The sequence below is a fragment of the Sturnus vulgaris genome, chromosome 1 (genome assembly GCF_052056855.1).
Source record: "Sturnus vulgaris isolate bStuVul1 chromosome 1, bStuVul1.hap1, whole genome shotgun sequence".
Classification (NCBI taxonomy): Eukaryota; Metazoa; Chordata; class Aves; order Passeriformes; family Sturnidae; genus Sturnus; species Sturnus vulgaris.
Genome location: NC_142243.1, coordinates 14,402,674 through 14,518,447, shown reverse-complemented (window position 1 = coordinate 14,518,447; position 115,774 = coordinate 14,402,674). Strand labels below are relative to the sequence as shown.

General features: G+C 40.4%; 1 protein-coding gene across 14 annotated transcripts; it reads right to left on the bottom strand.

Annotated features, from left to right (window-relative positions):
* Positions 1-13,787: 13,787 nt before the first annotated feature.
* ARHGAP12 (Rho GTPase activating protein 12) lies at positions 13,788-89,130 on the bottom strand. Of its 14 annotated transcripts, none has more exons than XM_014880385.2 (18): positions 89,036-89,130; positions 82,867-83,618; positions 56,466-56,729; positions 51,274-51,414; positions 49,650-49,730; positions 41,717-41,842; positions 38,391-38,465; positions 35,593-35,654; positions 33,908-33,989; positions 27,403-27,507; positions 26,942-27,040; positions 24,317-24,419; positions 23,234-23,353; positions 20,279-20,377; positions 18,142-18,219; positions 17,229-17,363; positions 16,858-16,960; positions 13,788-16,453 (listed from the first exon to the last, which is right to left on the bottom strand). In XM_014880385.2, the coding sequence occupies exons 2-18, from the start codon at positions 83,533-83,535 to the stop codon at positions 16,279-16,281; spliced, it is 2,517 nt and encodes an 838-aa protein (XP_014735871.1). In that variant the 5' UTR covers positions 83,536-83,618; positions 89,036-89,130; the 3' UTR covers positions 13,788-16,278. The 14 variants fall into 14 exon arrangements, with proteins under 14 accessions (XP_014735871.1, XP_088015930.1, XP_014735866.2 ...); XM_088159804.1 differs by having other exon boundaries at positions 27,403-27,504; XM_014880380.2 differs by lacking the exon at positions 89,036-89,130 and adding an exon at positions 88,243-88,320.
* Positions 89,131-115,774: the final 26,644 nt, after the last annotated feature.

Sequence of the window (115,774 nt, the reverse complement as noted above, 5' to 3'; positions counted from 1 at the left end):
AAGGTGAGCTAAGGATAGCTTAGGGTAAACTTCCATTTTTCTCTTCCCTTATTTGGACTTACAACACAGTCTTAACTTTGTAAAAGGCTTTCTTTGTCTTGGCAGATTGCTGTGAACTGCACCATGCCGGGATGACATTTTAATATTAATCTCAGTGAAAGACCAATTTAGGGCTTCATGTGTTTTCTGAGATGTTCCCAACATCTGTTAACAATTTGGGCATGAATGTTCATTTTTGCTTTGTCAAGGGGTACAGCCACTATTCCAGTAGTTAATAAAATTGTGATAGGAAGGGAGGAGGCTGGAGACTCATTGCCTGCCAGCCACCAAAGAAGCAGTGGCAGAGTGGGTTTTATTCCCTTCTGCTCCTGCTTCTTCACAAGAACCTAAAGCCTAAGTGCTCAAAACATTTTAGGTAGTGGAAGGCTTCCTCTGAAAGTGAGAAAACACTTTTTCACTGTGAAGGTGGTCAAACACTCGCACAGGGTGCCCAGGAGTGTGGTGGAGTCTCCATCATTGGAGATATTTAAAAGCCATCTGGGCATGGCCCTAAGCAGCCTCCTCTAGGCATCCCTGGCTGACGTCCAGAAGTGCCCTCCAGCCTCATCTCTGCAGTGATTCTGTGCTGCTCACTGCTTCCATCAGGGCAAAGTTCCAGAGAGCCTACAGCCATGGGTGACAGGAGTGGTGGCACTGACTGCCCCTTTGTACCACAAGGCTCCTGTAGTTCTCCTGTGGCTCTTCAGCAACCTGCTGCTGGAGTTACAGCCCTGGCACTTATGGCCACTGTCAGGGCTGGCATTTCCAGAGCAGCTCGAGTTACGTGTGCCAGAGCAGGGTCAGACACAGGGCGGAGGCTCAGGAATGTCCCTCTGGGTCTGTGTGTTTTGGTGCAGCCTGTAATTTTTTTGTTCCTTTCTAATTTTTGTAACGTGAAGAAGCAAACATGGAAAATCTTGTTTCAATGCCCAGATTGTTGTAAAAGATCAGGAATGTCAAGGCAGTGTAGCTGTAGTTGTTTGGAGAGCTGTTAACAGCCTGGAGGAATCTATGCAGGGCTAGGGGGTTGCTTGCCTCCTTTTTAAAGTTTTTCTTTCTGCTCACAGCTGAAATTAAATAAAGAAAAATAGCAAAGGAGCTTTATTAATAAGAAGAACTGCAGGGTACATTTTCCTTTCTAGAAGCAACTTTTTGTCAGTTGTATGGCACTTCTTCCTGTGGCTCATGGGCATTCCTTCACCTGGCCCAGATGGATTCCTTCCCCCTCTGGACTCCTCGCACCTGGAAACTGTGGCTCCACCATCCTCCTCCCACTCCTACTCAGCGTGCAAGGGCTGACACTTCAGAGAGTGGCTTTGGCAGAGTTTTGTATCTTCTGAGCCCTTGTTGCCTGCCAGTTTCTGCAGCAGCCATGGTCTCAGTGAGCTCTAAGAACAGCACAGTGTCCTCCCCGATATGGGTGATCTGCAGCTGCGCTCAGTCCATGCAAATCTCCATCTTCCCATCACCAGTGCCTGAGCTGCAGGGTGGAGAGCCTGGGGTTTTTTTTACCAAGTTCTCTTATCTGCAGAAAAATTCCCTGAGTTGCTCTCTCATCCTGCCTTGGAGATGCATTTGTTTCTTTGTTTGGGTATTTCTGTCCTGTTTTAATTTTTTTTGTTGCCTTGTTATTTTTACTCCTTGCTTGACTTTTACAAAGGCTTTTGCTGAGCCTGGTTTCCAGACAGCTCGAGGGGAGAAACTCCTGCAGATGCTGTGTCTCACCCTTCTCAGCATTCCCCACCCTGAGCTCTAGCCTGATGGGCTTATCTCCTTCCTGCCCTGTGTCCTGGCAATGCAGTATTACAGACAATCCATGACAGAGCCCAGCCAAGATGAGCTTATGCCAATTACACGAGCTTTTTCTGTAAAGACATCATCTTGCTCTTTTAAGCAACTCTGTTATTTGAACTGGTGTGTAAATCTTGGCAAAGCACTGCAGAGTAATTAGTTAAACAATTATTTTGACAAACAATAAAGATATAACTTTGACGTTTTTGGTTATATGAACATGTTTCTTGTAAAAGCTTTATTTTGCATACTTTAAATACAGCAAATATTAATTTCTCCTATGGCGCCTTTACAGTGGGAATCTTTGTCTTGTTTGTCTGCACAGCTTCAAGTAGAGTCATTGAGCCAAGAAATTAATTAAAGGGACCTCTAAAATTAAGGTTTCTGAAATAACTGTAATTTGGTCCCTGGTCCCCCAGTGTTTGTGCCTTACAAGGGGAGGTGTGGAAAGCTCATCTGGCAGCTCATGGCTCCTCAGTGGGAGCAGGTTCAGTGCAAAGATATTTTAGCTGGCAAACTTCAGCTGGAATTTATTGCCCATGTGCAGTCTGAAAGTTTTCACAGACTCAAAAATTGGCCAAATTTGGTCATGCTGCATGGAAATGACAAAATCCCATCACTAACATGAGACCTCTCAGCAAGTTTCTAAATTTCTGCCTTGAACAATAGATGTGCTAATGCTCCCCAGTGAAGGTCTGTCACCTCAGGGTCTTCCCCTGAGCTCCTTCTGAGGTTTCTCTGAGCAGGTTTTGGGACAGTGCCTCTCAAACATTACAAAACAAAGTAGAAATCCCACACATCAAACCTTGACAAACTTTTCTGCTTTTGATGGGTTTATAATCCACTGGAAAATGGACTGCCTACAGTAGTCATAATTATAAATGCTGAAATGCCTTGGGAAAGGGGTGGAGGGAGGTGAGTAATTCCTGCTGAATGATGGGAAACATAAAATGCAAGGTGAAGAAAAAGAAATGGAAGGAGATAGAGAATAGAGAGAATTACTTAAAGGATCTAGAGGTAAAGGCAAGTTCCAGTCTTTACAATGGTAGAGAAAACCCCAAAAGTGTGCCAATGGTTGGTCTGAGACGAGACACCCCTTAGTACCGTGCCTGATCATATCCTGCTCCCAGGTCATGGAAACTCCCAGTTAGTGCCAGGCACTGTGACCTTAGCAGCATTTACTTTCTCTAGTGCAAAGCTTTTTGAAGTCCTGTGTGTAAGCAGAAGCTGCTTTCAACCACCTTCTAACCAGAGAGCTGCTCTTTGGTCCAAGCTGCATCCGTCCCCTGTGAGGGTGAGCTGGGTTGCAGAGAAGATGCTTTGTGGGTGAGGCTTGAACACACTTCATAAGCATGGCCTGTGCCTCTGGCACACTCCTTTGTCTTCCTTGCTCACTTGGCTTCTCATACCCAACAGCACACAGGTCTCATTTCCTCTTCTTCCCCTCCCTGCAAGCTGCTATTGTTTCTGTGTGTCATCAAACACCCATGTGAGGACTGGTGGAAGATGGTGATGCAGAGCTGACTGGAGCAGAGGGAGCTACACAAATAAAATATTTTCTGCCTGAAAGAGTCTGACCAGCACTAGTGAAGCCAGTGCTTGTCCCTGCCCCACAGAGAAAATTGCTCTGCTTGGCTCTGTGCAGGTCTGGGTGTCACCAGAGATCTCTCAGGAATTAAGGAGAGGACCAGGAGCTCATGGCAGCTGCAGGGAGAGGCAGCGTGAGCCTCAAGTGATCCTTTTGGGATGTGATGCAGCATCTGACTGAGATGCTTCCCTGTGTGAACCACTTCATAGGGCAGATCTGTGCTGACTCACAGACCTGAGGCTCTACCTTATTTCAAGCTGCTCTGCTCTCTTAGGCTGCCTTTCAACTATCTTTCCTGCAAAGATGAAAGATGCTAAGAAGTAGGTCCTATAGCTGCCTCTCAGACTCCACTCTCCTATGTGTTAATCCAATAACTTATAAAATGATTGACAGCAGCTCTCAGGAGATGTCATACAAAGTGTTCATTTCAAAACAAACAAAAACTAGTCCAGTTTCCAAAATAAAACTATTATAACTCACAGCACCTCTGTCCCCAGTACCAGAAGGCCAAACTTTAGGGGAGATTTAACACCAAACAGTGTTTAAAAACAAAGAGGTTAGAGGTGCAAAATTTAGATCCAGACTGCATGGCCACCTGGACCTGGGGTCCAGGCTTGGGAGGGATGGAAATCTTAGAAATTGGGAAGCTGCACTGATTTCATGAGCAGAAAGACGCTTTTCTTACTTTCTGACTTTTGGGGCCTATAAAGTACACAAGAATTTTAAATAAAGCTTTGGAGTCAACACACCATTTTATTAGCTAACCAGTTGGGATGAGTGGTGGTTGTTTATGACCTTAATGAACCTGTACCTCAAGACAGGAGGACTGCATGTGAAGTTTAGTTAAGATTTGCAGAGGACTTTCTGCTCCCACCCACTCCAAGCTGCTGGCACCACACTGGGGGGAGCTTGAGGCCTCAGGGCACAGAGGGTGGAGGTGCAGAGGGTAGCACCCATCTGGGAGCAGCATCAGCAGCAATAACAACACACTCAAAATCATCCCTGTGGGGCTGTAAATGTGTTAACATCAGCACCAAGGCTGTGGACAACGTAGCCTGTCCAACACAAACCTTTTGGCACCAGTCAAGGGCAGCTTCTATAAAGAAAGGTATTGTTTGCACACTGCTTTTATGCACTTACACGTCATCGTGTGCCAAAAAGAAAGGCGAGAATTTTTAAAACATTCTCTACTTTCTGTGTTTTCTCTGGGAATAGATAAATATTTCACATTAACTATGTTCGTCTGCCAATTTTTGTCGTGAGAGAACTATCTCCGAATTGTAGAGCCTGTGAATTATAGTGGTAAACGCTGTATTGCTTTGACCTTTTGAAATGTCTCCAGCATGACTGGCTGCCTGTCGTCCCCTTCCCCCAGAGGTCAGGCAGGTTGTAAATATAGGCGCAATGGAATAGCCAGATAATCAAATTGAACCCATTTCGCTGCAGTGCGGTGCAATCACAGCACAGCGAAATTCCATCAGCGTCGGGGGCTGCATTTCGAGAGCCACGGAAATCGCTTTGTAACTGTCCACACAAGCCGGGAACAGGGCTCGTCGTCTGCCACACTGTGGGCTCTGCATCCTTAAGCCTCCTTTAGTAAAGAAAAAAAGAAATCCCAAAGCCACATAAAAAAGGGTAAGGAATAGGCTGACATTTAAAAAAAAACGCATCACCTGAAAAAAATTACCTTGACATACAGGATGATTGATAAGTTATATTTGCCTTGTTGGTTGGTTGCTTTTTTATTCTTTTCTTTTAAAGACTCTAAAATGATTCCTCTGCTCCAGAGCAGATAAGAGAATTGCTTTCTGCATCACCTGAGTATGCCTTCTTCAAAGAAAAAATACTTTAGTTATTATATTAGCAGCAGCATTGAAGTACAATGCATAAACAGCGATACAAAGAGCACCATAATTCTTGTTATTCATGAAGATGGAATTTAGAAGCAATGTCCCTTGACCAAGCAGGACAAAAACCTGAAAGTTGAAATCTGTATAGATATTTTTTTGGTAGTAGGAGCCAAGCACAGCGCTGTGCTTCTGTTTCTTGTGAGCCCAGAGATGTTAGCAGTGGGGTAGCAGGGCATAATTGATGTTTACTTACAATCAGCATCTTTCTGTGCCAGCAATCATGGCAGACTGAAACTAAGCAGGGGAACCAGAAACCCTGCTGCTTTCAGCTGTCTGGAACAATAATTACACAGTGCCACGGCACCTCTGGGAGTCTGGCACCATTTATCCTCCCCGACTCTCGGCGTTGGTTACCTGCCACAGAGCAATCCCCAAAGCAACCAATCCTCAACATCATTTTCATACAAAAGGTGGAGAGAATGATAATGGCTGTGCTATTGCTCTGCCTTCAGAAACTCAGGCTGATGGCTTAATTGAGGTTAAAATAAGCTCCAATCAGAGAGGTAAAAACTTAACAGGGCTACTTAATCTTATATAAATACAAGAGAGATACAAGTGCATGAGGAGAGAATAATAACTGACTCTGGTGAGGTTTCTATGGAGAATAATCATTAGCCAAGCAGTGAACAGATTGGACTGGGAACAGGCTATTTAGCATTCATGCCCTGGTGGTAAAGGCTTTGAGCTGGAGCCTAATTTGAATTTTAGGGTTGGGTTTAAAAAGAAAAGAAAAGAAAAAACCCACCCTGTCTGGAGCAAACAGCATCAGCCTAATTTTTGCCCTAGACTGTGCCAAAGAAATTCGACTGACTTTTACTCTGTCACCGAAGTGCAGATTGTCTAATACAAGAGAGAAGCAATTGCAGGGCACGAAGGCATTCAGTTGTCTCGGGAGCAGGGATTTGCCCTGCCCAGGGCAGTGTCCTCAGCCCTGTTTGTACTCCCCCCTCTCCCCACACTCTTTGTAAGGCTGAGCAGCCAGCCCAGCCTGCCTGCCCTTCTGCAGCAGCACTGGGAATGCTACCAGAAAAAGAAATGAAAAGAGAGTTTGTTTTTTGCTTTACATTTTCATTCTCAGAAATAGTTCCCTTTTTAGAGCTTGAAATTAAAATGCATATTCTTTCACAAATCACTGGAGAGGTTCAGCAAAATTCAGATGTTTTCATCTTTCAGGCTTGCAGATTGTTGCTTATCTGTTTTGTTAAGTTAAATTAGATGTTAGATTTCAGAAGTATTTGCAAACACTTCTTTCATGCAATGGCCCTTCAAATAGGAGCTATAATTTCAATCCTTTTCTGCTCTGTTTGTTTTGGTTTTGTTTGTGTTTTTTTTACCAGCTGCTTGCAAGAGTGGTTTCTGTTACAGTTACTTTATTTTAAACAGACTATGTGAAAAAATGCATAAAATAGCTGGAGATGTGCAGATCCTGCCAAAGTACAGTTTCTGGGCTCTGTTTTCCTTAGTATGTATCCCAGAGATGAGGTGATGTCTTTCCCAACCAGCAGCTCAGCTGACACAGTCCCGTAGCAGCTGGACCTGGCCTCTAAATCTGTAGCTAGAGACAGATGAAGTTAGAAGCACATATGATGCTGCTGATTGTATTTCAGAGTTTATTTATTTTAATGTAACCTGAGATCTTGTTACTTTTTACTTAGTATTTAGTAAAGCATATCTTGTTATTATACAGTTTCAAAAACATGATGCATGCACTGTGATAGAATCTGTGGTTTGCTAAGGGCTTCTTTAGTGTATTTACTAGCTTTGCTTACACCTCCCCATTTTCCTGATCTTAGTTGGAAGTCCTTCAGCTTATGCCATCAAGAGATAAAAATAAACTGTAGGCTGCAGCTCGGTATAGCTGGATGCTCCATTACTGTTGCAAAGTACAAGAGTCCTCAGGAAAGCAATGAAAAATTACCCCTCTCTAGGCAGTGAAAAATGTCAGGAGCCTCATGGTCTCTGAGGCCTTAGCAGAGAATAATTATTCTGTGAACAGATTGCTCCATGCCAGAGACCTCGCAGCACTCTTAAAGGGAAGACTGTGAGACCCCTTTAAAAGGGAGATCAGAGCCCTCACATGGCACTTTTTGGGAGAAAGCAGATGACAATGAAAACACCATATTCCCAGACTGGCTGCCTTCATTGGGGTGAGTGGTCCTGTGCCTTCCAGGACTACTTACAACAAGGAAAATAAAGGATAAATATGATCCAACAGATAATTGGGTGAGTATTTGTAACAAACTGAGCTGTGACCTTCATTCTGCTGGTAGCCAACCACTGGACAGTAAAATAAACAGAAAAGGAGTGTGAGGTCTCAGGCAAGGAGACAACTTGGCCTGGAAATATTGCTGGAATTCCCACTTGGCCCTGTGCTTGTAAGCATTACCTGTCCTCTCCAGGGCACTCAGAAGATCCAGCCCACCCTGGCCCAGGCTGTGCCTCCTGCTTGTGCCCATCATGGTAAAGGTCAGCCCAGAACTTTGTCCTGATGCTGTGCCTGGAGCTGGGGCCCTCCTGCCCATAGGGAGCTGCATCCAGTGTCCAACTCAAGGAGCAGGATGAGAAGAGGGAATTTTTTGCAGCCTGGTGGCATCCGTAAGTGTGCTCTGCAGAGGAGACGTAATGAGGATGATGACCATGACCAAGGATGACCAATGTGATCAGGTCAAGGCAATTCTGAAGCAATTTGTGCTTAATGGATAACAGGGGCCAGAATTTGTTAGATATTTCACCTCCCTAGGAAAGGGTCTGACAGAGCCAAGTTCATTATCCTGGGGAAAGGTGACAGTGCTGTTCTGCCAGATTGAACAGGAGCAGGGTTAAGGTTGCAAAAAGAGGACTAGAAGCCTCCTAATTGTGTCTTCCCTCTCTTTTCAGTGCTTTAATTATAAAATGTGTTTGTGCAAGACTATGAGATGCTGCTGAGCAGCTTGGTGGGGAGCAGAGCTTTGGGGGCAGGCAACAACTTTGCCCAGGGTTTGTTTGCAGGGCAGGTGGGAGGGGGCCCAGATGGTGGGATCAAAGGAGCAGTAACTCACTCACTTTGACTGCACCATCTGCTCTGCCCTGGGTTATAATTTCCAGCTCTTTCAACTTCACCCAGGATTTTGTGACTTGTTTGGGGATCACTTTGCGTGAATAAAAAGGGAAATGGAGGCTTTCCTTCACAGACCTTGAATTTCTGTCAGGAAGGGGATTCGCCATATCTTCCACTCAGCAGTGCACTGTGGGGAAATCATTACTAGACCCCAAACTTCCACTGAATGGCTTTACAGGGTTTAAATTAAAGGCTTTTCATGGGTTTCTGTAAAGGACAGGAAGTTCAGCTTTGCCATGCTCTTTCTGGTGTTGCAGGTGTAGTGCTGATCACCACAGTAAATAAATAGCACCCCTGTTTGTTCTCTTGTCAAGAAAACCTGCTAGACTAAGCCAAATGTGCTAGTACCTTTTTTTCATTTTAATCTTGGTTATGAATGTTCAGAGCCTTAATTTTTTGCACATAATTATAAGATGTTAAGACCTGTTACAAAGTTAAATAGTTCATTGTCCCAACAAGCTTTGTCTTCAAAACAATAATCAAACTAGATGTGTTTGCTATTTCTGTGCTCAAAACCTCTTCCAGCTGCTACAAGGTAGCTGACAGCACGGTCCTTCAATGTTGACTTTCATGCCATGAGCAGAAATGTTAATTCCAACTTTTCCTTGTCTGTCCAGTGCACAGCTGGTGGGGCAGCTCTTGCTCAGATGACCTGGCTGATGGAAGCTGCAGAGCAGGGCAGGAGAATGTGGCAGCTGTCATGGGTACTGACAGGAGGAGGGAAGAGTAACCCCAGGGTCTTCCCCATTTTGTGAAGACTTGTCTGGGACGTTTGCAAGGAGTTCTAGGGGTACAACAGCAGGTTATGCCAGGGCTGCTGCTTTGGTGACAGTTCCTGAAAGCCATTCTTCTTCTTCCCTCCCTGAAGTCTGTTTCTGGGGGCCAGTGCAGTCCCTTTGAAGTGCCCTGGTGACAGCCAGCAGGGCAGTTTGCCAGTGCTGCTTCAGGCTCCCTCACCCTTGCACAAGGTCCAGCCCATGGAGCAGCACTTTCTACCAGTGCTCTGGGCCCTGGCACTTCAGAAAAGCTTTCATTCACAAGGATAACAAGAGTTGCAGTGACCTACCTGAGTGCTGACATCACCTAAACTTGTTCTGGAAAAGAGTCAGAGTAAACAGCTCCTCTGCCCAAACCCAGTGCAGCTGCCCATGATGGTTTTCACTTTCCTCCCTGATAATTAATGCCAGTTCTCCTTGCCAACACTTCTGAGTAGATGTGTAAATTTTGCAGCACTTTGATATATCAGCTGTTAATTTGAGCTTTTGCTCCTCCCAAGGACATGTCCCTACAGATGTCAAGCAGAGTGATTTGTACACCAGCAGGGCTGTGAGTGCTGCCATGGGTGATGAGACAGGTTTGCTCAAATGAGCAGTGTTCCTTTAGGACAAATATGGGAAGGAAGCCTTTGGCCAGAAGAAGTGCTTTCATTTGATGTAGACCATGAATGGCCAAGCAGGAACGAGGAAGCCAATGGCTAAAAGGGAGGCTACTTCCAATTCCATTCATAGATTCCCTAAAACCCAAGAGGACAGTGACAATGATGGTGTCTGGCCTGCCACATGCCATGAGCCTTAGATCACAACCTAGCAAATGACAAAGGCAGCAGGAAGGAAGGAAAGACTCTAGTCCCCAGCCTCTGCCTTGTACAACATGGGCAGCACTTCTGCCATCTGAGACTGATGCTGACAGAGTGGAATTTGCTGTACCACCACCAGCAGCACTCAACATTTTGTTGTGCTGCATCCCCCCCTCACGTGCTCAGGCTTTCATTTCATCTCAGGGATGCAAAGAAAACCCAGAACACATTAGGACAACCACCTGGGGTGTTAGTTATGATTTTTAAAAGCTAATGATGCCGCCCACTGTTCAATGTTTATAATAAACTGTCTCCTCCGCCTCTTAACTAAATTGTGTGTATACAGGGTAAGAAGCTGTACCCAAGGGCCCTGAGCACTCGGCTTGCTGCACAGAGCTGCTGTACTCCATAAATAGGAGAGGTGGACAGAAAGTTATTAATTTTAATGCGTCTGAATGGGACAGGCTGGGAAGCTCAGGCAAAAGAAAACAACAAGCATGATCCTGGCCTACAGCTGCAGTGTTTTAATAAAAACCTGAAGATTGTGCTGTCCTCTTGGCAGCTGGCTCACAGCTCAGCCTACACAAGCCATGCAGACGGGGATTCAAAGGTTGCGTGGAAACACATTTGCCCCGTGCCAAATGTAATCCCTAATTGCTCAGCTCACGTACATTTCTGCAACACTGGAGAAGAACAGTCTGCAACACGGAGCAGCACACAGCCCGCTGCAACTATTACCTGGAGAGGAACATTTTTCTAATTCTCTAGTCCATGCTTTTAGGCTGATGCCTGCTTTGTGATGAAGTGTCTACGGCTGAGTGGCCCATGCCTCAGCCTCCGCCAGGGAAGCAGTGCTCTGGGCAGAGCACAGCACATTCCAGCCCCTGGGCTCCACACTGTTGTACAAATAAGGAAGCAAAAGGTCCGAGCTGGATTAGAGCAGGACTAGCATATCAGTCAGTGAGAACAGCATTTAGCTCTGAAACAGCTTCTTCATAGCAGGAAATACAGTGGCATCCTTCAACCTGCCAGAGAGGCATTACCTTTAGCACAACCATGTCTCAGTTTTCCTTCACAGAAGCTGTGAAGTCGAGCAGGTCACACGTGTGTGCTGGCAGAGGCCTTGGCAAGGCCAGCACCCCCAGAAGATGCACTCAGTGCCGGGGGAGAACATCCCTGCAGCAGGCAGCCGAGCTTGGTGACAGCACTGTGCAGCTCAAGTGCCTGCACAGCCCAGCCCAGGCTAATAGGAGAGTTTTTCTTGTAAAAAGGCGATTTTTCACTTCTGTTTCTAGGTTAGTTACCTCCTTTACTGGAACAACTAACTAGTTAGGACACTTGCATACAGGAAGCCACAAAGCCACCACCAGCTCAGCATCACCCTCTTTGTAAAAGCAGAGAGCACTGGCACATCAGTGGCCAGGAAACACTGCCAGTGGCTTGATTCCAGTTATTTGGCTGCAGCACTTGGTGAACTAGACAGGCTGACCAATGTTTAACATGTATCTTCCAATGCCTGATATAAGAAATGACAGCTTTTAATTACAGTATTTAATTTTTTAGAGGACAGCTGTTTCTTTCACACTTTGAATTAACAAGCTATTCTGAGCAGATTTGTACTGTGCATGCAGATCTAAACTAGTTGTGAAGATAGTTTAGCTTGGAGCTTTATTTTTTTTGGCATACTCACACTTTTGAGCTTCATGTATTTGTTTCTTCTGGTGTGCTGAGGTTGTAACAGACAGGACCACCTGTGCTTCTCAGGATCTGGTGCCACAAGGGCTGGATCTTGGATGAGGCCTTCAGTGCCACCAGAACAACACTGCCAAACTGAGAACAGGTTTATTTTTGTATTGCACAAATGCTGGTTGAAGGGACATAGTTCTTGACTCCCATTAGCACTCAGGTGTTTGTGTCCAGGGGAGTGAGACACAAATGCATCCTTGAGGAGCTGACACATAGAAGCAACTCCAGAAAAGATGGAGAAAGGCAGGTACTGCTGCTTTGCAATGTCAATTAACTCCACCTGTTCACAGAGCAAATTACCCTTAAAAAACATAGCTGGGCCTTCATCTGTATTGTAAGACGTTGAAAGGAAGAAAAAGAAAAAATAAAAAGCAACTCTAGCCCACACTCTTGGCAGCCTGGCTCTCTCCCAGGTCTCTGGGAACTGGATTCCTGCAGTTCTGAGTGAATGTTTCTTTGCTATCTTGCCTGTCCATCACACCTGCTTTGTCTGTTGCCTTCAGTGTTCTGCATTTACTTATTTCCACACTCAGGATCTCTCTTCCCTTCCCCAGCCCCCTATATTTTAGTGTAATAAGCTGTAAGATGAGATTCTATGAGAAATAAAACTGGCACTATACCTGCTTGTTCCAGTTTGCAGTTCTGAGTTTGCTGAACACAACACAGATTTTATTTTTTTAAAGTAGCAGCTGAGTACCTTAAGGAATTAGAATCTGTTTGGGGAAGTTGTAGGAAACTAATATCAGAGCTGCCATTTAATTCTCAAGGCAATAAAAAGGACTGAGAGGCCAAGTCGCCTCTGAATGTCTTTCATGTTGGTTTGTTACACAGTGTGAGCTTGTTTTACAAGTGCTCTGTTTACAAGAATGCTGGGGGAGCTGGAGAGGGGGGGAATGTTCATTTAAGTCCCACATTCACATAGGGCTACTTTTGTAAAGGCCTGATCCAGTCCTACCAGCTGCTTGCCCACAAAACTTGACAATTGTGGAGGCTAATTAAGATTCTCCAGAGGAGCTCTCCTGTCCCCAGCGGCTGCGGGCAGCCTCATCAGACATGCTGTCCCTCCCCCTGGGCCAGCAGAATGCCCTACTGTGCCTGGCTTACGTTATGCCTTATGAATTAACCAATTGATTCTGAAAATATCACCACTTTAGGGCTAAATAAAGCTGTTCCCTTTAAGGGGAAAGAAGTCAGCTCGGCCTTGGAATAAGCTGATACTGTGTAACCTCTAAACTCCCTTCTCTCTCAGGCTGCAAGGCGAGGACTCGCCGGGATACAATGAGTTGAATACAAAGGGAATTTATCATGGATTTCTGTGAAGATAGGGAGGCTTTCCTGAGCCTGGACAGTAAGCATGACCTATCCACTCACAAGTAAATAAAGCTTCCTGCATGCAATTCCAACATAAAAAATTAGTTTACATGAAATGACTGTGCGTGTTTGCCTTGTCTTTTTTGTGTCCACTTCTCTCTCCGGCTTCAAAGTGAAGAAAGCTGTAACCAGTACAGATCAAGCATGACTGAAAGTCGCTTGGTACTACTGCTGTGTAGCTGAACTACAGAGCTGAACCCAACTCTAGAGGTGGAACAAACGTTTCAGCTGGCACCAATACATAATGTTGGACCTCCAGTATCCTTTGAGTGGTTATGGCCCCCAAAAAATTATATTCAGGTTTAAAATTGATTTTAAACCAGAACCAAATCTGATACAGAGCCTGAACTGAGAAATATATAAAATTAACTATGTTTCATCTGATACACATAGCTTACCCCTGGTGTGTTTGTGCAAATCCCTCATTTGGATTATTTAAAAGAAAGCTAACTGCAGGAACAAGACAAAACATTTCAAGCAGTGAAGAAATCAAATATGGTGACATACAGAGTTTCACATTGGTCACAACAAATGTACCATCAGCTTGGACTTCCTCCTCTTCCTGAATGTCTCAAGTGTTTGCCTATACCTCTTTCAATTAAAAAACTCCTCTCCCCTCCCCAAACTAAAAATTAGAACGTTAAGACCACTGCACAAAACCATACCAGATATTGTAATAACAAAATGCTTTATTTTTGGGGAATACAAGGAAAAGTGTGACATCCTCATTATCAAATTGCTTTAAAAAGGCATTCTTGCTTTGAAAAAGGTAACACTTGCAACAAAAGGTGACTGGTGAACAAGCCCTCTCATGTAGCAGCAGGAATTCTTTCTTTACAGCCAAAGGCAGGGTTTGAATAACGTACAGCCACAGATTCCAACTCTGTCGATATTTCCTAGCAGGTCAGGGCACAGGCTCAGCACTGCTCGGTGTGCCAGTCCCAGGCAGGCTGACAGCACACTGCTGAGACAGGGCTTTCACAGCTCTCACCCAGGTCGCTTTGCAACAAACCACAAGACTTCACCATTACCACAAGAAGACACCGAGAAAGCCACAAGGTTACTATCTTCTCGCTCATCTCCAAAAACTTTTCATGCAAACCCTATGCTCGTGAAATTCTTGTACCATCAGTCTGGTTCCAGCTCAGTGTGTCACCACACATCCCCTGTGCTGACAGCCAGGGCTGTGTGTGAGAGGGACACAGCAGACCTAAGGCTGCTGACACAATCCCCCCTTCCTCTACCTAAGTGTTTCCTGTACAGCAGGCTCCAAGCTGGGATGTGTTTTACAGACTGCAAATTTATACCCATAAGTTACTTCTGCCCTCTCTGAAACTTTATGTCAGAATTCAAGTTGTTAAAGAAGGGGACTGGGAAGTTCCTAAAATTGTCATGTTATAAAGTAGGCATTCATATTTCAGTCCAGTGTGACAGCTCTTTGTCACAAGCAGGATCCATCCATGCTAATGGGTAAGATACATTGGTCTTGTTTAAAGGGGGTTTGTGTTGGCTGAAGTGGGTATGGTAAACTCTAAAAGAACTATTGTTTTTCTTTATTCAGGTTAGACATAACAAATATGTCAGATACAGCAGTTAGTCTAGAAAAATACATTTAAAAAAATCTTCAGCAGACCATGCTCCCTGTAACAAAATCTTTCAAAACCAATTTTACAAATTATTCTACATTAATGTAAAAAGAAAATCTTAAATTTAGCATTGTGGATTCCATCAAACATCTATCTATCAAAACATGACTTTCACTATCTGCAGATGTTAGAATTCATATTACATATTTCTAATGTATCCTGTACATATTAAATAACCTAAAAGGCTCTTCTTGTAGTGCATTAACAATTTAGCAAGCACACTCAGTATTTCTCCAGTACCATTTGCATTACAGTTATTTGCCCGCAAATGTAATTAACATCTAAAAGTGCACACAGTTAGATCTCCCTCCCTCCCCATAACCTGTTTCCCTGCTGAAACCCAGACATCCACTGGAAATATTATGCTACTGTAGCTAATCTACCCATGATTAGAAATGTGTGACTAAAGTGTTCTTTAACTATACAGGAACTGAATTATATACAGGAATCAAAAGGACAGCCTGTATTTACATCAAGAATGAATTTCCACTACCACAGCATTATACCAAGAACTCAATACAGTGTTACAGTTGGTATTTACTTAGGGCTTTAGCTTTAGATCAGTATAACATAAAACTTAGCTCAGGACATACCCTGAAAAAATGAACACGTTTATTAAATATGACTTCTATTATGTCCCAAGACAAAAAACTATTGCTGGATATTTTTAAAAGTTCAGTTTTTGAAATAGTGTAATAGTGTGCTGCTCTATGAAGCAGCAAAGAACTTCCAGAGAGGCTGCTGGGGAAAAAAAAAGAAAGAAGTAAAAAAAAAAACAAAAACAAAAACAAAAACAAAAAAACCCAAAAAAACCAAAAAACAAAAAACAAAACAAAACAAAACAAAACAAAAAGAACAAAACCCAAACAAAACCCCCCAAACAAACAAACAAAAAGAAACCAAAAAAATAAACAAAAAACCCCAACAACAGAAAAACAGGAGAAAAAGAAGGAAAGAGGGCAGCAGATACCAAGTGAAGAATTAGATTTGAATAACTAAACGAAATTGTTAGTGCAAGTCTATGACAGTCACTGCATGCAGAAACCCCTTGGAAAAGTGTGTCATACAGATGTAAGTACGTTGTAATAAACAAGCTTAAGATGCGACTTCACTGAATTTTTCCATACCAGGAAAAATGGTAGAACTTTTCCCCATCATATGGAAGAATTTCGAGATTAAATTCCAGATTATCCAGTCTGAGATTATTAGTTTTACTCTCCGAGAAATCCAGTGTATGAACCTACATTAAATTTTTCCAATGATACTTAAAAAGGCAAACTATAAACTTTTCAATTCACTTTTTATATTGAACTTTTCAAAGAAATCTGAAGTGTTGTCTTTAATTCACTTTAAAGTGGTCAAACATTTCTCCTGTTTCTCTCCTCCCCAAAAGTGCAAAAAACAAGTTGCTGCTTGGTCCACAAACATAAAACATCACATACAGCAAGAGATTTTCCTTCTGATGAAGTACTGCTGCCAACCCATCACTTCCAGTTTCTTCTCCAAGAAAAATGTCAGCGTCCAAAGATGGAATTCAATTCCAGTAGAATTAACTCTACAATCTGGTTCTGGTATACTGTGTGGACTGCTATGTTACCAGTCTCTTTCTCTGGTTTTAATAAGGTTGGACCAAAAACTATTGCTATACTTTGATAGGTCATTCGGTTCTTCTCTCCATTTTCTACAACTCTGAAAAAGAATAAAGATATTTATCAGTGTTAGGGCAACAGATGACAGAAAAAGACACATCCCAAAGCAAATGGCTATTCAAAGTATTTATTTAATGAGTAGCCCTGCTATTAGGACATACAGCTGCTGTAATTCCCCTCTCTATGAAAAAAGTTTTGTTTTGAGATGTCATTCTTGGACCTCTCACAGTCCCTCTAAAGGACTTGGCAGCAAACATCACGTCTATGAAACACACTATCTCAAGGCTGATGCTCTGCAAGATCATATCCAAACAGACTGATACACTGCTTTTATCAAGTTCAATATAAAAAATGCAGTAAGAACAGTCCCTTGGTAACTTTTAGTTGGATTCTTTATCTTTAAGGGAGGATCAGCAACACAAAACCTTTCCTTCTGTTACTTACCTTTTCAGGTGTCTAAAGAGTACCTGCATCGTGTCCTGATTTGGTTTTGGCAACTGTTTGATTAAATCTTTAACAGCAGGGACACGCTGCCTTGGTTCTTGCTCTGCAAAAGGGTGAGGTTGAGAAACAAAAGTTCAGTGTTTTTATTTAAAACTTCAGCACAGAATTTAAGAGGCTGTGAGTGAAAGGCACGGTTTGCAGTGCGAATCCGAGATAGGACACTGCCACCTCCCGGCCAGCCCCGGCATCACGGACAGGCAATTCCGGACAAGTCATCAGTTCACAACCAAAACTTTCTTCTTATGTCCAAAATGATTTTAAAAATTGTACAAGATTTATCCAAACACCATATGCAAGTTCTCCAGACTTACTGATTGCATTGACAAAGTCATTGAAGTGGTTGTAAGTGAACAGCGGCTCTGGCAATTCTCTGAAGAACATTTTTAGAGCTCCTGTAATGACATGTATATCTTCCCATTTGCTGTCACTCAAGTCCAGCTTCTCATCTGAGAGGAAAAAATATAAATAATTAATGATAATTCTTCAACTAGAAAAGCTATTTTTTAAAAATTAACTCAACTATTCTTCTGTACTTATTGCTTTCAAAGCAGTGAAGACCCGCTCCACTTCAGCACATTCCGTACCCCATTCTGGGATACAGAGCTGCAGCAGCAGATGGAGATGGCTAAACTCTGCCTACTGCACTACATACAGTTCCCCTACTCCTAAGGCATTTTCCAGAAGGGAACAGGAGCTGCTGACATAACACAAAATTTACTGTTAGATCCTGTCAATCAGGAAACGAGAGGTCAGATTGTGGATGGGCTGTACTGAGATACTGCCAGAAGAAAGGTTTTTATACATAGAGTACAGTGAAGAGGAGCTAAGTCCTCTTCCCTCTAAAAGGCAGTAGCAAATTTCACTAAAAAATTAACTTACAATTTTAATGCAAGTGGAAGCTTAATATGCTTGCCGTTTTTCCAAAAGGCAATGAGTTATTTTTTTGAAATAAACCCCCTTCCTCAAATTCTATTACCATCTTCTTTTAGAATTCTGTTCTAGCAAAACCTCTGTGATCCACACGAGAATAAACCTCCAGAATATCAGGTTTTTCAAGTGATGTATGTTACATAGTCAGTTGTGTAATTCTGACATAACTTTACTTCGAAGATGACAGTCATTTCTCATGACATACTCAGTTAGAAAAATCTTTTTCCTTAGCTTTCTATGAACTTCACCAATCTGAAAATATATGCCATTGTAATATAATTGGAGGAAGCTTACCATGATTGACTGCAAATCTCAGCTTCTGTATCACTGCAAGATTTCCACTAACTCTGTATAAGCCATCAATATCTAAACCTGAAACAAAGGGATAAATCCATTTTAATACCTTACATATGTATAGGTCTGCTCGGCAAAATTAAAAGCAAAGGAAACCCACCTTGTAACAAAGAAATAAAAAGTTAAACTAGCTTGCTTTGATGGGCAGCAGGGCATTTAAGACAGAGGAGGTTTAATTTGCTGACACAAGTTTGGCAGCATCGAGCTCAAAGTAATCTCTAAAACTTCCTATTCAAGTAGTAATGAGGCAACAGCTCCAAGTTTCCCCAATGAGATCAGACGTCTTGTTTAAGATGGTCTTGGTGGGTGGGCAGGGAATACATGGGAGTCCAACATGCAAAAACCAGGTATTTTGTGGATACAATGTTCAATTTTTAATGTATGGTTAAGAGAAGTCCTATGAAGTCATGCATAGAGAGCATCTCAAAGTTGTCAAGTGACCAGGCTTATGTGGAGGAGGAACAATGTACATGCACACCTAGAGCTACCCAACAGCCTACAGAACTAAAATGGGCAGCCCCTGCCTTACTGGATTGCACAGTCGACCAGAAAAGAAGAAAACTGTGTCTCTGTGGTTGCTACTGCAATTATTCAGCAGTGATTAGGAGATAAAGAATTTATCTGAAAAGCCACTTGGATGCAGCAGGTGAGTCAGTGCCACTGAGAGGACGAGTGTTGCCAGAATACCTGCAAGTCCCTGTAGCTCCTCAAGGAGTTGTCTGATTCAACACAGCACAGTTACCAGCACCATCTGACATATCCCTTTTCCCCATAATCCACTAGTCATTCCTTTACAGAAAGAACTGATTTGAAGTGTATTGGTAGAAGGAAGAGGAGTTGGAGAGGTAGGAAAAAAAAGCTGTTCATTTCTGTCAGCTTCCCCTTAGGTATTTAAAAAAGGAAACCTTCACTATCTTCACTGTAGTCCTGCCTTTAAAATAAAAAAGAAATTAAAAAAAAAAGGAACAAAAAAAGAACAAAGCAAAATAACCCCTTTCTCACAATCTTCAGACCACAAATGAAATAAAGCCTATTGCCACAATCAAGGTAGCAGTTTGTCAAACTGCAGTAATGCAAGGGAAGCAGTTTTTCTCCCCTCCCAAGGCCATAAGACAGAATCATTGACAAAGGACTACAGGCTAAATGAAGTTCCCATGGAAGATGCCTTAGAATTCACATGTATTCCCCTGTAACACTTACCCTGATACTCAAGAGAATGCTCTCAGATTAACGGACTGGTAAATATCTGAATGATGATTATGGAGATGCCATAATCCCCTCTCAGTCATGTTTTCCAAGAGATAAGGCAAAGACAACAGCAAGAAACAGGCAAGAAAACCCACAGAGACTACAGTCAAGTCAGGAGTCACAACTGACAAATTTTCAAAAAAAAATGTGAAAAGATGGGCTTGACAGCAGACAACCCAGAATGTCACGTGTAGCTTCCAAACAAAGTGTTCTCAGTTATTAGGTAGGAAATGCATATTTTCAATGAAAGCAAACAATAACTGAGTCAATATGTGGACACTGATAATCTCCAGAATTGCATAAAATTTAGCAATTTGTGTAACTGGCTGAAGGGCATCAAACCAACAGACTGGTCTTCTGGCAGTCAGTGCATACACAGAGCAGGAACAAAACTTTTTCCTGAAAGTTCATTTCAAGGAAGTTTTTATAGAAGTGATTGTTAGCATGCTTAAACCTTCCAAAAATGAATAGTTGCATTTCAATAATCTCACTTTTAATCTGAAAAAAATACAAGCTTGATGAGCTGAGCTCTTCTACTACTTCTTGTAATCCCTCTTCCCTTGGAGCCTTGCTGCCAGGAGGCTGTCCTGCCTTCTGCTCAGCTTGAAATATACTAAAGCAGATCAGTTTCTCAGACAAAAAGATTTCCTCCCCTCTCCCCGCTTTGGATCCCACCTATGTCCTCACTCATGAAAACCCAATGCTAACCTCCAGATACAAGTTCCAGATTATTCTCCCCAAATAAAGCAACAGTATTTTAAGATTAAAATTTTCAACATTAGGAATGGTGAGCTAGAGAGATTTGTAAACAAAAAAATTTCAACCATACCATGTTCCTCAACATGCTCAATGCACAGCTTCACGAACTTTGGCACCGTGCTGTTTTCTCTTTGACACAAGCTGGTGAGATTTGAACCAAAAACTTGATCTGGAACCAAGTAAAGAGACTGATTTACAGTGGAACAGGACTCGAGTGACAGAACTAGTTCAGGTTAAAACAAACCTCTACAAAGGGCAAAGTCTACTGGATACAATTGTCGCAGCAGTGGAGAGGAAATAGGAAAGTTTTGAAAAGAGTTCTCAGCAGCTCCCAGCGAGAAAAAGCTCCCAGTAAGAAGAGAGTCAGCAGCTACACAAACGTGAGCCTCCAAGAAAGGAAGTTTTGCTACTGAAGTAATTTTAATCCATCAGGTTATACTTTTAAGAGTCATTTCATCAATAATGTTATAAGAAATTTAATGGATTCAAATGTGTCCTCCATTCCTGTCCCAAGTTCAACATGCATTTATTGCAATCTTCGTTAAAATTTCGAAGAGAATGAAATTCAACTGGAGTGAAAGCTTTTGGCATTGCTTGGGAATAAACTCTGCAAAATGTCATCTTTCACTGCACCCACTGTTTAACATAGCATTATATAATAATTTACTTTAACATAGAATATTCTGACATTTTTAAGTTCTGACACAAATCTGTAAATGACAGACTTTTACCTCAGAGCTCTGAATGGATGCAAGTCTGACCATGAATAGGCAACCTGGCTGCAAGGTCAGACTCTTAATACAGATATTTATGGGCAATGGTAAATATGAGTCTTATTTTCAAAACTGCACAATCCAGGGGGAGTATTTTCCATTATAAGTGGAGCAAAAATGAAAATCAGTTTGGACAGAGAGGAGAATCTTGCAACATCTCAGTGAATTTTAGCAACATGTTAATTCTTCTTGCTCAGATTGTTATCACAAAATCTTTGACAGATCCACTTCTATGGCTTTCATCAAAGATGCCCAAATAATAGATGGCCTCTTCTGTTCAGATGCACAGGGTGACATGAGGTCTTGAGATAAGAGAAGCAAAGATCCTGCTCTTAAAGGGAAGGGGTGTTTGTTGGTTTGTTTACTCTGGTAAATTAGGCTCATAAGTGGCCATCTTCCCAGAATCTGATGTATCTTACTTCAGAGCTTCAGCAAAAGAGTCTGCTCTTGCATTTGCATCATGCACAGCATCTAGCCCACTTTTCATATTCAATAATTTCAGTAGATTAACAACTCTTGCATCTTGACTACAGCTTTGGGAAATCCAAATAGCACATCAAACCAATTTTACATTATGAAAATGGGCATTTAATGGCATTATTAGCTGGATATGATACGGCCAGTGGTCCACACCACCTCAGTGCTGTGGCAGCTACTCACGCAGCGAGCTTTATAAGCAGAATCAGTAGCAAAGGATTGAAAAAGCCCACGCAGCAGAAAGCCAGGCTAGCATGCAGCTGTGGCAGGTAAAGCAATGCAGATTAGGTAGCAGAAGAAAATAGTAGCATGTAACAAAGTAATTTGCTACAATTGCCTTCGACTTTAATAAATTTCAACATATACAGGAGTAGTATTTTTTCTTCACATCATAAAGTAATTTCTGTACTTTTCATTTTCCATGTTACAAAACTTTAACACAGTTCCTTCTCCACTTAGTGCATGCTGTTTCAAGTGGATTTTTTCTTCCAGAACTTTTCACTAATTTTTCTGCTCATACTGGATTTGCTAAGCTTTCCATTTACTAAGCTTGTTTTGCAGCAGCCACAAAAGTACACTGGGCTTTTAAATGAAGATTTCTGTATTCTTCATTCACACAACAAATGTAAAGCTGTAAATCCAACTTTAAAAACTTACACCATGCTTTTAAATAAAAACCAAACTCTTCATTCCTTAACGCCTTTATTAAAAATCCAATCATCAGCACGCACATGTACAAATTAAATTGGCTTAGTGTTCACTGTTGCCAATGTCAGAAGTTACGTCACTGAGCCATGACATGAATACTAAGTTGTAAAGCAGAGCAAAATTTCAAAATCTGGGAATAATGCTTCCCTATTCCAAAGAAAATTTCCATCATTTACATGTAAATTATATTTGCAGATACACAAATATATCAAATGCCACATGCAACAGAAGCACACCTGTTAAAGTATGCGGTGAGGCAAATCACAGTAGGGTTTGGTCTGGTATTTGCCTACCCATATGCTATTTTGACCCTAGTAGAGCACCACCTACAAATCCTGCTAAAGCATACAAATAAATAAATAAATGAACTTTTACAATGAGTACCAAGTCAATAATTTACACAAACACATTAACTTAAACCTGTGCAAATACTGTTCTCTCAAATTTCTACAAGTGTGACAAAAAGAAATATTTCATAACTTTGATTCAAGAGTATCTGAACACTCTTCATGAAACAATTAAAACAATGTATACATTCAAAAAATGTTATGGGAAAAGTGTTTAAGTTAAGACTCCTGTAACCTCATCCTGGTTTTCCTAAATATTTCATTTCTTATGATATGGCACATGATTGTCTGGTTCCACATGGACTACAACACCCTTGTGAAACAGGTGAGCACAAGCACTCAGCTTTGTACCCGGAGGGCTGTTCTTTCCCCTGTTTGCACAAATGAGGGTCAGATATCTGGATTTCCAGCTCAGAAGGGTGGAATGCAGTGCTTCTTAGCTAGAGAGTCCAAGTCCAAATGCACTCCTGGGCCCCCGTTTTCACTGCAGTTTGGCCAGCAGTGAGCCGAAGGAGAGGGCATCCCCCGAGCAGTTTAATGGCTAGTAACAGCACTCAGAAGTACAGCAATCACCAGTTCCACTATACAGCCAAGACTTTTGTTAAACCAACTATACACATGTATTTTACTCTGAAACTAGACCATTTAAACCCCATTTTACACATGAACTACTAAATTCAGCTTTTCGAATTACATCCTTTGTTAAAAAGGTTCATTTACCCTTAATGTAGCCTTTTTCACGGACAGCTTGTAATGTAGGGCGCCGTGTAAGAAACTTCTTGAGCTTTGTTTTGGTCTTTTTCTGATCTGTGGAATCTATATTGCTGGGAGCTTTCACTGCTGAAAAGAGAAACACATTTAACATTACTACCCACAGAACCAACACTGTATTTATCAGCCAAGGAACCAACATTAAAAGAAAAAAACAATTACACTCCAGAACACCCAAAAAGCTATTCAAATTTGCAACACATCCCTAACTTTTTCTGTAACTTTCTGGAACTTCTTGTAAATAGCATCCATTTTTCAAACTCCCAGGAGGCATCCCTGTCACTAAAAACTTGCAAAACCAGCTAAACAGTAGCTTATATATGGAATTGATACGGAAATTTAAAAATGCAGCTATGTTTCAAAACCAGTCCTGCCTCTCATTAGGTTAACTATCTTGAAAGAAATAAATACTTTTTTGAAAATTACATATGGGGCCTGGAAGGAAAAGACACAAAACAGTCAGCCTGATTAATGTATTTCTGTGCACAGGATGTTAATTCCTGCATCTAAAAGACATTTAGCTCCAAAATTCTGAAGATGTAATTAAAAATATTTTTTTTCTCTAAACAGCCAATACATCAGCAGTAAGCAAAATTGCAGCCCAAGTCAATAGTGCAAATATTTACGAATGCTGTGCCACAGATAAAACATAATTCCAATCAGTAAAACAACAAAATAATTCTTATTCAAAACTATTTATTAAAGTCAGATACTGTTTCTGGGCATTTGACAACACCTTGAAAATAATTCATTTCACCACTGCTTATTTTCCCGTTTCAAATGTGTCATACAACAGGAGCTAAAGACATTTCACACTTCTTTTCTTCTTCGTTTTTTTAAAGTATGATTAATAAAACATGGAAGAAAATTTACCAAGTGGAATCATGATGTCGAATGAACTATATTAAGATTGTTTCCAAACTTCAGTAGTTTCATCTTCAGCTGTCTTTCCCTATTTATACATAACAGTGAAGATGCAGAAAATGAAAACTGGCATTGCTAGAATGAATTAATGGAAAACTTTCAACTCACAACGAAGTTTCTTAGAGTCTTTATTTTCTTTCTCTTTGTCTTGTTTTTCCACTCCAGGTGAATCTGGTACCTCATCGTCTAATGCTTCATCAGACTCTATTACCTGTTGGATTTAAGAAGATATGCACTGCTCAGACTGCCAGTTTAGAAAATACAGCATTAATACACACATTTCCTGCAGACAGTTCTAAAACACACAACCTTTTCCCCATATAAGGACATTCAGTTTGTTCTTTCCTGAACTCTAGATGTTAAACATCTTCAGAGGCAACACCACTCTCATTGGCAGAGTGAGTAACTTTGAGAAATGCTATTTCATCATAAGACTCAAAGAAAATGTTGCTGGACACTGAACAAAGTATAACCAATCTTTCATGACACTTCATTATATCGACCAATAAACAACAGAAGTGATTTTTAGTTGGGCTTATTTTCCAAATCCAATAGACAAACATCAGCATTTAATGGTCTGCCACAGAAATGCTTGACTGATAGAGTGAAAAAAAATTTCTAGAGCATTTACCTAATTTGTTTTCTCTATAAGTAAAAAATTTTTAATAGAAAATAGAACTATCAGTTGGAAAATCTCACTACTGTCAAAACATACACTGAATTCACTCTGAAAAATAAGTGTACCAGTGCCTAAAATTCTTGCCCTGTGTTTCTGCTATCTCAGCATATTCTCACTGAACATTGTCAAGTGAAAACAGAGATCATGTGTGGAGGCAGGTACCAGAGTCTGCTGATCTTACCTGCAGCCCATGCTACGTGTGTGACTGCAAACATACCAAGCAATGGGGAAAGAAACTTCCTCAGTTTCAGTACAACATATTCCCTTCCCAAACTGTGTATGTCTTACTTCACTTCAACTGAAGTGAACTGGACTGCCAGGCAGTTGCCAAAATCTGACTGCAGAGTGCCTTCTTTTACAAGGAAGGAAACTGTAAAAATGAGGCAGGGCTGTGCACTCCAGAGCACTGAGTGAGCAGCAGCATGACTTCATGCTGCACTTTAACCTGCAGGGCAGTGTTACCTTTAAACACCTTCACTCCTGTTCCTTTTCAAAAGCTTTGGAGAGCCTTTTTACATATCAAAGATCAATATATTCAACTGCCCAAATAATGTCCCCATTAAGGATCTTCTGCCACTCTTCAAGAGGTCTCAAAGCCTATTAGGATTTAAAACTATTAAATGTTTTGGAAAAAAGTCACGTGGGATCTAGTTTGTACTATGCAACAAGTCTAAAGCAACAACTTGGGAATTTTTGTATTTAAAAAAGAGCAGTTATATCCTGTGCAGGTAGCTGTTTCTCTTGTACAGTATATTACCACAACAGCAGCCTGAGGGAGCAAAAAGAACAAAATCTGATCTGCCCTTTCTTTTGAGGAAGATCTTGTCAAGCTAGCAACAGTGCCTGGGCCATGGGGAAAAAAATCACAGCTGCTATTACCATAACTTTCCAAAATTAAAAGTTGGCTTTAGATCTGATAGATTTTTGTACCCAAAGCTTCAGTGCTTCAAACTATCAATGCATTTTCTTATCTTATGTCTTGTAGTCTTGGGTCTCTTGACTACCAGCTCCAAGCAGTATACATCACCACTTCCTCCAGAATGCTGATAAACTCTCCTTATTCCACCATTCACTTCTTCAACCTAACACATAATGCCTTGCTAAGCAAACCTCAGCCTTTCCATCTTCACTCATTTTTAAGCAGGGAAGAAGTGACCTCAGTTGTGTTACACAGGGCAGACAGGAGAAGGGTGTCACAGGGTGACACTGCCTTGCCTGGGTATTAAGGGCCATGACATCTCCATACCAGGAGAGAGCAGGGGATTAGGAACCTAAACCATGAGCAGTCAGAAAGAAACGAAACCATTCATATTAGCCTGCTGTGTTTTGGTGGAAAACACCCATATGTGAAAAGCACTATCAGAGCTAAGAGAAATGAAAGCCACTGACAGGCACTGAAAGCAGCAAAACTGGAGCTTATGGACAGCAGCCAAGCCTGGAACTACTAAAAAGCAAGAATACACATGAAGTAAACTTGGTATGAGAGTAATATTTTCTCCAAGATCTCCTCCAACCTCTGAATTAAAAAACGGTTAATCTTGTTTGGCAGTATCAAAAGCAAATGCTTGAGCACTTCTCTGATAATTAAATACTTGGCATTATGCTGTCAGATAAGAGGAGACAGTACAGTATTTTGCCAGGGCTTTTGATTTGCACTTCAGTGCAGCCACAGTGAGTGGAGAGCAGTATCAAATGCTAACAAATGCATGTCATGAAGTTGTCCCTTGGCTATCCTCCCCCTTTCATTCCCTCTTTATCAGAACCTCTCAGGTCACTGAGACAGAACAAGAGACTTGGGCACAGAACTTCATTTCTGGGATGGATGCCAGCCCACACCTCCTGGATCTGAAGTCAGTGGACCATCTTTCTTCCTTTTCCACTATTAATTATATTTCACTCACTATCCCCTGGAACTGCCATATCATCAAACTCCTGCCTGCTCTCAAGAAAATCAGTAAATTAAGATGCACATGAAGCTTTAGAAGTTGTTGTATCAATTTGTTTACTAAATAATATCCCTGTGAAAATAGAACCTTCGAGATTTAAATACATACCTGATTATTGATGGTGTAGTTAAGAACTTTATACCATTCATTAATAAAGCTGTCATTATCTGATTGAATTAAGAGTTCAGTACCTTGACGAGTTTTTAGCTTTAAAGAAATAAAAACAGATATCATCAGAATTGATAAAGACACTACAGTTCAAAAGTAAAATTACCTAAATCAAATTAAACTTCTCACTTGTAAAATTTTTAGGTAATACACAGCCAATCAAGAACATTCACCAGTGAGAATAGCCACTAACAGTCTGCTTAAATTGAAAAGCGTATTTCATACAGACATATTAAAAATGGATACTTCTTGCAGGTACCAGGATAACAACTACTTTGAAGCAGGCAGAAGTGCATAAAACTCAGTTTTATGAGTTTTTGATTTTAAGCTTAAAGAAAATTTCTTACATCAGTAATTGAAGTGCATATAATTCTGCATTTAAATAAAATAAAATAATTTACCTCAATAACATTCTTTTTGCTGGATTTGTCCTTTGAGGCCCAGTCAATCAAAGCCCCTTTGAGATCCACTGTAAATTCTGGCTTAGACTGATTAACACCAAACTTCTGGAAAAAATTAGGAACAATGATGATAAGATTACACCTGAGGAAGTTGTTTACAGGTTTGCAATCTTTTAAACATAACACATATTATTAACAGTCTATACAACTTAAACCAGACACAGTACTTTGTCACCCATCAATAGGCATGACACCACGAAAACAAAAAATCTTCCACAGAACAACCTTTAAGCACGTCTATTAGAAGCTGCTCAACTTGAAGCCCTCAAAATTTCACAAATTTAAATGCCAATCAAATTCCAGTAGAGCTTTTTTCCTATCACAAATGGCAGAAGTCCATACAACGTTTGACTGTAGCTTGATTTTAGTCAAGATAGTCCCAAGCTTTAAACAAAACCAGCTAATGAATAACTGAACAAAACACCCCCAAACATTCTGCCACTTAATCAGTGGTTGTATATAAAACCAAAAATCAAACCACAAACAGGAGGCTTGCTGGACAGGAATCACATCCCTCCACACTGAAACAGCATTCTCTTTTAATTTGTAATTTTTTAAAACACTTACCCCTGCCCCCGACGCTTTTACACTTTTCTGTAGTGCTTCTATTGCAATACTGGAGCCTGTCCTACCAAGTAAAAGAACTCACTGTCTGTCTACTAAACAAACAGCAAATAACCCACAAGTAACCCTTCAAACAGGTTGGAGGAAAACCTCAGGGAGCTATTCTTACTCCTACTTTTACACTTATACAAGGTATCAGAATTTGTTGAAATAAAGTACTTTTACTATAATTTCAACATACACCACATAGCTTTGAAATGTAATTCCTCAAGGAAACCAATTCAGTGGCCCACACAAACAAAAAGCTCTAACTGTGAGTGACACGAATAAAATATGGAACAGGGAAAGCTGGAAGTCACTCAGTTATAGCACAGAAATTTCATGCTGTAGTTCCAGGGAAAGCTTGTAGCATCTGCTCCCCAAGAAAGGCTCTTTTCTTATTTCTTCACAAAGTCTTTGATGTGTGAATGCTGTTCCTGTGACAGCTCTGGGAGACCTAAGCCCCAGGACAAGCTCCTTGCTGCAAACATAAGTTTCCAGCCTGTACATGAACAGCCATATCCAAAGGGAGAAAAGATGGTTCAGAACACAGGGCTAATCTGCTGCTTCTGCTTAAACTCCCAGCATGGATGTTAATTAATGCTAATTGTGTTTCAGAAATGCTGTTTACCACTGGAAAATCTCCATGCCTGGAGTCCTAAGGGCAATGAAGTGCTGAATGAAAAGTAGCATCTTAACTTCTTTATTTTACCTATGAAATATCAGAATAGGGCTGTACTTCCAATTTACCCTATGCCAATTAGCACTTGGGAAAAAAAATCCCCACCACCTTCAGCTTTCTAACTTAATTCTCAGATACCTCATCCAAGAACATTGCTTATTAATTATAGTAGAGCTTTTGAGAGAAGTCCAGCTCAGCAGCAGAGTCCACAGGAACCATCTCTGGGCCATTTTGGCTCTTGCAGCAGCTGCTTGCTCAAGAGAAAGTCACATAACTGCTGCACACACATCCAAAGTGTCCCAGACACGCACTTCCTGGCAGTCTAAATCAATCTTGCTGCGTGTTGGAAAAAAAGTTAAATCAATTTATAGAGTTTGGCACTGGAGAGAACAGGAAACAAGTACCAAAGTCCTCTACAGGACTGGGGTCAGGGGGTTGATTAGCTAAAACCATGACCCACATGATGCTGAGAATCACAGGACAGGACTTGCTACAGGTGACATCAGTACATAACAAGAAAAAAATGCTACCTGTCAGTGCTGTTTTGACCAAAAGAAAAGCCCTCCACTACATTAGCTTGCTGAATCCACACCTGACAGATTACAGCACTACCTCCTACAGCTTTACATTCTACCCATCTTTTTGGCCTGACTCCCCCTCAGCATTTCAGAGAAGCACAGAAGAAAGCAAAAAACTAAAGCTAAAAGGGGAAAAAAAAGTCTTTTAGGACTTCCTCACTCAAATGGTGGCCAAACTGCTGTGTGAGATCCAACGATGGAGAAAACCAGGCAAATAATCCAGCTACCCTGCAAAGTTCTTCTTAAACACCAACACATTACATACTCGTCACAGCCTTTTTATTCAAGGACATTTTAAGTTTACCATGCAGCCTCTCCTTTGAGCTTTCCTGTCAAGGTTCTTTTCTGCTCCTGGGTCTATGAAAATGAGATGCCAGCTGCCATTTCCCTCCTTAAAGCTTTCAGGAGCAAGTGCTGCACAGGGCTGCTCACACAACCTGCACACAAAGGTTGCTGAAGGCAACTGAACCCTCCTGAAGCCAGCAGGTTCTGCTGACAGAGGTAAAAAAAAACCAAACCTTTCCTTTTGCATCTGCTGCTACAGAGACATTGAGTCTGCTTTCTGAAAACAGAGTACTACCTAGTCAGCACCAGTTAGGAGAAACCCAGCCATTACTGAGCAAACACCTTACTCTTACTGGATTTCTCTTTTGAGCTGTCTGGGAATTCTGGAAAGGGCAGCAATGTAAGACACAAAGAGGGAGAGGTTTATATGTGGTGCTGTCCTAGATATGAAGCTGTCCTACAATCACTTCTGACAGCTTTTTTTAGACAAAAAACATAGTTATGGGATGTACTTATGCTGGTTGTATGGGAGAGGTAACTTTTTGGAAAAGAAAATTTTGGAAAGAATAGGGTGTATTCTTTGCTTTAGATAGAGAAGATGCTGTGCAGCTTAAGGACAGCCTTGATGATTTATACTGATGTCAATTAATAGAAGACCTTTTCAATCTTTTCAGGATTTTCTCCAAGTCCTGAAAGCCTGCACAGGGACAAACCACAGAGTCTGTACTGTAATATATTCCAGCATTCTTTGGAAATAACTGGAAGTTATTTATGGGAAGACTTTGGATGTACAAATGACACCTGGCATTCTTGTGATTGTTTCTAATTAGAGTTGGGTAGGATGTTTTCATTCCAAGTCCTCCTCATCCATGGATGGATTGTGAAAAGAAAGCTGTGGAGACATGCACTTTTTGGCTGGGAGGGGAGTTTCAAAGCTACAGCTTAAGCAATTTAAAAAAAATTACATATATATATATATATATATATATATATATATATATATATATATACACATTTTCTTTATCATCACAGCAAAATGATGGACTGCTTTTAAACCAGACTGATAAGAGCATTTGCATTCCAAAAAGTTTTCACAAAAGCATTTGAGCTCCTGTATAATCAGCAGTGCAATACTGATGAACTGCAGTAATGTACACTAAACGTCCTTGGCTAAAATCACAGTTGTGTAACATAAACAAGAGTCTGCTCAGATGAATCTTGAAGAGGATCTATTTCCTTGATGTTTGGGATGTTTACAGGCTGGGTTTGCCACCACTGTACTTGTCACTGAGGATATGTGCCCATTACAGAAAGCTGACAGATGAATCCTTCTAAGCAGTTACCATTTTCTTTGCTTTATGAAGCCCTGTCACTTCAACAATAGCTAATACATCTCATTCACACCAAAACCTGAGTGAAAAAAACTTCTTAAAAAATTCCAGATCTCCTTATAAAAAGTAGCCTTTTACAAGGTTATCAAACTTCACAAATTATCTGTTCCAGGCTTCCAGATACAGAGCAAATAATTTCACAAACAAGAAAAAAACAGTTGCATCATTTTTAACACAAGGTAATTTATGAATTTTTGATAGGCAGCTCTTCTGTGCTTGGCATTTTCAAAACATAACTACAGATGCTTAAATTACATATAAAAATCCTACAAATTTACAACTGCTTTCTGTATATGGAATACAGCCAGAATATTCTTGTGCTCTTTTCCTTTCAGCTCTTCATGCATAATATTTACATTTTTGGATATTCCAATTACAGCTAGATTTATCGAACAACATGTACACCATTGTATCAAAGGTATCATAGGCACCATACAAAGATTCTAAATTAGTTGTGTTAGAAAAAATAAAATATCTGTTAAAAAATTCACTATACCATGCTGCTTATTAGTCAAGGCACTAGAGGTTCAAACAGTAGGCAAATTTGGGATTATAATTCTAGCACCAATGAACCAGAAACGCTTTCTACTTTGTTCCAGTGGAACAATTACAGGATTATTGCAATAAACTTGTGTTAAGTTGCACCTTGGATGACTTTCAAAAACAACAAACAAGATACATGAGCGATTATATGAAGTGTCAAAACTAAATCCTGGAAAAATTCAAGTTTACTTTCAGGATTAGTGGCAAATAGCCTTACAGTGACAAGAGGCATGCAACAGGAACACATACAGTGACAGCTGAAACTTGGGCAGAGTTTACATAGGTGACAGCAGGTCGGTGACTGAGAGCATTTTTCCAAGAAGAAAGCAGCGAGAGCAAGAGCTCAGGAATTGAGCCCCCTTGGCAAAATGACTTGATGAGAAAAAGGAAGAAAAGTGATGAAGTCAAAAAACAATGCACAAAAAAAGAAGATATGGTTATATCAATCACTAGACGAATGCTAAATATTCTTCTTGTAAGATGAGGAAGAAATGTAATTCTTATCATGTGTGAAACTGTTACACTTGATTTCACCTTATTAGAATATGGACACAGAACAAACTTTGAGAGGTAAGGTGGAATTCTGAATACCTAAAAAAAAAAATAATTTCCTATGGAGACCAAGAGAGTGTGTGCTGAACACTCAGTTACATATCAACAAAGTCAGCTATGATTATGCAGGTTTAAAACATTAAGTCCTTGAAAGAGATTCTCACTTAATATTTCCAGCTTAATTTTATTCTCTTTGTACTGTTGATATTTATTTTGCTGACCCTGCTCTAGTGCTTGACAGTACATACAGCTGATGGGACTTCTGGTCCACTCAAATTATCAAAAGAATTTATACATTTTTATTTTTAAATTTATTTGTTAAGATTTTCATTTATTTTTAAATTATCCTATCTGGCATAACACTAGTGCCCATAAATCATGCAACTCTGCTTATTGCTTATATTTTATGGATAATTAATTTGGGCACACATCATTTAAAACATTATCATATATTCATGAACAGTTTAGCATTGTGTGTTTTAATGATATCAACACAGAGCTGAAAAAGACAGTTCTTTTGATTTACAGCCACACCTGAATTAAGAGTATTAGTAGCCGTAAATGAGATTTTGGAACTTGACTAGTTACCTAGGCAAAACTTGTACTTTGCAACATGCATATTAATATCTGTAAAACAGAAATACTTTTTAGATCCTTGGCTGCAAAAGTCAACCACAGAAGTTACCAAAATCCACTTCCTGCCATACAGTGGAATTTACCTTCTCTCATGACTTTCATTTTTATTGGTTTTCCTTCCTTTCTTTTCCCTCTACTTGACCTCTTGCTCTACTTTACCTTTTTCATTCTTTTCTACTCCAAACTTTATTTATCCATCCTCATCTATTTTTTTCCAACCAACCCTTCTACAGAAGGAGGGAAAAATATATTTACAGGTCTGAAAAAAACTAAACACCACGGAAAGGAATTGTCAATTCCAATTCACTACCCATAACAAAGCACAGCAAGAGAAAGTGAGCCAAGTAGAAAGATCAGTAAAGCACAGCACAGATTTGTTTGAGGTAATTTTGCTGGAATTCACATGACAATACATGGAAATAACAAACACTGGCTCTGGCCTGTCTTTAGTTATTACAGGACATCCACACAGTTTAATGTCAGACCTCCAAAAGAGGCTACGTAAGCTGTAGATAAAGAGCCATTTCTATATATAATAATGCAGATGGATAAATATAGCAAATTGAATGATAGTGCTATTACACTAGAGGTGATAAATTGAATAATCATCATCTTCAGTGTGATGTTTCTCTTTTGGCCTTCATCAGACAACAAAATAAGTTCAAGTACTTGTCATGCACTATGAAGATCTAAAACAAAATATGGAATCCAGCAAGACAGAGACTAAATCATAGGAAAACAAGACTGCATTGCCCAATAGGCCAATGCAAGAAGCCACGTGTCAGACTATTTTCTTTATCACGTGTATCGTATTCAAAATTACCTGGAGTTTATGAAAAATATCCAAGAATGGTAAAACACACAAACTGCTTAGACAAACATATTAGTAAAGAACATGAAAGTATTTGGCCTGGAGAAAAAACTTCAAGCCTAAGGAGCACCTGAATGTTATCAGGTTCTTGCCTGTCAAACATACATACATACAATTGGTTTTCTTCTTTTGCTACATCATAATTGTAACACTAAACTATTTTCTTGCCAACTTATACACAGGTATTTTTTTCTATATTAGGTATATATATAGGTATTTAGGCCCTGCAAATAAGAGGGCTTCACTTTATTGTGCTTTACATTACTAATACTTCAGTGAGGGTGGGGATTGTTCCTGGGCTTACCCAGCCAGTTCCACTTCCTTGGGTTTTAGTGAACAGTAGTGATGACCCTTGTAACACTGCCCATGATGACATCCAATTCTTTCTGTAAATAATTGTAAACAAACATAAAATAAATTGATACTGAAAGCAGATATTTAAACTGTCGATCATTGCTGCTCAGCTGACCTGTATGTTAATATAGTTAAGCACATATATAGTCATTAGTGGCATCAGTAAGTCTTAATTGCTATCATATTTGTAGAAGTGAACATATGTTAACAATTCCAGCCTGACCATCAAAGTCTAAATCAAACAAAGCTAATTAGTAGTAGAAGCAGTACACCAAGAGAAACACCATGCAATTATAATTTCAAAGAGGCTAATCCAGAACGCTCAGCTCACTGTGTACTTAACAGATCATGCCAAACTACTGCATAATTCTGAAATTCGTTGATCTGAGATGCAACTGTCCCATATTTATGTAATAAGCTCATTTATATTGGCAGTAAAGTATTTGCTACACGTCTAAAAAATTAAGAGAAAGAATGAGCTGTTTCAGTTGTCTGACTATTTGATTTTATGCCAGCAGACCCATCCTCCTGACGTGGTTGTAAAAAAGAAGGTGTTGACAAGCCCTGAATATCTATTCCCATTGCCCAACATGAATTATTACTTAACAGCTCTCAAAGTGACAGGATGGCCAGGTTGCATCTCTCTGTTCAGCAGTGCAACAATCCAGATCAATGATTCCAGCAGATGCAATGTAAATTATGGCAGCACATTGTACCAGCAGCAGCTCACACAAGCTACTGTGTACCCAGCCCTACCACACTCTGAGAAGCAGCTCTGGAGGTCAGATGTGCTGCCCAGCTGCACTGGACTAGGTCAGGGTGGGTCTACAATTACAGCTGTGTGTTGGCTATTTAATCCTCAGGACAAGCATGTATCACAAGTCTGGGAAACACTGAACTAGATATAACATATTATTAGATCTAAAAGGTTAAATTAACCAAAAAAGAAAAAAAATGGGGGGAGAAGGCAAGAAGCAAATCTAAATTAACTCTGAGGATGTGCCACACCTCCTCACAGTATTTGCCATTGATGCTTTGCAACACACCAGAAATGTAGTTAGACAGCATCACCTGATTACACATTATGATTTATAGTGCAAATTGCTGCCTGGGATGCAGAGAAAAGTTACAAATGAGGTCACTCATCACCTACAGGAGACTGACATTGGGCAATACACTGCTCCAAACCCTTCACAAGCACAGTGAAGGAAGAATGAGGGAGAACATGGATGTACACTTCTTGGAAGTTAAGGGACAGCAAATGAAAGTCTGAAAGCTACTCTTAAACCAATTTTATCCAAGGAACAAAACACACTATAACCTATATGGATTTGCTCTTAAGTAAATCAATCAATCAATCAATCTCAGTCTAAAAAGCTGTCTCTCATCAATACACCTTTATGAAATCACTGGCCTGTGTGAAGCCCTGATACATGAGCCTCTGGCTTTCTGCAGTCCATTATCTTTAGCTCACTTGGACAAACACATGGGGTAAGGTTAAGCTGTGTCATGCAGGGAAACCTCTAAGGCAAATTCAGACAAAAAGTAAGAAGTTGCAAACCCCAGTATGCTGTCCCAATACAAAAGACCTTTCATAAACCCTCAGCACATGCACTTTTCAAGTCCAACACTTACCGAACCTTCTTCCCATTTTCTGTAATTTTTGTCACATTTAATAACCCATACTTTTCTTGACCCTGTAAGATAAGAGTAAGACATAAGAAATACAAAAGATATCTGCTTCTATTAACATCACATCACAGAATTCAGTCCCTCAAATAATCCATTTCTGGCAATGAGCCATCTTTGCTCATGTTATAACTTCAAGAAACTGTCTTTAAGCATATTTAAATATTAAGAGATCAGCAAAATCTAAATTCCTCTGAGAAAGTACTTACTAGCATTCAGAGGGTAAAAAGCTTTCCTTCATCAAGGCCAAGGTTCTTTGGACAAGCCAAATGAAATAATTTGTGATAGTAAACAGTGAAAATTATGAATGTAAATTTATAATGATTTGTAAAATAACACAACAGTCCTTTACTAAAAAATGAGGTGGCTGGCAAAAAAACCAGCCTAAATTCCCATACGAATTCTTCCTATTAATGTTAATATAATTTCATATTTTAAATAAAACATAGTTGAAGTGCATAAAAAAATTAAATATTCATGTTAAAAACAGAAGAGTGAAGCATTTCTTTGATGTCCTCTTTTTTTCCTATCCCCATGGAAAGCAGTAGAATGTTAAACTACTTAATTATGTCTTGTTGATGAAAACCATCTATATTAGCATGCCTACAAAAAAAATGTAAAGACCAATCAGTGATTGGTAGGAAAAGAGCACTGCTGAGCAAGAAGGCTGTTTGCAAGTTTCAAATATTCAGAGTGGATATTTCTAGTTTCTTAAAAATAATAAAATGAAGGAATGTTCAAAAAAGCATTCTAGGATAAAACCATTCACTTAAACCATCATCTTAACATGAGCTATCAAAATCTACCATTTTCTTCTGACACCCTAGCCTTGTCCTACCAGCCAGTGGTGCTAAAAGAATGCAAAATTATTTTTTTATCAATTCCTTTTCAGTAACAGTTTCTAACATTTCCTAATGTATGAAATAAGCTATTAGTTGAAAGAATTAACTAGGGAATGGATCCAAATTAGTTTTATCATTAAACAAATGACCTCAATTCTAGATCCAGTGAAAATAGATGATAAATCCTGCTCAGAATTTTCCTCCAAATCTCAAATTTAAATGGATCTTAACTACATAGCACAATTTTCAAAAACTTTTTTTTTGCTGGGATACCATGACAACACCCTTATGAGAGACACAGATTTTTTTTTCATGGACCTTAAAAATTCTACCTACATGTTTCAAGCCCAGCACATAAAATACAGAAAAGACACATTATCAAGGACAAAGGTGCTTAGCTGGTGGATCAGATATTACTCCAGTTCAATGGTAACAGCTGGTCTTACTCAGTTTAATATCTTCACTGGTCTGAACTGCTTTTCCAAGCCAGTGACAGATGAATTATTTTCCAAAACTGGTATTTCCAACAGAAGAAGTGAGTCCCTTCTTGTCCACTCTCCAAAAGGCCAGACAAATCAATTATCCTGTTCTTTATACAACTCCATTTGTGATCCATGTGGTCTATGGACCAACAGTCCCATGCATTGCACCCTTTTAACCAACCTTTGGCTTTTAACAAGCAGAACAGCCTGTCACCAACTTCCACAGTGACTGAGCAACCCGTGCTCACTTCCCAAAATAAATAATGGTTTTAATCAATTACTCACAGTGGAACCAGTGGGGATGTTCCAGAGAATTATTCAAAATATCACACTGCCCTACTTAGCAGCAACACTAGGGGGTACTAATGGGAAAATTAATGGAATCAGGGAAAAGAAGAGGAAAGCAGGTTAAGGATCAAAATTCTCAAAAATTTACCAGCTTTCTTTGGAATATTTAAATCCCAGGGAACAGCTAAAGAAAGTACAGATTTTTTTCTATTATCTAAATCAGGAGTGAGCTCTTCCACAAAATACAATTTCAAAAATTCAAGATCCAAGACGTATTTAAAGAAATTAGACCACATGCAGAAATAATTGCTCTTGTGTAAGGCTATCAGCTATGCTTGCTTAATAAACAACGTTTATTTTATTGTGAAAAACTGTTTGAAGTATTGTGAGAAATGGATTATCATGACTAAGCCAGAGAACTATTCCCCTGCACACAGAGTAAGAAAGAAACAGGAGAACTTGTGCCTTTAATGCCCTGAGGTACCTACCAAGGGGCTGGTAAAACCGACCAAGTTGCTTATTTCAGTGCTAATGCAGCACAGTTCCAAAATTTAAAAAAAAAAAATAAAATGCAGTTTTTTACCCATTTCCCACTATTTAAAAGGGAATTGTCACATTTAAAATATAAGCTGGAAAAAAAAAAGCTGTTTAGCAGGCTTAGGTTTTTCTCCCAGAAGTTATTCTACTAAATCCAAAGGACATCGTTTATTTATGGCAGGTCCTCTAGGTCTCTTTAAGAAGACAAACACAAGCCAAAATTAGAGATCAATATTACTGACTAACAGTGAGGGATTCTGTGAAGAGGGCGAATTTTCTGTTTTTACTTTTCAAGATGCTATGTGAGATGTCACTGTTGGAGGAAGCAAACTGACTTCCGCTTAATTTGGCACAACTTGGCCACAGTGAATTTTTAACTTAATCTACTAAGTTGTATTTAAACCATGGACATTCCCTTTTCTTTCCCCGGAAAGCAGAGCTGGATGTAATGCATTCCTTTTAAAATGCAAAGCTTCAAATAGCTTTATCCCATTATTTTTCCCAAGAACAATAAGGCTTGCCCTCAATTCTCTAGTCATGAATAGCTCAGTTTCTACAACATCTACTTATCTATTTAAACACTTGGCATACTGACTGTGGCTTGATGCTTTGGTGAAGAAGGAGATGACTCATTTTCAGGAAAACCGGCCTTAGAAGCAGTTGATGATTCCTATAAAATTCAAATAGTTAATGTCAACAGGTACTGTTATTATCTTTCATACAATTACTTTATATTTTTTTAACCTAAAGATGTTTTCTCTTTCTTTTTACACACTCATAGATTAGAAAAGTATTTATTTTAAGCATTCATAATATTCTCAGATAGTTACATTCTAAGCTTGCTTACTAAACAGTGTTCTTACAAGATTTACAGACAACACTCAAGCTGGGTTAATTAGTGTATATAACCATTTGAAAAAAGACGTTAATACATGCTGCATCAGCTTCAAGCAAAGCCTTCATCCTTATAAAGGGGGAGATTTTTTTGTATGACATTGCTATCAAATTATGATGTATATTTAAAATAATGGCAAGATACCATATACAAATAGTAAGATTTTAAAGAATATGATATGTTTCTTTGTGGTTAGTAAATACAAGATTAGCATTAAAAAGTTATCTATGCAGAAAAACACATACCAACTTTATTAATTTTTGTGAGTCATGATCATTAATCTCCTTATAATCAAACACTGCAAATCTCTAGAGATTTGGGGTAGATTTGAGGTTTTGTTTTGAACTGTTAACTACAGACAAAAACAAAATACTAAATCTTTGAAAACAAGAAAAATTGCCCATGTGAAGGAAAAAAAAAAGAAAAAAAAGGCATGTGTGTTTCCTCTGAAGTAATGGCTGCCTTGCACAAAAACACTTGAAAATCTGGTAAAGAATTTCAAATGGAAGAAAAACATCACTCGTTCTCTGTTACTGTTAACACATTTCTCCCCCTCTCTTTTTAAATCCCTTGATAGCTCTCCTAAACCCAGTTTGCTTTTGCAGCATACATAGCATACATAGCACTCTGCACATTTGTGCTTTAAGATTCACTTGCAAATCTATCTAGAGGAGTGGCCCACTAGTCCTTTTAGTAGCAGAATAACAGAGAACTTTAGCACTCCTAAGTAGAGCAGCCTAAATGTTTCATATTTTCAGATGTCTGCAAAGGAAAAAAACAATTGTTCAAATTAAGAAAATCAATTGTCCCTCCCAGGAAGGTATTTTTTCCTATGCTTATTCAATTTTTTAGCTGATGGCTATGTCCAGATATGTGCCACAGCCAATAAACTGTTAACCAGTACGTTTGGTATCATCAAATACTCATGAGCCCTGGCAACCCATACTTTCACTCTGACACATTTCAAGTACGCTTTTGACTGCCTTATTTTCACACAATTCAGTTCCATTGTTTTTCCAGGAAAAAAAACAAATAAGGAAAATAAACAGAAAACAGCTTCCCTAGGAGATAGCTAAAAAGAAAGCTTGGTGTTCATGTGCCTATCCAGACAAATACCAGTTGCTTTCCTTTCTATTTTGTTCTGAATTTGAGATAGCTTTCATGCAGCAAAAGCAACTCTGGAACAAAAAATCCAGTATTTGTGGTAATGAAACATTCCCTTTCCACATACTAATTTAAAGTAGAATATATTAACAGTGTGCCTGCTAGTGGTAATAAAACAGCTGCATTAATGCACTAAAAATTATTTGTCTTTCCATAAAACATTAGTTTATTGCTCCACTATACATTTTAAATTTTCTCAAAGCATTAATGTTGTGCTTCTTTATAAACTATTTTCTCCTCAACAATAAAAAACACATGCCTCCTACATGTTTGGAAACTGTTAAAGGAACTCTAGGCTGCTGACTTAAGACTTCACAAATGCAGCTCAAATAGAGTTTCTTTTGGTTATTACCCATAACATTTGTGCATTTTCATGTTTGCTTCACTAGGTTTAAGTTCTTGATATGTGAACACTGAGCCCTGAAGAAATGTAAACAGCTCCACTTACTCAATGTTTTACAAAAACTTCTTCATTCAGTGTAGCACTACATAAAGTTCTTTCCAAAACAGCAGTGCATCTTATGCCAAAAAATAAAAAAGTTATGTCTTCCTTTAAAAGCGAAGCCAGAACTTCAAGCTATCTCCAACAAAATTGTTCATACCTGTGAAGCACAAACTGCACATGAGGCTAGAAGTGTCCACTCAGCTTTGATTTATCAGGGCTCCATCTAGGTTGTGTCTCATGGAGTGCCACAACAACTGAGTACAGAAGGATGCATGAGGCAGAGGAAGAGGAGGAGGAGGGAGGGGAAAGGAGCAGCAGCAGGATCCCAGAATCGCTGGAGCTGAATGAATGCCGAGAGCTGCAAAGTCTCCAGCCAAGCACAGCCCACTGTCTCCTCAACACCACACATGATATAACCCAAACTGACAACTCAAAAGCTCCAGATCAAATCCAATACATCCTGCTCTGAAGAGCTAAGTCAACTCATGGAAAGCAAGTCCATTAAAATGGAAACAACAGGTCGAGCAAGTAACGTTCTTGGCAGCAGATCTATTGTCATTTCAGCTACTGTGTTTTGTCCATTTAAGTTTGGTTTTGACATCTGTGATTACACAAGGCCATTCATAGGCTTCTCCTTACATTTTCAAATCTGCATTAATTTAATTTTTTTTTCTCAGAATTTTAAGGAAGGGAACTTACAATGCCATTTCTTGGTATTTCATTCTGAGAAGTTTGTGCTAAGATTTCAGCACTACCAAGTTATTTCACTTTCCATTAATCTTGGGATGGACTTCAGGGAAGTTACAGAAACCAGCATGTCACCACCGTCAGCACTTGTTTCTGTTCCCCCCTGCTCAGGTCACATCAGCTCTCCTCACCCACAGGCAGAATGGCCCAGCACAAGCAGAAATGGCTAGGAAAAAGGTCAAAGCAGAGGGAGAACAAGGGAGAGGCCCTGTCTCCTTGCTGGCTTAAACAGCACCTGTTACTGTACAGCCCAAAAAGATTACCAAGAATATGCCCTAAGAATGGGCAGAAAACAGTTTTTGTTGGTACTGACTCATAGCATTTTTCAGACTAGCTCTGGAGAGGATCAAAGCCAAGTATTTCAGCACTTCCAGTACTGTCCTCTGCCCTTCAAGAACAATATTACAACGCTGTTGTAACCATGCACAGCTTTTCCCCTGAACTAACACTAGTTAAAATATTCAAGGGCAAGAAAAAGAGCTACTATTCACAAAGTAACAGTAGTGGAGCTGCTGAACAGCCCTTGGTTTTGCTGCATGTTATACACAGTGATACAAGAGACCGAAAGAAAAATGAAGTTTCAGAAATTGGTACAGTCATTTCTGGTACATTAAATATGTCACACATCAGAAACAAGTGGCATTTCAGCATGCTGATAACTTGCTCCTACCTTGTCGTTGGTGTCCAGCACAATTGTGCTGTGCCTCCATTTTGTTAAAACTATTGGCTCCTGTAGCCTTCTGTCCAGACTCCTACTCTTTATTATATCTCTCTGCTGCTGTGGTGAAGCATTATACTAAAGAAAAGAAAAATAAAATTGTAAGTAGAATCTAATTCATGCAAAGGCCTGGACATACCACTCATATGCCTAAATAGTGCAAGCTTTCAGACTCCTGCTGTCACCACCCAAGGGTGTGAAAACAGCCTTGGCTTTATTTTGCATGTAGTCTTCAGAACTGTCCTTTCTCCTGTAGTCCTCTCTGAAGCAGTAACTAAGACTGACATGTTGGGATAATACTCTCAAATAGCAGAGAGATGTTTGATTTCTTCTGCAGCAGATGCTGCTGATTTTGCAACCCAATGGGGTATTGAGAACCACCAAGGAATTACAGGAAATACAAAACATTCAGTCTTCATATTGCATTGACAGTACTACAGCACCTGACTAGCTCTCCTGTAAGAAAAAGAAAACCTATTATCCTGCAGTAAGATATTTAGATTGTTATGACTGCCTGGTATGACTCTTTCATGAGAAGGACACAGCATTTAGCTAGATCTCACAATTGCAGCATATTTTTCATTAATAATGTTGCCATTTTACATCATCACAATATATTGATACATATAAAAATTCTAAAAATATTTCAGACAAAGTGTTATACTGAAAACACAAACAAGAAAAGACAACATCAGTGTATGGAGGTTTTAAGTAATTTATTAAAATCTCATTCTTTTTAGTCAGTATCAAAAGATTAAAATCTGCACATAGAAAGAAACTTAAGGCAGCATTTGTGGAGTCACGTAAAGCTCTAGAATCCACTAGGTAGGAAATAACAAAGAAAAGTGAAGTGCCCCTTTCACCTGAGAAGTCTGAAGAAATAATCTTTGCAAGGACACTGAATTCTACAGTTTTGCTACTGATTCCTGCTATAAGCTCAGAGCCTCAGGTGTTCAAAGACAGAATAACCTATACCTGCAGATACCAACAACCCATGGCAAGGTTTAACCTAAACAACATAAACACTAAATCTAACCAAAATTGCATAATACAGTTATATTTATTGCTCAAATAAAGAATCAGCTATAGCACTCACGATGCTTGAGTTAGTTTTGTATTTTACTATGAACAGAGTTAATGCTCCAATAAGCCCACAGATAAATAGTTTTAGCATATTGTTACATTATTTTAAAATGCACAAGACTAGTAAAACACTCCCAAGTGAATGGATGTTGCAGTACTGAGAATAAAATTCAGTAGTTCATGTACAGACAGAAATACATTGGTTGTCACTGCAGAAAGTCACTTCTGAGCCTGCCTTGGTACTGGCTTCAGCACATTCCCACTCACATGACAACTCCTTCCCTAGAGTGGTGAGGTTTAAGTAACTCTCAGTTTGTCTCCTTGTTAAATCAAAAGCTGAGCCATGATAGATGCTGAAAGGACCCCAGACCTGCCTTGCTTTCTTGTTAAGGAAATATCCACTCTGCTGGTGCTCCCACAACCCAAACCGTGGCTGCACACTGAGCAACGTGCAGCTAAACTGCCTGCCAGCATTAAAACTAAAATCTAAACAATTTCCAGAGAAACTACATCTAAATCACAAAGGCTGCAACAAACAGCATTCCTTGCAGCAGCTCTAACCTATTTAGGTGGGCAATTCCAACTATTTCTTGCTATAAAACAGAACTGTTTATTTCAGAAATAGATTTACACATTACTGACACTGGTATACATTATTTGTGGAAATCTTCCACACACTTTCCTTGAGTAACTCCAGGAGTTGAATAAACAAATACGTATTTTGAAGTATTTTATCTTGAATTTAAGTACATTTTAAACGTTAGGATACGGGCACAGGTGATCTATATTTAAATAGTGCCTTTGATACTAACACAAGCCATCAGGAGTTAACTTCTCTAACAGACAACCCCACCTTGAAGGAGAAAGGAACTATAACATGAAATTCAAGTTTTACTAAACATATTTAACAAGTACAACAGTATATGGAGCTCATCAACAAAACACTGCTAACAACTCAGGAACACTGAGCTCTATGTATCTTAGCAGCTTAAATAATTTGCATTGGTGATACCAACAGTGTTAGTAAACTGACAAGTCTTTAAAGGTAACATTTGACATTTTTGCCCCATTTTCTCACAATAGAAACTTCAAGTAAATCTTTTTTTCTCCGATGTCTATGAGGTTGTTTGTTTGTTTTATTCATTATAAATAGTAAAACACACTGGGGGGAAGAATAATGTAGAAATAAAACATTTTGTGTTTCTGGGCTCAAGACAAGTCTCCACTTTCAAAATGCATGAATTGGCCTGTGATCTCCAAAGAGACTCAGAGGAAGATAGAGACACCACTTCCTACCCCACATTGTCCAGCAGAACTCACCATCCTCTGGGACCAGGCAGAGTCCCCTGGACAGGGAGAGGTGGCCAGAACTGGAAGGTTTGCCTGGGTGGATGACACCACCCTGCTGCTCTTCACTCTGCCCTCACCCAACCTCAGGTCAAAAAGCCTTGCAGAACAGCTTCAGGTCCAGTTCCCTTTCTACCTGCACTCCCACCTGCAGAGGAGCTGCTCTCTCTCCTCCTGCATTTGAGGTATTTACCACTGTTACCAGAAACTAGGTTGGGCTTGCCTTCCCTCAAACAAAATCTTATTTTTACATAACCATAATCAGGCTTTCTATGCCTAAGACTTGGTGTAATCCTGAAGACAGAGAGCAGGCAAGGGCTGTCCTCTGCAATACAACTGACCTGTTCAAATTGCCTGGTGGAACAACCCCTGCTACACCACATGCCTTAACAGCATCTTCTTAGGGTGCAGTGTTATTTTCCTAACTCTAAAGCTTTTTAAAATGTAGAACACAGCTCCAAATTTACACACTACTGCTCCTTGGAAATCCTCCACAAACTCCAATTTGTCCCATTACACCAACCTCTCTCTGGCACATCACCCCAGCTTGCTCCCCACTTCATTGGGAGCATCTCTTACCACACATGAGCGCACGAGCAAATTGCTCATTCCCTGACTGCACACACCAAGCAAAACAGGGATTTTTTTGGTAACAGTTCTTGCTGTAGTTCAAGGACAGCAGTGGTGTAAATTTAGGTCACACAGTATTCTTTTCATTGCTGAATTTGTTTAATACCTTCTCCAGCTACTTAAAGGTTTTCTTTGCCTCAGTAAAAAATTTTCTAACCTTCTCAAATGGCTGAGTGATTTCAATGTAATTTTAAGCTGATACATGGCATGGCTCAAGGCTCTATCCTAGCCTAATTGTGGCTGAAACAAATGTAACACCTCCAAGTTATTTGTAGCAGTTGTCCCCATTATTCAGAGATGGCACAGATCGAAACAGAAAAAAGATTCTTCTTGATTTGTGTCAGCAACATCTTCAGCCAGACAAAGGAACTGGGTGGGCTAAAATAGAAAAGACTAGGAAGCAACCAATACTGAAAGTTGGTAAAGACCTGAAGTAAAGCATTTTACCTTACTGCAAAGACAAAACCAGCAGCATTTAAAACCATTGTGCTACCCTAGTACCTTTTAGCATCTCATATATGTTATTTGCAGTTGTCCCAATAGACTGTCTAAAATAGAAGAACCTCCTTTAAAAAAAATTAAAGCTGCCTCAGAACAAAACGACTTTCTAGTGCTCCTATTGTCCCTGGCTTTGAATAAACTTTTTTGTTGTTGTGATAGATGCAGCACCTGTGTTAAAACTTTTGCTTTTCTTATCAACTAAATCAGTAACACATTTTTCTTAAATCTCCACAAATAAATAAGGATTATTTTTGTCCTTTTAAGGAGTTTTATTCCCTTCCTTTCTCTAGGGAATGAAGATTCCTTGTTCTCTGCCACAGAATGTCAGGGTGGCAGCAGTTGGACGCCTCAGCCACACGGAAGGAACAGAATCCAGGCAGAATGAGACCACTGGGACAAGCAGCTCTAGCTCAAATGTACCAGTGACTGAAAGACACCTCTGGATAACCTACTTTGTTCACTTTGCTGCCTTGGACATCCACTGCTTCCCCTTTTAATCCTCAGGGTTTTTGACGAGCAGCCCCAAGCCCTTGTTGACTGCTGCAGGTCTCAAGCAAAAGCTGTGGGGGAGGTGGGAGCCACTAAACCCCAGGACAAAGGAGGAAGATCAGACCAGGTTTTGTGAGTAGAAATAGATATGTTAAAGAGAAAGGAAAAAAAAATCCTGACTGCCTTCTCATATTTAACTCAAGTTCGGTTCTTTTAACAACTTGTGTTATTAAAAACCACCTAGATCCTCACACCAGCTGAGGCTGTCTGAACTTCCACCAGCCAATCCCAAATTTTAGGACAAGAATGTCACTACTGCTAATGAAACTGCCCAGTGCATTGACTTGCAGTAGACTTAAATGCCAGCACACAGGGTAACAACCTCAAATCCAGCAGCACAGCTCAGAACAAGACAAATTTACCATTAGACAACCAAGCTTTATTTACATGTTCTTGTATTTATTTTCTTTTATCATCTGATTGCATTATATGTTCCTGACATTACTGCACCCTGTTTTACTGTAATTTTTTCAGCTATCATGCTCTGACAGTTTTCAGGTCTGGTCCATTAACACTGCCAAAAATGAAGCTCCTCCAGCTTCCTCTGTGGATACAGCAAGGAGAGTTTATGCTGCAGGAACTTGTGAGAAGAACCCATGCAATTGCAATGTCACTCTCTGTAAATATTAACACTAAAACTGAGTTCACTCCTGAGGCTTACAGTGCACACATTTTTCTTCCAAAGGATACTTTGGATCAGTGAGCTCACTCAGAGCAGGGCCAAGCATCATGCTCTTATGCCAGGTGTTGGCCCAGGAATGTATTTTGAAAATTTGAGAGATTAAAAATCTCTACTTTTTATTAAGTTGTTCTCTCTAACTCTCATTTGAGCTATTTATTAGATAGATTTCACATCTTTATTTTTTGGTCATTTTGATAGGTTTTTTTTGAAACTTCAGAAATTAGGGAGTTCCTACTCCTGAGATGAGTTGAATTCCCCTCACCCTGAACAGAGATTTCTCATTTGCTTAAGTCATAAAACTCCTATTAGAAAATTAGGTTTCTGGAATAGGGTTGTAGCCCTTCTTAACCTGAATTTAGACAGTACTCTTTCGCTACACAGGAAATAAACATATTTCATTATAGTGATCTAACTTCTAATTGTTTGTTTGTTGGGTTTTTTTGTTGCTTGGTTTGGTTGGTTTGTTTTTGTTGTTTTTTTTATAATTGGCAAGAACCAGAAACTGGATACAGCAGAATGCTGCAGATCAGAAAACTGAGTCTTTTGCACAATCCAGTAGAAACTATGATTAAAATATTATTATCCATTTTAAAGATTAATTCAGTATGTTCTTCTCTTCCACTGCAGAAAGCTGGGTCACACTCATCATGAGCCTTAATAGACTTTTCAGCAGTTGTCAAAGCTACTCCATCTGAAATATCATTTTTAGCCAGAGGCATTCAGCTATTCCTAGATGTTATTTAAATTCACATGACTGGAGGGCTTTCTGTGAGACTGTCTAAAGTAATTTGTTTTGTAACTGTCCTCCCTTCCCAGCATATACTCTCACAATTTTTAACACATGTACAAGAACACTGTGTTATTCCCAAGCACGTGCACATTTATAGTTAATTCTATTACTCTGAAGATTTTTAATGTCACAGTATTAGCTCAGCTAGTGTGCTATTTCCAGAAATCTCTGAAACATTCTTAGTTCTAAAGAAATCCAGATTATTAAGAACCATCTAACAAAAAGATTCTATTCTTTTTCTGGTTTAATAGCATTACATGACCGTGCTATTACATCATTTTATTTCACAAGATTTGGAAGGCAATATTTGTGCTAAATACACTGGGAAAAAAAAAAAAACAAAACTGAGCAAGAGTAGGATTTTCCCTAGAAACTTACTTTTAATTTAAGCAAGTGTTACAATGCTGAGGTGGTTTATATGGTTTTCTCTCACTACTCAAGAGAATTTTCAACACAGATTATTTATCTTCAAAGCAGTTTTGTGGTCTGAATGATCTTTCTAATTCATTTGTTTTAAGTACTTTAGAATCAGCTTCAGCAAGATCTTTGAGAGACTAATCTTCAATCATGCTTAATTGCTCACAAGCATAACATCTTCAAATACATAGCTACATAAACTAGCTAAATCTTTTGTTTAAATATTTAATTTATTCCACAGAATTGAAAGTTAAAATCCAAGGATTTCTGAAAATACAGAGACTCTTCGATAATGAATCTAAGAGTCAATTGATCATTTTCTTCTGTTAACCTCATATTTGCTGCCAGCCAGGATTTACTAGTTTCAAGAAGGAATTTAAAAGTACATTCCACCCAAACAGATCATGACAAATGATTTTCAAGGAAAATTTCTAACAGCAATAAGACATCACATTCAGATCACAAATTACAAAGCAAAGGCTATGTTTCATTTTGGAAGTGGCTACTAATACAACAGAACTCAGACTTTGTTTAGAATCACTAGAGTAACATGCATTAATAAACAAATACTAGAACCCACTCCTTTATGCCTCCTCATATACCTCAGGTAATGGTTCTGGACAAGCTTTGTGACTTATTCTAACTGCATTAAAGATTAAAGGCAGTGTGCTATTTAATTCAAATCCAAACTCAATCTATTCTTGTGAAACACAATCTCTTTCAAGTTAAAAGTTTCTGCACAGCAGAAGTCATAGAATGAAGTACTCATGACATTATTCCCCCAAATTATTTCAATTATACATATTGAAGTAATAATTGCTTCTGGTAAAATCTGGTCTATCAGATTTTCAGACTTCTAATAATCCAATAACTAAACAAAAGCTAAACAGTTCTAAAAACCAATAGGTACAGATTATATTGTTACATTGAGACATGTTACAAAATTTAAGTTATCTAACACAGGAGAATTCTCAAAGCTAACTCAGTTCTTCAGTGATTCAGATGCACATTCTTCTACTGACATAACAAAACAGCTTAGTAAATAATTTAATTCATAATTTTCAATGTAAATATTTTCTCATGAGTATTATGAAAGCACTACCTATTAAGGCTGCTCCTTTCTAAGTGGAAGTGGCTCAAGACACTGATTTTTGTACTGACAAAACAATAATGGAAAAATATAACTTTTCATATATTTATGCACACACTTTTGTGTGAAACAATTTTTTTAATGGTCATACCTTATTAGGTAGTACTGAACAAATAGCAGGGAAAACATACATAATAACATCCATATGACAAATGCCCCAGTTTTTTGAAGTGAATATGAGAATTAAATAGTATTAGATACATTCTCAGACTACCAAGTCTTCCTAGTTATGTCACTTCCTTACAAATTTCTATTTTCACTACGAAATCAATAAATACCAGAACACACTTCTGATGAAACTGTCATCCTCAAAGATACCACAAAACTCTGCTGAAACATTTTGTTTTTCAACACTTGTTTGTATAAGCACTTGGAGAGTACTAAAAATACACTACAGCTTCTCAGTGAAGATTTCTTGTTTTCCTATACAGGTTTTCTTTACCACAGCAAAATCACAGATAATATTCTGCAGCCCTGCATAAAACCTTTCCTCAGTTCAGCAAAGACACCAGATCTCCTTTGACATCTGAATAGCTACAAACATCCATTTTTCATGTCCTTGACTATGTTTTTTTTTCCTTCATAATCAGAAATTCCACAAAAACGCAATAAATAACAAAGAGCAATATCTAAGCTGTCTGATGGTTAATACCTCACATTAAAGGCCTGATAGGACACATATTCAGGAAGAGAGGAAAGCCCCAAGTTGTTGAAGTTTCTTTTTTAGGTCACTCACCTTAGGCAACTCCCACTCTGATCTGGAACCATCAGCACTGTAATAATATGGTCTGCCTTGTTCATCTGCGTGTTTTATCCACTGCAGAAAGAAATGTGATGATAGAAAACATAATCAGAGTGACAGTCACAACAGCAGATCTCTGAGACCTGAGATTTAAAGTTAATTTTTAATTAAGTGCCATCCACTTCAGCCGTGTCTAATGCACAACCTCCATTAACTAACCAAGGTTAGATTGCAATGAGAGCAACAGTTTCCAGCATCCTGATTTTTTTCTTCTGTAACTCCTCAGAAAAAAAGTCCTGCAATATCCCGCAAGAGATTGTGATAAATAGATTTTTTTAAGATGCCACATCTCATTCTTTTCAACATTATATTGTCAGTTTAAAGAGGCACAATTTTTCCATCAGATCTGCATTAGGATCTTATACATTTAATTACAAAAAGCAGCTCAACGAGCAACTGCTGATAATTTGAGAAACACTTGCATTTGTTGAGCAACTTCTTAAAAACATCAATGGAAATGTGAGAGGCAGTCCCTAGAGAAATCCTGAAGAAGACAATTTAATTTCTGTAACCTCTACAAACACCTCCCATAGACAAAGAAGCAAACTCGTGACAACTGGGAGTGGTTATGCAGAAAGAAAATAATTGTAATGAGAAGAAATCAACAAGGTGATTGCAGAAAAATACAGAAACGCTCAGAGCAAGGCTCTTGGCTCAAGCAGGTTTCACAAGATTGCCTTTCTGTAACTGTTTGTGGTAGGACAGGCTGTTTTTTATCAGTCCCAATGCAATTAAAAAAGAAGGCTGCATATTTGCTAAAACATAGAAATGCGCTTTACAGATGTTTGTCAGAAACAGATTAAAGAGGATAAAATTCTAAAACTGACAAAAATCGAACTGTTTAGAAAATTCTTGCAAATAAAACTTGCCTAATTCAACTCGAGAACAGGTGATTCTATATGATAAACAAAGTACTGTTTCAGTAAACACTTTATGCAACTTCAGTGAACAATTAGAAAAATGGACTGCTTTTCAAATATAAACAAATGCTGTAATTTATCCTAAGTGGGAGAAGTTTTATGGCATGCCCAGAATCACAATAAGTTGTCAGCAGCAATTAGATAGCAAGAATAGGGCATAAATCTGCTGATATGGATGTAGTTTAATTAAGCAATTTGTCTACATCTGAAAATCTCTAAAAAAGGAAATTATGAAAATCATAAAGCAGCATTACATTCAGTTTAAAACATCTTAACTAGAAGGTCTGTGTAGAAAAGAGCAGCTTTTGAAAGACAGTAAGAAAAACTTATTGGTATGAAGTTCATTCCTGAAGTATAACCAAGAGCAAGGGGGGAAGGCAGGAACCAAAAAAAAATATACATGGGATGTTCATTGAATATAATCTGATACACAACTGGAAATAAAACTTCTTCTAAGAAACAAAAACATACATAAGAAAAAAAGTCAGTTCACTTCCTAAAGCTTCATGCATATTTAAAAAAACAAAAGGAGACACTGCTGAGGTAGGCTCTTCACTTTTGGAAATGCAGGTTTCATTTCTAGAAGTGAATTAGTGGGAAAAGATTTAAAACACATGATGAGAAGAAGGAAAAAGTACCTTTTCATTAGTATAGTCATTGGTATATAAGGTTTGACCATGTTCATCCAACTCTTCTGACCAACCCTTTGGAGGAGAACCATACTGACTATCTGACTGGCTGTAACAAGAACTGTGGTCGTTTTCTTCTGATGAAAGATGCTACAAGTAGTCAGAAACACATAAGGCAGTTTTGAGAATGAAAGCGCTTTAAAATCTGAAAGATCAAAGATTATTTGACTAGAAAGAGAATAGTAATGAAATCAGGGAGTTCACATTTTTGCATGTTATATGAGAGAATGAGATGCATTTTTACAGTACAGACAATTCAAAGTATTTTCAGAACGACCAGCTTTTACTGATACTTTTTTTTTTTCATTTCCACTATACTAGATTTCACTACTCAAATTTAAACTCCAGGGGTTTTGCCTATCCAAATTTTATTCCTACCAATTTACATTACTGATGAAGAGAGTTAGCTTTACTAATCTGCATTGCCTTAAAGAAACCTGGGAGCCCTGCTTCCTCTGTTTTCGAACACCATCCCAAATTTCATACCTAAATCCTTCTCCTTTTCTCAAATACATCTGGAAACACAGGAGTGATTAAGGACAGCTTGGAACTCCAGCTCCACCTTCTTAGATGCCAGCATTTTACAGTATTTGTCCAATGCATCTTAAAATATTATGAATTTCCACTCTCCTCCTTCCAACTCTGATGCACATGACAAAGAGCATTGCAAAAGCAAGGCTTTCCAACAGGCACAGCTACCTGAGGTGAAAAATAGTTTCCTGAAGAGAGAAGTAAATTATTATTCTAGGAAAAAGTTTGATGTGTAACACAGAGAAAAGATTTTACACACACATCAAACGATTTCTGTTCCTCCATAAACCTTGTTCATCCCCTTGCTAGCACACTGTAGTCTTATTCTAAGCATCCACTCCATGAATCAAAAAAATCTCCCTTCTTTCATTTCCTCCAATATCTCTATACTGTGGTCTCCTGGGGAATTCTATGCAGATTTCCTTTCACATTGACTTGGATCCTCAGCTAGCAGAAGGTGTAATATTTAAGACACCCTGCTACTAAGGAACTACAGGAGTAAAATATTGTGGTTCAGTAACACTGGGATAAGGGTTTTGAGAAAAACTGTAAGGCAGGAGAGGGACACAATTTCAATTTTAAATAGGAAAAAACCTCTCCCAAAAAATTAAGTCTTACTTAATTTTTATTTTAATTTAAAATATTCAATTATCAGAAACTCCCCAGTTTTAAAAAAATCAGTGGGTTTAAAGACTATATGTTTAGTGACACATACACTACAAGATTTCTATGTAGGTTTTTGGAGTTACCTTTCTGAGTACCTTACCACTTATGTGATACAAACTCCCTCAACTTACATGACCCAGTTTACCAAGCACAGGAAAACCCATAGGAAATTTTTAGGCCACTAATTAAGGAACATGAAGAAATGCAAACGTCCTCTACAGTTTACAGAGTGTGAGCATGCAAACTAGGGATTAACCAATGCACTCTCTCGCACATGGGGCAATGTGAAATTCTCATGTGCCAATTCCTAACCACTATGGAGGGGAGGGGAGTGGAGGGAACAGGGTGGGGGGAGTCTTCAATCTCATTTTTACACTTCCAGAATTAAGACTGAAGAGTTGTCAAGGGTCTTATTGGCCCCATTTGAACTACTGTTTCACAGGATAACTATACATGTACTTAAGTTTACATGGTTTTAGCAGTTAAATATTAATTGCACTGACATATGGCAAATCAATGTAGAAGACTTTAGACATTTTTATTATTACTATCTATGGAGATTATGACCTAATAATATAACAGATTGGTATTTGCCTCCTCCAAGCCACTCCTGATACTGAAGAAACACCCTACACAGGTAAAACTAAACAGACAACTGAAAATGAAAATTGTCCTAGTAAAACCACTGTTGTATAGCAGCAATGACTGTTAATGTGTCTATCTGCATGGCATCCATAAAATAATAGTTTAGATTCTGCATGGCTTAACTCACATCCTGTACATTTGCAGGTCTAAACTTCAACAAAATTCCTGAGTTGTTACAAATTTTACCAAGCCAAGGCACTCCTTGTCCCTCAGCTGTCAGGAACAGCTGCTAAAGCTGCATCAACAGGGTTTAGAGAGCACTGACTAAACCACTTTCCACAGCTTTCAATTTCACTTTCAACACTTTTTCAGCATTAACTGCCTGAATGTTTTTTTCATATTGTCCATGCTTTATCTCAAGTCTCATCCCCAGTTATACTATTCCACACTTAAATAAAGCCATCTTAAGCAGACAGCTGCCCAACCTTACACCTTACAAGAACTTAGTTATGACATTAAAGAGAATTACAGAAAAGGTCCCCCACATAATTGCTTCCATTGTCATTCTTTTTTCTATTCACATAGAAAATTCCTGGGGGCAGAGACCAGTTCATCACCATGCATTTAATAGGAATAGCTCTCTGTCTCCCTTCTATCACTTAATTTTTCTAGCTTTTAACATCACTACTACTTGTGAAATTAAAAATAATGAGGAAGAATACTAATTAAGGAAGCTACCATCCCTTTATTACCGTTTGTTTATATTGAAACAAAAAACATGGAATGAAATCACATTCTGGACATGATTAAAATCTAGTTTTGAAATTCAATTAAAACCCATTGCTTTGCTACAGCTGTTGGGTAATTTGTGGATGTCTACTTCACATTATGACCTCCTATCTAGGTATTAAGGGTTTGTCTTCTCTGATATTGTGACATCTCATTCCTTTTACAGTTCAAATTAATTAAATGCCTCCACTTGACAAATTTCTCCTAGTTACTGTTAAGCACTCCTTCCTCAAATGCATTAACAAGTCACTGCCTCTAATACATTTTATCTGTAATTCCAAAATCTTATACACTTTCTTTTAGGCCCTGTCCATAGGACTTCACTGCTGCCCCACATCCCATCCATGTAACTTCCATTGAACTGTCATGACCTACAACTGTTCTCTTTGTGCCATGTCTGTGACCAGCTACTTTGGCAAATAAGGTACAATTCTGCCCCTTTTTAATTATCCAATAAAATTTGATTTCCTAATCACAAAGTTCAAAGATCAACTATAAACTATTTAATGTTTCATATCTTAGTCATATATTAGAATATGTGATCTCAGTTCTCATTTTTACATCACCTTCCATTTTGCTACCTAATACAACACAAGCTCCTCTGAGGACAAATCAGTAGAAACTAGCATTTAATCCTTCTGCATGTACTCTTTTACTATTAAAAGAGCATAACTCAGACTAGCATAAAAGCCAACTTATAATTATTAAGATAAGTTAGCTCTATTTTTTCCTAATCAGACAAAATTTGAGATGTCCTACATTTTACTGTAGCTTAATCTTGGATCTCCATCTTTACTTTATATTGGATTAAGTACCCAGAGACTCCAAAAAGGAACACAAACAGTGGAATGTGAAGCATGGTCCCAAATGCAGAACAGAATAGGAAACAAAGAAAAGAGGGGTGAGGGGAAAGGCAGCTTCAAAATCATCACATGACTGTTGGTAAGTGGATTGACATGACCATGCAACGTGTATCTATCCCTAGACTCATATTTTGATAACCCAGTCAAGACACAAATTTCCTAAGGAGCTTATGCTACTGGCAATACAGACTTAGTGTCTAGTTAAAAATCAAAATATGTATCATCCACTGGTCTCACAAAGACTGAAAACTTGATACACATAAATGTCTGATGGCCAACTTGTGATACCTGAAGCATCACAAATAAACAGAAGAACTGAGATGAAAGAAGCTATGGGCAATTAAAAAAAAATTAAAAATCAAGCATTCCGAAGATGCAACTGTGTGGTGAAGTAATGGTACAGATGTATGAGTAAGAGTCAGAGGGATTGCTTGCAGATGGGGAAAGAGAAAGAACTCCTGCAAGTCCTTCCATGAAATGAAGGAAGAACTACAACAATGAGAAAAATCATTACTGTAACAAGGAGAAGCACTATTCAAAAAAGCAATCAGTTATCCAGACAAAAACCAGTCTTATCCAGCAAAAGGACAGTCAATGATAAATTAAGAGACTATCACCAGAGATCCAAAGGGACAGGTATAAACATTCCATCTGTTTGCCTGTTGCTGTCATTTGCCTGAGGCAAGAAAATTTGGCTATTTAAATGCTCGTGGATGTCATAGTTGCTGTGAAGGCCAGTGCCAAAGGAAATGAAAGGTTTCCATTTCCCCGTCTCTCCTGTTCCTGTTGCTACCTTTCCAGAGGTAGACTTCTGTGACAGGTTTCCAGGAATCAATCAAAAATTTTTGAGCAGTCCACAATCCAATTTTAAAATTAAGCTCTGGTTTTATAGCTTATATATATATATATATATATATATATATATATATATATATATACATGAAATATAGAGACACTCCATATAGTTGGTGCAGGAGAAAATCCACGAAAACTATATATGTGTGTGTATATATATTTGAAAAGGGTATCTAGAAGTGAGCTATGCATAAGATTTCTTGACAGATATTTGCTTCTTCTTTCCATCACGAAACTGGTTAATCTCAGTAGTGTTTGGACACAAGAACACTATTTTAAGCATATCTAAATAGTAATATCCATCTCCCAACTACTCTTTTGCTTTATCAGAACCACTGCAGTTCAGATAAACACACCCCATATGATCAGACTTTCCCTAGCAACTGGCTGCACAGAATAAATTTGCACCTGAAATATTAGTCCAAATAATCTTTTAACATAAGTAACTTCACAGTAAGCTTCAACTGCCTCAAGCAAGGTCAGCAGCAAAGCTTTACCAAAAGGCTTTGCAAAAGCAAAACTTTTACATAATTAAAAAAAATCCATTGATAAACCTAAAGAATATGTTTATGGCCTGAATGTAATCTAGTCAAAAGTAGCAATATCTGCTATGGGGCTGTTTGTACAGATATTTTTACAAGTTGCTACTCTTTCACACAGTTCATGTACGCATTCCTGTATACAAAAGCAACTCAAGAGTGAAAACGTTCACTACTTCATACCAAGACATATAACCAAAAAAACAAAGGAAGACACTCCTCACACCTTGAAACTAAGAGATAGCAAATTCCACAGCAAAAGGCCATTCATATACATTACAATCTCATTGCTTTTGATGTCAGAAGGAACTACCTCATGATCTGCATGGCTCTGGGAATCCCCTTTATTAATGCTTGCATCCCGGGCCCACCGCGGAGGTTTCCAGGTTCGTTCCTGTGATCCTCTGTTGTAGTAATAACAGCGTCCTGTCGTGTCTTTATGGGTTTCCCATTCCCCATTTATTTGGACTGGAGCACTTGTAGGTAGTGGTGGAAGTGCAGACTGAGATATTTTCAGTTCTTGTAAATTAGCATAAACTGGTGAATCAGGCCTCCCTTGGCTTGGTGGAGTAGTTGGCTATTGAGAGAAGAAATGCACTGTTAACGAGCAAATGAATTTTCGAATGCTCCCTTACAAATCAGAATACAGGAGTAAAACAAACCAACAAACTCCTTTTTTTGTTGTTAAGAACAAAAGCACAAAGGACAGCCATAAAATGCTGAGGTGTAAGAACATTTGATTCTTAATTCTAAGGTAGATATCACAACCTATATTTATTTAATACTGAACAAATTTTTCAGCATATCTCCAGATGACAGCTGATAATTACGTCTCACAGTAGATTTGAAATACACTGGAATCATCATAAAAAAATTATATGTTTGCTATGCCTTGCTGAAAAACTTCAGCTTTACAGTTCAAGTATTGCTCAGAAACTGTAAGTAATGCGATCTTGCTCAAGACAATACATAGCATTTCTGAGATGCCACTTGTTAGGCAAAGATCGTTCCCCAACCTTTCCACCTCACTGTTGACACAGTCATGGTGAATGTAAAGCAGCACTTTTGCATTCTCAGCAAGGTCTAAACAGGCAGCTCAGTCAGAAAGATGAGCACAGCGTTGCGACTAAGAAATTCTGAAAAACACCTGGACACTTCACCTGTACGCCTTTTCAAACATGCTTATTTGAAAATATTTTAGGCAACATCACCAAGTGCTTCAATTATCCCTCTGTTCTTGTAGAAATTAAGTGGATATTCTTATCCACCTGATTTTGTTCACATACATGCACAAAAGTAGAACAAATACCTACAAGAAAACAAAACACTAATGACAACTGCTTAATAATAAATAGTTTGCTTATGTGAAAGCAGAAATTACGGTTAGAAGACCATAGAACTTACTGAAACCACAAGTAATTCCAAATGAGCTCCTAGAGTGTTTAAGAGAAAAATAAAGCTTCAGATGTTCAATTTTTCAAGTCTAATACAAACACATCATGCAGAGTGTAAGAGCATGTGTTTTCACGAGAGCTGTGATTATGAGATTGTGAAAACAGTTAGTTATTAAACCAAATTAAAGAGTTTTCTGGTAATGCACTGCCATTTCTGTATTTTAAGGCACAATATTTAGGTACTCTAAAGGAAAAACTATACAATTTATACCATTCCCTTGGTTTTAATTGAGCAGCTTTGCTGTAGGCAAGTCCTTGTGCCTCCTGTTGCTACTGTATTGCATAAAAGAGCTTTATAAAGTACTTTTAAACATTAAAATCATAAGATGCTAATCTAGGCCACATCTAATCATAAATTATCAGGGTTTGCTCAGGCAAGACAGCATATCATACCACACAATCAGATATAAACTGATTGCACCATAGGTAGAACCAAATATGGGCAATATCCACAACCAAATGGGGAAACAGCTAGAGAGGAACTTAATGAGATTATAACGGGCATGGACTTGTTCTGCATGCCTTTAAAAGAGACAACACCAGATACAGCAAGTACAGTACATCTAAGGCAAACCACAAGTGCTGAAAACAAAACAAAAAAAATCGCACTACTGGCAAAATGTGAAAGTCAAAACCAATCAGTATCCTCCCATACCTGATTCAAAGGAAAAATCTGTTACAAAACTTGATGAACAATAAAAGAGTATTTTTCTACTAAGTATACATGCTTCCTATTTTTTTTTTTTTTCATGTGAGGAGGGTAAAACTGCTGCCTTTGGTAAAGTTGATCTTGAGAGCCCTAAGAGCATAAACAACACTACTGTGAATGAAGACCACTCTGCTGTGTTCAGGGACGAGCCAATTCCCTGAGATGTCGGGACAGAAATCTTGATGCCTCCTCATTCAAGAGCACGGTTTCTGCCCCGGTGTCCTGAGAGCCTGCAGAGCTGCATCTCCCACATAAACCATCCTGCCATTAAACCACGGGGTTTGTCATTGAAATGACACCACGGAACGCACAAACCTCCAGCTCCTTCCTCTCTTTTAAGGAAGTGGCACCACCAAGCACGCTGGCTGCTGCCACGGGGGGCTGGTGGCTTGCACAACCCTCACCTCCTCCTGAAATTCCTCTTCTACACAAAGCAATAAGGCAGCTTCGCTGTCTGGCCCACATTTAACAGCTACTTTTTTGTTTTAATTAAGACAATTAAGTGCCATCATTAAAAGAACAGTTCTGTGTATTAATAAAAGTGTTTTCCAAAAAGAAAGCCGGCAACACAGAATGCTTGGTATATTTTTGCTTTGGAATATTTTCTCAAGGAACACATAGGAATATGGCTCAGAGGCTTCACACTGAGGTTTTCAACCATTTCAGCATTATAACCAGCACAGCTCCAGATGAAGCTGCAGGACAGGGATGTGCTCAGCCAATCCTGGGAGCTCACAGCCAAAGTCCTGCCACATAACTCAGGCAGGGTACAAGTTATGTTTGAAACAGTAACATGATATCAACGTGTAAATGAGGGATTTTCTTCTGAATGCTCGGTGCTTCCAAACTCAATATACCAATTCCTGGTTTTCAAGGAGAAGAGAGAACTTTTCTCCTGAGCAACAACAAACAAGAAAACTGGCTGTCCAGCCAAGCCAGCCCTCCAGCTACTTTCACTCCCTGTTGTTTTCTCTTCTGACAGATTTTTCAGGGAGAACTGCATGATTTTTGAAAGACGTCTGGAAATTACTGCTCTCAGTGACGAATTAAGAAAATACAAAGCCAATCTGACTGTAACACACAGCTTCGCTCATAAGCACGTCTTTGAGGGACATGACTTTGTTATCAAGAATATTTTTAATAAAATTGTAGCACACAAGGAAACTTCCTCATACCCTGAGCTACGTGATGAGGTATGTTGTTGTGTCTAGGATTTTCTCAGTTCAACAGCACGCAACCTTACCAAGGCTAATTTTGTCAGTATCTTATTTCTTGATAAGAAAAAACTGTTTTTAGGAAGTTCAAAGTTTCTTGAAATTAACATTAGTGTAGGTTCCACGCCATTGTTGGCAGGAAGGTCAATCCCCTCTTGCCCCACCCTGGAGGCTGGGGAGTCCCACATAGGAGGGCACAGTGGATGTCCCTGCAGAGCTCCTGGGCACTGCACCACCTCCCCCTTTCCTTCCAGATGACCATTTTGAGAGTTCACAACTGGGTTCTGCAAAAAAACTTGTATCATTTCAAGCCAAAAAGCAGATTAATTTAACTTTCATTTATCAAATTAATTACTCACTGACAATATATTATTACGAATAGACAAAGCATTGCATAGACCGAAGTGATTAGTTCCTAAACACTTCCATGGATGTATGCCCAAAATCAGACACACACAGTTAAGGGAGATTTAAATACATGCTAAACACTAAACAGGACTTCCAGTGAGAACTTCCCTCCCTGAGGCCTTTTTTTTGCACTATCAAACTCTGACTGCTCATAAACAAGGAATTAAATCTTCCCAAAGAGACTCCTTGTCTTCTCACTATCAGAATTGCAAGAACACGTCCTTCAACACGCCCATGCATGCACACACTAAACGCCTTATACTCCAAACATTTCAACACTCATTTGCTATTTGATAGGGAAAAGTTACTTTCTCTTGCTAAGAACAGTGAAGGACTCCTGCTGTAAAAGTGATGTAGGAAAATTAAAATGCAGAAATACTTCCATGACACTACAACACGAATAAAAATTGTACAGCCCATTAGTCACTCTGGCAACTTCAAGAACATAAGGACTTCTCCCAGAGCTCAGTAATGCCCTGTATAATACTGCAGAAATCTGCTACATTTAACCTCAGTCTCTCAGAAAAGTCTGCTCTCACAGACCCTTGCTAATTGATAAGGAAGAGTTTCATACAGGCAGTACCAAGTTTCCAAGATCAACACACAACACTCTTCAAACAGAGACTGCACACACAGCATTTTCACAACACAGTTTTTATACTGGAACAGTAGGAAGCAGATATGGGCCTTTAAAAAAAAAAAAACAACCTGTTAATCATTCATGAATGAACAGTCAACATTTTTAACAAAGGCCACAGATATGCTATCAGGCCTCTGGAAACCTGAACTCAGTGCAATGGAAAGCAAATGTACACATTTTGGTAATGAAAAAGGTACCTCGTGAAGTAGCATAGTATGCCAGCAACAAAAAGCCAGAAAACAAAGTCTGCTTGTAACTGGTAATTACCTTTTTTCTTTTATAGAACTTATATCCAAGATAAAAACCTCTAGAACATAACAATTGCTTAAAGAATTGCTGCAATGCTAGCCTGCAAAACATGACCTAGGACACATCAAATTGCTTTCACTGTGGTGCCTCTGTTTGCAGCTTCTCTTAATGGTACGAACCTGAATGCAAAAGCTTTCATTTCAGCAGCAGCATTCAGATTGCTGTAAGTAGCTGCTAAAAATGAAGAACCTTAAAAAAAAAAAAAAAAAAAAAAGGCAAATTTCAATACTCTTTATGAAGTTACAAAAACCAGATTGTCCATACTCGTGCAAAAAGAGGAGCATTATATTGAAGGAAAGCAAGGGAATACTGTCTCTGCAGCAGCAAGCTGAAGAAAGGAGAACAGGAAAATCCCACAGCATCCTGAGACTAGGAATGAAGCATCCCAGTTCCCTCAACAACTGAGCTTCTTGCCAAGGAATTCCCACTGTCCTTTTAGGAAGGCCTGGGACTTCAATACTAGCTTTATTCAACAGGAATTATACAAAAGAAACCTCAAAAACTCTACAGTTTCATTTTCATAAAGTGACAGCTTCAACTGGAATAATTAGCTCATCTTTCCTTTCCTCTTTCAGCTTTTGGTTTATATTTTTACAAACATGTGCTGGACTCTGTTTTCTTTCTATCAGATACAGGCATATTTACAATTTATACCCAAAAACCCACAGGGGAGATTTTTCAGTGAGTCTTCTACTACCTCAGAGGTGAAAAGAGAAAGTTAATTTAACAAGCCAAATTAAACTGAACTGAAACAATTTTTTATGCTCTAACCTTCTACAACATAGGCTGGGTAATTCACACTCTAAGGAACATATAAAACAAAATATGAGAGTAAATATTATAAGCCTGTTAACAACTGATTATAAATTTCAGACAAGCTATAGTAATGCAAGTACTATTTAAGTGCATTGAAGTTCTTGTGTTGAGATTTGCCATTATAAAGTGGTAAGAAAAAAAAATGACATTGCAAAGCAATACAGAAATAAAACCATCCCACACAAATCATTCAAATATATCTGCCTAATAAAGGCCATTCAACAGTTAAAAGTGTCCCATTTAAAAACCAGATAGATTCAAAGTAATTTTTTAATGGCTAGTCAGTAATTTTCAATTAGACTGGAAACAAATTAAGCATGATTCAACTTTGCTCATTTTATCTTTTAGGAAATTTTGTATTTTGCTTACACTGAACTACAGGCTGATACATTACTTTCTATTACTGGAGATAATTGCATACAATTATTTTTATTATACATACTTCTATTAATATTCTGCTTCATGAAACCAGATTATGAAAGAGTCTTAAGACATTGGGGTTGCCAGAATGTGCTTGTGTCATTTCAGCCATGTAAATTCCCTTCTGTTTTAGCTCTCTCATAATACAAAAAAAAAAAAAAATCCTATAGTTGATGAAAACATAAATCTTTATCATCAACCAATATCTAGATGCACAGCAAAAAGCCTCTCAAACTAAATACATTCCCTTCCCTTTGTAGCCCAAAAGAAGTGACTTAAATTATTTTCACACTGATTAAGATTATGATTTATTTAATTGTATTGCAAAATCCTGCATCACAGAAAGCTAAAGGTAGCTGCCTCTGCCACATCACAAGCACTCAGGAACAGAAATGGAAACTGGCTGCAGCAGCAGGACACAGCCTGTGACAGGAGGGAGCACTTGGCTGGGTCTTGGAACACCAGAGACCACTCCCAGATCATCCATCATAAGTGACTGATCAAAGAAAATTGATGGAAAACCATTATTTTCCCTGCATGCTCTGCAAATTTCCCATTCACATTCCTGCAGTTGCTCACTGCATGAGCAAACTTATTACATATGAAAGTAGGAAGTTTATGGCAATAAAAGAAAGTATACTGAAGGACTGCAACAGTGATGTCAAATATTTTAAAAAACGGAAATAAGATCTTACAATGGGATCCTTTGTCAAACATGCACAAAGATGACAGTGTTTACCATACTTGTACTTTGCCACTTGCACAATCTAGCTTCTTCTTTCCATAAAAAAGCTTTTGTCCAAGGGTATAGACAAAGCTGCTTTTCCTATAGTAGAAAATTTCAATACCATATGAAACACTTTACGTCATAGATGCTTACACAGCAAGCTTACCCCAGTTAGGAAAGAGGGGTCAAATTTGACAATATTCAAAAGTCAGACAGTAAATTTCCTTCACTCCTTTTTCCCCCTGTTCACCAGATCAAATGTTGATACTTTCAGCACTCATAATAAAGTTATCTGTAACCTAATTCAGAAATTTAGTCCACATCTTGAACAACCTGAATATGCCATACAGAAAGAGATTAATACATTTCTTTTTCCTCTACTTTTAGGGAAGTTAATTTCAAGTTGTTTCTGCATTTCAGCTTAATTTACTGTCAATTACTGAGCTCTGTGAAGCCCACAGTACATATCTGAATGCAGATTTGTGAATAATAAAGCTGTTGGGAATCATTTGTGATGTTTCTCAAGGATGTATTGTATAAAAACTAAAATAGTACACTAAGAAAACACAAGACAAGCCTAGCTTGCTTTCTCCAGTGGAAAATTATCCTGTAATAGGCCAATAGGTACTGCTTTTCAGATAGCAAGTATCACAAGAGCACAATAGGCTGTTCAGTTGTATTAGAATGTTAGAGCAGAATAATCTCTTGAAGTTTCAGAAGCAGTGGAGACTCCTCACTCACCAAGGCATTTACTGTTTTAACTGGTTTAATGTATAGCCTCAGAGAGGTGAAAGTATTCTTAAAGGCAGATTATTAAGATCTTCTATGTTGTATCCATATCCAACGTATGGAAGACTTCTATGTTGTATCCATTACAGAAACACAGCACATCTAAGGAGTTAGTTAGAAGATGAAATATTATTGTGGGAATAATGTAGAATGGTATTATTTGAGCTCATAATAGCCTAAAGGTCATGGAAAAGTTTCCACTACAGTCACTTCAAACTGAACAGCAATTTTTTCTACAGTTTACATTTTCAAAAGTACAGATCCCATAGCTTTTAAGTGTACTTTTGAGGGTCCAGTGCTTACACAAAGCAGTGTAAAGCCAGGAACCCATGAAAATTGTAGATGGGAAAGTAAACACCACCTCTGATAAAATTCCCAAGTTACTGAAGTTGTAGTACTGAGCAAGCTCAAAAACCTAAAATAGCTTGAGAACCACATGAATAAACAGAATGAAGTCTAAATACTACCACACAAGTTACCAAAATCCTATCATTCAGTAGAGCAAAAACTGTAATATTCCCTTATTAGAAAGAGAAGGAAAAACCCAGAACAATTAAGAATTTTTAAACTCTATACATGTATTATAATGGTTCACTTTCACAGTAGATGGTTGGGGATTCTTTAAAAAAATAGAGAAAATAACAATTTGCAAGAGAGAGTTCTAAATCAGAGCAGTCATCAAATATGTGTTCTGCTAGAAAGGGTATTTCATCCCAAACACTTGACAAGAAAATGCAGAACTCCCACTCAGTTTACAGCTGCTGTCCTTTTACTCTGCTGCAAAAGCAGATTTCACTTCTGAAACTCTGCTTCACCAGATACTGCTCATGGCAGCCAATCCAGCAAGCATTTGCTATGGTCGTATTTCTTGCTTAGGTGTCACAATAATTTCAAAATATCTTCTTGAGCTTATGAACTGCAACACTTATAAGTTTTTAATAACATATGCAGCTGCAGAACATCACCAGTATTCAAACAGTATAAAGCAAAGCTGATGTATGAGGACACTTACTGGGATACTGGAAATATCTTATGGGATTAACTAAGGTGGGAAACCCCAGTGAAGAATACAGTTAACTGGCCTAGGAAAAAAGTATCAAATCAGACACTAGAATGGCATCTGTTGGTTTGCCTTTCTAATATATTAACAATAATACATTCTATTGTGTAACTGGTAGGCTCCAGTCACTTTTCACCCTGTTAACATCCACATCTGCTTCTCCAAGCATTCCCTGAGTTTATTACCTGCAATTACCATTGACAAGCTACTACACCTCTCATGTGCCCCAAAACTCCAGAGGGCAATTTCCTTGATTATACTGCCCACTTGGGAATAAACTTCAGAAACAGTCAATGTAGCTGTAGCTATTCACATTGACTTCCATAAACATTGTATTGAAATCCTGGGAAAGGCATTTCAAGAGTGCTCAATTTATAAACAGGAACACATGAAAAAGCATGTTCTAGGGATCATGACTGGCTAAACAATTTCAAAATACATAATTTGAAGAACCACACTTTACATACTGTCATGCTAACTCTATACCTTTACAAACCAAAACAAATTATACACCCAAAATCTAGAAAATTTATGATAAAATCTGTTCATCAAATAATGCATTCCTATTCTAATATGAAACAAACTTGGATTAGGGAAATAAGAATCTCAGAATGTTCTTATGCCTGTACACACAAAGTCCATGTTTCTAAGTTCAGACAAATTTTTAAGAGCTATCCTTTCTAACATATCAGAATGTCTACATTTAAAAAAAAACAAAACAACTTTATTTCACTTCTTCCTTTTGAAAAAACTGGTTTGCTAATCTTCGCAGAAAGGGAAGCCAAGAGAAAAGTAACTTGCTAAAGTAACTTTAAATGAGTTAGTGACCCTAACCACCCATGCACACAAGGAAAGAATTTCCTTCGTGCAGGAAGGCAGAAGCCACACTGACACTTCTGCTTATACAGAAGTTCAACAAATGCTTTTGCTAATTCGGTTCATGCAATCAAATTGATAAAGCACAGTTCAACAGACTTCAGGCAACAACTCAGTTTAGAAAACAAGAAAAACACAAATTTGTTTCAGAAAATCAAAGATTGTTGAAACATTTTAAGACCTAGCTATGCTGGTTTACTAGCCATCAGCTACCAAAAGGAGCAACTCCATCTCCCTTGCCCTCTGCATCCCTGATGCTGATGTGATCCTGCAGCAAAGGGATGGAAAAAAACAGAATGGCAATAAATTAAGCCTGTTGAGACTTAAAAAAAAAAAAAAAAAAAAAAAAACAAAAACCCCACAAACAAACAAAAATCCTGCAATATTTAAACTCCTTAGGTGTTTGCAGGTCACTCCAATGTCAGCCAGAGACACCTCTGAAGTGTCTGACTAAGGTGACAGGAGAGCAGGACCTTCTCTTTCAGAACCTTTCTTTTATTCTTAAGGAGTTTTAGCCGCCTAATTAAATTCCAAAGGTGGCTGAGAGAAGGAATTATCTTCAAGTATCTAAAACAGAATCAGTTATCGAATGAGTAATAGGTAAAGAACTGTCTACTTCTCTCAGGGACAGAAAAAAAAAAAAAGGCTAGATTGAAGAGGGGAAAGAAGTCACTTACAAATGGAGCAAACAAGGAACTAAATTTTGCAACAGCCTGATCAGGAAAATAGGGAACTTTCCTTGAAAGCTTAAGTGCAGTTTAGACCACGACCTTCAGTAGCACTTCTGGTATTCTTGCTTCTGTCCCTATACAGTGAGAAAGAACCACAATGGGATTGTTCTCAATTTTCCTTACTCTCACAAGGCTTTGTAAACAAGGCTTCACTGCAAATCTGTAACCCTCATCCTGAAAAGCAGCACTCTCACATCTGAAGTTTGAAACAACTGAAGAAGCTGTTAAAAGTATATATAAAGAGCTGATTTTTTGTACAAGTATGCACAACTGAAATGTTGGGTTTAAGTCCTTGCTTTTTCTTAACAATCAGCAGCCTATAAGAAAGCACCATACAGTACCATGGTGATCAGAGCATTTAAAAAACTGAAGTAGAAGAGGCCTCATGGCATCAAAGAAGGAAATAAGTACCCCAAGTAGCTCAGGCAGAGAATAACAAATATTTTAAAGATGACTAAGGACAGCTTTTCCAGTCACCTCAGAGTACAGAACACAGCAGTAGGACGACAGATTAGAGTGAAAAGAGATATTTTGTTTACTAGCATAAGTTCTGCACTTGAAATGAAAAAACTGAATTCTGAAGAACATGTTTTTGTCAGTATTTTAAGAAAAACTGTTTTAACATGAAAACTAATACAGGCAATAATTTGCATGTGGAACATAAAACATTTTCCTCACAGCTTCTTAAAAAAATTAAAAATATTATTAATTTTTAGTAGAAAAACCTGGGTCAGGAATGGTGGGACTATCCTAAATCAATTTAAGCAAGGAAAGATGCTATATTCTCCTCTCCTCTGCAAAACACCAGGGTATCTCAATACTCAAAATAAGTTAAATCCCAGAAGTGTTGTAAAATCATACCAGTAAGGAAAGAGGAAATTTTCTCTCCCCTCCCCCTGCACACCTTCCAGAAAAAGAAAAACTTGACAATTTTCTTCAACTTGTAGCAAAACTGGCAGGGATAAAACAGCAAGCAACCTCTGGGTCTAGCCATCCTTCCAAATTCAGACATTCCCACAAATCTGAGGGATGAGTTATGGACAATCAAACTTCTCAGATTTCAGAAAAAAAAATAGGGACATACCACCACTTTCAGTGATGTCAACCCTAGAGTGATCCTGTCCAGTTCACTGAGATGGTTAACCACAAATAATTAGTAAAATGCAAAACAAACCAGACAAGAAAATAGACAGTGCTATACTTTGTGGGAGTAATAAATATTTTTTTTCAGAACAAGCCAGTTCAACAATGGACAAGCCCACTTCCATGTCCAGAGATGATCAAAAAGGCAGCAGAACCATGTCTACACTAAAAAGCTTTCCAGCACAGAATTTAAGCCACCCAAGGCAACATCCTGAATGTACCAACAAGTGGGAATACTTGTGCTTCAACTGCACATCTCCCCTGACTCTGAATTATCAGCTTCACCTTCCTCAGAAGTGCAGCTCATAAATCAATTCCCAGGTACAATTTGCAAAAACAACCCCAAAATGTTATGAGCTGGCAAACCACACATGTTTAATTCAGAGTACTTTTACTGGGACCTGTGGCCATTTCCCCTTGGTTCGCTTTCACAGCTGCAGCACTGACAGGAAACTTAAAGTCGTTTTTCTTCCCTGAGAAGTTGCAAAGAAGCAAATGATGAAACAAGCTGCATTTTGTAATACAAAATAGAGATCCTGCAAACTAAATGAACTGGGCTTTGGGGCTTTTGTTTAACTTATTTATGTTTCTAAGTAAATGCAGTGCAATCTAAAAATCCACTATTCATCTGCTCAGAAGCAGTTAATTCTAACTTTCACAGTTCAAATACAAGTTCTACATGGCCATGAGGATAAAAAAAAATTCCATTGACTGTATGCTACAGTAACCAAGAAAGAACCACAAAATAGCATCAATGCAGAGTGCCTATAGCATGTCTATTCTGTTTTACATAAAACAAATGGTAAAGGGATTAAGACAGTGTGTCATGTGGTCTAGAAACTTACTTTAAAAAAAGGGAGAAAGAGTGTATGCCACAATATTCAAAGAATAATAATGAATGGGAACATCAACAATTCCCCAAGAAGCTCAGCACAGATATCCACCTTCCAAAGCCAAAACTAAATCTGAGTATCTCTCCTCTTTCAACAATACTCCTTAAACATAACCCAGTTACAAGTTTCACACAGAAAATTATTGCATGATGTCCATTGGTATGCATTGCAAAGTGTGTGTCAGAACATGTTCCAATGGTCCCTTATGTTCTACATGGACTGCTGAGCAATTAAAAGGCTTGGTACAACCTATTCAACATAAAATGCTGTGTTTGCTGTAGATGTCAGCTGTGTAAGTAACAGGACACACACACAAAAAGTCTTACTCTAGTGTTCTGTATTTCATTCACTCAGACAAGTATGAACATCTACTGCAATTAAATTTTTAACAGAAATCTCCCTGCTCGTTTGCAGGTCCTTCTCAAACAAAGTTTGGGGGTGAAAGAACTCTTATGACGAGCTGAAACAAAAAGGTATGGGCTGCCAGAAAGGAGGAGGAACTGTATGTGGGAAGGGGGTCAAGTATTGTGGTATTTGAAGTAGAATCCATCTCCCAAAGCCTACTGTCACTGCTATACCAATCCAGAGAGGGTCTGCTTAAGATGCACTGATCACAAAGATTGCAGCTGGGCTTCCCAGGGATGGCACTGCATTCAAAGTAAAGCCATTCTGACCACGAGCAGCACTGCTGGATCAAGACCATAAAAACCTTTTTTGAATTCTGCGCTCCAGGAATGAGATAAGACTCTCAGAAGCAAGAGAAATGAGTGAGAGCAGCTGCAAGTGAACCAGACCCTGCAATAAAAATAGGAAGCAGAGTTCTCTGTCACATCCCTGCCCATCATGCAGACTGCCTGGGCTGACTGTCTGGTACCACACTGGAGAGTCGGAAAACACAGTGACCCTCCTCACTTCTCCCACGAGTGTAAGACAAAGTCACAACTTACTAAAAGTAAAATTAACTGACATAATTTAATTCCTTCTGCCGTGCAACATCATTTTTCAGTGCTGACAAGAAAAATTAAAAATCACCCCAAGCCCTAGGTATCAGAGATTCATTCCATTTTATCAGTAAAACGAAAGACTTATTAAACTGCCCTAAAAATAAAAATAATGCCCCTAAACAAAAGACAGGGAGGAAAAAGAAACAGATTCATATATCTGGCACCAACCCTCTCTGAAACTTAACTCCTGATGATCCAAGTGAAAGAGGCCACACTAGCACACACATTCTCCCATACACTGCATGCTCCAGATTGCAAAGCATGTTCCAAAATACTGGGGGGTGAGACATAATCTAAATTAATTTTAAAAACCACAAACAATTTCTGTGATTTTTTTTTCACTGAAGTAGGATTTACAGAGTTGTCTGAAAACTGTAAAACCATGCTTAATTTAGAGAGTATGTTTAAATGAACTAATAATACACGAATGCTTTTGTTGCCAGGAATCTATTTTGTAAAATAACATAATTTTAAATTCTAATGTAAAAGCTTTCATGTAGGAAAAGTTGTGTTGGAAAAGACACAAATAAATTACCAGCACTTAGCACACAGGAATGTGTAATGGTACTCTTGTTATACAGTGTGAGGGAGTTCTGAAAACGCTGTCAAACTTCATTAAGAGGAATGTTATGCTTGCTCAAAATTACTAAAACATTCCAGCCTTTTTTGACTGTCCTATGCAATAAAGCAAACCTATTAGCAGTACATTATAGCTGAGATAGCAAGAATTTGCTAATAGTTTCATGCTGATTAAGCAACAGGCAGTAAGCGGTGCCTGTGCCACAGCGAGCACAGCCCTCCCCCGTGCTGCTGAATTGTAATTCCCTGCTCAGCACTCAGGGGATCAGCTGGAGCCACCAGCCTTTAGAGAACGTTCTCATTGAAACTACAAGTATAATAAAGTATGGCAGCACTATCTGCCAAGCTGTCAGGGGGAAAAAAAAAAAAAGGCTTTAAAGGTCATGTATGTATGCTTGAGTATATAGCAATGCTCAGCACATGAAGCCGTTCTTGCAAGCTGACTAAAAGCTGGTGTTCCTCTGCACAAAACACAGGTGGAATAGAAGCTGAACTTCCTGGGAGTCTCGAAAAGAACACTTAACTAATGCATTTAGAATTACTGGATACATGAATGCTTTGCTGTTGATTTCTATGTTGTTTTCCAGAGATATTTCCATTGAGCTCATATAAAAAGGTGAATTATGCAGCTGCAGGCATTTTAAGAGCTCTGGGTTGCAGGTCCCACGAGGGTCTGTAGAGTACCAGTGCTGAAAGCTGATCAGTCCACTGCCCAGAGAGTCTTCTGCAACACTGCTGGCAGTGTCACAGCTTGTTCTGCTTGGTGACTGTTCAGATTTTGCTGTTCAGCCACATCCAGTACAACAGCTGCATTAAAGATATAAAGCTTATTGGGAAAATTTAAATGCCTGAATAGGCTTTAGGCTAACATTACTCCAAATGCTTTTGTCTTCACAAGAGCAGTAATTGAGTATGGAGGGTGATTAGCTGTATCTCTTAAATAACACTTACTGGAAGCATTAGAGCTGTGCATTTCAGATTGCCACTGAAATGGGGGATTAGAGGAAGGGCAAACAATCTGGCACAGCAGCAGTACAGCAATCATAACAAAACCTCCAGTGAAGCCTCAAGCTTCAAGATGAGCCTTGCAGCCATAAATCCCCTCAGAGGAATGCAGGGAGATGTTAAACTGCTAAACCCTGCTAAGAGCACATACTTTCCATTTTAGCATATAGATTCCTCTATTTTGAGCAGAAACTGAATTTTTTTTGCTCTCTTTTGCCACAGCAGTGCAGAGATTTGGGCCATACTGGCTGGCACACCATGACAAAATGCATCTAGTAGCTGCAAGAAGTATCAATTTTTTTTAAAGACACTTGTCATAAATGTCTTTACTGATATTCTTAGCATAATGCATGAATATGAGAAGATCCCTCAATATGAAGAAGATTCAGACCAAGAAGCTGTTTGATATGGTTTTAGTGGCTTTTCATAGGCTTTCTCCATATGAACCTTCCCTCAACAAAGACTGAAGCTTAGAGATTATACAAAAGCCCCACACTATTCAATTTTCCCCACACTACTGAAATTTTTAACATATTTTTAAACAATTTCAGCTAACATGTAATCTTTTAAATGGTTAAAGTAAGACATCATGCTCCCACTTACTCATTTATCTTATTATTAAAATAGAAAATCTAAAATGTCATTATTTTTAAAATCAAAATTTATTTTCACCTGGCAGATTTCAGACAGCAGTCAACATATTAGACTTTCCTGTCTTTAAAGCCCACTAGTCCCTGTATTAGATTATCCTTTATTAAATCTGTATTCAGATCCAGTATCCTCACATGTTTACTGTGTAACACTGAATATAATTAGTGGGTTCTATGACAGACAGCAAGACTTTTTTTACAAGGTGCAAGACAAAGTCACTGTGTAAGGACTTAGAGAAGAGATTACAATTCCATTTTCAAAGGAGTCTTTGGCATTTTAGGACACTGCATTTCTTTGGAATCCTCCCTGTCTCCCAGTATACTAGAATGGGAATTCACTGGCCTGCCTGAAGCAAACAAACCTTAAGGCAAAAAGCAACAGATGGGAAAAATACTTAACATTAAAATCAATGTAATTCTGATTTTTCCAATATTTTGCATATGTTTTGTGTTTCTCTGACCAGGAAAAATACCTCTGATTTTGGCACTTATGGAAATGAAGTTCACAGCTCCACTAGAAGTATTTTAAAATTAAATTCCTATTATCCAGTTGGGCTCTTAACAGGCTTTTTATATATTGTCACCTCCAGTATACATAATCACTCAGCTGTTTAGTTTGCATGCTGAAATTTCTAAATTAACCATTAAAAAAATCCCACATATACTGGAATCTGTCTCTTATACTGGAGGGGAGACAGATATAAAGAATTGAGACAAGATGTCACAAGGCCTTCTAAATTCCCAAGACACTGCCTCTATTCTCAAGACAATGTACGTGCTACAGCACACAAGGAAATCTCTGAAGTTTTGTCAGGGCTGCTTGAACCCCCTCAATCTCATGTATTTTAATGACTTAGGACAAAGAACACCACCTATTACATCACATATAACATTTCTTTCTGGTAATGAAGGATAAAGTAGAAAGCCAAGTCTCATGCCAGAGAAGACATACAGAGAACATTAGGTCAAGACTTCAGTTTAAAATTCTGCCTTAAAAGACATAATAGGATGAGCAAAGTAAATGTTATCAGTTACTATATTTATATGTTTATATGAGGTGTTTTGAGCAGAGCAGGAATATTTCCCTCAGTAGCTGTTTAAGACCACACAAAAAGAAGCCTGTACATAATTATGCCATGGTGCCAAGATATTTTTAATTTTCAACTCTGAGCTAGAACAGGCTATGAACACTCCAGTTTTAACACTGGGATTCAGTTTTCCAAAAGTATACTGAACAGCAGAAGGAACATTTTTAATAACATATCCAATCCACTGTGCCTAACTTAAAGAAGTTAGAGATTTTTTTTTAAGATCACTTTTGAGGGCTTTTCAAAATGCTAAAGCCAAGTAAAAATTGTACAGACTTTTCTCAAAATCTCAGAAATACTCAGCAATAGACTCTATGTACTGCTTACAGCAGAATTAGGCAAAGCAAAAAAATTCTCATGGGAATCTCAACCAGGTTGCATCTTTTTCCCTCTCTACAACTACTGAAAACAGAAGTATTTGTTCTTTGACTGTATTTCTCAGTCTGTTTCTCTCTACTTGCAGACAGTTTGTTGGCACCCAGTGTAAGGACAGAAAGCATGAAACACTCAGCCATGCATTTCTGCAGTTTTTCTTCCCCTTTATTTTCCTTACACTAGCAGGAATGTCTTTCATTTTCAATAACAGCTATTTCTGCAAATCAGTATCTAGAAGAGGAAGTATACCTTTGTCATCGAATTTTGTGTTTCAACATGAAAATGTTGAAGTAAATCTGCAACTACCACTTTACTTCGATGAATATTAAACCAGAGATTTTTGTTTCAGATAGCAGTTAAGAAGATATAAAAAGACTCAGTATTTGTGGAATTTTATTTACTTTATAATTCTGAGGCTGCACCCAAGCAGATCCAGCGTACCAAGAACAACACAGAGGCTGGCTCAGGGCTCAAATCACCATTTAACATAATACTTTGAGAAGCAAAGCAGCAGTTTATGGACAGACAGTAATGACGTGAGAACAGGATAAGCAGACAATTCCTAAGACCATCTATGGGTGCAGAATTTAAATACAGCACTTCAAGCTACTTTTCTCAGAAAATTGATTACAAAGAAAGAATTTGTCAGTGTAGTACCATCTTAGCACAATGTTCACTTCAATTGTTTTAATAAACAGCACACCAAAGACCTGCAGCAGCTGGAAAGAGCTGTTTTGCAGCCCTCACAAATGCTGTACAGGGAATCATCACATCTTAAGTTTGGACACAATCTGCTGAGGCTTTAAAGATTTACAAAACAAGAAAAGAAGAATAACAGAATTTAAATCTAGATTTTCAGCACAGCACTTGGGATTTGGATTTTTCTGTTTTTCCGTAAAAGAAAAGAAAAAACCACAAGAGCAAGTTCGTATCTAAGTTTTGCTCAACTGATAGTTACAGTAGCAACTTATGAACTAGCAAAAAGCAAAAATTGATGCAATTTTTTTACACATATAAAAGTTTTACACAGTTTTTACATATATAAAAGAAAAGTAAACAAAACTTAAAAGTAAAATTTACACTTTGATGGATCACCACCCACTACCTCGTGAAACACCGAGACAGGTCTCTCTTTGAGACTGAAGCACGGAAGAATATAAAGAAAAACTGAAGTTTAACTTCCCTCATCCTGTATGTGTCCTCAGGCAGCCACAAAAGCATCACCCTTCAGGCTGGCAAAGGCAGGAATGAAAATCAGCGAGGCTGAAGCTTTCACTGAGGAGGCTGCAGGGACTGGTGAGGAGCTGCCATGGGCAGGAGCGAGCAAATGAGCTCAGTGAGAGGATGAGAGAGGGACAGAAGGACAGAGCTGTGTGACCACAGGGCCACACTGCCTCTTCTCCAGCCCCTGCTCCCTGCCCAAGCAAGGCAGCCACAGAGCCTGGCTGTGGAAAGCTCTGTGGGAAGAAGCACTGCAGTCCTCTGGCATGGCTCGTGGGCATGAGCACCATGGAGTAACACATATTAGAGCAGGGAAAGCACAGAGCCTCAGGGAAGGCTCATGAAAATGCCATTACAAGTCACACTGCAGCAACCAGGAGGGATGAACACAACAAAGCCACAGCCAGGACAAATGGACTTATCTGGATGACAGAAAAAAAGAACACTGATGAGTACATCTCATAAAGTTGTTGGGAGGAAGCTTAAAGCTGGTAGTCACACTATATGAGGTGCAAAGCAAGATCAAAGTGCTATCAAGAAACAGAGCATGTGCCCCTGTTTTTTTATATCACATATATACAGAGAACACAGGTATATACATATATACCCACACACATACATAGTCCCCTGTGCCTAAAGCACTATGCAGTTACGCATGACAAACACCTATCAGCTTTTCCAATTGGACGCCAATAACCAAGAATTGATACGGATAGAGCCAAGCATGTTGATAAATCTTCAGTGGTGGGGGCTGGGGAGAGGAGGGAAGCACCTGTATTCAATTTCAACAGGAAAAGCAGTCAAATCAAAGTCACTCAAGAATCTCGTTTCCTGTTGCAACACTTTAGTGCAGGATAATGCTTCTGCTAAATACTTAAAAGACAAACAATAGTTATCTGCAACACTGTAATGTTCCTGTTGTACCATGAATCATTTCCAAACAATATCCTGGTGATCTTTCAAGCTCTCTAGAAAATAAATGTGCATGCAATATTACTAGACATGTTGAACAACCAGTTGAGAGTCCAGAAAGTTTGCTTAATGAATTTGTTTTTATCAGACATAACATATTATTACAGTATTGCATAAGCACACTCGTTGCCTGAGTCCCATCACATCAGTGACGGTAAAAAGGCAAGTGTGTCCCCGAGTCCTTCAGGTCTGCTGACTTTGCACTGGACTGTGACTACTCAGGTTGCCATAAAGGAGTTACTTACAGGATTTTGACCCACTCATCACAACACTGCCGAGGCCAGCACCACCACCTCCCAGCAGCACTGGAAATAAATATTTGTAGAGCCAGGTGGTGACTAGAGCAGCAAAGTGAGTCAGCTGAACAACAATACACAAAAGCAAAAGACTATGTACACCCCACACCAGCAGAAAACAGACATAAAACTCTGCTCTTCAGCACTGCATTTAAACAAAATACAGGGAAGGTACTTAATTAGATGATCTGAAGATCATTCAGAAGCCTTAGGTAAACCATTTTAAAAGGGGAATAATTAAAACTATGTTAGTTAAATTCAAAATGTAATACGTAATTTCAGATTTAAAATAGGAGTCCAAGTTTCTAGTCATGATTTTGATTATAAGCAGAAAGTGAAGCCAGATAATTTAACATCAAAACTCAACATATGTGATAACGTAAATTCGTTCAGACAGCTCCTCAACTTCTAACTTTCATTTACAAAACTTATCAGATGGAAAACTAGAATTAATTAAAATACAGACTCCAAACACCTATGCCAGTCTTCACAGCATCATTGTATACAAGTTCCAAATCTCTGTCAAAAGAGTTTACAAAGACAGGACAAATTATCAAAAGATGGGGGAAAATATCCCCAAAGTCAAGGGTTTTATAAATATCTAAAGGAGTTATAAATATCAAAAGAAGTCAGGAGTCCTCTGCATGCAACACTAAATGTGCACCTGCTCTCATGCAAGATTTTTGCAAAGGCTTCAGGGAACTGTTCCATGTTTCTGCTTGTGCTTTTCACCTCTTCTACACTGTTTTCAGCACTATTACCCCTCCTCTTCAAGATGACAGAGGTCAGCAAATGCACGTTTAGAATAAAGAAACACCATGAAATTTGCATTCTGCATTTTCATTTTGCACCATTTCCTACTACTGACATTCTCTATGCTTGCTTGAATGCCTCTCTGCACTAACCTAGCACTTTCATATGTACCAGAATAGAACTATAATCTAATAGAAGTCTACTGTCTTTCCCAAGAACTCGGTCAGAAATCCTTTTAAGACAGGCTAAATTCAAAATTGGTACAAGTATTCTAACAGTATGTTGTCCAGTTACTCACAATCACAGAAGTCATTTGAAAATCCTCAGTTCTTACTATCCTGAATGACTGTTTTGTCCAAAAGTATTGTCCTTAGCTGTACAACAAACTCCACATAAAGGCAAAACCCATTTGCCTCTATCGTTTTTAAACCAAATATACCTGGCAAAGCACGTCAGAGACATATCAGCTGTTTGGGTAATAGACGTGCACAGATTATGCTTTCTTTTTTTTAAGCACAAATGTCTACTATTCCAGAGAGCTGCCTAAAAAAAAGGAAAAAAGTATTTTGCATTTTATTCTACAGAGTCATACGTTCCCTGATGTTTTGTCACACTGCTGTGAAACAAATGATACTTTCTTTAGGATTCTACAGAATAACAGCACCTTTGTTCTATAGGCAAGCACTGCAACATTAAACAACTGCCTAGATCGTAACCAGGTAGACATAGCAAAAGCAATTTTTTGTACCCAGAGCTATGTGAGAGAACAAGATAGGATCAAATATTCTCAAAAGAGTCTCAAGCAGAGTTTTACCTGTCACAGTCTCTTCTGTGTCTGGTGGTTCCTTACTTCAAATGACAGAAGCACTGCCAGCGAGAAAAAGCAAAATTCCCAGTATCTCCAGCTGCTTTCAACCTAGGCAGCAGTGAGACAAACACCTATTCCTTTTCCTAGGGCTGCTTTCCTGTTTAAGCATTTACTCCACCATCCCTAAAGATTCTGTCATCACCCTGCTGCGGCTGGTAGTTGGCATGAATTCAAAAGAAAAAGCAGGTGAGATAGCATGCACCAAAACTCTACATTTGCACACTAGAAATTACACTTTTCTACATAAAACCAGAAAAATCTGTTCTGTATTATGACTATTTTTCCTTAAGTAATGCAGCTTGAGCTTCATTTGAGCTAGGAATTCTACCAGGATAAAAGGCACAGGTTTATTCACCTAAATCAGTGCCAAGTTCCATTTCATTATTTTCTGCATGAAATTAGAGTAAATAGAAGTGCAAGAGTCAAAAGACCGTGTTTGCACTAGCAGAATTTTAACAGTGCACTAGCTGTTTGTTTCAATTCTGAAAGCACAACACAAAACTGCCATGTACCACGTAGATCTGTAGCTTACTCAGCTGAGCATTCCAACACCAGTATTAGAACAAGCCAGCCAACTAAAAACAACCTGTCTCACAGGTCATGATTTTCTGACAACTGCCTGACACAGATAATACTTGTGCTTGCTGTATATTTTTTTAAGGAAGGTCAATCTGATTTGCAGCAGGGATGTTCAGAGGAGCATATGGGATATGGGCTGTAGGCAGCGTTAGTGGCACACAAGGGCTGCTCATTTTAGGGCACCTAAATCCCTGGACCGAGAGGGAGAACTATCTGCAACCTAACTTACATATTAAAACTACAGAGACTGAGCTGATCACAAACAGCACCACTGTAAAGTGAAACTATCCAGACCTGTTGACACTGTGTAGGAAAAAAAAAAAACCAAACCAACAACCACATACACAAAACCAGCCAGGAAAAAAGTATTCTCCAATATTATCTGTCCAGAACCTTTGAGTTATTAACATAATTTAGCAAGCATTTCAACCTGTTTACAAAATTCTAGCAGCAGCTACTGAAATTACAGAAAAAGAATATTAAAATTACTGTTTTATAAAACTCCTTAAATTATACAGCTTTTGGTTCCTTGTCATTAAAAGTTATTCTTCATCTCATTATAAAGTGTGCATTTCAGCATTTAATATCATTAGAATAACAAATGTTGTTTTTAAGAAGTTAAGAGATTAAAGGATGATACTTAAAATGTAATTCAAACTATTACATTATACATACTGCCATGAATCTGCAAACATGTTCAGTTTTATTAAGAAAAAAATTCTTGTATGCTTCCTTCATGCTATCAAATTACTCATCTCTTGAACAAATTAATCAAATTTAAAAAAAACAGCATGAAATTTCTTATCACAGAAGCAAACTGATTCTGTGCCCCACAAAACGGGGATAGCCATTTATTTCAGAGGTTTAACATTTGACCAGCTAGGCAGTCTAACACTAATGATTTGCCACCAGTCTTTAAACTAAATGACAAAGACAAGAATGCCAAGATCTCTAGAAGATATGCTCTGACATCCACAGAAACACAAAATTTTTTTTTCCTCACTAAAAAGTTACTGCAATTCCATAGAAATTGCAAAGGCAAGACAGAAAGAGCTCTTTAAGATCTTTACTACTCAGAATTAATCAAAGCAAAACAGCCATCCTAGTGGTAATCCCCTTTAGTGCTTCACAGTTTATGCAATAGTCAATTACTAAAGAGGATGAAAGACAGAACAATCTTTGCAAATAGGTCACTGTCTATATTTATAATGATTACAACCAACCTGCTGCTAAAAGTAACTTTTAATAAGCATAAAAAGTAACATTAAGACAGTGCCATGTATTTACTTTTAAATATATTATATGTCTCCTATGACAAAAGAGGAGGTAACATGCATCAGAAACAAAGTTATTTCCCACAGGTCATGCATTAGCGTTGCCAAAAGCAGATTTTAATTTCTGGCTGTAATGATTTTATTCCAAAGTATCATCCTCAAAGATAACACCTAAACATTCTTGACATGATCTCTCAACTTACCCAACTCTCTCCCTGTCTGCACACCTTCTCTCTCAAACCTGTTAGGAAAGCAAGCATTGCCCAGAGTGCTTTTTAAAGACCACTTTTAATGTCTTCTTCTTTGCTTCAGCTTTTCCTGCCTGTTTAGACATGCCTGAACATGTAAGTCCTTTGCTTTTTTTTTAATCTTCAGAACAATTACTCAGGTCTCTGCTTCTACTGTATACTGCTCAGACATCCCATTTGCTTCTTTCAAGTACTGTCCATATCTGCTAAAGAATCACTCTTTCAGAACTTTCCTTCTTCCTCACATCCTTGGTCTCCTTGAGGAGTATTTCTGCCCTTTCCTTGGGATCAGGACATCACACCTGACACCATTTTCCTAAAATTTTCTTGAACTTCATTGATTCTCACAACTTTGAATGTCACCATTGTCTCAATGATTCTTACACACAGCTGTGCATTCACTCAAACCATTTCATTCAGTTCCAATTCGACCTGCAGTTACTGTCAACACCAGAGATTTAAATCTGTTTAAATTGAAGCTTGTTTCCACTCAAGCCCTACTTCCTCTAATTACCTCCTGCCTTCCTACAGTTCAAGTTCATAAGCTAACATATGGTTCTTACAATGCCTTATCCACCAGAGTGGCAACCAACAGCTGTAATTTCTTTGCATAAAATGTCAAGAATGTTCATTATCCAGTCCTGATGTATCTCTTGACCAGACCCTTTGCTACATCTTCATTAGCAAATACTCATGCTGCCACATCTCTGCTCTTCCCTTCACATATTTCATCTGCTAAAAAATCCTTCCTTTATGCACTACTTTGGAGGCTCTGGATCTTCCAGTATTTCCACAGCCAGAAAGCCTATGACTTCAGGACAGTACAGTTGCAGAACCTGCACTTCATTACTGGAAAGGAGGAGGAGGATAATCTTCAGGGAAAAATGTAACCACTTCTTAGAAAGATCTCACAAGAGAAGCATTCCTCTGTATCTCATATATTTGTACTCAAGGACAGCGAAAACACAATGAAGGTCAGACTAAAGCTGAATACAATCACCTCAACACCACCAAAAACTTACTTACATGAAGTTATTAAGGTAATTCTAGTTTCTAATCTTACAAATTTAAGAGAAAACACCTGTAGCTTAGAGTTTATTATAATGCAGACTGCATAAAACTGAACTCCACAGCAGGCTAGGGAGGGAGAAGCAGTCAGTCTTGTGAAGTGAAATCCTGTTTGTGCGTGAAAGCCAGGAACTTGATGTTCTCACTACAGACTAAGAGCAATAAAAACAGCTTTCTGAGCCATTAATTTCTGCACAGCTGATTTCTACTAAACAATGCTCATTATTGAAAGAATTCTAAAAAAACTGCCAAGCTGTTCCAGTGAGAAGGCTGGCACTCTGAACATCTAGACTGAGCTAACGGTGACATCAGTTCTACCACTGCTTTAATCCCCACGGCTACTAAATGTCAAACATTTTCATTGTATTTAAAGAGCTGGTGATTACACAGGATGAGATTAAGTTACAAAATAAGGCAAACTGCAAGGCACAGCGAGCACCCGTACTCTTGCTGCCCAGGATTCTGATAATGGCAAATTTTTCAGTAACATCAGTCAAACTGCCAAGCATTTTCCACAGCCAAAATGTGGCATTTTTAGCATTTGTTTTTCTTAAACACTGTGAAAACTCCTCCCCTTCAGACCTCCCATAACAGGGTCTACAATACATGCATTTCTGCCCCACTCAAATACAAATTCATAAATCATTTGCAGCATTGAATAATGTATAGTGGGGAGGGGGGAAGACGAGAGAACGGCGAAAAGATTAAGTGTCACTGCATCAAGAGGCACAAAGTCCAGTGGAAACTGAGCTGCAGGCCATATATTTATTATTGACAAAAGACACCCATGTAATATTAATTCCATCTGCTTTAGAGAAGGAAATGCATCAAATTATAGTCAACACAGAAGGAGGAACTGTCCTACCATGTAATATAAATTTTAATGTGGTAAACTATTTAAAGTAGAATATACTTTCTAAACATTTCTTGGTATTTTCATAATTTGTTTGGCAATTGATTAATATGGCAGCAACATGCCAACACACATTTCCAAAACAACTATCTACTAATCACTTTACCATGCAAAGTTCTAAGTGGTTCACATCAACTACATTGAGCTAGGGCAATGCTGTAAAGAAAGTGCAAGAAAGCTCATGGATTCTCACATTGCATAAGAAAGACATCACTGAAGGAAAGAAATTAAATTCAGTAATCCTATTCATTCCATATTATTTGAGGGAGGGGTGACAGAGTTAAAACTAACGTAAAATATTTTACTCTATATTAGAGACATGATGTCCTGTAACTATAGAAACTCTGTATATCAAGAATGAGAACAAGAATATAGAAGGATATTCAATAGCTACTGATTCTGAGTAGTCCAATAAATATATATACACAATCCAAGACTCTGTAATTCATGTAATCAATCTTGTATCTTTAAGATCTTCCCATACTGACTCGTTCCTAAGCAGCTTTGTCTTCATTGTTTCTTATTAGCAAAGTACTGATTCACAGCTCTCAATGGTAAAGCTTTTCATATCTAAAGTTAACATCAAGTTTGATTTGGGATCCTCTGGTACTCTGAATACATGCTGGCAAGTGGGATTTACTGTAACAATCAGTTTTTATCCAAGCAAAAACAGTTTCACACTACAGATTAAGTTCAAGAGTAGGTAGCTTTTAACAGAATTTAAAATAATTTAACGTGTCCCTACAGAAAGATGGGGGAGGCAAGTGTGACGTGGGGGAATTATCTACATAAACATACATATAAATACATAACCATGTGTATGCACACATACATCACTGGTTTAAGAGCAAACCTGGATTACAATAGACTAATTAACTTGGTTACCCGTACTAGAAGTGACCTGATTAAGTTAAGAGTTCTAATCTTTTGATGGGGGTGGGGGATGCCTATTAAAAAAAAAAATTAAGAAGTGAGAAAAACTGCTTTACCAAGGACAAAGGCCGTCAATGCTCAGTTTTAGCCTGAAGTAGGAGTACATCATTCCTGAGATTCTTCCATACTAATTAACAAACTCACATGTTTTGAGTTTTAATCCAGAAAAAAGTTGTGAGAAGCAGGATTGGCAGAGCTGACTCATTAAAACAGTCTACAAATAAAATTATCAAGCCAGAAATTAAATTCCATGTAAATCTGAAGTGTAACTAAACCCACTAAGGCATTAATTTACAGTTCTTATGTTATCTATACACACTTAGGGAAAACTGACAGTAACTAGCACTATTATTTCAACAAGCCAACTCATGAGGTGTTACAGCAGTAGGCTCCCTTCCTCTGAAAGAAAATATTACCCAATTTCAGTGTCATATTAAACCAATCTTAATATGGAAACACAATTGTTCTTTAACTTTATATCACAGAATAACGTAAATGGAATCAATTCCCACAGCACAGTAATTCTGCAAGGACTAAACACATCAACTGTTTTGATTTTAGTAACAATTTCATGCTGAGAGAAGACATTTTTATTTAAACAGTTGGAATTTTCTGGGAATAAGTCTCAGAACAGTAGCAGACAATTATGGCAATAACAAAGAAAACAAACCAGACATGGGGGGCCATTTTTTAGCTTACCTGCACTTGTTCTGTGGAACTACTACTGAGCTCATCTCCGGACTCCGAATCTTGGTGAATTTTTTCTGAGCCTTCTCCTGCTGAATCACAAGACTGTTCATGCAAAAAGCTGGTTTTCTCTATTTCCAAGAACTCCGGGCATGGGAAATGACCCATGGAAATGGTTCTAAACTGATTGGAAACCTTGGGAGATTGCAACTCATTGTTAAGTTTTCCATTGTTCTGGGTAAGGTCCAGACTCAAACCAAAAGTTTGACAGGGGCTATTGTTCGGTCCCAGATTTTGATTGGCATCTCGAACTAAGCAAGACACTTGAACTGGAGAAGATTTTCCAAAACTAGAAAGCTCTGGTGACTTATTCACATTTTCTGTTGATCTCTGTAATCCATGTGTCAACTTCAAGGTGTTATTTGGCAGCATGCTTGCCTGCTTCACAGGTGGCATCAGTGCTTTCCGGGGTATTTCCTTCACATACTGTGCTGGCACATAAAAGGGTTTGGAATTTTCATCTCTTTTGACTTGCCACCAGTCATCATTAGTCTTTTTCACTAAGATGTATTTTTCCCCTTGCTTGATCACAATTTTCTTGTCCTTGGCCTCATACTCATAGTCATATTCCACTTGAATGTACAATTGTCCTGGAAGCATCTTCCCACCCTTATCAGCCATTTCTATCTGAAAAGATTTCACCTTTTCAGACAAAAGGTATGCGACATTCTGTTTCAGTGTTATTTTCCTGTTAATGTTCAGAGCTGTAAGAAAAAAAAATAAGTATATACAATCAAGTGGCTGTTTAAGAGCACTTTGGAGAAAAACATTTTTTTAAAAATCCTGCCTATTCAGTTCATGTCAACCCTAGACTAATTGATGGAAAATGAAGTATTTTCAATCTTTCTCGGTGTTGAAATAAAAAAAAAAAAAAAAATCAGTAAAACAACTTAGGTCACTGATTTAACTGTCCTGTTCACACAAGCCTCCTGCTATCAAGTGGCTCATTAGCTTAATTAATTAATTAGTTATTGTTTCTGTTCCTGAATAACATTGATTGACCATTGGAGATCTGGTGGGGGGGCAGATCTGAGTCAATCTCTCGCTTACATATAGGCTTAATTTATTGTGAAACTCTGTTATTACACTAGTTTTAATCAAAATATTCCAAAAAGATTCATTCACCTAACAGAAACCCTGATCTAACCGAATGTTTAAGGGCTAGATCTTAGAATGCAAACAAAAACCTCAACAGTGACAAAACAGGACTATGAACCAAAATAAGTAATTAAATAATTAATAATACATGAAAATTCTGAAAAGTACTTTTCAGCATCTTGATAATCCAGACAACTGCCACTGCACCCACATCCATGAACAAATTCTCTCTATTTAATAATCATGTAGCATCAATGTCCAAATTCATGGATGGGCAAGCATTAGTCTTGCCAACTTGCACTGAACACAATATAGCAAATTAACATGAAAGGTAGAATTTTTAATCTTGAAAATCAAAGCATGTAAGATCTCCACCATTCACATGGAAGGTAGGAGAATGAAGTAAAATGCTGCCATATTTAATCTTAGAGATTAACAAACACATCTTTTTATTTTTAAATGCATGTTTCACGAATGAGAAAAGTTATGTAAAAACTTGCAACTCTGCAAGTTAAGACTTTGTGATGAGGTTTGTAGCCTTTACCCTGTCACAGAGTGGAACTAATGCAATTCCATGCAGGCACACACACGCAGAGTGAACTCAGCTGCTAAATGGGACTAAGGACAGAAATAACAACTGAAAAGAACTTCCGGGGAGATCTAAAGCAGAAACCACTAAGGATTGTTCCATTTTCTTTTGCCATTTCTGTTATTTGATCTGAGCCTTGAAAGAAATACATTTGCCACATAACTCAGAGACTAAGTAAAAAGCTTTGGCAAAAAGAAGGTAAAGAGCTAAAACATTACACCAAGACAGAAGTGCCCATCTTTAATCTGTGTCTCTCTCCCACAGCCCATCCTCTTTTACTTCCAAGAATCATTTCCTACGGGTAACTAGGAAGCCACCGCCGTTTTCAAGGCTCCAAATAGAATCACAAAGTCAGATTAACGATTTTATCATAGACTTGATGGAAGGAATGATGGTACCACCTTCAACAAAGCTGATAATAGGAACACAAAGCAGTAGAAAAAAAATGCCAGGATTCTGGTGTTTACTTTCTACCATAAAATGGTACCTTGACATTCAAAGTCTATTTACAGCCTCAGTACAAAACAACGTGCTTACCAGCTATTCCACACAAATAGGTGTTTTTAAGCGCAGCTCTGCAGTTGTTTAGCAACAGCAGCAGAAAGTAAACATGAACAAATTGCAGCCATTCCCATTCTCTTTCTAGTTTTGGAAGCTCTGCCATGCAAATGCTGGTTTTTTCTTCTTAGCAAACCTGACTCCTTCAAAGCTGCTACCAATCCCTTTCATGGCTTCCAGGTCAGGCACCAGAAAAATTCAAGTCTTACCAGGCTGCAGTCTACCTCAAAGCTCTGTTACCTCAAAAAGCTGAACCATAGGACAAGGATCCATCCAGAGTCTTTTTCTCTTACACAGAAACCAAAGAGAGAAAATAAGCCTCTGGTTTCCCACAGGGCTAAGAAGCGTTTAAAAGCTTGGATTATTCATTCCTCTTTTGCCAGTTCCATATAACTATTTATTGAGAATGCACGCTTAACATGTTTTCAAGACAGAAAGGTTCAACAGGTAGCATGTTATGTTAAAAAAAATAATAAGTAAAATAAAACAGAACTGCTACAAAAATAGTTTTTAAAAATTTACTTTTGAAGTAAATTTTGCAGCCTAACCCCTTTCCAAAAAAAAACAATAAAAAATAAACAACAAAAATAAGCAGCACAATTTTTGGTCTTTCATCCAAGCTGCAAAATTATCAAGTAAATAGCAAACATTTGGTAATGTTGAACATACGATTAAAGAGAGACAGGCTGTGTTCAGCCAGAACACCAAAACAGTTTTAACAAACAGATCACATCATCAGGACTGAGCAAGGCTCCAATTCTTCTCTTCAACCCCAAAAAAGCAAGAAATATGTATGGTATAAATGGGAAATTAACCCTGTAGATCAGCAAACAACTACCATGGCCTTGATTTCACAGATTCAAATGCATTAATTTTCGTTTTGATTTTTTAAATGTAGCTCTTGTGTAACAAAAGGCCTGTACTCTCTGTGCAGCCCAGGGGACATAACTGGAATGCCCTTTCATGAAGCTGTCTCATAGAACAGTTTAAAGACCATGGGTGCCTAGATCCAACCTCTGCTCTAAGGGGCTCACAACAATGCAGGTGTGAATGCACAGTACTGGCATTTGGACTACTGACTTCATTGTTCTACTGATCAGTCCTTGTAACCTCGCAGTATTTTTTATTCCTTACCATTTACCTGTCATGCTGGATGGCACCCCATTGGTAAAGAAGGCTGAATTAGTCTAATTAGAGGATGATAAGTACGAAAAATCATTTACTTCCACGGAGAACATCTGTAAGCTTTCACACCATCAATAAATAACGCCTTAAATAAAGTCTCAATATCTGATTGAGAGACTAACAAAAAATGGCCTCATTAAGAAAACCTGTTCATGAACCAAAAAACAGACTCGCTTTTCCCCTGGTGAAGAAAACTCCAATGGCTACTGGCAAGCGATGTAAGGTGGGTCCCATCCCCGCGTGGGCACACAAACCATTTCACGGAGCATTCCCGCTGCCCCGCGGGAGCGGAGCCTGGCCATGGCAGGCACGGGTGCGAGAGAGGCGAGCAGGGCTCTCACTCGGCACCGGGGCAGAGAGATCCCTTCGGCTGCCCATGGAACCGTTCCCATCTCTTACTCAGCTAAGGCTGAGTAAGGCTGGCAACCCCGAGTGTTCGCAGAGGTCAGCTCCTCCCTTCTCCCCCCGCTCCGCCCGCGGGCGCGCCCCTGCCCGGGCCGGCCCTGCCCTGCTCCCGGCACCGGACCGGCATCGGACCTGCCCTGCTCCCGGCACCGGACCGGCATCGGACCTGCCCGATCGGCTCCTCCCGGGACCGGGCCAGCACTGCCCGCTCGCACTCAGGGCTCCGGAGAGCTCTCCCCACAAGCGGGTGCACACGCAGCACCAGAGGGTCCAACCATGCCAACACCTGCCTCTAGCTGTATTTTTATGTGCGTCCCCACAAACCGAGACCGATTTTATCCAAAGCCGATGTGACAGCTCTGATCGCTCTCAGACAGGCAGGGCTCTGAGAGCTGTAGGTCGGCTCAGAGCTGAACCTTTCCTGGAGCAACCTAAACCCTGCAGCTGCATCCTCACCTCCTGACAGCATCCAGTCTTAACTAGAGAATGATGCCCTCTCGACTGAAGTCCATGCAAATGCTTGAAAGAAGCATGGTCCTAAGACACAGAATCATACATATGATCATATATGATACTCATACAGTATGCTCACAGGATGAGATATGATCACCCCTACCTTCAGCATTATCCCAAAATTCAAGACTCCTCCCCACCCTCTCTTTTGAAATTATCAGGCACAGAGCATTTACTTCTCATCTTCCAGAACCGTGGAATCTTCAGGTAACTGAGTCTTGGGAAATAACCTGAAATACTTTTTGCTATTCCTTTTATTTTCCTCTAGGGAAAAAAAAAACAAAACAAACAACCTTTACTAGGGATAGGGAATTCTTACTTTCTAATGCAAACGGATGATAAGTTGTTAAAAATGCCACTGAGTGTTAACGGATCTCCTGAAATTTCTTTGTGTGACCTTGTTCGCAGTGTCCTACAAAGCGGCAGCAGTTGACTTGTGTAAATCTTTTTCCATTTTCAGCGTCAAACTTCACCCACTACTGAAATGAACCCTTCCGCAGTTCTGATACAGAAATAAATTCAATTATGAAGGCTAAATTAAGATAAATTCTTAACAGTTCAGGCCAGATGAGATACCCTGGCTGCACCTCAATAGATTCCATAATTCTGCTTCTCCCTGGGCAGTTTTCCTAGGGGTTCAGACTGTATCTGCACAACCACTGCCCGTGAGACTGGTCCCTTGTCAGACTTCAACCCTATTCATTCCTTTCTTCCCAAGGGGCACCACTGCTTGTCCAGCACACCTGACTCCTCAGCCAGTATTTTTAGCACACTAGTCCTCAGCGATGCCTGTAGGAGCCACCCTCTGCAAAGCGTGCATTTAGAGCATGCAAAAGTTGCATACAAATATAGGCAAAAGGCCACAACATATATAACCAAAACACAGGCAACTTACAAGTCCTATAAAGACAAGCTTAGCCCTTCACTCTTTCCTCAGACACAGTCAGAAATCGAGCACTACTTGCAAGCAAACTACCTACCCGGAGCTCGCACGTCTTTAAACGCTAGAGGCATAATAAGCGACCATTTAATAATTGCCCGTGACTCAGAGCACTGAATAAGCGATGCATTTTAAACAAGTGTCAAGACAACTTTTCAGCGCCGCTGCAGTCCCCCCGCCCCCCGCAGCTCCCTCCCAGCCCCGCTCACTCCTCGGTGCGGGCTTTTGTTAAGTTGTTGACTGTGAGCACCGGCTATAAATAGCGCGGCACGGCCGCCCCGACCCGCCCGGCCCAGCCAGCCCAAGGTGCCGCGCTCAAGTTCACACAAGGGCGGCAGATCAGATCCCCCGGCCCGGCGGGGGCGCCCGGGAAGGGCGGCGGGGCCGCCGCTGCCTCCCTTTGTCTCCCTCCCGCAGGTGAGCGGGCGCCGCTCGCACACGGCAGCGCGGGCGGCCCGGCCCGGCCCCGCCACCCCGGCAGCGCGGCCCGCGGGGGAGCGCCCAGGTGCGGAGCTGCCTCCCGGCGCCGCCAACTCGGCGCTGCCGGCGCCGCCCGCGGAACGGAGCCGGAGCCGCCGCCGGGGGCAGCGCGGGGCGGCGCCGCCCGGACCCCCGGCGGGCTCGGAGCCGCTCCGCGAGGCGCTCCAGGACAGGGAGGGAAGGCGGGAGGGCGGTGCCGGGGGGCTGCGGCCCCGTGTGCCGGCCCGAGCTCGGACGTGCCCCCGCGGGACCACCCAGCCCTGCCCGACCGTCCCGGCGGCGGCAACACCGCGCTGGTCCCCGCCTTCCCGTGCCCTCCCCGGCGGGCCGAGGGGCGCGGCGCAGCCACCCACCTGCCGGCCGGGCCCGCTCCGGCTGCGGCGGCTCCCGCTCGGCTCCCGCCGCGGCCCCGGCGAGTGGCGGCTCCGGGGCACGGCGGCGTCACCGCGGGTCACGTGCCGGGGCGGGCCCGGGCGGGGGCGGGGCGGGGGCGGTGCCCGGGACCGCCCGGCCCCGCGGAGGAATCGGCGCCGGCACCGGCCGGTCCGCCCGGCCCGCGGGACGGCTCAGCCCGTGAGCTCGGGTGCTCCGGGGCGGCTGCTGGAGCCGTGCCAACAGCTCCTCACTGACCGCGGTCCTGTGAAATACCCAGGCCTTCCTGACCCTGCTGAAACGGACAGAGGGAAAACAAAAACCACGCACCTTCCTCCCTGCAGACCGGGTCTGACTGTTTAATAGACGATACCTGAAGAAACCGCATTTTTCTAAATAGTTGCCCAAAGAGAAATAATAATAAATAGTCCTTGACATTTGTTTCGAGTTGACTTGCTTGGTACCTCTTACTGTATTGAAAAAAAAGTTTTTAAACATTGTTTGAAAATATTTAGGTGGCCTTCGTAGCATTTTCAAATTGTAAGTAATCTTATCTTTCTCTTTGAAAAAGCGGTATCTAGTTCTCTTGGTTGCAAAGATAACCTTGAAAGCATGAACTGACTGTAACTGATACAGCAGTATCTGAATGAATCTGCAAGCAGCCTGAAACAATGGCATGGAGATGTGTAAACTGTCTGCACTCTTAATCTAATGAAGGGTAATGCTGGTCTAACTTCTTCTTTGACTATTTTTAACACACGGAAGGAGACAGTAAAATCATCAAAAGGTGGAAAGAACAGGTTTGCTGAGGGAAGGGCAATGGGAAAAGACATGAGAAGTGCCAGCAACAGAGAGAGAAACAGGCTTTAATTGATGAAAAAATGAAAACAGCATCACTAGGTTTAATTGAACATGTGGACATATTTTCATACAGAATTGGAATCCATCTTGAACTTCGAACATTGATATTTCTTTGAAATCTCCTATGTGTTATGCAATAAACAAGCAAGACAAGCAGAAAACACTGCATATATCTCAAAGCTTTTTCTTCTCGAGCCTGAATACTTGTGAGAATGTCCCTTTGACACCAAGGATCATTTGACTTTGAGGGCTGTTTGTTCACAAAACAGAATTATTAAAATTCTGTTGGTTTTGTAAGGCGATAACACTGCCACACCCACTCGTTCAGCAGTTGTTCACAGAGTCTGGAAAAAACAGGTAAACAACATCTTGTATATAGATGTCCTTCATTTATCATTAAAAGGCAAAATAAATGTGTCAAAGGACAGTAGTTTTTTATTCATACTCATTCTTTTGCAAATTACGCATTCATGAAAAAGTTATAGAGCAAATGTTGGATGTTTCTGTCTAGTAGGATTCTATCTGTACACCCAGTTTTGTGATAAAAAAATATACTTGGGACATTTGGGTACTTCTGAACAAGCTGACTGCATTTTACCTGCTGACATGCCTGAGGTGTATATAAAAGCATCTCAAAAATCAGTCATAGTAACCACATTGTAATTATCCTTCTTTCCTGCCAAGGCTTCACTAGAGTGCTGCAGGATATGGCATTAGTGATTCAGTCTGAGGCACTCTCCCTCTGAGTCAGGGTTGAACCAATGGTCCCTCATAAGATCAACAGGCATAATAGAGCTGAAGGTGCCAGAAGATATGTAATTTTAAGTCCCTGCCCAAGTGCAGTCATGAAAGATTCCACATTACAAATCAACTGTCCAGCCTAAGTTCCAATTTTAGTATCTGTTGCGTAGCTGCCTATGAAGGATTACTGTGCCATTTCACTGGAGTAGAAAGAGCTAAAGTTCACAACCTTTACTCCTTTACCACAGCTTGTTTTTCCTGGAGATACTGCCATACTCATACCTCAGATGGAACTACATGTATATATTAGCTGGAAACATGCAGTACAGGTATTGACCTCACAAATCCCAGACTGAAGGAACTGCCAACTATAATTGCTTTATGTAGTACATGCTAGCTATGGTAGGGAGAACAGGACTCAATTCATGTATCTATTGTGTTCTGACTGCTCTGTATCATACCTTGCACACAACATCAGTCTCTCTCTTTGTAAACTGATTCCTTATGAAACGTCAGTGTTTGAAGTGCCTGTGTGTTCTATTATGCCAAACCTTCAAAACCTTTGTCCAAATTTAAGTGTGTTTGCCAAAAGGGAGTTCCCTTAAAGGTAGTTAAGCTCCCACAAGGTCTGTGGAAGCAGTCAGCCATGTAGAGGTGGAGAAGAATCCAGATAAGAAAGTGACATTATAAATGCTGCAATTGTGGAGAAAAATATGACAGTTACTATCTATGATAAAACACAAATCCATAGAAAACAAGCTTCATAGTTCTGAAAACCCAGCCTTGAAGGAATCCATTTCTGGTGTTTGAATTAGACATAGGAATGTTGCTTTTGCTCTTCAGATTCAAAGTTCTCAAGTACTAGCATTATATGTATAAAAAGCTGAGCCTATTAATTTGGAAGGGCAAATTGCCATTTATTTATTTTCTATTTTTTTTCTTCTGAATCTATATCAAATCTCTGCAAGTTCAGCTGTCCATTATTTTCTGCTTCAGTTGCAGTAATTCTAGATGTGTGTCATGTTTTAATTAATTAGAAATGCGTATCTGAGAGTGGCTGCTGCCATCCTGTTACTCATAGTGCCAGAACTGGTGTTAGGTAACCAGCAGAATTGTGCTGCTGAAAACGTGATTGGTATTAAATCTGGGTTGTTTATTCATTGTTTGCCACCCCTCCTTACCAAACATAATCTCATTATGAACTGTGTTGATTCTTTCTTTCGGAAATGACCAAGAAGGCAAATACAAAAAGCTTTGTCACATCTAACCGGCAGATACTGCAAATATCCACCTTGCTCATTTGTTGGTTCCTCAAGTTTTTACTCCTTTTTAGAGGTCTTTTCTCTTTCTGGTCTTATAACCTCAACAGTGATATGCTCTAGAGAAACCATTCTGAATTTAGACAAATGCACTTCTTTCAGCAAATATTTTTTATATAAATAGAATATATTTTTATTTTACTTTTAATACTGCTTACAAATGTATACATTTGTATACATTGCTGTTGGGGCTTGAATTGTATTTTATACAATGGTTCAACTTGCCTGATATAAAACACATTACCTGGGGCATCTCCTGTGTACTCTGCTCCTACTCTCAGTTTTTTGACAGCTTCCAGCCTCTCACCTCTATCTAAAAATATTCTTACCACCTACACGTAGACATACAATCAATTCCTTCTTTCTGTTCTTTCTCTGTACTACAAAAGCACTTTTTCACAAAGTGCAGATGCTGTAGGCTTTTTGCATGAACTTGTCAATTTACTCCCCATCTCCTGACTCAACTAATAGATGAGCCATTTTTATTTATATAACTGTGCATTATAAGGAAAATCAATTGACGAGGGAAGAACTAAAGTAAAGAATATAGAAAAAGGAATCCAGATTTCTCACAAGTTCAGTAAAGAACTTCTTTCACTGTGACACTACAAAGGAATTTTGTGCCTTAAGGAGGAACTTTTATCCACAGTTCAGAAACAATGATTTGTTTTACTGTGAAAAATCAGCAAAGAATTTGTAACATTTTTTCCATTTTTCCAGCAGATTATTTTTGCAAATTGTATTAGGCAGAGTGGATTGTGGCCAACACATGCTTTTTTACTCTGCTCTGTTTGTTAGCCACATCACCACTTCAATATTCACATGTCTCTCAGAGCAGCCAGTGGAAGCTGTAACAAAAATTCAAACCTATTGTTTGTATTTGCAGTCTCAGTTTGCAAGTGAAGGACATTTTTTTGAAACTATCTGATTGTCAGCCTTACTAAAGAACAAAGTGAGATTTGTTTTGGTCAAACCGATCTTTTGATTCTGCTCTTGCCAAGACCTGGCTCCCTACTTACCTGTGTAGTTAAACTGTTTATCTTTTTTCTCTTCTCGACCACAGTATTCCAAATGGTATCACTTCTGTGTGAAGCATTAAAATATACCTCTGAGTCACAGCACAGAATTAAAAGTGGAGAAATGTAATGAATAATTTTCTGACTGAATAGCTAAAGCCCACAGTAGATGAAGGCGGACATTTCTTTGTGCTACCCTGACCTAAGACCTTTGCCTAAGCTAAACCTTAGTCATCTCTGCACAGCTAATCGTGCCTTGATCTCACCATGGTTCGAGCTAACAGGCAATTAATCCTTTCAATAGTAATATCAATTTTTATAAACCTGTAATGAAAAATGCTCATATTCAAAGGCACAGTGTAAATGTGCATTTATACCATGGAGAATTAAGGGTAGACCCGCATAAGTGTCTTTAATTTCTAAGTACCTTGTATGTTTTCTAATGAAAAGGAAGGGTTGTTTATCAACTACTGATAAGCAAATTCTAAATAATACATAGCTTTGCAAAAAGAATGAAATAAAACCTAGTGTGCTAAATGTTTTACTCATGTTGAAGTTAATTTTATTATACTGCACCAAATTCAGTCTTAGAGAAGATTCATAGGGTAGTTTCTGGTTCCTCAAATCACAGAAGTTCAGAATTTACTTCAGTGCATGGGTCTGGCATGACTTGGTAAACAACCCGGTCACTGGTGGGAGCTCTGAAACTGGAAGCTCCAACTCATACTGCACATTGCTAATCCCATGCAACCACAGAGGCTCCTCAAGGTCCAGCAAAGCTCCTAATGGAAGGTCAAAGTGAAGTGATGTGAGGTTGTCTAGTTAATACTGTGTGGTTTTTTCTGAGGAACAGCAGAAACTGGAAAAGTTTTCCCTCAGTTTAACAAGCATAGGTAAAAGTCAGAAGAGGTTCATCCTGCCTAAGTTTTTTGGGGGTATCTATCAGTGTCTACATCAAAGATGGATGATAAAGCTCCCTTCAGAATCAGTGGAGTTCTATTTATTGCAATCAAAAGAGTTTGGGGAGTAATTAATCTCATGTTAAAGTAGGCACCCATATGTGATCAGATCAATTGCACTCTGTCCTGGGGTGACTTTGTCATGTTGAATTGTATTCCCATTCATCTGTTTAGCCCAGAAATAAGTTTTGTACCTTTAAGGCTGGTTTTGAGAGTGAAGGAGAGGGGAGGAGAAGAGGTGGAATGTCTGAGGTGGTTGTTTTCAAAACACAGAGACAGGAGTTCCATCGTCTCGTCCTCCTGGACTGTGTCACTGTGGTGGACAGTGGGGAGAGCTCCCTTTTGCTTTTAGTTAATTTTGGACTAACTGAAGCAGAGAAGTTCCCAGGAAAGTTTTGGGTTTTTTTCCTTTTTTCCCTGGAATTATCTGACCCTGCTCTGGACTGGGGTCCCGGGGCAGCACCAGGAGCTCGCACCTGCGGCCCCCGGGGCCTGGCCTGGGCAGCGCCATTTTCCAGCACCGGAGGGACTGAGAACAGACTGAGCCGAGCTACACCCACAGGAGAGAGACTTTCTGAATTGGTCATCTCTGCAGAGCAGTCAGAAGTTTTGTTGTTTGGTATCGTTCATTTTTTGTGCTGGGCAGTGCTGTGCCTGTTGAATAAACAGGTTTTTTCCACTTCTCTCTGAGGAAGTTTCCTCCCAAACCGGTTGGTGGAGGGGCCACTTGGGTTTGCTTCCTGGGGGGGCCCTTTGGAAGTTATCTCCCAAATTTGCCCTAAACCAGGACACACTCTAAAATCTGTTCATGTACTTAGTGGAAATCACTGCTGCTGGAAATGGTGAATGCCAGAAGTTTTCATGTTCATAAAGAATTAGACAAATTCACGAGAAAAAAAATGAGTAACTTAGATTTTAATTTTCAGCTGCTTGAAATCAGTCTTATGAAAAATAGACACACATGTTTTATTTCAGATGTTCTCGAATTTGTTACATAAGCATGATATTTTCTTTTAAAGGTATTGCCCAGTCACCACGGGGTTGTTCTTGGAGAAAACTGAACTAGAGAGCAATCCTGGTGGAAGAGGTTTCACTCTACGGATCCCAGAGACTCAGAAAAATACTTAATCTGGTAACTGTGATATTCAATTGAGTAAACATTCTTGCAAATCACAGTCTAAAGCTTGGTTGGGAATGGTCCCATTGCAGAACATGTGAGGGAGATGGCAAGTTAGCCTCTCACCAAAGCCATGGGGAGGACAGCTTTCACAATTTCACAGTATGGATGATCAAGTTCCAGCACCTGTGACTGTGTTTAATTGACTAGTACAAATGTCACCTTTTATTCTTCCTTCTCCAGTTCCTGCACGCAGCCCCTGCACCAACTCTTCTGAATTTCATTCTGCCTCATAAAAGAAAAAAACAGTCCTCCTGTGCCAATAGGTAGAAGGTCATGACACTTCCATGACAAGCTATGTTTCTGTCTTTCATTGCTGTGTGTTTTGCTTATTAAAAAAAAAAAAAAAAGTTATTTCAAGTCCCTGAGTGGGCTGGTATGAAGGAAACTATGTGCTGGCTCAGAGTTCTTAGTAATTTCAGTATATCATAGCCATTCCCAAGGAGTCACTGGAGTTCAGGGCCCAAACATTTTCCAATCCCATCACTCCTTCAAACAGAGATATCTTAAGGAATCTAAGTCCACATTTTTGTCTTATGTTTGCTTTCTTGCAAATTTCTCTGCTGGTTTTCCTTCCCCTTTCCATTGAAAAGTGAACAGAAACCCTTACAAAGAATTTGATTGCTTGAAGGCTGGCCTAGCAATAATGCCATAGGTGACACAATCAACACTGACGCTAGTTCTGCTGTCTCACCTGCTTCTAGCCAGAAATGAGTCATTCCAGCTTTGCACTAGAGAGGAAACCATGGGAGAAAGTGATAAAAGGGGATTGGCTAGGTCTGTGTTATTTTCATATGGTTTTTAAATAGTGAAATAGAAGTTTCATTAGAAAGAATGGATATTTTTTGTATTTTGGCTCAGCCACAGTAGTTTTACATCCCAAGCTGATGAGAAGGATCCCCTGGAATGTTTCACGTAGATCATGATTTGACCACTGTGATCGCTCTGCAAAAACAAAAGGGAGAAATCAAAGGCTGTGTCAGCTGTGACACTGCATTGCACCTCTTTGCCATAACTGTGGTCTAATGCTTTTCTCCCCAGCCTCAGCCATTCACTGAGCTGGCACTCCCTAAAATGTTCATGAAAACATCTTACCCGTATCAAAGTCATTAAAGCAATCCCCAAACTCTCATAAAAATTGTTGATTCATGAAACCACAGACTTCATTTGAAAAGCTGGGTTTCAATTTAATAAATGCTAAACCTTTTAGAGACTTATATCTCTTTTGAAGCCCATGAAATAAAAACATATGTACTATATGGGCATTTTAGCCAGTTCTAATTAGCTCAGTCCCTAATTAGAAAGTCTAGAGGCCTTGTGCATACTAGGTTATGACTTTAGCAGTACATAATATGTTCTCTCCATCCGCTGTTTTACATAACTGAGGTCATGATCTCTTCCTGCAGTGTGGGAAGGAATATGGTGAGCACCTGTCTGCCCCAATGACAGAGTGACACCGTGTAGGATGCTGGTTTCGGTCAGGATGAAACTATGTCCTGCAAGGGGGGAGCCCCAGAGCAGTTGCAAACAGCTGAGCCAAGATAAAAGCTGTTAACACCAAGGCAGATTCACAAGGAAGCAGTGGTAGAGCTGTAAGTATCTATTAAACTACTGATAAAAGAGTCCCTCGAAGGTGCTTCCAATTATGAAATAATAGCTCTACCTTAGGGATGAATAAACTCCAAAGCCAAGTGAGAGGTGTTCACTGGCTCAGAGTTTTGTTAGCATTATGTTTGCAATTAATGGAAAGGGAAGGAGAGTTCTTGGGCTTCCTGCTGAGACAAAAAAAGCAAGGAGGGCGGGGTGGGAGGGGAACAAAATTAAAACCAGGTCATGACCAGGGTCGAAACAAATTTAAATGTGAGAGTTTTTATAGCAAAACAAAGACCTTGTAGTTAGTTCAAATGAAACCGGGTTTAAAATAATGTTTATAACCTCTTCCAGATTAGCCTCCTAACCACAAGAGTCACTCTAAATGGGCCACCTCTGACTGCCACAGTTTTGGTGTACGGAAAATATATGAGCAGTCATTTAAACAAAGGGTGTGAATGCTTCTCAGCCTGGAGCACTCCTCGAGGATGGGAGATATCTGAAGCTCAGTCCCTCTGCAGTGAAGATTTAATTATTAATGCTAAGTGGAACAGCAGCAACAGGATTGCAGGCACCCCAGAATACTAAATGGTGTGGCTGTTAGTGATGAAGGACTGAGAAAGAGGTGGTAGAGGCAGCTTAAATCCCCTCAAGCAGATACTGAACCTGCATTTTTCATGCCAAGCATGAATGTTCAAAAGAGGCGTCCCCCTCCCCCAGCTCTGTGATAGGAATACAATGACATCGCTTTTCCTTTGCTCTCCCTAGGCAGCATCAAATGAATTCAGATCAAATCTGAGGTTTTTTTGAATGACTGAAGCCAAATTTGTTGTTAATTTACTATTCACTGTGAAATATGTCACCCATTTCCACTCCTGTTTAATGGAATTTTTTTTGTGCATTAATAACCACAAGTTATCCTCAAAAGAACCACGGTATGTAGTCATCTCTTGGTCAGAAAATAAAGGGCAGGACAGTTACTTCTGAGCAAGTGTCTTACAGTGCAGTTTTCTGTGCCAGTCCATCTGGCACTAAATGATCTCTGGCATTCTCTGCATCAGCTCCATCTTAACAGAGCAGCAGCAGAAATGCCGAGCTGGTAGTCTGGACCACTTACTCTGTGCATGCCACACATGGAGCGTTTTGTTAGGTGCTGGACACACCATAATTCAGCAATAAGCATGAGACAGGTTATTGTTGTGGGGGCTGAGAAGCTGCCTTGACATCAGGAGTTAACACACATCTGCTAATAGAGAAATAATTAACAGTTACTAATTTCTAACAGTTATAGGTCTTCAGCTATTGCTCCTGCAATCAGATACCCACCAAAAAGATTACCATACTCAGCCCTCTGCATTTCCTCCTCGAAAGAAGACAGGGGAGACATAAAAACTGAAGTGTTGCCTCCTCTTATCTCAGTAGCTCTTTAGTTTTCTGCATGTTTTCTGAGTGGGCATTACCCATTCTTCCCACTTTATTGTGCCTTTTTTTTTAAGACAGTGAAAACGTTGATCTTTGGAAGAGACCAGTACCAGGAAACTCTGAAATAAAATATATCATCCTGGTAAGGACAACTCCGATCAAAAGTTTCTAAATGCATTTTTTCATAAAAAGAAAAGAAAAAAGAAGAGAACATCCAGTGATACTGAAATGCTACAAAGCAGAAACTGAGAAAGGTTTTCACACAAACTAGAACATGGAACTTCTTGCCAAAGTCTTTCACGGAGGCCAAGAGTGTAGCAAGATGAGAAAACAAAAGACACTTTACACAGGTAGCCCTGGAACAGGGGCAGTCACAAATGCTCAGGTTTTACAGCAGAGACCAGACTTTTATCTCTCCCCCAGGTGATTAGGAAACCAGGGCATGTTATCTCACTTGCTATTCCTCCAGATGAGCTTAATTTTTTTGACTTTCACAGACAGGATACTTGCACAAACAGAGCTTTAAGTTGAGACAATGGGCCTATATTTATGTGACTTTCTGTAATGCAAATAAGAATTTTGTGGTGTTTAATCTTGACAAATCCAGGGTGTAAGTTATCACATCAAATCACCACTTTCAGACACAAACATACTCAATTCCCAAGGAAACATCCTTTACAGACTCCAAGTTAGCCAGCCTGCACTCTCTTGTTCATTCTGCAGGAGCACGAGAGAGTTAAACCGGTTTTCATTTGCTGTGACAAAAGTCAACCTCTAAATTTTATGGCTTGCAAAGTGAGCAGGATGATTAACCATGAATCACAAGATAGAAATTCCTTCAGGGTATTTTCAGGAGGTGAAATAGCCATTGACAAGATGGTATCAGCATTTTGTCCGGGTCTTTTTAAAGGTGTATCCTCAATGCTCACCACTTTGGGCCCGCAGTATTACAGGCTACAGTCATTTTTAGGTCATGCTTCAGTCACTCCTTGGCATCTCATGTGTGACCAGCCCTGTCACATGACAGATGGCAGGATGGTAGCTGGGTCACCTTTGAGCCCTAAGGCCAAGACAGGTGAATAAAAACACATTTACACTGCTGGAAAACTCAAAAGAGAAACAAAGGGAAAAAAACTCCAGCTCTCTTCTTTATTTAAATCCCCCCCCCCAAGCAATTATAGATGAATTATGCACTCCATCCCTCTCCTGTGTATGCACTTTCTCCCTGGCTAGATTTTAGTAATCTATTATTCATTGCCTTGCTCTCTCTTCCCTGCTTTCCCCTCTCTCCACACTGCAGGCATTTGCAGGGCTGCTGGGGGGACTCCTGCCCAGCTCTGGCTGCACAGACCCTGCTCCTCCCACTCACCCACTATGGGTTATTGCCATCTGCTGGAAAACCAGCAGGGACTGCTGGGGAAACTTATCCCAGGACCGGGGAGTAAGGTCAGGCCCCTGAACTGGGTGGGTGACACTGCAGTGGCATCTTTGGGGGTGTTGAGGGAACAAGTTGCCCCCCAAGGCTCTGGATGAACCCCAAGCAACAAGATTCTTCCACAGACAGGTGAGTAGGCTTGCTTTAAATATAGATCTTTTCAGGGTACTCTGTGAGATATACAGGAAGACTTCTTTCTCCCAAGGGTTCAATAAATAAACACAAGTGAGAAGACTCACATTTAAAATTCCCCTAAGCAAGCAGGTATTTTAGGAACAGTAAGATCTTCAAGATCTCACAAAAGACAAAAACGCCTACTCCGGAAAAAAGGAATGAAACCACTTCTTGAGCCTGTCCTAGTTCCAGCCAGTGGTTCCAGCAGCCCAGGGCAGCACCTGGTACTTGGTCTTACTAAACCTCAAGGTGTTCCCATGGCTCCACTTCTTGAGCCTGTCCTGGTCCCTCTGGATGACATCCTGTCCTTCAGGTGTGAAGCTCAACTTCAACTGTGTTGAAGCTCAGCTGCAATCACTGTCAAAGGAAAATTATTTAATCTCTTAATGGGAGATGAAATTGCAGCTCTGATTTTCTGTGTTACCATTTATTCCTGACTGTACGTTGCAGTCATTTCATATCCCCCAGAGAGATGCTTTTATAGAAGCATACAGATTACTTTTTATAGTTCTAAATCTTTTACTTCTTTATTTGCAACTTCAAGTAACTTTTTAATTAGTTTGTCAGATAGCAAAAAGGCTAAGTAAGGTACTCCAGTGGGTAATAATCCCAACCAAGGAAAATACAATAGAGGAGAAACAACTATATGTACTAGACAAGCTTACAGTATATCAAAAGATTTAGTTCATGTGAGAGATAAAATTACAAAACAATTCAAAACAGTAATTTAAATATTTGAAAAATCAAGCACTTGCTCTAGAATAATTTTTACTTTAAATCGCATGTTTAATCTTTATTTAGAATCCTGAATATTTGGCTGGATGTGATGCTGGGAATTTCAGCACAGTTACTAGATGACAGATAGTGCTCAGATTAACTTCCTAGGCTGAGGAAATCTGACAGTCACTTGTCTCCAGACAAATCATACTCTGACAAGATGATGTGCTGATGACTCTCCATTTTTTTAAAATTCTGCAATTCTTCATTCTGTGATTGCACAGCAAGAGAAAGGCGACTGACCTTGCTAAAATCAATGCTCCCCGAAGTAAAAGAAGGCTTTGATTTGGTCAAGAACTTCTTGTGAAGCCCGTTGAAACTTTATAATGCATTGATTTTTGATAAACTAAAAAATGGATCTGCAGAGGCTGCAGTGCCTTCTCACACTGGGGGTTTGTCACATGTATTTCATCCCCAGATTTATTCCTCTTAATTGACCATAGGATGAAGTTGTTATTTTATTATCCAACTCCTGTGCTAGGGAATATAAAGAGGAAAGTGGAGTACTCATAGTTGTTCACATTTACAATCTACTCTGCCAGGAATAGCTAGTAATAGATATAACACAGTAAAAAGGTGGCTCCTGTGCTGAAAAATTAATACTGCACAAAAGAGAGAAGAAGATGCTGTGGGAACTGGACAGCCTTGGTGCTGCAGCTGTAGTGTGTGACAAAAAACCCATGGCAAAGTTCTTGAAGTTGCAGGGGAGCACTAAGGTTCCCAATTTCCCTCTTCTCCCTAGGGAATCTACGTCTCTGGGCAACATAAATAATACTGCAGCAGAATGGCTGAATTGGTCTTACTGCTTATTTTGGGGGATGCTTCACTGGAGTGTTTTATTGACTTTTAACAAGAATTAATTTACTGAGAGCACACCAAGGCTGTCCTGCTGGTGGTTCATTTAAGGGTATAATTTAGGGGTTTTTTTTGAGTTACTAAATTTAGAACTGCTTTAGAGTGGGAAATAAGAGAATGTAATCCATGTAGCTGGTTCTCACAATTTTCCTTGTGCTCACTGGATTTAGGGGCTGGCTTGGCTGATGAAGAGCACTGTGACAGCAGGGCTGTGCTCAGGTGAGTCTCTCTCTCTCTCCCTGCCCACCGGCCCACATTCTGCCTTCACTGGCCCCACTTGCTGAGTAAAAGAGTGGTTCTGTCCTCCCATGCAATGCCCAGGGCTGGGGAGGTGGCAGGTGCACTTCAAGTCTCTTCCCAATCCCTAGGGGTGATCCCAGGAACTTGCCCAGAAGCCAGAGAAGCAGGGGGTGCTCAGGTCCCTGCCCCAAGGTGCTGCCACCCAGGAGGTGCTTAAAGCAAGGCTTGGCTGAGGGGGTGCTGGGGACACTGGGGGAGGCTCACCTGGGACCAGTTTCTGTGCAGGGAAGGCAGAGCTGTGGTCACCCCCTGTCAGGGGTTTCTTCACTTCTGCCCAGGAGACCACACAAGCTTCCCTTCACCCCTCAGCATGCAGCCAGGCTGCTGCAGAACACGGCTTTAAGACAGTGAAGATTTTTTTGTTAATAGGTTTCCATTTCAAAACCTGGAAGGTTTTATATAGCAGGGCACAGATTTTTCTGTCAAATCTAATCCCAGCCAATGCCATGCCATAATCTCCTAATTACACTATGCAGTAGGATCAGTCTCTCTAATCCCTAATTATATCTTTGCTTAGAAAATGTTTAGTCTTACTTCTGTCTCTTCTACATGGTCTCCAGCTGCCCAAAGAATCCTCAGAGCTGCTAATAGTAATAATCTGCTGAGGTAGATCTCAGCAGTTTCTTAGAAAAAAACTACAAATTCTCTCTTAACAGTAATTCAGTAATCCCAAAACTGTTCATCAATTTGACCCAAATTTGTGGGGAAAAATAACAAAGGATCAAAAGAAAAAAGTGATTAATTGTTGGTGACAATTCTCCCCACTACAGAGAGAGAATACTGCAGGATGCTCCTGGCCCCACGCCCTCGGAGACTGGAGACTCACATCCGCTCCAAATGAATCCCCACCCATCAGGGAGCTTTTAGCCAAGGAACAGCGATTGCCTGGCTATTCAGGAGATCATCCCTGAACAAGACATTATTTACTGGTCAATTGGACACAGCAGCAGCGCTTTGGGTCAGTGTGAGATCCTTGCCATCCACCCGGTGCAGTGGGGGCACAGCTGCTTTCTGAGAGAGGATTTCTCAGCGTGATGCTGGCTGGCATCTTGAATGTGTAGGAACAGATCTGTGTATGGAGCCTCTCCTTTTTTTTCTTTTTTTTTCCTTTTTTTTCTTTTTTTCTTTTTTTTTTCAAAAAGGAAATAAAATAAGGAAGGAAATAAAATGTTTTAATGTGGGTCAGATAAAATGGTTTTTGTGGACAAGGCTTTTTTTAGATAAAAGAAACACCTGCAAATTTTACATACTGCTCACTCTGGTAATTGCTTCTTTGTTTCTTTTATTAACATTTTGGTTCAGCTGATGAAGTGAAAAAAAAAATCAGTAATTTTCCAAAACCTGTTCATAATGCTGGGATGGGCCTGCCTCCCTGTTCAGAATAATAATGGTGGTCTGCTTATTGTAGGTGTCAGTTTAGTGACCTGTGGGAAGTCTGCAGTAAAAATAATATGTGGTCTTTCTTCTGTCCTGTACAGCTTCCACAAAACAAAAGAAGTCAGTAGTCTGTGCCAGCCAGTAGTAGTCCAGCCTTACTGCTGCAGCAGCTGGTAGAAGCCACTTGATAATATTTCATCAGGAGTCAGAGATTTAATAACAATTACTATGTAAAAAAATGCAGAGTTAGATTAATCTCATATTATTAGAAGCGTGAACCATTAATATTGTAAGAGGGCCATTAAGGGGTGGAAGGCTAAAAAAGATGATCCAGCAGTACCAAGAGAGCTTGGGGACATGTTTGAAAGCAGCATTTAGTTCAAAATGCTTTAGGAAAAACAGTAAGAGGCCATGAAGAGTGTGGGGTATAGAGGCAGGAGGTGTTTGATGCAAAACGAAGTTTTCTTCCTAAAAATCAGTAAGAAAGAGTGGGAGTGGTGCTAAGAGGGAAGCTGGAGAGATCACCACTCCTCTGCTCCCGCTGGCAGTCACGGGACACTGCGCTGTCTGCACCAGCACCAACCTCCCTCTTTTAAAACAGCCTTAGCATAGGATTTTAAATTTCAGCCTCAGTGGGGACAGCACTTCTTTGTCCCCCCTGCTGGCAGGTAGTCCTTCCTTTCCCTGTATTCAGATGTGACCATGAAAATGCCCCAACATTCATCTTGATTGAGAAAACCCAAAAACTGGCAAATTCTAGGTTGGGTCCCCAAACCAAACATGTCTGGCAGTGCCTCTGTGATGCTGGAAGCATTTGACAGGATCAGAGAACAAACAGGGTGTCATCAGTCCAGGATATCTTTTGAAACAGGAAATGTTTTTGACAGGCAACACGTGAGCCGAGTCACTGCAAAGGTGTCTCAGCTCTTGGACAGGCATTTTGGATGTGCAGCACTACAGGTAGGATACCCATGGACAAGCTGCATCACCCACTGGTTTCAGAGCCCAGCACTGCTGTGCCATAGGCACTGGGACAGGCACAGATCAGTTTTGTTCACACCTCAGACTGAAGCCCTGGGCCGTGGCATGACCATTCCCCACGTGCCATGGAATGGGAGAAGCTCATATGAGAGGAAGGAGCTCGTGGTAAATGTGTAGGAGGAGACTTCAAGGAAAGTGAGTAGGAGGACCTTCAATATTCCCCTTTTGCAGGGAGAGAGCTGACTCTCTCCTGGGCTCAGGATTACTCTGTAACTCAGAGATGTGCTCCAGGACAGAGAATTTGCCCTTTCTTTGGAGATGGAGCTGCACCAGGGCTCCCGTGAGGTGCAAGCAATCCCTCAGCCTGATGCTGCACAAAGGCTTTATACTGCTCAGATAATTTGTACAAGTGGAGCAGAATTATTGACACAACAATGTCCCTAAAACTCAGGAATTTCTAATTGCCATCACAACCCTCTCATTGCATGACTGATACTCAGTATGTGACACAGCATTAATTATGCATTTTGATTCACAAGTTGCAGCTAATTACTGTTGTCCTGGTGAGTGCTTCTATACTTTATCTTGTTCACATATACAGGGTTGGTAGGAATACATCAGAGATTTGCTCTACCTTGCTCACCCAGGTCCTCCCTGCTGAACCCCTCCTGCCCCTCTGGACCTTCTGAGCCATCCAGCCATTGAGATCATGGCACAGGTGACATTCTGGACACTGTTGCAAACAGCCAGAGGTGCTCAAAACGTGCCTGCAAAGCACAGGCAGTGTCCCTGTGCTGAGCCTGGGGCGTGCCTGGGGTGTGACAGGAAGGGCCACGTGTGCCACTGCTGCCTGAACTTCCCATTCCCTCTGAACATGTCCATGGCTGCCCGTGGCATCCATCACCATCCTGGTTCTCTCCATGGCATCCATCGGTATCCTGGTTCTGTCCCTGGCATCCATCACCATCCTGGTTCCGGGTGCCCTGGCTGCAGCTCACAGCACTGAGGATGTGAGTCACCAGGCAGGGGTGAGCAGGCTGCTTCCCTCCGAAGCACAATGCTCTGTCCTGGGGTTTGGGGGTTGGTTTTGTTTTTGTTTTGTTTTCATTTAATATGCCCTTCCCTGTGGGCAAAAGCCTGCCCTTCTTTTGCAAGGGAAGGTCAGGGCAGAGCTCAGTCAGGGCAGCTGAAATGCACAGGCAGGGGCAAGAGATGTTGTGTGCACCTGCTTTGGAGCAGTTTGAGAGGCAGACCAGGAGCAAGGGGCTTCAGTCTGAACACAGCCCTACCACCTCATCTTTTCCATCACATTTCAGTTATTAACATTAATTATTTAATGCTTAATAATGACATTCTACCTCTGCTACTGACATACTGTGAGACTCAAAAAATCATTCTGTACCCCCATGTGCAATCTTTACACAGAAAAGAAGTCTGACCTCTGCAAAGTGTTTCATAAACCAAGAACAATAAAAATTGTTTTCCCCCAGGAGCTGTTTACCCTATTTCAAGCAAGACTTTCCCAATACTTATTTGTCTGCTTATAAAAAAACATTTTAAATGTTCAGCAGTAAGAAGTGCCATTATAGAAACAAATTGCACAGTCTTCAACATGTGACAGTTTGGGGTAATCTCACTGACAGTATTGCACACGCATTAGAACACACATCAAATGAAAATAATATTTCAGAGGGGAACATATTCCACGTCAGTCCCCCACAAGAATATTTCAATGGGTAGGAAAGACCTGCAGCTGTTTGGAAAGTATTAATCTCATTGCAGAATGAGTCAATATTTAGTGACATATCTTTTTCCAAGTAAATCAGAGTGCAGGACAAGATCTTACACTTTACTGTTGCTCTGGGGGTGCTTGTGCAGGAGAGAGGTGCACAAAGCAGCTGCCTACCCCCATGCCCTGGTGCAGAAATGCAGCAGCCACTGCTGGTTCCTGACAGCGAGGTGCCCCCTTGGTCTGCCCTGGCAGAAGCAGCTGCTGGGTTGCTGCTCCCAGCACTGGTGGTGTGACCACAGTTTGATGAGTCACACTGCAATTTCAGGGCAGTTTTGCTCCTTGGTGAATGCTCACTGTGCCCCGTGGAGTGGGCAGCAAAGAGCTCTCAGTGCAGGACTGTAGCCAGATCAGGCTCTGCCTTGGAAACATAAATAAAATGTGAGCTCTTCTAACACTTGGTACCAGGCCCAGTCTGCACCAAGTTGGTTCATGCAGCTAATGCCCTGCTGGGGCAGAGTAGCTGCTTCTTTCCCACCTTCCTGGGGGATGCTCATCCACAGCTGCTCTGCTCCCTGGAGTGGGAGGAATTCCAACCACGGTCACCCGGGCACTGGTGGGGCTGCTGCTGACTTCAGGCTGCGTGGGCTGGGGCTGCACTGACAATGAGAACAGCCCTGCCTCACCCCACACTCGTGGTGTAAACTGAGTGAGATCATTTCAACTGGAGAGCATCCACAGGGGCGACTCTGTATTGAAGGATCAGCAGAGCATAACAGTCTCCAAACAAACATGCACATGCAGGCATCTACACACATCTTTGTGTATATACATGTGTTGTGTGTATATACATATATATACATATATACCTGAATGAATAGTGCAATCATTTTGTAGTGCTACGAGAAGCCCGAGGTATTTGGTGCATTAAGCATCAGTCAGCTTCTACCTAACTTTAATGAGTGTTTGTTAATGCCTGTGTACTAAATGACTGCTGACTGAGTCAAATACAAATGATCATATCAGTAACATGTACAGAAGATAAACCTAACTCAGCTAAATTCATTTACAAGCTGGCATTTACAAGCTCCAAACCTAGAAAGCAATCCTGCTACAATAATCACACACAGCTATAAGCACAGACGAGAGTCACAGAGGTGATTTGGGCTGCAATAGCACCCTGTGGTATTTAACTTTTGACTAGCATTCATAACATCACAGCTACACAGGGGATGCAGAACAGGTAGATACATACCCACAAGATGAAAAGCCAGTACAGGGAGTGCAGTATGCCCCAGGCAGGAGCTGAAATAGCTGCTGAAGACAGTAGAGCCCAGCCCTGCTCCTCATGACAGCTTATACAATAGTTTTTTGCAAATATTCTTTCTAAGATCATCTTAAAAATATATAAGAAAAGTGGAGGGTTTTTTCAGCTCTTCAAAGGTATATGGGAAGAGGAAGTAGGAAATTCTGCGGAGACCCATACACCATACATGAGTCATGACTTTCTGTTTCAGTTCATTTAGCTTCTGGGTTTGGTTTTCATTGCTTCGTTGGTTTTCATCCTCTAGTTTAGGAGTTTTCTGTGGTTAGAACAGCCATGACATGGGAACTCCTGGTCACGCCCTTCCTCTGCCCAAGGGCAGTGGCAAGTCCTTGTTGCCCTCTCAGCTCCCCCAGTGGAAGTTCTCCACTTTTTTTATGGAGTCCAAAAATATTTCTTGGGTCAGGTCAGTGTGAGTTTCTGGCCTAGAGGTCACCACTCATGAGCAGATGTTGAAAAGCCCTTTCCCATCCTCACTCCTGAAAATGCTAAATCCCAAATAATGTAACCTGTGATGTTGCCTGCAGTGCATTCTCAGACACTGAGCCCTGGTCTGGGTGCCAGGGGCCAGCACCTCTCCTCTCCCTGGCTGTGCTGCCCTGGAAGGTGACAGACATGTAGGGACTTTGATGTCTGCAGGTGTGGAAAATGAGATAACAGAATTAGATCCCTCCTGAGCCAGGGCAGGTTGCTGTGATGCACCTAAATTTTGGATTATGATTTTGTCTGAGGGTTCTCTTAGATGTGGGTGGTGTGCAAACTGCACAGCTATAAAGACACAACAGGAATTAAAACAAAAGGTGGCCTCATAATCTTTTCTAAAATATCTGAGGTCTGTATGAGTTCAAAACTTCCCAGTGGGTGCTCAGTTCTCTGTTGATGATGCTGTCAGTGATGCTGCCTACTGCTAGTAGCAGCATGAAGCAAAATCTTCCAGCACTGATCTGTCAGAGGCCCTCAGCTATGCTACTGCAGCAAAACCTTTGCTTAGGGTGAAGGACTTTTCCTGGGATAGCGTTCAGGAAATGTAAAGGCAGGGGAAGAAATTAAATTGAGCAAAGAAACACTCTGTACACCTTTATTCCTTTCAAATACAGAACCACACTCATTTTCTGAAGTCCCCTTGACTTTCCCCAACCACATAGGCCATTTTGTCTTTGAAATTCTCTTCAGGCACATTGATTTTTTTCTGCTCTTATGGGCCTACTTTATTCTTCCATGTTTGCTCTCACCATATAAAAGTGCAGACTCTTCCCAGTGATGCACTCGACTGACTGAACAGGAAGCAAAGCCCCACGGCACCCACCCTTCACCATGTGGCACCCTTCATCCCTCTGGCCTCACCTCCCCAAATTTCTAAGTGCTAAAGCAGTGAGGGACCTGTCCCAGCAGGGAGGTGCACTCAACCAGCAGAAACCCGTTAGAACTCAGAAGAAGAAGAGTTTTGAACTTTCTGTGCTTTCTGACACTGACCCTCAAGAGAATACTGCTCTTGACTTGAGGCCTTGGAAAAGGCTTCCAAATCCGAGTAATAGAGTTAGAATAATGGGTATGTAGTTAAACAGAAGTGTGTAATTTCACATGGTGAAGGGTTTTGAATTTGGGCTTTTAAAATATAGTAATAGGTTCTTGGATGCTGTCTCCTTTTGTCTTCTTCCTTCTTCTTCATGCTTTCAGGTGGTAGTTCTTTGTTAGATAGAAAATCCCACAGTGTGGGTCACAGGTGTTTGGTTATTGGGTCAAAAGTATAAATAATATAGGTATTAGCTTTTAATTGGACTGTTTAGCTTTAAAAGACCTTCTAACTAGCTAAATTCGCCTCCATTTTGCTTGCTTTTAGCTGGTAACTAGAAGCGTTGCAGAACTCTTTGTACTTTAGATAAAATTTAATAAACAACCAAGTCCAAACGGGAAATCCGAATCCTTCGTGCTTTAATCCTGACTCTGAGTGAAGGCAGAAGAAAATGAAGACAAGCCACTAATTACGTGTGCACCAACCCCTTACAGAAACCCCTAACAGCGCGAGTATTTTGCTGTGTCAATCCCTGGCAGCTCCATAGCTGCATATTTTCCCGATGGTTATCTCCTCTCCCAGGGTGCAGCTCAGGGGAAATGTGTTTCACCAAGCCAGTGCCAACCTGCGTCAAGCCAGGCTTTTATTCAGCAGCAGGAGGTGTCAGCAGCGATTCCAGCATCCCTTGGCGTTCCCCACAGCGAAAGGAGAGCACAGCTCACCCTTTGCCGTGTCCGCGATGGGGCAGGGCGGCTTTCCCTGCCCTGCCCGTGCCTCGCCTTCCCGCTTTTCCCCTCTCCAGGGAACAATGCTCGCCTTGTTCGCGCTCAGTGACCTGGCGCTGGGATTAGCGCGGCTGAGCGGCTGCACGGTCTGCGTGGGGACAGCGCCGGGGTCAGCGGCACCGCCCTGGCCACGGCCACCCCTAACCACAGCCTGGGGCACGGCGAGGCTTAACACAACCCTGAAGAGAGGATGTGGAAACAAACAAACAAACAAACAAACAAAACCAAACCCAAATGCAACCCACCCTGGGTTTGGAGATCCCATAGATCAAGCCGTCCTGGTTTTTGATCTATGCGGTTCCTTGGGTGTGAAGGACATCTGCGGGGACAGCCTCATGCTGTGCTTTAAAAGAGCTGCTGGGGAGGCCTTCTTACTAAATTGACAAAGGGGAGTTGTGGAGGTCCATGGGCCTGCCACCGCAGCCCTGGAGGGATGTCCCTTAATGGAATGACCCTGGAATGGGCTGTGATTAGTTTATCTGAACCGTCCTGGAAGGATGCTCCTTAGGTTGGCACATCTTCCCTTATCATGGTGAGCTATCCCCAAAGGCTTCAGTGATCCTACCATGCCCTAGTACCCATGTTAATCGTTTGTAACCCATTGGTCTTTCCCCTTGGTACCATCCTTGCTTTCCCCCATAAAAATCCCAGTTTTTCCCCCAGTTCTCTAGGGAGCTGTCAGCCCTGGCTCCCTTTACAGGGCTGCTGGATATAAAGGAATCTCTGTGGAATTGCCATACAATACTCCTGTCTCTCTGTCCCTGAGCTGGCCTGGGATAGCCTTGCAAGCAGAGCTGGAATCACTGAGCTGAAATCACTGATCAGAGCTGACCACTTCGGGCCACAGCCACCTCTTGCTGAGGTGTATCCAGTGGCTAGCAGACCTGCCAGAGGCCCCCTCAGAAGGCAGTCCCTTAAGGGACCCTCTCTCTGGGAACCCTGACTTCCCAGGTCTGGAGCATTGGATCTCCACAGACCCCCCTGTTGCTGCTGGGGCAACAGGGCCGCACAGAAAGGGGGGTCAAATAGGTGATATTTAGAGCAGCAGAGCCCCTGAATGACTTGCCTGCCAGCTGTGAGTTTGACTTCTGTCACCATCATCATCATCATCATCTAGGCCCTTTGTAGGGTGCTGCCAAGAACATCAGCCCTGCCTGAGGCTGTGTGGCCCAGGGAAATTTCTCTCATGGGAGTGGGACTTGGAGAATGCAATCACCAACTGGGGAACAAGTTATGGACACCAAAGTGTTTTGCCCTACTCACCAGCCATGGAACTGGTGGGAACATTTTCCAGCCCCTACCCAGCAGCATTTGCAGCCCCAAGGGAAGGAGTTTGCCCTTCATTCTCTGCAATTTTCTCAAGGCTGAGCTTTCCAGCACTTCCAAAGGCCAGTATTTTTCAATTGCTGAGAAGATGATGTGAAGGTTTGAATGTCTATAAATTTTTTGGAAATACTGGTTATACCCATATGCAGCTTCTTGCAGACCTGAAGAAGTCAGCAGCCACAGCTGGATCTGACTTTCTGCTTTGGCTGGAGGTTGAGGGTGGTTCTCCACTTGCCTTGCTTGAAAGCCCTAAGGGAAAGCAAGGGAGGCAATAGCATCCACCCACTGCTTTATTTGGCTGTTCCAACATCACCATTTTCAAGTGCTAGCAGGATGCTGCTGTAAGGCAGGATGAAGAAACACTGCTAGGAATGCTCTCAGAGCCAAACACTAGAGCTGGAAGCAGAGGAAAGGGCCACCCCACAGTGCAGGCCAGGTTACCTGCAGGTCCCACTTGTGCCTGAGAACACACACCTGAGAAAATCTCTGATGAGAAAAACTTGGTGGTGTCAACCTCACAGGGGTCTTTAGGCACCAGAGCACACTTAGAGAAGGTTATAATTTCAGTCTGTATCACTTTAGCTTAACTCCCAGGCACATTTTGGGAGTGCCTCTTGCCCCCGAGAGCAGGAGTGAGCCCTGCTGCTGTGGGCAGCGTTTGGGACCCCTGCCTGACTGGGTAGTAGAGGGAGGGCTGCAAATACATGTTCTGGATTGTTGCTCCCCTGTGGTCTGTGCCCTCAGCCTGCTCATTATCCTTGCAGCCCAGCAGAGGATGGGAGCAATGGACAACTAGCAAAAAAAGACTCTTGAAACACCACATCCATCCACGTTATTCTGCTTTTACAAGCTTCCACAGCAGAGGTTGAAAGATTTAGTTCCTATCCATTATTTACTATATCAAATCAGAAATCTCAGAACTGGTTACAGAAGAAGGAGTTATCACAGAAGAAGGGGTTATTAGCTGTCTAGTAATTTAAATTATCTGCTCCCCCTTGCTCCACTTTTTGTGAAGCGACGTTGACGTTTGGAAAAAAAAAAAGTTCCGTTGCTATAGCTACCAAGATGAGCTTCCAGCCATGAGATTATGATCAATAAAATATGCCAGATGTGTCTTCAAGAGCTTTCATTAATAAAAAACCAAGTGTGATGAGAATCTTCAGACTAATTCTAGGGGACACAAATGAGATGCTTTTAAATATCTCATCTGATGAAAAGTAAAAAGCAACTAGCACCCGTAAGATTTTAAACCAAGCACTAATTTGGCATAAAGCATTGCTCTCACTGAGAACACATGCACCAAAATAGCCTTTCAGAAACACACAGCCCAGAAAGCTGAGCACAAGTGAAAGGGGAACCCTGTGTTTTCCACTGGTCCTTTCCCTACTGCAGAACTGCTGATGTGCAGAACAAAACCATGGGGCATGCTGTAAAAGTAAAGGCTGAATTTCCTGTCCTTGCAAAATCTCTTCTTCTTTGCAAGTTGTCTCAAAAAGCTCAGTATCCACTTCCCTCTGGAGTGTTTTCCCACATGTGCTGTAAAGAAAGATGCATTCACGGTCAGCCCAGCTAAGTCCCACCAGCCAAGCATCAGCAGGAAGGAACAAAGGCAGCAGAGGTGGAGCAGAGAGGAGCCTCAGAGCCAGCAGCTCCCTTCCCAGCACCATGGCAGGGTGCTGGGGAGCTCTGCCCACCCTTCACTGGCCCTTGGAGTCTCCGTGCAGTGGATGTCTGCTCTCCTCTACTGGAGCTCTTCGGTGCAACAGTTTTCAGATAGCTCTGGGTCTCCATCTCCATAGCCTTGCTTTGTCCTAGGTTTCCAAATTCTGACCATGAGCATGACAAAGCCAAATTCCATCCTTTCCCAGGCTGGCAGCACAATTTCTACCAGCTTTATCAGCCAAGCATGTGAACCAAGGATCCTTTTCTTCATGTCCACATGTGCTTACACTCCTGCAGTCATTGTGGATACAGTTCTCCTCCCTTGACAGCTCCTGCACAGTTTCCAGTTAGAGTTAGATGAAGAGTAGAAAGAGAATTTGTATTAGATTTGACTCATGCTTTTATGCTTATTTTTATGCATTTTTGATCTTTCGTTTTTTAAAATTCATATTCTCTCATTTTGCACTTCTCAGCTCATTTTCACCAGCTAATAAAGGTTAATAAACTCACTCCAAGTTATGTGGATGCTTTGAGTCCAATTTGAGCACTACATCTCTGATTAGCCCATAACAGGCGAGGTATGTGTCTGCTGCCATTTTGTCATTGAATTATCCTGCGCTGGAACTGGATGCCACTGTTTGTCACTGTGGGAATGAAATGTTAATTTAATGCTATCTGCATTTATTAGAGAGCAAGCCCATTGTACAGGCTGCCAAGGGAAACTGACAGTCCTCTACAATAATGAGTGTGGGGGAAAAAATCCATTTCTCATCAGGAATGACTCTTCCCACCTCTCTCGTGCTGCTCAAGTGTCTGTGGATCAATGGAGACAAGTCAGCTGGAAATGAGAGAAAAATACAAAAATTGCTCAAGCTTTGCCAATGAGTGGATTTGATAATGATTCACCCACTGCACGAGTCTGACTTTCTGCCATTAAATCATAGCATTCATTTTGCAGTTCAAATAAAGAAACCACATTTTGCGACATTTTCCAAGTACCTTCCCGTAAAAAAATGTGGTTTAAACAAAGAGTGGAAAATGCCTAGCAGAATATTGTGGTACTTATTCAGAAACGTACTATGGGTCTTGTCCCAGTGTTTTTCCGCCAGGATTCGGTTCTGTGCAGCTCAGGAGGGAGGAGCAGCACGGCCGCGGCTCCAGGCAGGACAGGAGGGACCCAGGAGCACGGGCGGGTCCGAGCGCTGCTGGGAGCCCCGGGCCGTGAGCGGGCCGGTCCGGTTGGTGCCGAACCAGGGAACCGGCAGCGATCCCGCGGGAATGCTCCCGGAACACTCCCGGAATGCTCGGGCGGTGAGCAGGCCGGTCCGGGCGGTGCTGAACCCGGGATCCGACGGCGACCCCGCGGGAACGCTCCCGAACGCTCCCTAACGCTCCTGAACTCTTCCAGAACGCTCCCAAAAGCTCCGGAACGCTCCCGGAACGCTGGGGCGGTGAGCGCGCCCCCTGGTGCTGAGCGGGCGCCGCGCCAGGGCCGCATCCCGAGCGGATCCGGGCCCGGCTCACACCGGGATCCCGGACTGAAGGCAGAACAGAGCCCTGGGCTGAGGGAGCGAGCGCGATCCTTGGATCCCTGACCCAGGGTGCCCAGCGCACGAGGCCCCATTGCCCCCGTGCTCTCCCATGGCCGGGAGGTCTCGGGTGGATTCTGGCAAGGGCCAGGTTAGTGCTGACTGTCCCTCTCTAGCTCAGCACTGCTGGAACTTCAGCCCCGGGTGGACAATTCTGGTTTTAGTGCCCCGAGCAGTGAGATAACAAGAGTGGCTTACACTTCATCACCAAAACAGTCCTTTGCTGGGCAGGGAGGACGACCTCAGCCCCGGCAGTGGATGAACTCGCCATTCGGCCTGAAGTCAAGCTGAACCTCAGACCTAGAAAGTGTCACAAACCAAACTCAAAATATTTATTACTCCACCACATCCGGGCCTGTGGCTCAGCTCCTCTCCTGTTGTGTAACCCTGAGCACACGGGAGGAAAGTAGACATGTAGGAGCAGCAATACCAGTATCTTCCAGGAGAAGCAGGCAGCTCGTCCCTTTCTCCAGCACAGGGACAAGTCACTCACACCCGAGATGGGCAAAGGGGAGAGAGCTCTGCAGTCTGAGGGGCTGAGCCTGGTGGTGACAGCACCAGGACTCACTCTGTGAGCAGCAGGAGCTGTGCTGCCTCTGCAGGGCAGCCCACCAAGCAAGTGTGAGAGGATGCCCTCTCCTGCAGGAGCTTGGCTCTTCCCTCAGCAGAGGAAAGAGGGTGACCCTGCTGCCACTCCCCCTGCAAACCTGCCCCGGGAACTACGGTCACCTGCTGCAGGCACAGAAAGGCTCGCAGTGAGCTGTGGCTGAAACCTTCCTGGGAAGCAGACCAAGCTCTGTTCTGGTTTCTGCTGAAGGGTATTTCCTGCAGTAAAAGCATTTATAGGATCACTGACACCCTCTCAGGGAAGATCATCACAATATACCTCCAAATACTTGCTTGTTTATAGGATGATGAGTGACCATTAAAACAGGCAGCACAGCACGCCCCTGGCCATCAGAACCGGGCGTATTGATGAAGGTGATAAAGCAGGCAGGATAACACCAACACCGACATTTACACTTTGCTAATTTACCTTTGCTTTTTAATGCTGCTCCTGACAAAAACAAAATCAAGAAACCACCGAAACAGCAAATGGCTTCACAGGTATCTTCAATACGCTGCTTTAATCTGTGAAGTGTATTTGTCTCCAGCTGTAGGAGACAATTTAGCTGACTTACAGGACGGGTTTCCACGCATTTGCTCCTCACAACAGGAGCTGTGGAAACAGCTCTCTTTAATACATACCCGGGGGCACCTCCGAGTCATTTCCACGCCCAGTTTTGCGGATTCAGGAATGCGGAGAATGTGGGTTATGCTGCTCTCCTTGCTGCAGGTAGGTATCAACACTTCCCTCGGTACCGGAGGTGGAGACAGTCGATGGATTGAGCTCCATACCACAAGACTGCTGTGCCCACACTGTGCAGAGCACAGCCCGCAAGACATCCCAGGGTGCCACACCATGCTGTGCAACGTCTCAGCTTTCCCTTTATAATCATTAGCCTCTTACTTTCCTTTTCAAATCAAATAGGCTAAATAGCCTCTTCCGTACTGTATTTTCCTTCTTCACGGAACTCTCCTTCTGCCCATTACACTGGAGAGCGCAGCTGACTGACTGCACCCTCTGTCCCTTCAGCTTTCGCAGTGAAACACACAAAGGTTCAAATTGCTCTCCCAGCATTGCCCCCAGCAAGGGCTGTTTGCAGATAAAACAATGAACAGACCCGTGTGGAGTTCAGGAAGGCTCATGAGCTCAAAATTCCCCAGGCAAAAATTCTGACGTACCCATCAGTCCTCAGTTATCATCT

What these genes read in the sequence shown, in the direction of transcription:
- ARHGAP12 (XM_014880380.2), bottom strand. Translation starts at nt 88,276, where the DNA reads ATGCCTCTAGCGTTTAAAGACGTGCGAGCTCCGG. An exon ending in TAAAGACGTGCGAGCTCCGG is followed by an intron (nt 83,619 to 88,242) that starts GTAGGTAGTTTG and finishes TTTTTCTTACAG; the next exon opens with CTCTGAACATTAACAGGAAA. An exon ending in GCAAAAAGAATGTTATTGAG is followed by an intron (nt 27,041 to 27,402) that starts GTAAATTATTTT and finishes ATTTCTTTAAAG; the next exon opens with CTAAAAACTCGTCAAGGTAC.